The 114,415-nt window shown below is 42.8% G+C and overlaps 1 protein-coding gene across 2 annotated transcripts; it reads right to left on the bottom strand.

Moving 5' to 3' along the window:
- Positions 1–2,534: 2,534 nt before the first annotated feature.
- Positions 2,535–112,295, bottom strand: SPTLC2 (serine palmitoyltransferase long chain base subunit 2). Of its 2 annotated transcripts, XR_014788769.1 has the most exons (13): positions 112,089–112,295; positions 100,454–100,648; positions 88,015–88,169; positions 85,260–85,408; positions 84,927–85,051; positions 78,646–78,739; positions 67,987–68,092; positions 66,912–67,131; positions 63,764–63,890; positions 17,666–17,801; positions 16,899–17,028; positions 7,892–8,901; positions 5,558–7,752 (listed from the first exon to the last, which is right to left on the bottom strand). XR_014788769.1 is itself a non-coding variant. In XM_084841415.1 (12 exons), the coding sequence occupies exons 1-12, from the start codon at positions 112,212–112,214 to the stop codon at positions 8,782–8,784; spliced, it is 1,683 nt and encodes a 560-aa protein (XP_084697541.1). In that variant the 5' UTR covers positions 112,215–112,295; the 3' UTR covers positions 2,535–8,781. The 2 variants fall into 2 exon arrangements, 1 of the variants encoding a protein (XP_084697541.1); XM_084841415.1 differs by having other exon boundaries at positions 2,535–8,901.
- Positions 112,296–114,415: the final 2,120 nt, after the last annotated feature.

The following is a 114,415-nucleotide window of genomic DNA, read 5'->3' as shown; positions in this document are numbered from 1 at the left end:
GCGAAGAGCTGCCGGCCGCCGGTCCTTCGCCCGGCTCGCGTTTGGCGGGGCGCGCTCGCGCCTGTCCTTGTTGGGGTGGCGCAGTGGTTTTCCGCCCCGAGGGCGAAGCGCCCTCTTTGTTCTGCGCAAACTCTCCGCCTCGGCTCTCTCTTTGCGAAGTTTCCCCCCTCGGGATGCAGCTCCACCGCTGTGGCTCCGGCTGCCCGAGGCGCTGTGCAGCCTCCCGGCCCGATTCTGAGCGCGCTCCTCCCAGACAAGCGCCTTTTGCTCACACAGCCCTGCTGCGGGCAGCCTGCGACGGCCCTTCCCAGGCGGCTGTTTCTCGCGCAGACTCGTGCGAACTGCCCCAGTCCCTCGGCTCAACTCGCTTTCATCTTGCCCGCCTCCCTGTCCTTCCCTAGAGGCCGCTCCCCTCCTCCTCTCGGCTGCCTCGATCTGACAACTGAGGAGCACGGATCTGCCCCCTCTGGGATGCGCAGCGCGCTCGCAGCCGCCGCCGCTTCCTGCTCGATCCTGCCGCTCTACCTCTGCGGGTCTTGCCCCCCTCCAGCGGATCTTCTTCGCTCAAGTCGCCGCTTTCTGTGACGTTGCCACGAGAGGATCCCACCCCACAGGCCCCATGAACGAACGCGTGTGCGTGACTGACGACGCGCACGTGAATGGACAAAAATTGGCGACTCGGAAACCACCGGCACCATGTAGGAGGGGTAAATAAGTCAAGTAGCAAAACCCGGCATGATCCACGTTTAAATGCGAGGGGATACGCTGAACGAGAACATGAGCAGCTGCCGGTAAATTGAGTTCGATGGAAAACTATTTAAGTGCACGAAATGAATTTGGAATGGCTGTTTCTCAGCCACAGCCCATCATTCTATCCAGGAAAAGACGGGTGCTTGGGAGGCCGGGAGAACCAGTTTGCTTGGATTCACTCTCAGTATTAAAGAGGGCTCCAGGCACTGACTAGACCAAAACCTACTTAGCATCAACAAAGTTACTATATGAGCCTTTGGACCAGCTGAGAATGTCACAGCGAAATCCAGTCAGGAGCAGGGCTTACATGATAGCCACCAAGAGTTCAAAATGCTAATCTGCAGGGTTCATTTGCAAACTGAATGTATCCAATTTATCACTCTCTCTGGGTTAAACACTACAACATATAACCCTTTAAATTCGTGGAAACCCTAACAAAGTTACTGGAAATTACAGGATTACAAGCACCCTCTCAAAACCTGGATAGGTTTCAATATTGACTATGCACAGTCAACCTTTCTGTGCAAAAGCTCAGTTGATATCCTTGTTCCAGCCATTGTTGGTCTGGGGTCGTAATTTGCTCCTTACATGACAAGAAGTGTATGAATTAGCTTTACTGCGCACTTGCACATGTCTAAATGATTCTATTATTTGGGGAGAGGATTGTAACTGTAACACAGAAAGGATGTAGAAGTCACGAAGATGTCCAATACCACACCACTACACCACTGTGCTTGGCAATCAAACCACACCTCACCACGCCAGATTTAGGCACCATGAAACTGTCATTGTGGCGGGAGAGAATGGCTGCAGTTTGCCCTGAATTCCCATTCCAGGTGTTTGTAAGAAGCATAAATGGGGGGGGGGGATCTTCCTATCCATGACCCCCACTGAAAGATTTCACATTCTTCTCTGCATTAGACACACACCTCACACACTTCCTAACAGTCTTTCAATAGGAAGACAGCATTTGGCTTTAGAGAGCTACCTGGCCTTCCCTCATTAGCTTTGCACAAGTTCAACTTCTCTTATTCCCACCTCAATCAACCTCTTAACATTTGAGCCTGCATTTGTCTTCATTGCCTCATTAAAAGCTGTCCATGACAAGCAGATGATTTCCAATAGTAGTAACTACTGAGACTGTAGCAAGATAGCAGGTTCTTAACACTAGTGAAGCTTCCTAAATGAATAGATATTAGAGATGTGTCATGGGCCAGATAAGGCCTGTGGACCATGAACTGGTCATCTCTGCTACACAGTACAGTTCTACAAGAAATTATTTCAAAATGCAGTAACACTGGCTTCCAGTACACTCAATAGTTCTACCTACTCTCCCGTACATCAACTTGTTAAATGTAAGATCTTGTGTAAATGAGTAAGTGATTATATTACTAAAGGCTCAAGATTGGAAACTTGGCACCGGAAGACAGTCCTACGGCTAAGCCCTGGTTCAAATTCATGCATAGCTTTAATAATCCAACTGATGCTGTGCAGTAGACAAGTCAATCCTCATTAATTCCCTCTACCACTTGAAGGTAACTGTGCATGCTATACTTATACTACAGGATGATATAGGCTATACTTTACTATCCAGAATAGGTGTGTGAACCTATCACAGGATACAATTATAACACAGGAAAGTATGGCTGAGTTTCCATTCCTCAGGTTTCATCTTAGTCCAGGCCAACATCTCACATTCAGTGGTGGCATAGCATGCAAGAATGCTAGTCAATGGTACAGGGCATTTTTTTCAAGCACCAACTTCTAAAAAAAATGCTCACACAGACTTTTTGTGAAGTCTTTATTAAGCAGAACATAACTAGATTATGTCAAGCAGTTTCTCTCAGCTTAACATGCATTGTTACTTTCTTAAAAGCCAATATAGGATGTTTCTCTTCCTCCTCCCTACCCACAAACTTTGGGTACCCACCTTTGTGTTGTTTGCTCAAGGTGTAAAAAAGTTGTATTTCTGGAAGAAAACATTGGGGATAGGTAATCAAAAATTTCTTTTAAAATGTTAGATATTTATAAAAATCTAGGATATATGTACATTATTACCAGAGAGGCATAGGAGCACAGTGCAATTTAAGATTTAGAAGTTGCAACTTGGAGGTCAAGCCTGCCCTAGGGCTATAAAAATATGGGCCAACATTAGCTCTGGGGCAATAAGCCACAAGCCTCAGGCTCCATATGTTGACTTCCCCTGCAGTTTTTCTCCTAAATCTGCCTTCTTCTACAGTTACACATAAATGCAGGAGACAGTTTTAGTGTAGGAGTTGCTGAAATACTGGCCAAAGAAGATGCATTTGGCAAATGGATAATACAGGGAAAGTTTGCATGTTTCAGTGCACTTTGTTTTTGGAAAGTGTTTTGATAAGCACATCACCTTTCCGCATATCCCACCTGCTCTAGAGACACACCTGTCTTGACAGATGAGCAGACAACTTGCAAGCTGCCACAGATAGCTACCTACATCAATAAGTTATTTTCCATCAGATTATTAGTCTTCTAGGAGCCCCTCAACATCAACTAGATCATGTCAAGCACAACATCTAGAGGCAAAAGTAGCTCTTAAGTCTGTCTTGGACAACTTTTAACCTTCTTCACAGGCAAATAAAGCTCAAAGCAACACATCTAAACTCATACCTTCAAATGAGGCTCAGACTTCATGAAATGCTTCATATAATAAACTCTAAAGATAGCTAGCCAGGATGTAGTTAATAAGCAAAGACCAATTTCTCATATTCATTCTGATATGGTGAAGCCAGCCCAAGATAGTTTACCTTGTAAGATTAATTAACATGGTGATGATTACTATTCCACTCTGTGAGATGGCAGCCAGTATTTACCAGATTAGGGGGGAAATCCAAATCTCTTGATGAAATGAACTGCACTGTACCATCAGGGTACAATTTTCTAATATTCTCTATGATAGTGGAGAAAGTAGAGTGCGCATGATAAAACCTTGTGTGTGAGCCTAAAAGTCTGGATAACTTGGCTGAGAATTAACTGTCATCCTTCCGCACTTTAAGCTTGAGAGAATGGCCTACCAAGGATGTGAACAGGCCCAAGTCAGTTTATACTATTGTTATATCTGACAATGAACTGATCCGTTAGGATAGAAATTAAGTAATTTCATTTTAAGGTCTCTTATAAAGTAGTCTCACACTTTAAGGAATCAAATAGCATTAAACCTGGTTAAAGAAACACTACTCTTCCCAATTTCCAGAGGGTAGTTGTTCTCCTCCCAATGTCACTGCACAGACCCTTCAAGCTGATTTTCACTTCACTTTTTGTACTCTGGGATGCATGCCTGAATACAAAATGTCACATCAAATGTGAAGTGTACGTGTGTATCGTTCAGCACTTGTGTATTTAAAATATATGTGAGCAGGAACCTGAGCTTTACCCAGCTGTATGCATTTTGAAGAGACAAGCATTTCTCTCTCTCATTCTCTCTCTCTCTCTCTCTCTCTCTCTACACTTGCTATACTGCATACACTCTGGAGTTCATACCAAAGAATTAGTTTTTTAAAAGCAGCCCTTAGATAGTACATGTTACATTATTTGAATCCCCCTTTTAAGCAAAAACATAAATGGAAAAAAAAAGGTTCTCTGTTTACATGATCGTCTCATATATTTTATACTCTGGTCCTGAGGCAGCCAGCCTATTATCAGATAGAGGCCCACAGCAGCAGGTAGCATCCAAATGCTTAGCACTGTTTAAAGCAGAGGACAATGGTAGATATTCCTTGTGGGTGTAGTTCATGAAAATCATCCACTGCTGAGCTTCCCAAGCTGAGATACAGCACTGCATGCTATAATGTGGTTTTTGCGGCATGAAGGAAGACAGCTGCTACCAGATGTACCGACTTAGACATCTGCAGATCCATTTGATCTAATAAGGCTAGTCCTTTTCCTCCCATTGTGCTTGCCCTGAGGAGAAAAAACTCCTAACATCAAAAGGTTGAGAGACAAAAAACACTCACAGAGCAAATGTTTTTTCCTAGCTCTTCCTGGCTTTTCTGTCTGTGCACAGAATTTAACATACAACAGCATTTCAGTTGATACAACCATTTAGGAGATTTAAACCAGGCAAATTTCAGGGAAGTGGAAGCTAAATGCTTAATTACTCCAACACAAGCCATTTGGCCTCTGGTACAGCAAGGACTGTGATGGTAACAGTAAGTCTACAACCCTCACTGTCCATTTCTACATTGAGTGTCCAAAATGGGTCAAGTTGATAAACTACAGTGCAGTGTTGGCCTTTTGGAATATTCCCCTAGGGAGGAAAGCAGAATATTCTTTCAAAAATATTCTTTCTGGTATCCTACCGCTAAAAAACTATCTCATTTTCCCAGAAATTGATCATAGAGGCAGTGAAGAGCCCTTTCAAAACCTGAGAGAGTAGCCTTTTTTTATTCCCACGAGCCACATTATACCACACTATATATTGATTGTGAGAATCATAGGGTCCCCAAAATGACTCTATAAATTATCCTGGAAAGAGAAGTTAGCATAATAGAGACATGCTGATGTTGTGCAAAACACTTCTATCCTATGGTAAATATGAAAATATAACAAAAAACCTTTCTGGGGAGTATGAAACCATAATTCACATTACCCTCCCCATTTCTGAAGGCAGAACGGAAGAGCTCAACTTGAAGCTGGCCTGAATACCACCTTAAATTATTAATCCAGCAAAACTGTCCTATTTTTTCAGGTATTATTGAAATACTTCTGCAAATGCAATTGTGGAAATTGTAATCAATAAAATCATACTCAAGAACAGCTTTCATTTACTGTTAAACTTTATAAAACTCTTTCCCCTTAAATGGCTTTGTACTATCTTAAGACTGCTTTAGTGTATATGTGTGAGAGCTTCTATTTACAAGGACAGAAATAGAGTAATTTTTTTATGAACACTTTTCAGCCACTAAACTAGCAGTCTTGCCCAAGTGTACGCTACGAGTGGTAGCAGGTTCCTTAGCTGAATTCTTAGGAATGATTTTAAAAATATTTAATTCTTATATTTGGTCCTATTCAAGGTCTAGTCTGTAAGTTAGGGTAGCACTGTATTTATGGTTGTTGTAGGAAACATTTGTATCTGCACATCTTACCTCCATATTTTACATGTTTGCTGCAGAAAACGATGTTTGTAACACCAATGTTTCCAGAAACAGCTATAATATGTAGTGCTGCCCTTAAGAGCTTGATGATACAGAAATGCAGAGTGCCATTCCCAATTCTTCTCAATAATTCAGGGCAGAAGAAACCTAGGAATGGTCGGTATATGTAATATTATGTCATAATCTGACATTAACACAGATTGGGGATGGTGGCAGATCCTCAAAAGAAGCACTCTTAAAAACTAATGGAAGTAAAGACCACAATTTCCAGCAAAGCCAGTTTTTAGTGAACACTCTTCAAGTTATTTCAGGATACCAAGAATTTGGATGAAATGAAAACTTTTAGAAACTATTTTGACTCTTTCCCTCTTCCTGTGTATTTGGCTCTCAACAGTAAGGCCCCATGGCTCAGAAGATATTTTACTGCCAAATTACAAGATTTCTTAACATGTTCAATGTATATGATCAAAAGCTCTGTGCCAGCTTATGCATTGGAAAACAGCCACAAAACGTTTCCTCTGCTTTTGTTTCAAGCCTTGGCAAATTGCGCTGCATGCTAGCAGTTACAATCTGTCCTTTGGTCAAAAATCAATTATTTTTTAATTCCAAATAATACTTTGGAAGTACTAATCCTGACTTAACCTAAGTTCTTGCCACAATGAAGGGGAAAACAGGGGCTAATAATTTTGAGGCAGAGGCTCTTCAGGCAAACTAGCAAACCTTCAGCTGCTCAGAAATTTCCAGTGTTACGCATAATCATTTGTGAGAATGGGGAAAATACAAGTGAAGAGGTCTCCTAGGTGCAACATGTTAAAGACTTCTGTGGTTAAAGAATACAGAGATAATCCATGGGTACTGGGACTTCATGATGAATATATGTGAAAATTTCATACTGTATCACTGGCAATGAACAGATCATATATGATCTCTAGCAAATTAATACACCCACAGAAAACTGAATTCACTGGAAGTCAGCGTGGCCATTTTAAGACACTTCTAATTGCCACATACCCCAATATCAACTAATGTCTCAGTTTAACTTGCTTCTGGGAATCAAATTCTCCAATGTGATTTTTCTAAAAAGTGAACAATGCTTCTTTTTTTGCTTCTAAGGCTTACTTTCAACATTTTAGGGCAAAAATCCATAGGATTAAGATATTTAAATTGGGGGAAGTAGGGAAGGGGGGAGCTTTCATCTCATGTCAAAGAAATGGTTACCTCCACTTGCACAAAGAAATGGTTACCTTCACTTGCACAAAAAATCCCAACTGACTAAGGGATTTTATCCCTTAAAAAATCCCTATTGTATAATTGAGAATCCTGTTAACTGCTCTTCATATAGATTGCTACAAAAGCAACTCCACAAAATACTTTAGGCAAATACCCCCTGTGCATAAGTACAGTTGTGGAATTTGCCTCATGCTGCCTACCATCTGTGGCCACAACAAGCACCTAACTGTTATCAGTATAACAGGAACAGTGAAAATATCACAGAAGGTCCTCTAAGGAAACAGACCTTCAACATTCATGTCTTGTAGACTGCAGCATTTGGGAAATAAAATTCCAGTTTTGCCAAAAAGCAGGAGTGCTGCTACACAAAAGGAGGAAAAGTAAGGTGCCTTAGCATGTGATTCCCTTCTCTCTAATCAATTTGATTATTTCTACCACCATCCACCCCAAGAAAAACTAAACCCACAGTAGATAATACACTGACCTGGTTTGCATGCAATGAGAAGCCACAGTGGGTGAAATCCACCATAGGGTTTCTTGTTGTGTGGCTGATGTTTGAATATCCAGGCTGTGGCGCGGGCACACCTTACCTTCTCATTACATGCAAACCTGGTGAGGGTGGGTTGTTGGGGTGGTTGACAAGCTACACAGAGCCTATGGGCTGTTATAGGGTTGTGGGTGGCTTGTCAACCACCCCAACAACTCACCCTCACCAGGTGTACACATAATGAGAAGCTACAATGCATGCTCGCTGTGCCCCAGATTTTCAAAATGGCAGCCACCAAATATTCAAAATGATAGGACAAGAAGCCGCACAGGCAAATTCACCCACAGTAGCGTCTTATTACGTGTGGATCAGGCCAATCACTCACTGATCCAACAAGCATCACTGGAACTCCTTGTGGGAAATGGAAGCATGGTTACACCTTAGACCTGGAGTAATTCTGTACATGGAAAGGGAAATGCCCACACAAAGATCTATTCTGCTCTAAAATATCCTTTGCTATTTGCCCTAATGAACACTTGTTACCCAGACTGAAAAGCCAATGAGGTCAAGGCCCTGGAAGATTTCCTGTTCTGTGCCTTAGTGAACTGAATGTTTCTTAAGTGGCAAGTCAGCCACCATTTTAACAAAAAAGAAGACCAAAAAGGCACAAAGTAACTGGAAAAAGAAAATACTTTGGTTGATTATTTCTTCTTAAATGTATTTAAGTTAGCTGTCAACCATTTCCTCTGAAGCCTTGCTTGCGTGAACTGCCTGGTTTTACACTCTCAAGATTAGACTTTAGTCATGAAAAAGGAAATGTTGTGACAGAAGCACTGCAGCATCCTAAGACACATTAACAATGCCCACATGGCAGTGTGATGTGCAATACATCCACTGCCAACAATGGCCACTGTGATCTCACTGTGATAAATAAAGAAGCAGCATTTTAAAAATGTCAGCCAAGTTCCTCTCTAGGGCATGACTTTGAAGCAATAGGAATAAAAGCCAAGTTTCGTTTTGCCATTTACAACACGCCATTCAGGGCTGCTATGGCCACTTGTTTTGTGAGTAAAAATCATTCTGTTTATGCTAAGCAGTCATTAAGTGTTTGGTTCAAGAACCTTGGCCACTGGGCCACAGAGTTCTGAGGAGTGTGCCCCGTCTACAAAAAGGTATGGAAAGAACTCAGTCTTCGGTCTCTTCATATGTAGTCTCATCAAAAGGCCGGTCAAGGAGAGGTACCAATCGATGACGGGAATATTTCAAAAGCAACAGGTCTCCAACTTCATCTATTTCCTTTAAAGCCTGGTGAAAGGGGGAAAAAAGAGAAACACCAAGTAAGAGAGAGATTGCTGCACAAAAAGAACAGAAAAAAGCATGGGGGACACACAGGAAGCACAATGGGGACATGCAAGGTGCTTCTACTGGTACAGTATGTATGTATGTATGTATGTATTTAAAAGCAGACTATTTTTGAAACTCCCTTTAGTTTCAGAAACAGTTTTGCAAGTGCCCCAGTGAAGGGGGTCAGAGTGGGTAGCTTTCTGAGAAAAAACAAGACTGAAGCCATCTTGGGCTCCTAGCATGAATTCCACAAGGCTTGGATCTGTAGAACCTAAATAATTTTTATTTGTGTATTCTAGTTATTTCAAATGTTCTTCCTTTCCCTGAGGATGTGAACCTTCTAGGCAGGCTTATTTCAATCTATACAGCATCAAGCAATGGCTGATAGAATAACAGTGAAGTACGTCTTCTACCATAATCCAACAAAACTACAGTTTAATCTCAAGTTGTGCCTCATTTCGTGCAAATTATATTGAAAATGACTTGTGAAGATCTAGCCAACATGCGGAACAAATAGCCTACATTTCAGTGGACAAGCACACTCTGTCAGAAATGTATTCTGCAAAGCCATGCAAGAATGAGATTTGTTACTGGGATATGAAATTTAGCATCCTGAAAACCTCTGCTTTCATTTTAAGAAGGCAAGCTTCTAGCTCTCGAGGATGCAAAGACACAGCTTTGAAATTGTGTGAGCAATGTCCATTGTGATCTCGGAAGCTAGTACCTGGGGAAGCAGTAGGTCATCTAATGGTCTGGTGGTAGTGAAACTTCATTGCCTTACATAGCTCCATGCATTTCTCATGATTACCAGACAACCAGACATGGAATATATAAAATAAGCAAAGGCAGGCAAAAAAATTTATCAGAGAATAAGAGTTACTTGGCAGCAGAATCTGTATTTAAGTACAGAGCATACGCAGCCCCTGCTCACTGTTTATACCTTCCACTGGTTCAGTGAACAGAATTAAAGTTTACTAATTTGTGACAGTCTCCAAATACTTTGCTCTAGCTAGTACTACTATAGACACAAAAGATCCTTCCTAGATGTATATTGAACTATTTCTTTAAACTAGAAGTTCTCACCCCTCCTCATTCTAAGGACTCTTTTATACCTTACATCAGCCTTCCCCATCCTGGTGTCCTCCAGATGTGTTAGGCTACCAGTCCCATTGGCCATGCAATTCAGTAGCTCTTATCCCTTGCAATCTATGTGGCCCCACCAATCAACAATGTAAAGTGTACAAATGAGTGCCACATGCCATGAAACCTCCAGGTAGAGACATCGTTTTGGAAGAGTCCTCCAACCATTAAACAGAGGCCCCATGTACTCTGAATTGGAGCGGGGGATGCAGGGGAAAAGAGGGAACAAGGGTAGACACCACCAAACATATTCGAACAGTGAGTACATTTTAAGCAGAACTTTAGCAAAAAAAACAACATATGGAAATAATTTGAGGTTAAATTTCTGTTGAAAGAGTCCATTAACTGTTATTCTTGAACTCAGATTTAGGATTTTATTAATTTAAAACAAAGAGAAGCATGTGACTTGCAAAGACTACAAAGGAAATGGCATTGTGAACTCTTGACTTCAGGAAAGTGTAATATATTTTTCATCACTGAAAAGAAAGCACCAGCCCACAGGGATGTAGGTTGTGAGGGGCTTTGCTCTGATCCAGGGCCAAAGTATTTTCAAGCAAGGAAGTTTTATTTACATAAAACAGTTATATATAGAACTGCTGCCCATCATATGGGTTGATTTAATAAGGAAGCATTACAAATCTCAGGTGCTGTGTGTGTTTTTAACAGAACCTCACTCACTCAACACATGAGGGGGGGAGGAAGAGGAGGGGAAAGAGAAAGGGAGAGAGATGACCTCTTTCATGAACAAGACCCAGGCATGAGCGGACAACCTCTGCGTGGTCTCCTTTCCCCTTCAGTTTAGGATCTGAAAAGCTGCTCCCATATTCTACTTGTCAATAGTTGAGATATTCTAGTAAGGATCTTCAGATCTGACAACCAATGCTCCAACTATGCCAAATGTATAAAATATGCATTTTCACTCTTTAGTCAATGGGGGAAAAGTCTGCATTTGCTTGTGTACTTTAAAAAATGTGCACCTTTCCCACTTGAAAGAAAAAAGCTCACAACGTGAACCAAGCTTCAAGATGGGTTCCGTCAAGCCATCTTTTCAGGATGTATCTATATAGGGATTGTTTGGGGAGTGGATGCACCTATTTAGTATATCCAATTCCTGCAATCCAAATATTGAGCTGTTTTAGTCCACTGGACATCTGGCAGACATGGACAAAAGCACAGGCTGAGCTTTTCAGTCACCCCAGGTATCATGTTGAAGGATTCCTCTCCAATGTATTATTCTTTGTCACATTGCTATTCCCCATATTTCTGGTTTGGCACTAAATTGGCAAACCGGAAGCAAGACAACATCCTGCACAGTTGTGCTCTACTAATCCTTTCCATGTGCTTTTTTAGGCATCAGAATGACTTGTGACTGAGCTTCGGCTATTGGGTGGTGCGTGCGTGCGTGTGCATGCATGTGTGCGTGTGTGTATATGTCTGTCTGTCTGTCTGTCTGTCTGTCTATCGAAAGAAAGAAAGAAAGAAAGAAAGAAAGAAAGAAAGATGGAAATCCTGTGTCACAGAAATGACAGAGCTGTGGATTTACTTAACTGGGTTTGCTATTTTTCAGGTCACCTTGGTAGCACCCAAGATTTTCAGACACTTGAAAATTTGAATAAATGGAATAATTTGTCCTTCAAAACCTACTCCTTCTATTAAGATTATCTTCAAAAGACATTTCTTACTCCATAATTAAGTATATATTCAGTTGTATTTGGTTGCACTCTCTTCTCCTTGCCGATTCTTCTCTCTCTCTGTCTGTGCGCGCGCGCGCGCGTCACCCCAGAGACACACACACACACACGCACTTCTGTGCATACGCAGCACCATCTCTACCCCTGCACAGTAGTAGCATTGTATGTATAAATATATACAAAGGTTATGTAAGGAGCACTGCATTCGAATCAAGAATTTACAGATAATCTGAATTCAAATTAATAGATGGCAGGATTTTTAAAGAATGGTTTAGGGTTTCTGGAGAAGTCAAAAACCAAAGCTATGGAATTCCCAGCAGTTGCTCAAGACTGTAGCAGGCTTTGACAATATGCTAGAAAAGACAGGTTGCTACTTGTAACTGTAGCTCTTTGAGTGGCTGTACTGTATGAACTGTAGCTCATCTGTGCATTCACAAACATGGGCTCTACACCTGTGTGGAGCCTTGATTCAAGAAATTTCTATAGCTGAGGAATTTTGGCAGGAACCCTTGTCCCACCATCCCAGTGCGCATGTCCCTTGTGGGTTCCTGCTTATTCCCTCACTTCCTTGAGACCAGTATTGTAGCCTTGGAACAGAGAAGAAATACCTTCAGTATCCAATGTCGAATTCGAGTATGACACTGAAGAATGGACAGCAGTTTGGTTGTGTGAATGCACAGATGACCACTTGAAGAACTAGTTACAGGTAAGCCACCTGATTTTCTTCTTTGTGGTCTCTGTGCATTAGAGTGAGCACAGTGACATATGGGTGAGTAGCAAGCTAACGTACAAGGGGGTGGTCAGTGTCCTATTACAATCGAGATGGAGAGAGTTGAAGGAAAGGCATGTCTTCTGATAGGTTGGCCGGCACTGTCCACCACTGTAAGGAGTCCCTGATGTCCTGTGGGAGCTGCAACTTGGTCCAACGGGCATCCAGCTCAGTGCTGAAATTGCATATGAGCCAGTCCTGCAGAGGCCTCATATTCAACTGAGCACAGTGGGCCACAGATGTCGTTGCAGCCATAAGGCCTAACAGACATTAGGTTTTGAATGCTGAAATGGACTTGCGAGAGTTTAGCTCTGCTGCCAGCAACATTAGCACTTCCATTTGGTCCCAAGGGAGGAACGCCCTGCCTGAGCAGGAGTCCAGTACCACCCCAACGAACCGCAGAACTTATGTAGGCTGTAAGTGAGATTTTTCCAGATTGAGGCAAAGTCCCAGTCTCTGAAGGAGACTGCAGGTCACCTCTATCGACCAAAGAAGATGGTTCCATGTCAATGCCACCAATAGCCAATAGTCAATGTATGGGTACACCTTGACACCTTGCATTGAAAGATGGGAACAGGCCACTGCCATGCACTTTGTGAATACTCTTGGTGTGGTGGTGAGCACCCGGAATTGGTAGGCATTGGAACTGATAGCAAATTGAGGTTGGTTTGATTCCTCTATGGTGATGTGAAAATATGCATCCTTGAGGTTGATAGAGGCAAACCAATCTCCTCCAGGAGAAGAGGGAGAAAAGTAGCCAGAGAAGCCACGCAGAACTTCCTGGGTGAAATGTACAGGTTTAGGTCTCAAAGGTCCAGGATTGGCCAGAGCCCTCTGTCTTTCTTCAGTACCATGAAGTACCTGGAGCAGAACCCGTCGCGGAGATGCGAATGCGGAACAGGCACGATGGCTCCCTTCCTGAGAAGTGTATCATCCTCTTCATGGAGGACAGGTGATGGAGCCATGACTTTCACGGTACCAAGCAGAGGGAGGGCATCGAACTCAATCCTGTAGCCTTCTGTACCAAGTCTAATGCATTTAATGCAACAGACCCTGAACATGGAAGGGAAGATCTTTGATGCGGGCTCTAGTTACCTGGGGAAGGCCAGCTGACCTCAACCAGGTGTGATGATGCAGAGCGATGGAACCGATGGGGACTTTTGACTTGCAATCAACTTGATGGCGATGGTGTTTATTTATTGTCTCGATAACTTCATTGCCTTGGATTGAAAGTGGCAGGCCAGCTCCTTCCTGTCATCCAGAAGATGCCCAAAGAATGGGCTAACCTGGTCCCACAGAAGCAGCTGGTACCCTGATAAAGCTGCCTGATAATTCCAAATCTTTAGACCCATCGCTGTGGAGGAATATAATCTCTTCCCAAGTAAATCAAGGCATCTGCCTTTCTTAACAGTTGGAGAGCCCTCTGTGGCTTTCCTTGTGCTGCCTCAACAACCATCAAATTCGGAGCAGGGTGTTTAAAGAGGTATCCAGCATTAGCTTCCTGGGCATGATACATTTCTTCCAAATGCTCAGAAGTTGGTGGCATAGTGGAGACAGCTTTCCAGGATTGTTTAATAGTCTCTTCCAATGTTGGAAGAAGTGGCATGGCCACAGGCCAGGACAGTTCTGCATTAACTGCATCGACAACTAGATCCTGCACCGTGGAGGTCGCTTGCTGGGTTTCCAAGCCCAGGGACTGTGCCATCCTCAAAATCTGATTAGAACATTGTCCCAGGTCCTCTGATGGCAAGATAGCATCATTCGACCCAATAACAGCATCAGGCAAAGAAATGGTCAGGAAGACTAAGACGTAGGCAGGAAGATTAAGACGTGGTGTCAGATTGATAGCCTTCCACACTGGAGAGTGAGGATTCTCCTGGTGGAGCCTGAAGTAGAGCTTGTTTATCACCTTCCTTGTGAGAAAGTAGTAGTGAAACATCACCAGTAATTATTTGTGGCAGTGGCTGTAGCTTGGCTGGCAGTTGTTCAGGAAGCACGACACCCAGTAGTTGAACTGTTTGCCAGTGCTGTGGAGCAGAGGGTGCACTCTGATGGGGTGTGCAAAAAACACCTTCCCAATCTGGTGGTCTTGCTACAGTAGCCAATGGGAGCTGATGGTATCAACTCACTTCCCAGTATAAAGGATCATGATGGCGAGGAGGGTAGTAAGGACCATAAGGGTGATCACGGTCTTCAACCCAATCATGGGGTCTCCTGTATCAGACATTCCAAGCCGAACATCTGTCCCAGTCACAGAATGAGACAGACCTACCTCGATCACAGCTTCACTTGTAAAAACTAGGGGGATGACCTCTGTTAAAGGAACCAATGGAGTAGAGTGTATCCGAGGACGTTGATCTTGGAATGTTTCATACCCTTGAGGGTGAGAACAAGGTGGCAAAATGGATGGGTTCATAGGGGATGGATCCCGAATCTCACCCTCCGATGTCGATGTGATCAAAACTGGATCTGTCGCAGGAGCCGGACTCACCATAGAAATCGGTGAGAACAACACTGGTGGCGCGGGAGGTATGGTCGTTGGTGCGGGAGACCGTGTTCGACCCTGAGGCATTGGAGGAGCAGTGGGGAGACATGGCTGGTACTAGAAGTTGCTGTCGATCCTGAGATGCTAGAGCCAAATTGACGAGAGTGGTAGGAAGCGAAGAATATGCCTGATCCTGAGTTGAAGTGCTGGGAGATGCAGCCACTACAGGAAGTCGCTGTCAATCCCAAGATGCCAGGGCAGGATCAGGAAGAGCAGTAGGAAACAAAGGACGACTCAATCCTGAATAGGGTCATCCAACTTTTTAGAAGTCTTTTTCTTCTTTTTAGGTTCTGAAGACGACAGACTTGCCTGTTTAGGAGCTTTAGCCTTCTTGGTTAGCTTCTTAGCCAGTGAAAATGCCAAAGATCGGCCTGGAGAGGGAGGATCTTGTGTACTCAGAGAAGTATGACGTTGAGGGAAAGACATATCCAACCCCGAATCAGGCTCCTGCACAGCAAGCAAATCTCATGGTGGGGAGGCTGGCTTCTCCACCATCCCCTTTGGTTCCTCCACTGGTTCCAAAGCTCATTTCCACAGAGCGACTTTCACAGCAATTTTGTCTCACCTGCTTTAAAAAAGCTTGGCGATGAGGACAAGCCTCAAAAACATGGCCTCCTCCAAGGCAAAAAAGGCAAAGAAAATGTCCGTCAGTTGGCAGTAACTTGCCTCCACAGTGGACACACTTCCTAAACGGTGCCGTAAGGGCCATATGCCCATGAAAGCAATTGCAAGATCGCAAAAAACATGTATAAATAAAAACAACGCAGAAGAGTAAAGATAGAAAACAGAGAGAGAGAGAGAGAGAGAAAGAAAACCTCAGCTTCTGAAATGCTTTCAGAATGAACTGAACACAGAAGTTCCCTCATGAGGCTACCACAATGGTGGTCGAAAGAGAACTGAGGGAATAAGCAGGAACCCATTAGAGACATGTGCACTGGGATGGTGGGGGAAGGGTTCCCGCCCAAATTTCTTGGCTACAGAAGTTTCCCAAATCAAGGCTTTGCACAGGTGCAGAGCCCATTTGTGTGATGCACAGAGACCATGAATAAGGACTTAGATATTTTCAAGTAATAGTTTGGTGTGTAAAAACGAAGCGCTCTCACCCACAATCTGAAACATGCCATTAATTGTAATCTTTCAGCTGGTTTTAAGCTTTGGTATTTTATCTTGTTTTATGCTGCACCTTGTGGTTTTAATTTTTAAAACACCCAGAGAGCTTCGATTATTGGGGAGTATAGGAGTGAAATAAATAAATAATAATCAACCTGACACATTTATGAGTGAGGGGTCATGAAGAGTCGGACATGACTGAACAACTGAACAACAACACCTCAACTCTTTCCAAATGCAGCTATTCAACCACTGTTTATCTACATCAGGACAAAGTCACAAATACTGTCTAGAATGTCTTCAAATAGCTTCCCTCCTCTTAGCCAGCACTTCGAAGATGCTAACAACCAATTTGAAAAATACTAGTGACATAATACCATGACTGAGTCAGTAAAGAATCCTTATCTCAGCGACTTAACTGAGAACAGTCCCTTTTCAGAACTGAGAACTATCTGCTCAGGCTCACAAAGCAACCTGCCCCAGATGCAGGGCTCTCTTGCAAATGCAGGACAATGCAAAAAGGTTGAGGACAGGAGAATTAGGAGAGCGCTGATGTCACCTAAACACAAAACCCATGCAGTGCTACCCCTGCCCAGAAGATCATCTCTCATGTCCAGTTGCTAAGACTAGTTATCATTAAACCAAAAATTGACTTTCTTTTGTTTTTAGAGTAGACAAAGCAGAGACAAACTTAGATACTTACGGTATCAAGTATATCTTTGGTATGAGATGCAGACAGACAAAATCTGGCTCTGGATTCAATGATTGGAGTGGCAGGAAAACCCACAACCACAACACCTATGTGTCGTTTCAACATCTCTTGTTCAAATGCGCTACAAAGGAAGCAAGACAAGATTAAGGAAGCAGCAGCAGCCACATAAGGCCTATGCTGCTCAGTGCAAGGGAGCCTTTGGTGAACAACGCCTGGGAGGCCACTGTTCTGCCTGCCTTGCCTTAGAAGGAGAATGCCTGCACACAAAGGCCTCTTTTGTTCAGTCCTGAGGTGGTCTTCCTAGAAAGGTTTCACTGTATTAAGTTCTCACAAAGTTGAGGGATTATATTTGGCAGGGGCTGGTCTTTTAGCAGGCTACTTCTAAACGGATTTGTAACTTAAACTTGAAAGTCTCTTCGACAGAACACAGCAACTTCAGCTTGGGAGCTGACTTTCCAAAAATTCCACCACCACTCCTCCCGTGCTGACTGCTATCTGAGTGGAAGGCCTATGCTGTTCACAAGTATTCAGGGGTGTGTGTCCTGCAATTCCATGTAGTTGCAAAAACAAAACAAAATGCATAATACCTTCATGTCCCTCTCCCCTACTCCACATGCATTGCCTGCCAGTTTCCAAAAGGCTCCTTCTCTCTCCCCTGTAACTTACAATTTGTAAGGTCTAAACTAGCAAGGAAACAGTTTCCAATTGTTACTACTTTTGCTAGTGCCAAATGCTTGCTGTCTTCCCATACAACATACCCAATTTTTGCTGGCATATATAGCATCAAAGGAACAACAGGGGAATCTTCATTTCCATAGATGATAAAGCCCATTTCCTTAAGCCGCCTTCGGAAATACCTGGTGTTCTCAGCCAACTGTTGTATACGCAGCTTGCCTGAAAGGGAAAATTGAACAAGTGCAGTTTTTATCACATTCTTTCAAAATGCTTTTTGGTACCAACGTAGGTGTGAACAGCCTGAGAAAAGTGGAAGATCATGGTGAAAAATTGAATTACAAGAGGTTAGCATCTCCCTCAATGTGACCAAGATTACACTGAATTGAGAATCTAATTATGCACACTCAAATTATTTCCTTCTTTCTTCCACAATAGCTAGGCTTGCATTACAATTTGCCTGCAAACCTTAGACAAATAGTAAAGATATTCTACATTAGCTAATAGTCAATCCTCCTAGGAATATACATGAAAGGAGAGAACTTAGTCAAGATGGAAAAGAAGATTCCTGTTGGGAGGTATCAACTTTTCCTTAGATATAAACACACTGGCAGAATAAGGTTAAAATGGTAGACAAGGGGGGGGGGGAAGGCTTCAGGTGAGATTGAATGCTTAGGTTCCACAAAGCAGGACGGAGGTTTTATTTCTAGGTTGAGATGGGCCACGAGTTTTGAGAAGTGATTTAAGATACTACCACTAAACCAGGAGCACAGAATAATGTATTCAAGATGGTGATAAATGCACCTGCCATGTTCACAAGTAGTTTCAGATCATCATAACAGGCAGACACAAAACTCCAGTGCTTAGAAAACTTCAGCCTCAAAGAACGTTTGCCATTTTCTTCATTCTACTATCTAAATTCACTCAATCAGAAAAAAAAGCTATGGTCACTTGTTGATAGGATCCAAAATCAATAACCCCCTAATGTGCTTCAACTTGGGTGGGTGGGATTTAAATACCAGTGCAAAATCCAAAGCATCAGCCTCAGCTTCCCATTTGCAAAGTAGAGAACTGATAACACAAGAAACCTCAACTTCAGGGATATGGAGAACTACAAATCAACCTCCATTTTGTTTACATAAATGAGGAAATAAAATTGGAGACTGAAGACAGGAGAGAATATTTTGATCATTAGGAATTCCTAACCACGAGACACCAAGCAGGGATATATGGTTAACATACCATGGATTTCTCCGCCTATGTAAAAAAAGAAAAGTTGCAAATTCAGCATAATTTGACATCTTTGGAGGACAAAGGTGAACGCTCCTATTTTACATGACTTGGTTCACAGAATCATATAATAGTAGGGTTGGAATGGGCCTATAAAACCATCGAGTCCAACCCCCTGCTCAGTGCAGGAATCTAAGTCAAAGCAGGTTATCCCTGGACTTTCTGTCTTTCCAGGAGGGGTACAATTAGCCCCCACTGTTAATAAATATTTTTAAATGCAAGTTAAAGATCTTCTTGTTAACATGTGCATTTGGCTCCTGACTTGTTTCTGTGCCTCTCTGATAGATTATCGTCATAGGATTTTATTGTTTTATTGTTATCAATATTTGTAAGTCATTTAGTGCTCCTGTTTTGGAAGAAGGGTAGAGTATAAGAACTGTGAATAAATAAAATAAATAACTTTGGGTGCCTGACACAGACAGATATCTGGACAACCCTACAGCATTTTGACCACTCATCTATTAGACTAATTTTGCAGCTATTTATGTTCTGTTTCTAGGCAAATTTATTGTGATGTGAAATCATTAGTATGCACCATTCTTCAGGGTGCATTTGCCCACAGAGAATTTCACTCATGCTTGTTGGATAAGCTAACAAATAATTGATGCATGCTTCTGGGATAGGCTCATCTTTAAAATCATTTTGGTTTTAAATAGTGCCTCACCACATGAAGAAGCTAATTCTAAGAACAGAGGAGGATTTTCCTAAGGAAAACTAATAAACCAAAATTACATAAATAATAAAATGTCCATTGAATAAATATTTAATTGGCAAAGACGGTATATGGAATGGTACTGGTCATCCATAACATTACAGAGAAGCTGGTCTGCCAGCCATTGTTTTCATCCTTTATTTACAAAGTGTATATACTACTCTACATCCAATAAAATATCAGAGCGGTGAACAATAGAAGTTAATAATAATAGGAATACAGAATTACAACCTTTAAGCACCATTCTGCTTGAATGGCTATGAAGATGATCCATAGGAGCACCAAGAAAAACAAATACATTTGTTCTGGATCACAGGGTTGCGAGATGTGGTGTACTGCATACATCAAAACAAAACATATGTCAGTACTATCCCACAAACAAGCAAGGGAGAAAACCTGCAATAACAGTGTTTGCTTTACATCTCAGCTAGTCCTTTCATGAGAAACCAGTTTCACTGGAGGCCATTAGAGTTTGAAACCAATGTAACCACCTGCAGAGGACAATAATAGTAAAAGGAAGAAAAATCTCTTAGAACCGGGCTTCTCAACCAAACATCTGTTTTGTAACTACGGGGCACTTTGGCTTTCTATTTCTAAGGTTTGTGATTATACTCTTTGTGTTGCATTATTTTCTGTGTTGATTTCTACCATCATCTGTGTCTGGGAATTGATATTAAAGGTTAGTGCATCTGCTTCTGTTTGCACTGCATAACAATTCAACAGGTCTTTTCAAGATGACCAGGCTAGTTTCTCTGAAGTTACAAGTATCTGTTCCTTTATGAAGCACACTGTATTCGTGAATGAAAACTTTCTTGCTAGTAAAACTGATCTTGAATCACACAGCATGAAGTTCACAGTATTTCAGAACCACCTGTTTTGAGTGCACAGAACTGATTCCAAGGATTCAGCAGAAATGTAAAGATGGCACTTGAAAATAAATGCATGCTAACTGGACATGATGAGTGTGTAGAGATGGCAAAAAGGAAGATACGGGTGTACTTGCAACAAGATTTATAAGCCCTGGATGAGGCACTTAAAGTACTCTTCATGCCTTTTCACGATGACACCATTAAGTAGAAGTGGTACTTAACTCTGAAGTCGCAGCTTTCCTATCTAAGTCATCCAAAGCCAAACATTATTCTGTGATAAGAACATCAAGCACCTAACAAGACTGTTTCTGACCAGTGCACACATGTACATTTCCACCATGGTGAACAGCAGTGTCACATCAGGGACACAGCTATTCACCTCAGTTCCTCAGACTCCCTTCCTGAAAATATCAGTTTAGGCACAGGTATCTTCCCTTCCTCTTATGCTGTGAAAACAGACACAAATAAATCATTCAGGTTCTCCAAAATGTATTTATCCTCCTTTAACTCCTTTATTATCCAATGGTCCAACCAGCTGCTTAGCCGGTTTCCTACTTAAGACAAATTTAAAGGTTTTTTTTTTTTTTGTCAGTCTTAATGGGCAGTATCAAATAAGACATGGGTGCTAACGTATGGCACTCCTCTCCTGAAACAAACCTACCCGTACACTATACTCAACATCTAAGGCCCTCCTCTGGCTGCCTACACCGAAGAAAGCTCGGAAGAAGGCAACAAGGGAGAGGGCCTTTTTGATGGTGGCCCCCAAATTATGGAATGATCTCCCCGATGAGGCCCACCTGGCGCCAACATTGTAATATTTTCGGTGCCAGGTTAAGACCTTTCTCTTCTCCCAGGCATTCAGCAGTATATGATAAGTGTTTAATTGATCCTGGAATGTCTTATGGTTATGGTTGTTTGTTTTGAGATGGTTGTTTGAAGTTGTTTTAGATATATTTTTCTTTTGTGTATATTGTCTGTTAAGGTTTTTGTTTAACGTAAATGGTTTTTAATCTCTGTATATTGTATTTTTAATGTTTTTAATCTTTGTAAACCACCCAGAGAGCTCTGGCTATTGGGCGGTATAGAAATGTAATAAATAACAAGAACAATAATGTAAATTATGCTGCGCTAGCGTAAGGGATCTCTAGTGCAATGCTAATAGCATTAGCTAGTGTGGCAGGTTTTCTAGGAAATCCCAAGGCACCAACTAATGCAACTGGTGTCTTATTGGATACTGCCCCATGTTATTAGCAATATGTTCCACAAACCCCCTTTTTGAATCCCTTATTGTTTTCTTGAATTTCTTTTGTGCATGTGTGTGTTCTTTTTTGTTCTCCTTGTTTGAGAAACACTTCCATTTTCTGAAGGAAGTCTTCTTTTCTCTAATAGGTTCCTTGACACTGTTCATTAACAATGCTGGTGATTTCTTGGACTTCATGGTACCTTTCCTGATCTGCAGTAAACATTCTTTTTAGCTTCTGTTATTATAGTTTAGAGTAATCCCCAAACATTCTGAAGAGAATTGATCCTCTCAACCTTCCTTTTCAACTTCCTTTTTACCAGTCCCTTCATTTTAGAGAAATGTCTTCTTTTGAAATCAAATGCAACTGTTGAACTATCACAGCAATTTTTCACTTACAGTCCACCTCAAGCTCATGTACTTTCTCCCAAGCATGTAGTACCTTTAATGTGAACTGGACTTTGCATGCATAAAACACCTACACAAGTGAGTCTTGCTAATACGATGCACTATGAAAACCAAGTGGTGAAGTATTCAAGTGGGGCCTACTCACATAGTTCCAGTTCATATTAAAGGTTCTATGTGCAGTGGGGAAGGTATACACTGGTGTACTTGCAGTGCCAAATGATAATGAAGATCAGAACCTGGAAATGTTTGGCAGTATCTCCAGTTTTGCTATGTGCTGCAACATCATTCCTGGAAGCAAGATGAAACATAGTACTTAAGTCCAGCAAATTAGAGTGTGCTAAGGTTCACTGGTAGTGGAGTGATTGTAACAGTGATAAACAAGTTTTTAACATATGCTATTGTTGATTATGATGCTCAGTCCTAAAAGCGCATAGGACACCAACTGATCAAAGAAACCAGATCTGAGGAGACAACACCAAAAAGTTGATGCCTACAGGAAATAAGTCTGACTACTAAAGATAAACTAGCAAAATGCCTTTTAATCCAAAGCCCTTGTTTTACCATTATCCTTTTTCAGACTAATTTGGATATGCCACATCACATACCATTTTATTGTGTGTGTGTTTTTCAGAATAGCTATGATAGATGGAAATACCATATTGGGTCAGTAAGCTTGCAAGAAATTTTCAACTCATTAGTTTAAGCCTTCTGTTCAATTTTGCAACATAATGAAGCAAGAATTCACATGCTTCCACAATAAAAGTACATTGTTATTATTTAATAATTTACTTTGGTGGAAAGCGGTGTGCTAACGGCAAAGAAGTATAGTATCTTCTCCACTATCACCACCACTACAGTGTAGACTTTCAAATGCACTCTAAGCTACATTTGGTTGGATCTGGCTCTAGTCTTCTGGCACTTGCACTCAAGCCACCTCTTACGGAGTGTCAGCTCCAGCAATTCCCCAGAAACAAAGGGGAAGGAGCAATTTTGCAAATCTTCTACATCAGATATAATTCTAGAGTCAACATTTGGGTGCATTTTATACAACACTTTCTTCCTCATACAAGCATCCCTCACTATGAGCTCACATAGACAAAATATAGTCTAAACAAAGCATACAGATGGCAGCAATTCTTATGGTCATAGTAGCTGGAGAAAATGCCAGTGTTTAAAAGTCAAAGGTCTATTTCGGAACTACATATAATGTTAAACTCAGAATAGTTTAACAGCATAATATAAATTATTCACTGCTAGAGTCAAAGAAACTTCTGCTAATTATGGGACCAATGAAAGGAAGGGATCTTGAAAAGTTTACTTTCAGATCTTCAATATCCTTCTATCATGCAATAGTATCATTACATAAAACATAGAAATAAAAACATTGTAAAACATCTGGTTGTAAATAATCACTAGGGTCACAAAAAGGGCTGTGAAAAACAAAGATGAGGCTTCCATTTATAGGGCAGCTTCAAATAAAAACATATTGAGACTAAACCTAACAGAGGCACTTTTGAATTTGCCATTAAATCCAGAAGATTTTTATTTACAAATAACTATATTAATGCAAAGCTAAATCTGTTAAACCAGTGAAAATCTAAGCAGTGAACAGCAACATTACACCCAAGAGATTTTGCTGCAAGTATTCCAAGTATTATACCATAGGTATTAAACAGTACTTGCACCATTTCCTTTTCAAGGACCAGAGTAGGCAAGGAAGTATTTCATTCAGTTTATAGGAATGCAACTACGTTAGCATTAAATGGAATACAAATCAATTCAACAACTTGGATTCAGCAGAAGGGCTGGCGATTCAGCTCACTGACAGGGAAGGGAGACCATTTTCAACAATTCCCTCTCCCTGCAGCCTTATGTACCTCTTTCTGCACTGTTCTGGAAGGCCCTCCAACCCTCTGGAACAGATTTTCAGGGTCTGCAGAAGGTGCCATGAATCCTCCCCCCAGCACATTTCCCCATCCTTCTGTGAGTGGGAGGTTCCACTTACTGAATTGTACTCACAGGATCCAATCCAGTAGTTTTAATTTGTTTGTACAGTGGTAATTTCAAGAGAATTATTACTTTACTGTATTTAAGTCCCAGAGACAGCAAGGACCATCAGTGTTAACACAGAATATACACTGGTGCAGAAAGGAAATATAACAAAGCAAAACAAGATTGTACTTTGAATCAACAAGGCAGATTACAACAACATTTATTTATTTATTAAATTTATTAATCGCCCATCTGGCTGGTCACCCAGCCACTCTGGACGATGTACAACACACCATACAACAATTTAAAACAATAAAATTCTACCATAAAATTTTTTTAAAAATACCCTAACCCACCCCAAATGCCTGCCTGAACAACCACGTTTTTAATGCATGACGGAAGCTCATTAAAGAGGGGGCATGACGGAGTTCCCTAGGGAGGGAGTTCCACAGAGTGGGGGCCACCACAGAAAAGGCCCTCTCCCTCGTCCCCACCAGTCTAGCTGTCCTGGCTGATGGGACAGAGAGAAGGCCATCCGAGGCTGATCTTGTTAAGCGGCCTGTCTGGTGTTGCTGGAGGCGCTCCTTAAGATAGGCTGGGCCGGAACCATATAGGGTTTTAAAGGTCAAAACCAACACCTTGAATTTGGCCCGGAAAACAACTGGTAACCAGTGCAACTCCTTCAGCACTGGAGTGATGTGATCTCGCCGGCGGCTGCCTTTAATCAGGCGAGCCGCCGCGTTCTGTACCAGTTGCAGCTTCCGAACCGTCTTCAAGGGTAACCCCACGTAGAGCGCATTACAGTAGTCTAAACAAGAGGAGACCAGGGCATGTACTACCGATGGGAGCAGATGGTCAGGAAGGAAGGGGCGCAGCCGCCGTATCAGATGGAGTTGATACAGCGCTGTCCGGCTCACAGCTGACACCTGAGCCTCCATGGACAGCTGGGAGTCCAAAATGACCCCCAGGCTGCGGACCTGGTCTTTCAAGGGTAGCCGTACCCCATTCAACACCAGGTCAACATCCCCCAGCCTCCTCTTGTCTCCCACCAAAAGTACCTCGGTCTTGTCAGGGTTCAGCTTCAGCTTATTCCTCCCCATCCAGCCACTCACCGTTTCCAGACATTTGGACAGGGATTCTACGGCCAACCTTGGTGAAGATTTGAATGAGAGGTAGAGCCGCGTGTCATCCGCATATTGATGACACTGCACCCCAAACCTCCTGATGATAGCCCCCAGCGGCTTCACATAGATGTTAAATAGCATCGGGGAGAGGATGGAACCCTGTGGCACCCCACAAGTAAGTGGCCACGGGTCCGATTTGTGTTCTCACTAGAGATAATACCTATAATGACAATTATACAACTTTATTAAATCCAGTTAAGTTTCACTGCCAGAACCACTATCTAGGATGAACAAAAATTTTTAGTTTTGTCTGTTTTCCATACCATTTCAGTTTTGGAAAGTTTTTCTCCTTTCTTTTTAAAATTATGCAATCCATTGGAGCTCACCCAAAATATCAGTTGTTAACAAAGACAATTAAGATGTAGTAGAAAGAAGGTTGTTTAATGGCACAGACTTTCCAACAGTGTGAGCCTGAAATCCAGCATTTAGTTTTTACTATGTGTGGTGCCTGTCAAGTGCAGAGAGGCTCATAAAACACTAATTTCCTGCAAATTCACCTTCAGACTACTTCTAAATTTACCATTTTTAAAGCAAGAGTGTGCAGTCTTCAGTTTTACAAGCTGCCTGCATTTTTCCCAGAACGGATCTGGACTACAATTTAATTGGAAATTCACAATGAAATCTGGGATGCAGAAGTAATGTGTACTTCTGTAAAGATGGATTATACAACAGAAAACACGTTTTTCTCTTGTAATATCAAGGAGACTTTACTGTATTTAAGGCCCAGAAATAGTAAGGATGATCAGTGTTAACACAGAAGGAGAACCAAAAAATGTTGTAGTTACTCTTCACTTTCCAGAAGAAAGCAGGCAAGTTCAGATATGTGGGCCCAGAACTCTACTTGGCACCGTTGTTGCCAGGCCACCCCCACAGTCCCTGCTGGCTATCCAGTGGTGGCAGTGACCCTAAGTGGAGCCCTGGGCTCATGTGCCTGTATTCACTGGCACTATCTTCATTATACCACTCCTGTCCCTGATGGACACATGTTGGGAGCACTCCTCACCCTGCTGTACACATGTCAATCCCTGCCAGGCCTGACTAGAGGTCTAAAGCTAGGAGGTCTGCGTTCTTCAGAGCCAATACTGCCCTCCACCATTTCACAGATGAAAATGGGAACATGCCATCCCCACTGGCTAGCTCACTCATTCGGCAGAGTGTGGTGCCAATGTGGAGCCCTACATTGGCCATCCTGAGCCAAGAGAAGGCCTTGAGCTTCCTTCTTTTGGGAAGGGATCATAAATCAGTGGTACAGCATGCAGGCAGTCCCAGGTTCAATCCTTGGCATCCACAGTTAAAAGGACCAGTAGCAAGATGTGAAAGACTTCTGTCTGAAAACCCAATGAGTGGCTGTTAGTGGACAATACTGGGCTCAATGGACAGTAGTACAGCTGAACTGATATAAGGCATATTCCCAGGTTAGCTGGCAGTTCTCCATGCGTCTATGGCCCAATACATTGAAACAGCCTGTATATTTCAATTTTATCAAGCATCTAACTTTTGCATGTCTTATTTCCATGTATACAATAATTATATTTATTTATTTAAAATATTTCTAGGCCACCTTTCAGGGCAGAAGCCCTCCCAAGGTAGCTACAACATTAAAATTCATATAACAATAATAAAAACAACAACGACAATACAATAAGGCAGCAAACATTTATTAAACAGACACCAGCAATAAAACATTACTGAAAACCTACAGCACAGCTACTGAGCAAAACAGTCCAGTAAAATATATTTAGGGGAAAGCCAGAGTAAACAAGTAGGTCTTCAGGGACTTCCTAAAAGCCTGCAATGACGGGACCTGATGGACCCCCAATGGCAAAAATAATAAAGTCCTAAGGAACATAACAAGCACAGAAAGGCACAACAGCCATACTCGGGAAACTAGAGATGTATCCAGGACTGCTGCTGCTCTGCCTGGAGATTCCAAACCACAAGTAGATCAGAGAACATGTTGATCCAGCAGGCCAGCAACAAAGCATGAATGTCAAAATCACTTCCACCCCCAAAGTTTGGTTTTCTTTTAACTTCAGCATGACAGAGCAGCAAGCTTCTCTACAATCTCACATCTCTTTTCATTTGGTTCAGAAATGCAAAACTGTAGGATGCACGGAGCATCATCCCCACTTATGTTCAGCCAGAGATTGCAGTTAGGAGGTCCAGTCTCACCACAGCAACTGGGTCTTCCTCACCAGTTGGATGGCAACTCTGGTGACAAAATTTGTGAAAAATGCTTACTCATTGCACATGAGGGCTGGCCGCTCCTGGTAAATATGCAAAGGAGAAACCCTGAATTATTTTAAATTCTGTACTGGTTCAAGTGAGGTGGATCTTATGAGGCAGCAAAAATATCTAGAGATTCAAAGCTTGCTAGCATTTCGGGAATTGCAGATGTGTGATGCTACCACTTTATCAAGAACTGTAAGTAAAGTACGTACAGAAATATTCCCAGGCTACATTTTCAAGCCCCATGATACTGACAAAGTTCTTGCCAAGATATTAAATATACACATCGTCATACACGAGTATGAACCTGTGTATACAAAAAATTAACACGGAAGCCAGCTAATGGGTATACTTTACTATTTATTTACAACATTTATATACAGTTCCACATCGAAACAGATTCTAGAGCACTGAGCAATAAAAGATAACATAGTAAAAGGATTAAAAGAATAAAACACCTTATTAAAATTACTCTTTTTAAAAACAAAATGCCAATAAAAACCGTGGTTACTCAGTTAAAGAAGGCTTCCTGGAATAGAACTTTTTTTCCCAGGAGGCACCAGAAGCAGCACAGGTTTGGCACCTGCTTGACCTCCAGAGGTAGGGCATTCCAAAGAAAGGGGGCCACCACACTGAAGGCTCTTCTCTGTGTGGACTCCAATCAGGCCATAGATCTATGTGGAGCCACCAGGAACATGCCTTCTGATGACCCCAGTGACAGGGCAGGTTGGTAAGGGAGAAGGCGCTCCCTGATCCCAAGTTGTTTAGGGCTTTGTACACTAGTACCAAAACCTTAAACCTTGCCCAGTGGCAAATATGGAGCCAGTGCAGTTGCATTGCAAGGAGTTGCAAGGAGTTTGCAAGGAGTTGCATGCTGAAAAGGGTCAGCTCCCGACATCGGGCTCACACTGCCTCAGAGAATGGTCCATGAAGCATGTGATAAGTTTCAACTGCTAAAGCTAAGGAGGTCTGGCCCCAAGAGGTGGCTGAATTTGGAGAGGGGCACTGGGAACCACTTATAAGTAGCTTTGAAAGACTTGGAGGAAGAGAAGTAGGCAAATAAGAAATATACACTCCAAGAATCAGGTATTGCTGCTTGTATGACTAATATATTTAATGGATTCCTAAGGTTAGTTACAACATAGCTGATGAAGTGTACTTTGTATGAGCTTTGCATTTACAATCACTTGGATAAGTAATGCTTTAGGCCTGTTCTGAAAGCAGGAGGGAATATTTACGCTTGTGCTGTGTTGTGACCAAGCAAGCTGCAGCGCAGAACCCCATTCAATTTAGTTTCAATATCTTGATATTAGAATCAGAGAATCATAGAATAGTCAAGAGATGAAACGCTCCTTGGATGCTTCTGTAATTGTGCATGTGGCTTTTCTTTTTTTGTTAAAAAACAGATCACACACTACCCTGACCCCTGACAACAGATACCAAATACTAATCCAAATATTAATCTAGGAACTTCTGGAAAACAGCTTAAATCATTTCTTGGCTTCGGAATAAGTAAAGCAGTCACCGAGAACACCTTACTACATGGAGGCAACCCAAAGCTTTGGAACTTGGAATACTAGAAGCCTGGCACCATAACATGATGGAGGCTTCTCCAAATCTCTGGAGAATCTCATCTAGCAGTTTCACATACTTGTTGAACAGGAAAAGATGAAAGCTCTAAATAATGAGCAATTGCCCATCGTTACTCTCAGGGATAACCAGAAGAATGCATAAACAGTGGGCAAAATATTTGGGGACCATAGATAATATTAATGATCTAACAATAAACCAAATTATACAGTGGTCCAGCCAATGGACTGGAAGTGGGTCAATGCCCGTTCCACTGTCCGTATTCTTCGTCTGACATTATTTGGAGGTAGGAGTAGAATAGAGCTGCACATGCATTCATCATAGTGCTGTGTTTAAGCGGGCAAACATGCATTTGGAACTTTCTGGGAGTAGGGAATCTAATTGGGAAAGGGAGGTTTAGCAACTCACATCACTCCCCACAACTAACTTTTTCTGTTAAAAAGGGATGTGTAATGTTCCACACAGAGGCATGTAACATTTAGTTTGGCCATCACAGAGCTAGCACCATGCTGCACAAAAGGACAATTACAGCAGCAATAGGATCAATGATGTGGAGCAGAAAATTTTGCATGGAAAACTTTGGAAAATTTTCCAGCACTTTATTTTTCCATGGAATATTTTCCATTTCCTAAGTTCATTAGTAACAATGAATGGATGCCAATTACAAATACTATATTAGGCAAGCTTGGCAGCTTCAAAGTTTTAATTAATATGTTACAATAATATATTATAAAATATTATATATAAATATATTATAAATAATTGTATAATTAAATATATATTACAATATATTAATATTAATTAATATATTGTAATATATATTAATTATATTCTAATACTTAATATGATTATCCCTGGTAGCAAGTATGTGAGAGAATTATATGTCTCAGTGTGAAATAGAACTACTAGGTAGTGACAATGAAAATGAAGGTGCTCCAACAACCTCAGTGGAAGGCAGTTGGACTCTGCTGAAATAAGTAATTGTCAGCATATCATGCACAATTCTTTGGGTTGCTAAAATTCATTAGTGTAACAGTTTTCAGTACTTCCATTTTTTCTTAAATGTAAACAATGTAAGAGAAGTAGATGCTATTATCCTTAGATTTTTTATATGAATTGCAATAAAAAAATCTACAGAATGTAGTATTAAAATCATACTATGATGCTTTTATGTTTTTCCTCAATTTTTCTGGTCAAATACTTGTGGTGGATTGGGACAAAAAAAATAACATGTGGTGCTTTTAGTTTTGCTTACTAAATACAAGTAAAATGAATGTGCTAAAATGGATCACTCTAGGGCACTGGAAAATGTTCCAATGCAAACAAAAACATTTCCATTACAAACTACCCTAATTTGAATAGGATTTTTTCCTGGAAAAATTTCCAGTTCAAAATTTTCTGGAGCACCCACATCACTAAATAGGATACACTACCAGTTGAGGGTACAATGTGGGTAGGGCTGCATCTTACATGTAAGCTCATGCCTGATTGTGTCCGAATGGAAAATGGCTATTTGTCACAGGTGAGTACTGAGTTACAACAGTAGTCACCAGCATGTCTCAATATAAAAATAAATGAATCGTGTTTATTTGCCCCAAAGAAGAGGCTACTTAGGTAGATTTAGATGGATTTAGACATTTTTAAAATTTAGGCAGAAACTAACATCTTGCAACAGGACACAATTTTGTCAAGAGTACACAGAAAACAAACAGTTGCACGTAGGGTAATATCCAATGTTAATCCTATGCAGAGAGTAGACCCATGGAAATGAAGGAGACTGAAGTTGGTTGTGACTGAGGTCCTATTCATTTCAATGAGTCTACCCTACACAGGACTAGCTTTGGATACTACCTGTAGTAGTTCTACAGGCACATAAAAATACACGCTTGTAAACTTCAATTATTTTATGACTGTATACTCTAATGAAGAAACTGAACATAGATGCAGTTCAATGGAAGCTTAGTTTATTAAGAAACCAGACATGAAAAACTAAATTCAAGGTTCATAATCTTAAATCTCAAACAATATACCCTCAGATGTGGTGCAACAAACCACTCCACTAATGTTTAACGTCCTCATGATTCATCTGCTATTAGGGAAGTTCCATATACATTCTCTTCTCCTCAGCACAGGGCTCCCTGTGATGAGTCACTTAACTATGGTGCTCAAAGGAATCCTGCAGAAGCATGACCACTCAAGGTCCCCACAAACCTGACTACAAGCATGAGTGTAGGACAGGCAAGATCAATGTAGTAATAGATGCTAAAGGGGCAAAAAGAAGATTTTGGCTAGATATAAAAAAAGAGAAGATTTTGGCTAGATATAAAAAAACAAATTTAAGGTATATAGAACATAGGCCTCTATTTTTATGGAAACAAGGTGGCTGAGTGAGGCCTGAACCTCTAGCATGAAATTTGAAAAAAAATCTTTGGAACCCATGGTCTAGCCTGAAGGAATATATCTTGGCAATTTCAATAGCATTTCCTTTTCAACCAGCAGCTTTGTTTCCCCTCAGGCACAATCCAAGAAACTGCAAAGTTAGCTGAAAATAGAAGCAGTTCCATACCAAAGTGTTATAGTTCTTGTGGTACACTAATGCTTTATGCTGGTTACAATGTACATGCTTTCCATATAACTGGGTCTTAAATCAGCAGGCACAATGCATAGTATCAATAACACTGCATTTCACTGTTAAGATTATGGTATTAAGTCTTGGTTACCAATGCTGTTCTCCAGATGTTGAAAGCAAGCATTAGATTTTCTAAGTCAGATCTCAGAATTAGCCTCCATTTGCTGTACGACTAACTGTGCAAAGTCTCTGCATCCATTTATCAGATGTCATATTGCATAATCAATAAGTTCGACTTTTCACAACTGGTGCTGCGCTGCTCCAGAAAGAGCTAAACTCCAGAAAGTCATACTCCAGAAAGAGTTCAGTTCAGAGGTTTGAGACAGAAAACACGCTTCCCAATGGAGTCTGATGAAAGTAGCTGCAGGCTTGAAGCAAGTGCAATTTCTCTTTAATCCTAGAAGGTAGCATATATTTAAAGGCCATTACCTCTGAAGTACTAAATGGCTCAGGACGAGGTTATTTGAAGGAGACCTGTATGAACCTGCCTGGGTCCTAAAGACCAGCCATGGAGGCCCTGCTGACATGCCCGCTGCTAAGTTCTAACAGACTGGCATGCAGAAGAGACAAAGCCTTTTCTGTTGGGACTCCATCCTTATGGCATGCCCTTGCAGAGGAGATACGCCTGACTCTCTACCTGACTATTTTTAAACAGGCTGTAAAGCTTTGGATGTTTCAAATCTATTTTTATTGGATGCTGGCCCATATTTCTTATTTTATATTTTATGGTTTTAACCTGTTGCTGTCTGAATAAAAAGTACATTAGTAGTTTTCACCAAAATGTGACATACATGTATGATTATGTCTGTTTAAAAACTGGGGGAAAAAAGGGTAAATGTGTCAATTTGCAGCACTATTAAACTTGATTTACCTTTAGACACCACCAAAACCATCCCAATGAGGACTGAGCATGTTAAACTGGCATAAAATGTTGACTGTTCAGTGTGGAATAGAAAAACAGGGGGAATATAATAGGATAACCTGGAAGAGGGCGTGGCTGGAACTCTGAACAGGACTACTCCTCCACACTGCAACATTTTGTTGCAGGTCCCGCTGGTTTAATCTGATATTCTTCTAAGTGAATGTCACAGATGTTTGATGTTTAATGTTTACCTTTCACATTAAAAACATTCTGAGAGATTATAAAGCTTCTTGAACTCTCTGACTGGGATCGCACAACAAGATAAGCCACGATGGTTTGTGAGCCTTGTTTAAGCGTAGTGTCCAAACCTGGCACGGAGGCTTCAGTGTGGTTTAGCCATGCACAAGCCACCCTGAGAACCCATGGCTTGTTACTGGGTTGTTCAGGGTGGCCTGTTGTGATGTCCGAACCCAGCACAGCAGCTTCAGTGTGGTTTGTTCAAAAGGGCTACAGAGCTGCCTGGCAAAAGTGGCGAAAAAACCCTGCTGCTCCACACGATCTCACTTTCCCCACTCTGCTCGACAACAGCATGTGAAAGTCCTGGCTCTGTCCAACCTCATCCAGTTCACTGCTTCCTAAAAGAAACCCTTTCCACTTGCGGCGAATTCTTATCTTGAGTGAGCGACCTTGAAGGAGGCTGCTATCGTGCTGTGTTTAGTTGTGTCTCCCTTGCACCCTGTCTCAAAACAAGCTGGAATCTTTGCCTTGTGAAATGGTTGTACTTGCTCCCCCTCCCCATCCTCCCATGTCTTACCTCCATACCATGACTTTCCACCATAGTAAACAGTCTGGAAATCTACCATCCTTTCCATCCCATCTCCCTTTTCTGTGCATGGAAACCTTTAGGCTAACAGCTGCCCCATGGCAGGCAAAGTTAGCCAATACACCAGGCAAATTCACCGAAAGGCTAGGAAAAATCCCCGGAATGGAGGAGGATTACTCTGCTCCACCATTCTCTCCAGCTCCTGATCCTCTCACACAAACATCACAGGAGACTGATTTACCGCCTCCGGTGGCACCCTATGAGGTACAGGCTGCCCAAGAATGGCAAAGCCAGAGCCAGACTAAGCTCTGGTCTGACAAGTAAGTAGGAATGTCTATCGACCTGTGGCCAGTTCATAGGCACATGATCATTCTGAAACCTGCAGACACAAGATCCTGTTACTCTGGTTTTCTGAGGGGCTGACATAGGGATGTACGAAAGTTCCGCCACGGATCTCGGGGAGGCCGAATGCCAGCACATTTGGCCCCCCGAAATCGGTGGCGGAACAGCCTGCCACACCCCCCCCCCCGGGACAGGACTTACCTTGGGCGGATCTTCCTGGCAGCAGCGGCTGGTCTTCTGACCGGCCGCCGCCGCCTCCATTTCCAGTTAAAAAAAACAAAAAAAACGTGATAGGCTGCGTAAATCTTTACGTAGCCTATCACGGCTGACTGCAGGGATGCAAACGGCGGCGGCTATGGCTGCTGCCATTTGTGTCCCTGCTAGCCAGCGGCTGGATGTCTGGCTGCTGGCGGAGCCGGCTGGCGGCTCCACAGAATCACTGCAGAGCATAGCTGGCAGGCCAGGATTCCAGGGGGGAGGAACGGAGCGCCTCCCTCCCCAGCCAGGATTCAGGGGGGAGGGACGGTACACCTCCCCGTCCCTCCCCCACCATCAACACCATCAACATAATCCGCGGAAAGGTAAGTCACTTTCGTACATCCCTAGGCTGACATACAGCCGGTTCTCATGCACCCACACGCAGTGCAAGGAAAAGCTAGTGTTGAGCCTTGTGCCATACCATTTTATGACAACCTGGTGTCTATGCTGCTTGATGAGGGATATTACTACCAGTTACACCTCTGGCAGTGAGATTCCTTCACAACACCTGCAGAGAGTCAGGCATCATACCATGAAGTCCCAGGAAAGCACCACCCCGATTCCAGACACATCAAAACAAGTGTCTGCTCAGTGATAGGGTGCCGCATGGATTGAACCCTACCCGGTGCACCCACCAGTTTCAGGTACTCCAAAGCAGCGCACGGTCTCATCTGCTACTGTCTCCCAACCCTCTGAAGCTGCACTACCCAAAAGGTGCTCTGTATTGAGCTGCTCTGCCCCACAGTATGCCCAAAGAGTCCTTCTCTGTTGCCGCTGCAAGCTGCACATTCTATGTCTGGGACAAGCAGACCACAACCTACTCCTCAAGTACAAGATCCTCATACAACTAAAGATAGTCACAGGGCTTTCTTTTGACAATCAACTGATGAGTTACGGCAGCGGTGGGCAACTTGTGACCCTCTGGTTGTTTTGGCTTACAGCTCCCGCTGTCAGGATTCCTTTTGCCCCCACTGAACTTCAAACGCTGAATCAAACACAGACAAGAGGCTTCAATCCACGGCTTTTAATCCATTACTTCAAAGGGTCATACAGATACAAATTTTCAGTGACTCTCAGTCTACAAGGAAATGCCTTCAGGGGGTTCAAAAGATGGCTACAAACGTTGGCCACCCTTTGAAAGAAAAGCGGTCTCACTAGCCTAACTTAAGAGGTGGGGGGAGGTCTCTCTCTCATGAGGCTTCTAAACGCAGCTTTTCATGCAGGGCCAATCGGGTAGATCATCTAAGTTCCACTCCGGCCTTCTCTCTCTCTTGGTTCTGAGTGGTATCTATTAATTCAGACTCCCCAAACCCCGCCTCTCCCTGTTTGCTATCTCTCACGGGTGTGTGTGTGTGTGTGTGCGCGTGTGTGAGAGAAGAGGGACCCTCCTCCTCCAGCTGGACCTTTGAAACCTGAGGAACATGCCTAGCCATGTCTGGACTAGCCTGGGAAAATACTTCCCCCCATGTCTGGCAGTTCTTCTTCAGCATCTGAACTACTATCCCACTCCCTGTGCTCAGAAACACTCCTGACACCCATCATCTCTCACCATTGGCTATGCTGGCTAGGGCTGATGGGAGCTGTAGGTCAAACATCTAGAGCTACAAGTAGTCCCCCCCTTGGTTAGGTGAAGCTAGTTCTTCAGATATGGTGCTAGGCCTTTCAATGAGTGAATGTGCTAAGCTGTTGAGGTGCTACACCACCCATATGAAGCTGACCAAAAGCCTTTTAAAACCCAGAATAATACCTGCCAACATGTGCTTTCGCAGACAGAGCTTGCCTCTTTTCATTGTAACTAAAAGTGATCTCCAGAATTGCACAATAGAGTTTAGAGTTTATTTTAACCTGTGGCCAATCCACATATGTATGCCAAAAATCCATAACCACAAAAACAAGCAAAGCACAAGTCAAAATAGTTTCTCTACGCTACATTTTTGAAACCTATAATGAAATATACTATTTGTATCACAAACGTTCAAATGCATGGGACACCTAAGGCTGCAACCAAAAGAAAATGAAATTTATATTCAGTCACTGAATGGGGAACAGTTTCTTCTTCCTTTGATGAGAAGCTGTTGTGCTATGAAAATGTTCTCTTTGAAGTCAAGAACGGTTGGCAATGTATGACAATGTATCATAGGAGAGAAAACTGGGTTCCCTCTATAGGAGAAAGCAGGTCATCTTCCAAGCAGTAATGGGGGCTTTCCAGAAAATTTTGAATTGAAATGTTCCCACTGCAAATTAGGTTGATTTGAAGAGAGTCATTTGCATAAGAAAAATTACAGAACCTCCCACCCCCCAAGCCACTGAAAACTATTGATACACTAATTTTAACAACCCAAAGAAATGTGTATGATATGCTGACAACCACTCAGCTATTTCAATAGAGTTCAACCCTCTTCCACTGAAGTTGTTGAGTACCTTCAGTTTCGCTGTCACTATTTATTAGTTCCATTTTACTTGGAGACGTATACGTATTTCAGTGACATATATGTATTCTCTCACATATTTGCCAAGGATAATCACCTAAAAAACATTAACGACAGCTTTGAAACTGCCAAGCTTGCCTATTATTGTATTTGCAATTGACATACATTCATTTTTATTAATGAAGTAATGAACTGGAATTTTTTTCACCCCACATGACTGATTCCAATGTCTGCTAGAGGGGCCTGGGGAGGCAATGCTGTCTGAAGAGGTAGAATTGGAAAACTTCATCTCCTGCTTTTCCCCCATGCCTGTTTGAACCCTGGCAAAAGCAGTAGTGGTATTTCTTCTGGTGCCTTTGGGAGGAGGAGGATGAAAGAAGCTTTCTGAAGACTCCAAACATTCTTCTGCAACTTCTGAGATAGTCATACTTTCCCATTTTTAAGTGGGCTTTGCCTCCTCTGCCACCAGGCTCTCAACCCAAACAGGAGCCTTTGGATGGACCCACACCTGACCTTGGTCTGTTGGCTGGGGCTGAGGGAGCTGAAGTCCAAAACACCTGGAGGGCACAGGTTGGGAGAACGCTGGGCTAAGGGAGCCTGGGCCCTGAAATATCACTCAACAGCTTGCACTGTTTCGTCATGATGTTGCCTGCCAAATCCAAGAAGTTCCTCTTTGTACACTCCTCCATCAAGCCTGTCTCCAGGACAAAGGACACTAGGTAGATACCCTAGGCTCTGTACCTGCTATGCAGAGACCTTCTGGAGAGGATTTAGGGCTATGCAGCGTACTTCAACATTTCTGTACCCTGGGTAAAGAATCAGAACACTCCTTGCTACTTTTTTCCTTGTGAATGAGCAGGAGAGATTTCCCAGTCCTAGAATGTCCACTTACTGCTAGACATTTTTTCTTAATCAGATTTAATTTAATGCTGCAGAGTTCTATTGCTCTAAGTCTGCCTCCCCCAACCTGGTGTCCTCCAGATGTGCTGGACCACAACTCCCATAATCACCAGCCAGTGGGAGTTGCAGCCCAATGTATGTGGAGAAGGCTACTCAGTTGTCTTTTTAACTCTATAGCTATTTAACTGTGACTATTTTAACATATTTTTATATTGTAATTGAAAATGCCTGTTATAGGGCAGCCAATAAATAGTATGTTATTGTTGTTTATTCATTCAGTCGCTTCCAACTCTTCGTGACTTCATGGACCAGCCCACGCCAGAGCTTCCTGTTGGCCGTCGCCACCCCCAGCTCCCCCAAGGTCGAGTCCGTCACCTCCAGAATATCATACATCCATCTTTCCCTTGGTCGGCCCCTCTTCCTTTGGCCTTCCACCTTCCCTAGCATCAGCATCTTCTCCAGGGTATCCTGTCTTCTCATGATGTGGCCAAAGTACTTCAGTTTTGCCTTTAATATCATTCCCTCAAGTAAGCGGTCTGGCTTGATTTCCTGGAGTTTGGACTGGTTTGATCTTCTTGTAGTCCAAGGCACTCTCAGAATTTTCCTCCAGCACCACAGTTCAAAAGCATCTATCTTCCTTCGCTCAGCCTTCCTTATGGTCCAGCTCTCGCAGCCATAGGTTACTACGGGGAAGACCATTGCTTTAACTATGCGGACCTTTGTTGTCAGTGTGATGTCTCTGCTCTTCACTATTTTATCAAGATTTGTCATTGCTCTCCTCCCGAGAAGTAAACGTCTTCTGATTTCCTAGCTGCAGTCAGCGTCTGCAGTAATCTTTGCGCCTAGAAATACAAAGTCTGTCACTGCCTCCACGTTTTCTCCCTCTATGTGCCAGTTGTCAATCAAGCTGGTTGCCACAATCTTGGTTTGTTTTTTTTAGGTTTAACTGCAACCCAGCTTTTGCATTTTCTTCTTTCACCTTCGTCATAAGGTTCCTCAGCTCCTCCTCGCTTTCAGCCATCAAAGTGGTATCATCTGCATATCTGAGATTGCTAATGTTTCTTCCAGCAATTTTAACTCCAGCCTTGGATTCATCAAGCCCAGCACGTCGAATGATGTGTTCTGCGTACAGGTTGAATAGGTAGGGTGAGAGTATACAACCCTGCCGTACTCCTTTCCCGATCTTAAACCAGTCCGTTGTTCCGTGGTCTGTTCTTACCATTACTACTTGGTCGTTATACAGATTCCCCAGGAGGCAGACAAGATGACTTGGTATCCCCATACCACCAAGAACTTGCCACAATTTGTTATGATCCACACAGTCAAAGGCTTTAGAATAGTCAATAAAACAGAAATAGATGTTTTTCTGAAACTCCCTGGCTTTCTCCATTATCCAGCAGATATTGGCAATTTGGTCTCTAGTTCCTCTGCCTTTTCTAAACCCAGCTTGTACATCTCGCAAATCTCATTCCATGAATTGATCAAGTCTACCTTGCAAGATCCCCTTCATGGATCACTGCCTTGTTGTGGCGAAGGGGCTTGCGTAACTCAGTGAAGCCATAAGCTATGCCGTGCAGGGCCACCCAAGACGGACAGGTCATGGCGGAGAGTTCTGACAAAATGTGGCCCACTGGAGAAGGAAATGGCAACCCACTCCAGTATTCTTGCCAAGAAAACCCCATGGAACGTATCACAAGGCTAAAAGAGATGACGCCAGAAGATGAGCCCCTCAGGTCAGAAGATGTCCAATATACTACTGGGGAAGAGCAGAGGGAATTTCCAAGTAGCGCCAGAAAGAGTGAAGCAGCTGGGCCAAAGCCGAAAGGACACTCAACTGTGGATGTGTCTGGTGGCGAAAAGAAAGCCCGATGCTGTAAAGAACAATATTGTTTAGGAACCTGGAATGTAAGGTCAATGAATCAAGGTAAGCTGTAGGTGGTCAAACATGAGATGGCAAGATTGAACATCGACATCCTGGGAATCAGCGAACTCAAATGGACAGGCATGGGCAAATTTAATTCAGGTGACCATTATATCTAGTACTGTAGGCAAGAATCCCTTAGAAGAAATGGAGTAGCACTCAGTCAACAAAAGGGTGGGAAAAGCAGTACTGGGGTACAATCTCAAAAATGACAGAATGATCTCAGTACGAATCCAAGGCAAACCATTCAACATCACAGTAATTCAAGTCTATGCTCCAACCACTGAGGCCAGAGAAGCTGAGGTTGATCGGTTCTATGAAGACCTACAACACCTTCTAGAACTAACACCAAAAAAAGACGTCCTTTTCATCCTAGGGGATTGGAATGCTAAAGTAGGAAATCAAGAAATCACCAGGATAACAGGCAAGCATGGCCTTGGTGTACAAAATGAAGCTGGACAAAGGCTAATAGAGCTTTGCCAAGAGTACACGCTGATCATAGCAAGCACTGTTTTCCAACAGCACAAGAGGTGACTCTACACATGGACATCACCAGATGGTCAATATCGAAATCAGATTGATTAAGTTCAATCTGATTGCAGCCAAAGATGGAGAAGCTCTATACAGTCAGTCAAAACAAGACCCGGAGCTGACTGTGGCTCAGATCATGAGCTTCGTATTGCAAAATTTTGGCTTAAATTGAAGAACGTAGGGAAAACCACTAAACCATTTAGGTATGACCTAAATCATATCCCTTATGAATATACAGTGGAGGTGACAAATAGATTTAAGGGATTAGACCTGATAGACAGAGTGCCTGAGGAACTATGGACGGAGGTCCGTAACATTGTTCAGGAGGCAGCAACTCAATCCATTCCAAAGAAAAAGAAATGCAAGAAAGTAAAGTGGCTGTCTGATGAGGCTTTACAAGTAGCTGAGGAAAAGGGACGCGAAAAGCAAGGGAGAAAGGGGGAAGATATATCCAACTGAATACAGAGTTCCAGAGAATAGCAAGTAGAGACAAGAAGGCCTTCTTAAATGAACAATGCAAAGAAACCAAGGAAAACAATAGAATGGGAAAGACTAGAGATCTCTTCAAGAAAATCGGAGATCTCAAGGGAACGTTTTGTGCAAAGATGGGCATGATAAAGGGCAAAGAAGGCAGGGACCTCACAGAAGCAGATGAGATTAAGAAGAGGTGGAAAGAATACACAGAAGAACTATACAGGAAAGATCTTATTGTCCCTGATAGCCATGATAGCGCGGTCACTGAACTTGAGCCGGACATCCTCGAGAGTGAAGTCAAGTGGGCCTTAGGAAGCATTAGTAACAACAAAGCTAGCGGAGATGGCAGTATTCCAGCTGAGCTATTTAAAATCCTAAAAGATGATGCTGTTAAAGTGCTGCACTCAATATGCCAACAAATTTGGAACACTCAACAGTGGCCACAAGACTGGAAAAGGTCAGTTTACATTCCAATTCCAAAGAAGGGCAATGCCAAAGAGTGTTCAAACTACCGCACAATTGCGCTCATTTCACATGCCAGCAAGGTGATGCTCAAAATCCTACAAGCTAGGCTTCAGCAGTATGCGAACCGAGAACTACCGGAAGTACAAGCTGGGTTTAGAAGAGGCAGAGGAACTAGAGATCAAATCGCCAACATTCGCTGCATCATGGAGAAAGCAAGAGAATTCCAGAAAAACGTCTATTTCTGCTTCATTGACTACGCTAAAGCCTTTGATTGTGTGGATCACAACAAACTGTGGCAAATTCTTAAAGTGATGGGAGTACCAGACCACCTTACCTGTCTCCTGAGAAACCTGTACGAGGGTCAAGAAGCAACAGTAAGAACCAGACATGGAACAACCGAGTGGTTCAAAATTGGGAAAGGAGTACGACAAGGCTGCATATTGTCACCCTGCTTATTTAACTTATATGCAGAGTACATCATGAGAAATGCCGGGTTGGATGAATCAGAGGTCGGAATTAAGATTGCTGGGAGAATTATCAACAACCTCAGATACGCAGACGATACCACCCTAATGGCAGAAAGCGAAGAGGATCTCAAGAGCCTCTTGTTGAGGGTGAAAGAGGAGAGTGCAAAATCTGGTTTGAAACTCAACATTAAAAAAATGAAGATCATGGCATCTGGCCCCATCACTTCCTGGCATATAGAAGGGGAAGAAATGGAAGCAGTGACAGATTTTACTTTCTTGGGCTCCAAGATCACCGCAGACGGTGACTGTAGCCATGAAATTAAAAGACGCTTGCTCCTTGGGAGGAAAGCTATGGCAAACCTAGACAGCATAGTAAGAAGCAGAGACATCACCTTGCCGACCAAGGTCCGTCTAATCAAAGCTATGGTTTTCCCAGTAGTAATGTATGGCTGTGAGAGCTGGACTATAAGGAAGGCTGAGCGCCGAAGAATTGATGCTTTCGAACTGTGGTGCTGGAGAAGACTCTTACGAGTCCCCTGGACTGCAAGGAGGTCAAATCAGTCCATCCTAAAGGAAATCAACCCTGAGTGCTCATTGGAAGGACAGATACTGAAGCTGAAGCTGAAATATTTTGGCCACCTAATGTGAAGAGAAAACTCTCTGGAAAAGACCCTGATGCTGGGAAAGACTGAAGGCAAAAGGAGAAGGGGACGGCAGAGGATGAGATGGCTAGATAGCATCACGGATGCAATGAATATGAACTTGAGCACGCTCCGGGAGAGAGCGCAGGACAGGAAGGCCTGGCGTGCTATGGTCCATGGGGTCACGAAGAGTCGGACACGACTGAACGACTGAACAACAACAAGTTTAATAAGCCAGGACACACATGAGCTCCACACACAGCTCCTTTGCACCTCTTCACTCCCCGCACCCCTTTGCATGAGCAGCAAAACAAACCAGGAAGCCACAGTTCATCAGTTTCTCATTACATGCAAATCAGGAACTATGGTTAATGGTTTCCGAATCCAGCTTGTTTGAAAACCAACTTTAAACCATGATTTAACACTGACCTGGTTCACATGATCGCCAGCACCTACCATGTCTTGTTTAAGCCATCCACTGGGTTGTGCCCGTCACCACTGTCAATATTCAAGCTGATGTGGGCAGTTGCCGTGGTTTACTGTGTCATGTGAAGGTGGCCAGGGTGGTCTGTTGCCATGGGTAACAGGCCACCTAGAACCCATGGGCTGCAGTAGGGGTCTGGTGTGGCTTGTTAATCACAGCAATGAGCCTCTGCCCAGGTTTGCACATAATAAGCCACAGTGGGGGCTAGCAATCTTGCAAACCAGCCCACTGGCTTCCTAATCCTAGCTTGTTTGGAAGCCATTAATCATAGTTCTGTGTTCACATGTAGCAAGAAGTTATGGTCAACAAACCAGGGAGCTGCAGTTTTGCTGCTCACACAGAGGGAGGAGGGAAACAGCAACAAAGGGACTGTGTGTGGGTGTATGGAACTCTTGCATACCCTTGCTTGTTAAGCCATGCTTTGAATATCTGAACCAGGCCTATAGCTTGTTCATTCCAGACTAAACACTGAGTCTGAAACTACTGAAGGAACGAACAGGATAAAGCAGCACACTTTATTTTAGGGTGAATAGGGTGTTAAGCTGTCGGACTATTAATAACTAACCAGTACAGCAACAAACCAGTACAGAGATCAAGTGCTTCTTTAAGAGCATTACGATCGACAGTGTGGATATAATCTAAGCCAGGTCACTGGTTTTACTCCCAAATATGTCAGTAACATAATCCATGCATATCAAAAGAGATGACAAACAATATAAGGTGGTCTGTACCTGATATGTACAAGAATCTGCAGTGCTTCCATTAATTCAATTAGATTTTGATAATGCAGTAAGATTTTGATGATATTTAATCTTCTGCAATAGTCCACCTGGGGGAATGCTTCATTTGGAGCTGCCCACTGTGTTTGCAAGAGACTAATATCATTCTGTGCATGCAGCCATACAGATGTCCTTAAAAAAAATAGGCTATTCAGTCAAGAAACTAGATCACCTATCCATCATCTGTATTTGGACAATGCCAACTAGCCAAATCTAAAAATGATTTATCACAACCAGATGGTATGCTATCTATGGATGAGGTGCTGTTGTTGTTTCACACAGAACAGTATAACCTCAACCCCACCCCAAATCAGGAATGTTTTCAATAAAAATCTGGAGTTGAGAAATCTGCTTCCTGTATATCAAGCTCCAGCTGCGTAGTTACAAGCCCCTGAAACTCAAAAGGCATTTAACACAGGAATAGAGTAACTCATCTGCTATGGGCAAGCATTTTAGAAATCATACTGCAAGAAACAGTGGTGCCAACCCTTTCTATTAAACATTTCCTACTGGTTTAGAAACACAATAGGCATTTTTTAATGTGGTAAAACACTAGACAATCTGAAGTGGCTTTAGCTTAAAAAAATCCGTTAAATAAGGTCCTTTGCCAGCACGCTAAAAGAGGAAATCCCATGCACACGTGTGAGTAAGTCCATTGAATTCAGTGGCATATACTGTTTATGTACCTGTACTTATAAGTATACCTATAAATATCTGTACTTATAACTACAGATGCATTAGATCAGTCCATAAATCTTCCCTGTGTTAGGCTTTCAAGAGGTTGGCAAGTGTTCAGTTATTAGGCTTATTTCTAGGCAACTGAATGCAGTAAGCTATCCAACACAGTAGGACTATCATACAAGAACAGGAGGTAGCATCTGATGCACAATTAGGCATCCAACAGATTTCATGTGTTCATGGTAGAGAAAATGGAAAATGCCTTTAGCCCTTCCCACCTTTTTCCAATGATAAAAGATTCTACACTACTTGAAAGCCTGGTGGCTGAAGCAGAATTAAAGAAAGCCAAGTCAGAGTATCCCTTTGACTTCCTGGGTACACTAGTGGGAGAACAGCTGAATTAGAGCATTCTGCACACAATCACTCAACAGCACAAAACTGTCACAATTAAGTATACACATATGTATACACAATTAAGCTTTTTTAAAATAACAGAACTATCGTAGAATACGATCATATTTACTAGCTAGAGTACAACTTTCCACACACAGCAAATGAATCAGTAGTTTTGACATTTTACCATTACCATTTCTAGTAAATGGAGGTTTGGATGGCATTCAACAAAAAACCTGAGGGCATTAAATGCATCTGACTTATATATATTTGTACACTGAAGCATCTATAAAGCTTAATCAATAGTGATGGAAAAATTCAATAGCATGAGAAGTCCAAACTAAAAAGCAACATGGTTAAAATTGTGTACCACAGTTTTAAGCACAACTTCCAATATAATCTCAAATCTTTCATTAGTTAATTAAAAACTATCCAATCTCCTTCCTTTATTACAATTGCAGACTCAGAGTAGTGTATGACTCCTCATGTGCAATAGACAGGCTATTTGTAATTTAATATGGGGACATCTCAGCTGTCATAACACCATGATGATTGCTAAGCAAAACTGACATTTGAGACATGCCAAGCATTTATTCCTAGAGACTGTGAACGGGTTTTTCCCCCTTTTATGCTGGGAGTACCATAGTTGATGCTCTGCTTATAACATCATCCCCAACCCCACCCCCACACTTGCTTTAAAGTTGCGTGACAGATTCTTGGCACCTGAATTACAACAGCATTTTAATATTTTTCAGCTCATCTCCTTACTCCACTCTAAGCAGCCACTTTCCATCACGTTTACATTGAAAGGGACATAGGGAACTTAGTAACCACGTACAATTTAGTGGTAAATACCCATCGTAATATCAACTCATAGAAAAAATATATTTTTAAACATTGTGTGATATGAACTCAAAAGGAACCAACATTTGCTGCTTCAGTTACTGTACAGATTTTTAAAGGTGTCCTACAGCACATAGCTGGTCTATATTTACGTATTACATTTCTTAACCAGCCAATAGCTGAAGTAGTTCACAACAATTAAAGCCATAAAATACAAGATGATAAAATACAATATAAAAATTTAAAAGTTTAAAACTAAAGTATAAAAATAACAAAATAGAACCTAACCACAGTGCAAAAATTTAAAATACAATTTGTTCAGTCGTTAAGTTGCGCCCGACTCTTCGTGACCCCATGGACCATAGCACGCCAGGCCTTCCTGTCCTCCGCTCTCTCCCGGAGTGTGCTCAAGTTCATATTCATTGCATCAGTGATGCTATCTAGCCATCGCATCCTCTGCCGTCCCCTTCTCCTTTTGCCTTCAGTCTTTCCCAGCATCAGGGCCTTTTCCAGGGAGTTTTCTCTTCGCATTAGGTGGCCAAAATATTTGAGCTTCAGCTTCAGGATCTGTCCTTCCAATGAGCAGTCAGGGTTGACTGACAGTTCGAAACCATCAATTCTCCTGCGCTCAGCCTTCCTTATAGTCCAGCTCTCACAGCCATATGTTACTACTGGGAAAACCACAGCTTTGATTATATGGACCTTTGTCGGCAAGGTGATGTCTCTGCTTCTTACTATGCTGTCTAGGTTTGCCATAGCTTTCCTCCCAAGGTGCAAGCGTCTTTTAATTTCATGGCTACAGTCACCGTCTGCAGTGATCTTGCAGCCCAAGAAAATAACAATGACACTGCTTCCATTTCTTCCCCTTCAATATGCCAGGAAGTGATGGGGCCACATGCCATGATCTTAGTTTTTTTAATGTTGAGTTTCAAACCAGCTTTTGCACTCTCCACTTTACCCTCAACAAGAGGCTCTTTAGATCCTCTTCGCTTTCTGCCATTAGGGTGGTATCATCTGCGTATCTGAGGTTGTTGATCATTCTCCCAGCAATCTTAATTCCGACCTGTGATACATTCAGCCCAGAGTTTCTCATGATGTACTCTGCATATAAGTTAAATAAGCAGAGCGACAATATGCAGCCTTGTCGTACTCCTTTCCCAATTTTGAACCACTCGGTTGTTCCATGTCTGGTTCTTACTGTTGCTTCTTGACTCTCGTACAGCTTTCTCAGGAGACAGGTAAGGTGGTCTGGTACTCCCATCTCTTTAGGAATTTGCCAGTTTGTCATGATCCACACAATCAAAGGCTTTAGTGTAGTCAATGAAGCAGAAATAGACGTTTTTCTGGAATTCTCTTGCTTTCTCCATGAACCAGCGAAAGTTGGCAATTTGATCTCTAGTTCCTCTGCCTCTTCGAAACCCAGCTTGTACTTCCAGTAGTTCTCGGTTCACATACTGCTGAAGCCTATAGCTTGTAGGATTTTGAGCATAACCTTGCTGGCATGTGAAATGAGCACAATTGTACGGTAGTTTGAACACTCTTTGGCATTGCCCTTCTTTGGAACTGGAATGTAAACTGACCTTTTCCAGTCTTGTGGCCACTGTTGAGTGTTCCAAATGTGTTGGCATATTGAGTGCAGCACTCAATATGCCAACAGCATCATCTTTTAGGATCTTAAATAGCTCAGCTGGAATACTGTCATCTCCACTAGCTTTGTGGTTAGTAACGCTTCCTAAGGCCCACTTGACTTCGCTCTCTAGGATGTCCAGCTCAAGTTCAGTGACTGCACTATCATGGCTATCAGGGACATTCAGATCTTTCCTGTATAGTTCTTCTGTGTATTCTTTCCACCTCTTCTTAATCTCATCTGCTTCTGTTAGGTCCCTGCCTTCTTTGTCCTTTATCATGCCCATCTTTGCAAAAAATGTTCCCTTGATATCTCCGATTTTCTTGAAAAGATCCCTAGTCTTTCCCATTCTGCTGTTTTCTTCAATTTCTTTGCATTGTTCATTTAAGAAGGCCTTCTTGTCTCTACTTGCTATTCTCTGGAAATCTGCATTCAGTTGGATATATGAATATATATATATTCTCCCTTTCTTCCTTGCTTTTCGCTTCCCTTCTTTCCTCAGCTACTTGTAAAGCCTCATCAGACAGCCACTTTACTTTCTTGCATTTCTTTTTCTTTGGGATGGATTGAGTTGCTGCCTCCTGAACAATGTTACGGACTTCGGTCCATAGTTCCTCAGGCACTCTGTCTATCAGGTCTAATCCCTTAAATCTATTTGTCACCTCCACTGTATATTCATAAGGGATATGATTTAGGTCATACCTGAATGGTTTAGTGGTTTTCCCTACGTTCTTCAATTTAAGCCAAAATTTTGCAATACGAAGCTCATGATCTGAGCCACAGTCAGCTCCGGGTCTTGTTTTGACTGACTGTATAGAGCTTCTCCATCTTTGGCTGCAAAGGACATAATCAATCTGATCTCGATATTGACCATCTGGTGATGTCCATGTGTAGAGTCTCCTCTTGTGCTGTTGGAAAAGAGTGTTTGTTATGATCAGTGTGTTCTCTTGGCAAAACTCTATTAGCCTTTGTCCAGCTTCATTTTGTACACCAAGGCCATGCTTGCTTGTTATTCCGGTCATTTCTTGATTTCCTACTTTAGCATTCCAATCCCCTAGGATGAAAAGGACGTCTTTTTTTGGTGTTAGTTCTAGAAGGTGTTGTAGGTCTTCATAGAACCGATCAACCTCAGCTTCTTCAGCCTCAGTGGTTGGAGCATAGACTTGAATTACTGTGATGTTGAATGGTTTGCCTTGGATTTGTACTGAGATCATTCTATCGTTTTTGAGATTGTACCCCAGTACTGCTTTTCCCACCCTTTTGTTGACTATGAGTGCTACTCCGTTTCTTCTAAGGGATTCTTGCCTACAGTACTAGATATAATGGTCACCTGAATTAAATTTGCCCATGCCTGTCCATTTGAGTTCACTGATTCTCAAGATGTCAATGTTCAATCTTGCCATCTCATGTTTGACCACCTACAGCTTACCTTGATTCACTGACCTTACATTCCAGGTTCCTAAACAATATTGTTCTTTACAGCATCGGACTTTCTTTTCACCACCAGACACATCCACAGCTGAGTGTCCTTTCGGCTTTGGCCCAGCTGCTTCACTCTTTCTGGCGCTACTTGGAAATTCCCTCTGCTCTTCCCCAGTAGTATATTGGACACCTTCCGACCTGAGGGGCTCATCTTCCAGCATCGTATCTTTTAGCCTTGTGATACACTCCATGGGGTTTTCTTGGCAAGAATACTGGAGTGGGTTGCCATTTCCTTCTCCAGTGGGCCACATTTTGTCAGAACTCTCCGCCATGACCTGTCCGTCTTGGGTGGCCCTGCATGGCATAGCTTATGGCTTCACTGAGTTACGCAAGCCTCTTCGCCACAACAAGGCAGTGATCCATGAAGGCATTAAAATACAATACCAGACTTGAAACAGAAACTGAAAAACTAAAATGCCTGGAAAAATAACAAGTCACCTGGCAGTGAAAAGTGCACAGTGTAGGTGCCAGGTGAGCCTCTCTGCAGAAGTTCATCCATGTGCCTCTTTGGATTTGGAAATGCTGAAGGGCCAACTTAAGTTAAATTCTTGGGATGTGAATATTGACAGTGATCCTGAAGAACGACAATGAATCTTATTTACTTAGTTCTTTACATGTCAGGAGTCTCAGATTACACTACACTGTTATTTGCTTTTGCAAGATTCACACTTTTAAAACATAATGTACACACGAAGCATTAAAGCAACTGAGGGCCAAACTGGACGATGTGATAAGATGCACGAGTGCCCTTAGAATATCTGATTGAGAGCATGCAACATGTGAAGGGCCAGTTAACCCTTCTTCCCCATGCTGCAGTCCTAACAAAAATCACCCATCCCAGGGCTGCTATTCCCCCTCAGAAGCGAATCTGCCATTCAATGGTAGAGAGAAGGTAAGCAAATCTCAGACAAAGTCCAGGCCCAGACAAACTTATGGACAACTAATACAGCATCTGTGTATAAAGGAGAATGTTTGGCTGTACCAAAAGGCCAGCAAGTTTTGGACACCACTGATCAACATAACTTTAAATAAAATCCTTTTCAGTAACTAGCATAAAGCTAGAAACTAGCAATTTGCATCGGCGTATAATGGTTTTGCTTAAACAGTGATCAATGGACTACCAATAGCGAGTGGTGTAACTTTCAGAAATCATGACAAAAACAGATGTGAAAGATGTTTTGGTTTCCACAATATGTTGGAGAAAGTCTATTCAGTGCGGATTTAGTAGTATTTAAATGAAAAACGTTAGACTTCTTAAGAAGTTTAAGTGACTGCAGTGGAAATAGTTTTTTTTTTGTTTTTGTTTAAATGCACTGATGCTTCATGCAACCAAGGACAGAATCAAGTTCCAGTGAGAAACAACTGTGCCAGGGACTTTTGAGTCTCTTCATATAAGGTGTCCTTTAGGTAACAAAATGTGTGGGTTGACAAATATATTTAAAATATTTCTAGGCTTAGAACGTAAGAACAAGAGCCCTTCAAAAGAAGCTTACACAATAAAAATACCATACAATAAAACCCTTTAACAATGAAAAAAACAGTCAAAATTAATAAAATCAACGAACACCAGCAGTAAAACATCTAGCCCAGATGGTAATAGAATGTAAAACACAACTGCAGTTAAAAACCCAGAATAGTCCACTGAAACATAGTCAGAAGGCCAGGGAAAAACAATCTTCAGGGCATTCCTAATGGAGCTTGACAAATCCCTGATGGCAACCCATCCACAGGGGTGGGGCCACTTCGAAAAAGCCCTCTCTCATGTACTTGTCCACTTAACTGCCCTCAAAGGTTGCTGACATTCAAGTGCAGGCAGGCTGATACAGGCGTTTAGGCTTTAAAGGTCAAAAACAACACTTTAAATTGGGCTTGGAAATGTACTGGTAACCAGTGCAGCCGGTGCAGTATAGGTGTCTGTGAAGGTTTGAGGCCTACAGAGGCAAAGGGAAAAGGGGTCAGGCTTGTAGGCCTGGGGTTTTTTTTGGGGGGAAGGGATATCCTTAAGAAGTGTACTTTCATTTCCCTGGTTAAATTTCAGTTTCATTTCCCCAGTTAAATTTCATTTCTTCAAGTTTGAAACAGTACTTTCAGTTTTGAGGGAGGAAGGTATAAAAAGAGAGAGTCAGAAAGACCAGAACAGTAACAGCAGAGTCAGGGAGATTAGAGCCTGAAGGGACAGCAGGAAAAAGCAGCCTGGAAAAGTCTAAGTACAGCTAGGGTAAAGGAACTTGCATTTTGCAACTTTTATTTTCTCTTAATGCCTTTTGTATCACTCAGCTCTATTGTGTAAATGCCTTCGTTGTGATTCACTTGCTTTAATTTACCAGTACACTGTTGTGGTTAAACCCTGTGTACAGAGTGTCAATCACCCCACATCTACAGCCTAAAATCCACATTATTAGGAAGGGAAAGGAAGTGCAACTTAAGGAGGCAAGTGTTCCTTAAGGAGTTGTTCAGGGGGTCCAGGTCATAAGGGAAACCCTGAAAGTGTCATACCATCTGATTGCCTCACCCCACCAACACTTGGGTGTCTGTATTCTGCACCAGCTGAAGTTTCCAAACCATCTTCAAACACAGCCCACGCATAGTGCATTACAGTAGTCCAGACTGGGTGTCACCAGTGCATGGATAAGCAAGGCAAAGTCTGTCCTCTCCAGATTGCACCAAGCTGGTGTACTAGCCTAAGCTGGTTAAATGCACTGCTGGACACTGCAGCCACTTGAGCTTCACCAGTTAGAGCAAAATACAGGAGGACTCCAAAGCTAAGAACTTGGGCTTTCAAGGGGAGCGCAAACCCATCTAAGACCAGCTGTAAACCTCCATCCAGAGTAGTCAGTTTCCCAACCCATAGGACCTCAATCTTGCCTGGGTTAAGTCTCAGCTTGTCCACTCTCAACTATCCCAAAACTGCCTCCAGATACTGGTTCAAGGATACTGGTTCAAGAATACCACAGCCTCCCTGAGGTGCATAGATGGAAACAAGAGGTAGAGCTGAGTGTCATCCACATATTGAGGACAGTTGAGCCCAAACCTCCTGATGACTTCCCCCAGTGGTTCCATGTAGATGTTAAAAAGCATAGGTGTCAGGATGGAACCTTGCAACACTCCACAGACCCAATGGTCACGGGGTAGAATCATAGAATAGTAGGAAGGGGCCTATAAGACCACCAAGTCCAACCCCCTGCTCAATGCAGGAATCCAAGTCAAAGCAACCCTGACAGATGGCTGTCCAGCTTCATCTTGAATGCCTCCAGTGTGGGAGAGCCTACCACCTCCCTAGGCCATTAGTTCCATTGTCCTATTGCTCTCACAGTCAGGAAGTTTTTCCTGCTGTTCACCTGGAATCTGGCTTCCTGTAACTTGAGCCCATTATTCCGTGTCCTGCACTCTGCGATGATCAAGAAGAGATCCTGGCCTTCCTCTCTGTGACAACCTTTCAAGTACTTGAAGAGCGCTATCATATCTTCCCTCAGTCTTCTCTTCTCAAGGCTAAACATGCCCAGTTCTTTCAGTCTCCCCCCTTAGGGCTTTGTTTCCAGTCCCCTGATCATCTTCACTGCCCTCCTCTGAACCCTCTCCAGCTTGTCTGCATCCTTCTTAAAGTGTGGTGCTCAGAACTGGACACAGTACTCCAGATGAGGCCTAACCAGTGTTGAGTAGAGGGGAACTAGTACTTCATGTGATTTGGAAGCTATACTTCTGTTAATGCAGCCCAAAATAGCATTTGCCTTTTTTGCAGCCACATCAGAACAGAGGTAGAACAGAAGTTCACCAGCACCACCTTCTGAGACTGCTCCTCCAGAAAGAAGGAACCAGCTTAACACCATGCCTCCTAGATAAGAGATCCAGAAGATACCATGATCAATGGTATTAAAAGCCACTGAGAGGTTCAGGGCTGCACTTCTCCTGTCCACTCCCCAGCATAAGTAATCAGGCAGGACAGCCAAGGCTGTTTCTGTCCCATAACCAGGTCTGAAACTAGATTGGAATGGATCTAAATAGTCATTATCATCCAACACTGCCTGGAGTTGAAAGGTCAAGCACCCTGCCCAAGAATTGCAAATGTGATACTGGGTGATAATTATCTGAAACCATAGGACCTAATTTTTTTTCTTCAATAGGGGCTTCACCACTGCTTCCTTCAAAGCTAAAGGGGCGTTGCCATCCCTCAAAGGGGCATTAACCACCTCTGAAATCCAAATACACAATGCAGCTCTGGTGGATTTCACAGGAGAGCTTCAGCTATTGAGCGGTATTAGAATAATAAATAAATAAGTCAGAATAGGCAAGGACCTAAAGAGCACATAGTATGCCTCATCCCAGTAGTCCTTAGAACAACAAATTGTAGTAACTGTTGTTCTATCATACAGGATCATTAATATAAAGGAGTTGAAGAACCTGGGAACCTTTCATTTAGCTTTCGTTCTCAGATAATTTACAACTCCACAGAGAGTTGTTTTTGTTCAGTATCCTAAACAATGGAGAATATATCTGTTTAGATGGTGCTTAAAATAGATAAATAGAAAGTCTGCAGCATGCAATATAAGGCAAAGCATGGCCAACCAGAGGTGTGGCATTTTAATCCCTACACTAACCATTTTAGTTTTCTGAATTCCTGCTTATACTAGGAAAGTAAAATGTCAGCTCCTACTCTCCAAGGCTATTTCATGCACAGATACTGCCTAATCCAGACCATGTAGGACTGTTATTATTGTAGAGAAAATGGTTTGCTCTCCCCTATAAATGAATGTACAACCAGGTCTCTATTAGCAGTTAAGTCTATTCACCACTGACGATGAGAGTCAGCAATATCTTGCTGCTTTTTGTAGATAAGCCTATAGGTTTTACAGCTTGATGTACAATTCGCATGAACAGCACAGCACACTTTCTTTTCAAAAGGGCAGAAAGGTGGTTAGTCACTTCCTGTTTGATAATGCTGCAATATTCATACGTTATTGCAACAGTATAAAAGCCTCTTGCTTAGAGGTAATTAGATCTAAAACTTTAAATTTTGAAGTTAGGCTCTTTCCATACCCTGCCTTTTTATCAGTGTGTTTCTAGCTACTGAATGACATGCCCCAGAACTCAAATCAGAATCTGTAAATATCCATACTACTATATTAGCAGCTTATGTGGTAAAAACTGACATTAGCTAGATTGGTCTTTTCAAATAATCGTGGACACCAGCACTTGAACCCATGCCAGTGACAGATGAAATACATTAAACCCCAGTTTCAAATGGCATTTGAAGAATATAGATCAGTCTGTTGAACTGACATGAATGCTTTGATCTGCTTTATCTTTAATATACTTATTTCTTCATAGCACAAAACGCAAAGTGTGTAATGCATTCAAAGCAAGAGCAAACACAACAAAAAAGTGGGAGGAGGTAAAAAGCAAGGGTAGTGAACATGCTCATTCCATAATCTTTTGTCCAAGTATACTTTCTGGGTTTGTGAGCAATTCTGACCAAGAAGCCACAAAGGGTGGGAACATGAGGAACATATACAAACACCATTTTCTTTACAAGCCATGGAATTTGTGGACTTCAGAGGAATGTGTTCTATGAGGGATGTTTACAAGGCATTTCATGAAAACAATTTAGTTGCTTTATATAACAGTGAGTGCAGACTACATTTACCATCTGCTAGTTTTTCTTAGACAGGCCAATAGCAAAGCTAACTATACATTTGAATTCAAACCTGCAATACATTAAAAGAGAAAGTTCCGATACTTGTTTCTATGACTACTGTAGAAGGTTGGAGGGATCCTCTTCCCTTTTAATTTAGAGTTTAAAAGTAACTTACTCATTTCCCATTTTTTTCTCCAGAATCCACTACTAATACAGCACAAATCCTTCGTTTTGCCATACAGTACAGCCTCATTAAACCAGATAGCATGGGGAAAATCTAAGTAGCCCAATAAAGAATGTTTTTCACATTGGGGTTCACTGTCATGGAATACAAGAAATTCAGAAAAGTGGTTCAAGATAACTGAAGATCCATTAAAATTTTATTATAGATATGAAATGGACTGATATAATTTAATATGAGACACTACTCACACACACTGGGTAAGGTTATCAAGGAAAGCCTTACCCAGGATAAAAGGATAAACAGGAGGCCACATCACTGGTAAGGGAGAAATGCTGTTTAGTAGTATAATGCCCAGTTCACTTCACACACTTGTTCGTGCTGTCAAGTTTCCTTGTCTGTAGGGGTTGTGAGCCTATGGGTTCATATGTTAACTGGAGTTATGTGTGTTTCAAGGAACTGAGGTGAATATAATCTTCGTGGACTAAATTAAGATTGCTAACAGCACTGCAGGGTCAATGGCCAGAGGTGGATAAAGCTGGGGGGTTTCACTAGATTTATACTTCAGGCATGTGAAGATCCTGACATTGCAGCATAATTCTGAGTCTGCAGAATGGAAGTCACTGTGGCAATATGTTACATCAGCAGAAAAAAGAATTCCCAAAAAAGCATAATCTGATAGCTCAGGCCTCAGGAAACTCAAGAAAAATAAGTCTACTACATAGGAATGAATAAACTTTCCCACATTGGCGCCATCCAAATTTGCTGGACTGTATACAGCTTCTATTATTCCCAGCCAGCATGGCCACCAGTTGGGGAAGGCTGCTGTTCTGTTCTATTGTTTCATAAAGGTATTTCTAACACGTAATTTGTTTGAAAAAGATAAATGCTTTTAGTAGATACACATTGTTACTGTTATTCTTATTGTTCATCATCATCTTTACTTGATTTATATGGCCACCCAGCAACACATGTTCCCTAGAGGCTTGAGAAAACAAAAATATAATGAAAATATAAAATATTAAGGTTATTAAAAAATATATCTTTAGATATGTGAAAGAAGAGCAAACAAATATCCTAATTCCTTCCTTGCCATTAAGTAGAGATCCTAGAGCATATGAATGGAACATTGGGTAACTGAACTGCAGTGTCAGTTTGGCAGTATACATGCATTCAAACACTGTTTCTCCTGCCTATGACAGCATAGGAAAACTTATCCCAACCACTTACTTCACCCAGCAGCAAGGGGGAACAATTTACATAGTTTTTTCGGCACTTGGACAGAGTTTAAAAGAAAAAGAGAGGCAATTTATTAAAGACTACAAATACATTTAATATATTGGTCTAGTAAGTATCACAGTGAAGAATACGCTCAACGTTCCAAATGAGCTAAAGGAGTCTACCCAGATGAGATTAAAAGCGCTTTTCTGGAGGCTACTCTTATGCCTGCAGGGCTGCAAGGTGAGGAGCAGTTTGTTAGATTTAAAAGACCCCCTGCCTGAAGAACAACCCCAGTAAGTGATGTTTAAAGCTGTCAGTCCCCTGAGGAGAAGCAGGAAACTCTTTATGACCCCCAAAGTATTTGTTTTCCCAACAGCTCCTTGGCACAGCTTGGGATTCTTGAGGTCAGCCACTGACAACAACAAAAAGTTTTGCTCTGCCCAAATTAGTTTTGACTGGTCCCTGGGTTCCCAAGGTGATAATTTAACACCTCATTAACAAGTCACTCATTGAAGGAAATCCAAATGAGAGATGCTTATGCTACAACTGAACATTTGCAGCCTCAATTTAAAGAAAGGGTTTTTTAATCCTATATAAATCAACAGAGGACACCTCCACCCTCATCCCATGAATGGTCTAATCTCCAAGTGGAGGAAGTACAAACTTCAGTTTACAAGGGACATCAAGTTCACTGCCAAATTATGGAATACTCAGTACATTTTACTTGGATCTCTTCTACCAAAACCAGTAGAAGTATTTTATTAATCTTAACAAGTTTCTAGATTGTCAATTGAAATTAGACATTTACAACTTCTTGTATGCATTTTAAAAACTTTCACTCAATTCCTTAATTTCAACAATTACACTGAAAAATCTGTATCAGCCATAAAATACCCAATCAGATCCAAACCAAGCTTCCTAGGATCAATCCTTGCCCACTAAACAAAGTATATCATCCAGCATGCTTAATATTCATTGTAACTTGGCTGTAATCATGTGTTATTGAACTTAAGAACTCAAGTTTCCCATTTTATACCTTAACATAGAAAACGCTGGGCAATTAAAATCCTAGGAAAATAGATTTGGACTTCTTGCTAAGGTTTGCATCATTTGCTTCAAAATAAAGGCTAATTTGATACAAGTTCAGCCTGCTGCAAGTGATTGCAACGTTATATGGAAAATATTGTTTAAAGAGGAAAAGAATTTGCAAACATAATTCCTCAACAATTATGGGTGGCTCTCAAAAACATGCCTGTTTGTTAACACAATTACAGGCTGCTTGTTGAAATCCATATTGGAGAAAGTGGTGCACTATTACAGCAGATTTAATGTAGTGTAAGAAGCAAGTGTTACATGGGACAATTGAATTATTGGTCAGAATGCAATCCTATGTGCACTTACTTGAAAGTCCCGCTGAAATCAGTGGAATTTATTTTATGCATAGGATCAGACTGGTCAATCACACTGCACCATGAATTACTGCATTTATACACTAACTGCATATATCTCAAGATTACAAAATCCACGAAGCAGTGAGAATATAACTGGAATATACATAAAACAGAAAATGCCAGTGTCTGCAACTAAGGCAAGCAATTGTAGATAAAAGAGTTGGATCCTGAATCCCCCAATGGAGGAAGGGAGAGACAGTTTCCACTGATCCATCCTTCTGCCTGTGCCCCTCCCCTTTGCGTCAGAAAACTGGGGGCTTGTAGGATGGCTCACCTGGATCTAACCCAAAGGAAATGTGGCATAGGAATCACATCTGACAGGGCAGATAGATTTTCTTAAGATAAACTTTGGCTCTGGCCTGGGAAAACAAACTTACGGGCTTAAAAGTAGACAGCATGCTTTGCATAGAGAAAGCCCAAGGCTCAGTCCCTGGCATCTCCATTTAAAAGGGATACTGGGTAGTGTAGTGGGAAAGACCTTTGCCTGGGAGCTTGGAGAGCCACTACCAGTCAATAGACAGTTCTGGTCTAGATGGACCAAAAGCTCAACTCCGAACAAGGCAGCATCATATACTCACATTTGTTCGAATAATATTTAAGACAGAACTCCTCCTGAAGTTTTTTGCAAATTCCTAGTGCATATTTGAGAGCTCACAGTATGAATTATTAATGTTCAAACACCATCTTTACTAATCTGTTGCATTCTTAGTGAGAGATAAAGAGATGGAATCTTTTCCCGCTCCTCCACTTTTTCAATGCATCTTTGAGTGATATGAGGATTCTAATCTACTTTGGTAGCTGTGGGTTTAGATCCAGTGGGTGACAGCTCCTCCCAGTAAGTTTCTGTGCAGCACCATGGTTGTAAATCATGCGGCTACAGTTAAAGTAAGGAGCATTTAGTGCTTTGATATGGGCTTCATGTTACTAATTGTTTATTTCTTTTATTAAAAATAAAAACCATTTGCATTCAGCTAGTAATTAACCACCTCTAACACCTTTTAATTCCAATGTAACCTTTGGACCAAAATTTTTGTCTCCCCTACCCCACCCCAGTGTGAAGTCACACATATACAATTTGTCCCAAATCTCTCTCTCTTTTGAAGAGCAACAAATTCTCATGCATTTGTACTATCACACAAACAGAAAAGATGGCTCCCCTTCACCGTTCAATATTGTGGTAAGAATTTTTTATCCAAAGAAACCGAATTTCCCACATACTTTAGCTGCTCTCTGTTCTTTGTTAAACATTCACATAAATTACTCAAGCTCTGACTAGGAGACTTACTATGATTACAAAATCTCAACAGCCTACTCACTTGAAGTAATATGCAAAACAATGCAAGCTATCCACATGGTAATGAAATGTCTATAAACTTTGAAGGTAAGAACTTACGATTACTAGGTATGGACAGCAATAGCTAATAGACACCCTATCAAGAAGACAATAGGAAGACGCTTAAGAACACTCTTTGCACCTATATCTAGAGCTGAACTAGGCTAGCTTTTTTGATCCAAGTCGTATTCAACTGCAAAACACAGATACAAATACTGCACAAGTTGTATTTTTAAATTAACATGGACTATTTCAGACAGCACCCTGTGGATGACCATTATGATTCCCAGACAGGAACAATACCAGACACTGAAAGATTTGTTTGAACAGACAATAGGACAAAAAAGAAGGAAAGCTGCTGTCCCCTTCCAAATTGCATGTTCACGTGCTGTCACCTAAATAAGTCAATTCATTCTTCATTAGCCCTCTTATCCTGTTTCGGAAATACCCATGCTGTTTTCTGTCGCATGTGTATTCTACCCAAGGTGCTTGCTGTTAACATCCTGTTTGGCCAAGGGAGACTCTCTGGAATGATTGCAAATATTTAACAATAGCCAATGTATTACAGAAGCTGAAATAAATGTTGTTCCTCAAGTTAGAGAGCTATTGAGTGCTTATACAACTTATAAAGACAATGCTAAAGTTGTTTACCATCCACCTCTTCTCATTAAGAACGTAAGAGCAACTCTGTTGGATCAGACCAAAAGCCAATTTAGTCTAGCATTCTGTTCCCACAGTGGCCAACTAGATGCCTATGGGAAGACTACAGGCAGGACAAGAATGCAATAGTACTCTCCTTTTTGTATTCCCCAGCATCGAGTACTGAGAGGCATACTACCTCTGAAACTGGAGGTAATGTAAAAACGTACCATCATGATGTACCATCATGACCAGTAGTCATTGATAGCTTTATCCTCCATAAATATGTCTAATCCCCTTTTAAAGCCATCCAAGTTGAGAGCCATCACTGTATCTTCCATAGTTTAGTTACATGCTATGTGAAGAAGTACTTCCTTTTGTCTGTCCTGAATCTCTCACTATTCATCTATGTTGGCTGAATCCTGGATTGTAGTGTTATTTTTTGTGAGCTGCTCAGAGAGCTTCGGCTGTTGGGTGGTACAGAAATAAAATGAAATAAATAGAAGCATGGGGGGGGGGTTCCTCTCCACTTTTCTTCACACCATGCATAATTGTATACACCTCTATCATGTCCTCCCTTACTCACTTTTTTTCCTAAGGTAAAGCATTCCAAATGTTCTCACAGAAGGGAACAGTAAGTGAATACAAGATCTGTTGGACACATGAAAAAGCTTCTCTGTTCTGGCTGCTGATCCCCATTTTTATAGGCCGGAATGTTGTATGCATCATTATTTCCACCATTTAAACCTCCACGCATCTTATGTGATTAATCTGGAGGAAGTGGAATTTAAGTAATTTCAACAGCTTAATTAACTAACCATACACTTAACAATTTTGCTCAGAAACAGTATATTACTATTTTTCAAGCAGGACCCACTTGGTTCTCCAGAGGCCACTTGGGAGCCTTTGCAGTGCACCACTGCAGCTAGCCAGCCACTTTGGTCTGCTTCTTGGGTTCCTCTTCCACCACAGCTAATTGGTGGATTGCTCCTGCGTTCTCCTCTCCCCACCCCCCAGCCACCTTACTGCTGATGAACAGTCAGTCTCCCAACTCCCCACACCCAAAGCCTCCTCTGGTAGCCAAGATCTGGCAGCCTGCCCACCCCTAAAGCAAACAAGGCAAGAGAAATCCTATAACTACCTGCCATGGAGTAAGACCCATTGAACTCAATGGGATTTATTTCTGAATAGACATGCATAGGATTTTGTTGCTAACCTCAAACTTACTTAGCAGTGTCCAGATGGCTCCGTGGTATATTCTCTTGGCCCAGCCTTGCCCTCACAAAAACAAAGTAGCAAAATAAAAATAAAATGCCCATGATAGCTACTGGACAGACTACAATAGTTTATTTTTATCAGGTGAAAATGAAATGGCTGCATTTGATAGGCGGAATGTAAATATTCATATCTGAGAAATGATCAGATTGATTCTTCACTTCCATACAAAAACCTCCTTTAATGTAATGTACTTTGTAGAGGATTCATTTAGAGCAAGGGTCTCCAATGTTTCTGGGCCTGTGGGCCCATTTGGGATTTTGAAAAAGTGTCCCGGGCACCACCACAAATGGACTGCTGTAGGGGGGTGAGGGGGCCAATCACAAAAATGTTAGGAGTGTCCCCTTATCTGTGTTAGTGTGTGTGCTACCAACTCTGCTCTCTCTCTCTCTCTCTCTCTCTGGCTCTCTCACTCTGGCTATTTTTGCTCTCTCTCTCTCTCTCTGGCTATTTTACTCCCCCTCCCGCTCTCTGGTTCCTATTTCTCTCTCTGGTCTTTCTTTCCTTCTCTCTCTCGGGCTCCTCTTTCTTTCTTTCCTTCCTCCCATCTCTCTGCCATCTCTTCCTTCCTATCTCTGGCTCCTCCCCTCCTTTTGGCTCCTTTTTCTCTCCCCACCCGCTCTGGGTCCTGTTTCTTTCTCCCTCTCCCTGGTCTTTCTCTCCCTCTGGTCCCACTATCTCCCCCCTCCTTTATCTGGCTTGCCCCCTGCCTCGGGTCCCCTTTCTCTCTCTAGTTTGGCAGGTACCTGAGCCTTGCCTTGTGGACGCAGTGGCACCCACTGCATCGGGGACTCCTGGTTTAGAGATTAACTGTATTATTTAAGATAAACTTAACATTTACATTTTAAAAATTTAAATTCAATTATTTTTGTTTGTTTTTAAATAATTTTTATCCACCCTGTGATATTGTCCTTCTGTCTTTACTAATTCCTCTGCCATGTGTGGCCCACCTTCACCACCACGTAAACACAAAACAATCCTATCCAGCCTGCGTCTTTGTACATGTGACTTTAGTCAGAGAAACAAACCGAAAGCCCAGAACTTTCAAGCAAGAGCTGGTGGTTATGAAAATGGCCCTGCCCAACCTGAGATGAAAAATTGAAGTAAATGCCCATGTTTGATTGATAGGTAATTGAATGTGTGTGAGACAGAACAATTAATTCATTTTTATAAGACTAAGGGTGCAATCCAATTTACATTGAAAAAAAGTCCTATAACTCCCAGAATTCTCCAGCCAGCCATACTGGGAGTTGTAGACATTTTTCTGTCTAAATATGCTTTAGATTGCACCCTAAAAGTGTGACCATAGCTTGCTGCCTGCTAGACTGAAGCCTCCGATCTCAGAGGCTTCTGTGAGTCCTATGTCCTGCCCCGCTATTGCCAACAGGGTGGGAGGAGTGACAGAGGCAATTTTTGCCTCTGTTCTTTTTTTCCTTTTTTGTCTAGAGGCAAAGTGCTGGCAGGGGCAGGGCCAGAAAGGCTACAAGACTTTGCAGATACTGGTCTCTTCTCTACTGGTCCAATGGAACACTCCCCTTTTGATCTCTATGAGGTAATCTGAAGTCACTTTTGCAACTTTGGAAAGCTGGCTCTGCAGTTGTTTCTACAGGGGAGGGGATCAGATCTTGAAGTACCCCTCCCAAAGTCCTAGCAGCATCTACAGCTTTGGGAGGGGAAATTTGAAAAATCTTATGTCCCTGGGACGGTCTCCCAGGGTCTGTAGGACTGCACCCTAAATGTAGGTTCAGCATGTTTATAATGAGACAACTGTAACTATGTTGAGTGAGAGAGAAGATTAGTATTTTATTTATGACTTTTTGATATATATCCTAATCAGATGTAAATTTTTAAAATCCAATTGTTTTAAAGAAAAATAATTGATTATAGATACATACTGCCACCTTGTGGGCAAGAGCAACACCTGCAAGGAATCCAAATCCGTATATTTTGGACATCAAGATGTTTAATTCTAGGAGAATTCCAACAGCTCTTAAGAATTTTGTTATCTTTTATAAGACTCTATACAAAATTAGATGGTTATACCACGTGAAGCAACACATTATAGTACTGAGCCCAGAACTACTTTAAAATGACACATCTACTTTGAAGTGAATCATTCTAACATAGATGGGTCCAGATCCACTGGGGGGCTGCACCTCCTGCATCCCAGGATGAACATCATCGCAGGGGGGAGACCAACCTGGTCCTATACATCAGTCATTGGTGTATTTGCTTTCCTTCCCCTCCTTCCTCCTAAACCCTTTTCCTTTTGTGTCATGTGTTTTAGATTGTAAGCTCGAGGGCAGGGACTGTCTTAATATTAATTTTTGTAAGCCACTCTGAGGGCCTTTTTCGGCTGAAGAGTGGGGTAAAGACATCCCTAAATAAGATCCAAGAAAACTAAGAAAATGCTGCATCCAGGTTTATATTATGTGGCTTGCAGAAGTAACAGGCAGATTGTGTGTGCATATCCCATGGACATAACAAGCATTGGTGCAGAGATTTCTCTCACAGTTGGGAGAGAGAATGGCAAAGTTCCAGGAGGTCCTGATGGTTACAACAGTTTTGACAAGAAAAATGCATTTCCAAACACAAGTTCTGACAGATGTGATGCAGCCCCAGACTCCACAAGCCAGGCTCTTTCTCAGGCTCATGGCTCCTGAGTCCAACAACATTCAAGAATTGCAGGGAACTCCCTGAAAATCTCTGAGGAGGATGAGTTGCTAGACTCTAAACCACAAACAAGTAACTCAAATTTTGGTAGGGTAGAGGGTTTTTTTTACTCTATTCTTTCACAGTTCTAGCAGGAGAAACTGGCATGCCCCCTGCTGTCAAAGTAGCTTGGTTTGTAATTGAGGAAGCAAAAGCCTGCCCAAAATGAATTAAATGTCTGGTGATTAAAAACACACTGTTCTTCAACCTTAACATCTAACCTAGGATGTTGTATGCAACTTGTATTTGTTACCTCTGACACCTGAATTTGTCTTTTCCATTTTCCTTGAAAAGATTTTTCCTTGTTTAAGAGTATTCTTTAGTATTGGATTAGGAATTCAGAACCTATGTATAAAATCCAATGTAAGTCCTACTTAGAGTAGACCCATTGAAATGAATGGGCCTTCAGTTAGTCATGACTCTAAGTAGGGTATGTTGGATTTTACCCATTGATTCCTACAGTACCAGGGTAGCATTCATCAGGAAAGTAAAACACTGTGTTCTGAATCCATTCCCCCACCCCGCATGTTAAGAAATGCTTTACATACAATTCCAAACAACCCTATTTGTGTTACCCCAGTACGTTTACCAATCTGGATACAAATATGTTGTAGAGTGGCAACAACTACTTAAGTTTTATGGCTACTTCTGTTTGTGTGAATAAATGTTACTGGGTAAAAAGTGCACTGGCTTATTTATTTACTGTATTTATACCCCACCTTTTTTCCTCTTGCAATGAACCCAAGGCGGCTTACACTATCCTCCTCCTCTCCATTTTTTATCCTCACAACAACCCTGTGAGGTGGGTTGGGCTGAGAGTTTGTGACTGGCCCAAAGTCACCCAGTGAGCTTCCATGGCCAAGTGGGGAATAGAACCCGGATCTCCCAGCTCCTAGTCCAACACTCTTGCCACTACACCACACTGGCTTAACTAGATCCACCCCTGATTCCAGGACAGAAGCAATTTAGAAAGGACTCAGGTAGTACAGGTGAACATTCAATGCCTTGTTGTTCCACTAACAAGTTACATGATCAGTCTAATTACTACACAGCGTCGGAAGAAAGAGATACCATCAATGCATAATGAATTACCTTCAGAATGCTCCTGGAGGAAGGCATTAAATATTTATGCCAAGTTTGTCCCCTTAAGTGCAGACTTCTTCCACAGAAAAGTCTTATTATAATGCCCAAGACTCACCAACTGTTGTGCCATCTTCACCCATAATGCACTTCAGTGATGTGAGGACTTGCTCAAGAATGGGAGGGGTCAATGACGTAGCATATACTGCACTGTGTGAGTGGACACGAAGGTAATCAATCAGCTCCTGGCAAAGTGAATACAGCAAGTTATCAGATATTATTGTGACCCTTGGGAAAACAAACAGGCAGTAGAAGCTGGTTAAGAAAAATAACTTTCTTCAACTCTCAAGAGGTGGGATATGGAGAGAGAACCCACTAATCACTTCAATCATTCAAGGAGGTCAGCAGATAGTTTCAACAACAACCCATGTGTGAGAACTGGGTAAGAAGTTTGAAAAGTTGCGAGACGTTCACTGTTAGCACTAATAAAATGGATATTATTAATCTGATCTTCTGTGTAAGTAGCACTCTTACATTTTATCTCATGCTAATGTTAAACGAACTAGGAATGATTCATAATTAGATGCCCCCTGATCACTGTTCTAGCACTAGGTTGCAGAAGCAACTTTTTGGAATTATTCAAATCTTGAAAAAGTATGTGCTATGCTTCAAGAATGATTATTCTGGTTTCACAAAGTTCAGATCAAACTGTACTCTTTCATGATGAGGCAGTGACACAGACAAGTCTCCAACTGCAAAGTTCTATTGCTAAATGAGACAACAGGCAATCGTGCACCTTAACTTTAAGGTGGAAATTTAAGATTGTGCAAACGATCACAGATTTTCATTCTACTACCCAGCATCTTCTATTAATAGCTTCTGCTAGGACAATAAAAAGCAATTAATAACTTTATTACCATTAAATTATTATCGATTATAATTTGTTATCTACAACTGATAACTATAGTTATAGATGCATATAGTTACATATAGCATCTATAGTATAGTTATATATTATAGCAAGAGTGTATGAGACACTCTTAAAAACACACAATTTCTATTCCAGCAGGGTGGGCGGGTGGTTGAGGGTCTGCCTGACACACAATTCAAAATTATTCAGGTTTGAATAGGTGTCTCCTTTTGGTGGATGTGTTCACCATGGAGCTGATGCCTAGAAAGTGGCCTACAGGACTGTCTAATCCAGTATACAGGATTGCTCCACTAATCTGGCTTGCATTTGAATTGCCACACAGAAGATGGGGAGAATTACTATCCCTGCTATCATCTTCAAGAATTGGTAGCAGAAAGCAGCCAAACAAAACAGCCAGTTTTCAAAAGTCATTTGTTTGGGTAGGCACAACAGAAACATGAAATAGCCAGTTGTCTGGCAGAAGATAAGCTAATAAAGACCTGAAAATGTGGCGATTGGAGTTCCAAAGCCCAAACATGGAAGGGAAAGGAGGCCAAGTATTGGAGAAGTACACAGATAATTCCATCTTTGAGCTCTCATATATAGTTAACTAAGGCCTAGTTCTCAGTGAAGTGGGAAAGCTGTATCAGGGCTACACTATTTCAGGTTGCAAGTTGCTAACATGACTGAATGCTCTTCCATACAAAAGATTCCCCTCACACAAAAAACTAGATGCTGCAGGGAAGGGTTCTATCCTGGCTTCCTTCCTGACATGCTATTTCTCTGTGTAAGGGTTTTTGGATGAGGGGATATTCAATCATGTGAGCCCCCCACCTGTAATCTGGAGTCAAGGCACAGGTTCACCACCTCAGTAGAAGTAGGCCTAAGAGTTATATGGAGGGTACATTAGTGTGGTAAGGTAGAGAACGTTAGATTTTGGAATGGCAGGAACGTTCTGCCTAGATGATTTTGTGCCTCTTATCCATTATTTTTAGTGAAAGTTAATATAGGCAAACAGAAAAATATCAATATATAGAATTAGAAATTCACAGAAAACATGAAATAGATCCACATATTTTAAAGGGCTTTAACACACAAGATTGCAAAATGGAACTGCAACTGGGAGAGGGATGGAAGTCTGACACTTACCCATGTCACAGGCATTAGCCAACAGATTCTCATGACAATCCTTCACCTTTAGTTCATACAGCAATTGCAAGAGCAACTGACAGGGTAGGTATGATATAATCACTACACTTTCCAGCAATTACTACTTGCTATTTGATGGTTGGAGAAATCCCAACAATGAATGCACTAGTTGTGAGAAAACAGTTTGTTCCAACCATGACATGTGTTAATTGTAGAGATTATGTACATCATACACATCTGTGTAAGCACACAGTATTCCTAGTGTAAGGGGTTCTGACAGCAATGGGGAATGAAATGGAAGTACAGCACCAGCATAAAATAAGGGAGTTATATGCAATGTTGCAAAGATTGCCACACTGTTTTGCTGAGGCTTTCAAGAAAGGCAGGGGGACATGCAGTGAAAGCAGACATAATTAAGCCTGTCCTCCTTCCCAGGTTGAGTGTTGCATATACATCTCAGTATATTTGCACAACTCTAATTAGAGAAGCAATACCAGCCAATTTTGTTTGGAGATAAATGCAGCCATTAAAAAGAGGGAACATTGCTATACCCTGGCTCTGAAATGAGTGCCTTGACATAATGGTAATAGCAGACAGGAAAAATCCTAGTAGGGTAGCCCTTTTGATGCAGTAGCACATGAATGGATTCTTCCTTGGCAAATGGCATGGTACAGCATTTGATTCTGAACAAAATATATATGGAGAGCTAGATGAAGGAAAGAGAGCACAGCAAGAGAATATAGGAGAATGAGGAGTTCAAGAAGCTGAAGTTTGCAGGGTGCGTGGGTGAGCAATAGCTGCATTATGATACTGATCGAACACAAGTGAATAGGCAATAGACACATCAGTGTCAGAGAAGAGTACTAATGGTATTTTAGTTTGTATCTTATCACAGTCCTTGAGCAAGATGCTTATCATAGGCTGCTGTTACTCTCTTAATGGCCTTGGACAGTTGACAACTTTAGTAATAAATGAAGATTTGTTTCAACTGTGTATTTTTTAAAAGGGCCACCATGCAAAAAAGATAGCACAACTATGTGAGCTTTCCAACAGGTTTTATATATTTTGTGCCTGACATCTCAGAATGAGAAGTGTTTACGTGTAATGGCCATGATCTCTAAGTTCTAAGAACATAATTTGCTATTATCACAGTGACATGCTTCCTTTTCTTCAAAACTACAAAATGTCTCACAGCACTTATTTTTACCTTCTTGCCTCCAATGTATCCTCCAGCAGCTCCAAAGCTCTTGGTGAATGTCCCCATCATAACATCCACATCCTCAGGGTTAAGTCCAAAATACTCCACTACACCCCGACCATTGGGACCCAGTGCTCCTATACTATGAGCTTCATCTATATACAGGTAAGATTTGTACTTCTTCTTAAGGGCAATTACTTCAGGTAGTCGGACTATCGATCCCTCCATGCTGTTGTAGAAAAGCAGAGATCAAGTTGTAAACTTGGGAATCTCTCAACAGTGCCCAAAATCCCCTTAAAAAGGGCCACCAACTATTTTCCAAACAATTGCACAATCACGGCTGTAGCCACACTCATACTGGGCATGTCTTTACACCCCTGCACAATAACTGGCAGAAAGTCTTATAAATACACACATAGTAATAAGGCACAGAGTTGCTGCAGCCCGATAGGGCTCAACTGGAGAAGGGAAAATAAAGGACGTGGCCAAACTTCGGTGAATAGGAGTAGAGCAGTGGCTTTCTGCCCCCAAATGTAGGGAAGAGGCTTTGTGACTCTGTGAATTGTGCCCATCTTGTACACTATGTAAACAAGGAAGAGAGGCAAGCTTGGTACAAGCCTGCATTTAAGAATGGGTGTTGCTGTGCATAGATATATATCAATTCCTCCACAAATCATGGCAAGGACCATTCAACACCACTGTTTAAAGCCTACAACTTAAAATTTAAAATCCAACCAGAGCAAAATCTTTCTTGGGTTGAGAAAACATTTGTCAAGGTTTGAGGGACTTTGGAGGCAGCTTTTCTGGGCCTAGCTCTACCAAACTATTCCTTCATTGCACCCAGGCTGCCCGAAATGTCCACCTCTGTCCCCACAATGACAAGGACTTTACTTTAAAAGCATTTATTATGTTGCAGAGCTTAAAATAGTAAATAGCATCAAGTTTGGCTAACAGAACTGCCATATTGGTATTCCACATTACTCCTTCAAAGAGATGAGATTTTGATTACACTTTGCTTCAAAATGGATGCTAACAACAGTTGAATATGCTAACAACACTGGTAATGTGGGGACTAGACATGTACCTGTATATGCCTTCAACAAGGATGAGAATTTTTTTCCAGGGTCTGCGTGTGCGGGGTTGCCCATACACAATGGCATCTTTGAGCAGCTTCTCCAAGCTCTGCATATCTATAAACAAAAAGCATGATTCTGAATTGCTTTGTTATTTTAGAAAGGGTCTAAAAGCAGAAGCAGCAAAAAAAAAAAAAAAAATTACTACAGCCTATATTTAAATTGAGCAGTAAGCCAGAAGGCCATATTTTCTTATGTGGATACTACAACACTGAATATAAAGAACTGTGACCTCCAAAAGCAAAACCTTATCTTGACATTTGTAATTTATACATCTTCAGATATGGCCAGACATTTAACCATTCCAAATCAGCTGTAGAAGAAATTTAGGCGAACACAGTAAGGAGCAGAGAGGAGATATAATGAAGAGCTGCAGGGCAGCTTTTAATTTGACCACTGGGGAAAAGCTGACAGGAACAGGGCAGCATCCTGTTTGGGGTGAACCACGACTAGCAGAGAAGGGCAAAAATGTTTCAGTTATCCAAATAGGGACTGGGCACAACTAGACAAAGATCTGTATTCGGTCTGGTGCATTTTAACTTGTTCTCACATGACCTAGAGTTAAGGGTGAGGAGTCAGGTGGCCGTGTTTGCTCATTACACCAAATCATTTAGGTGGTTAAAAAAAACTGACAGCAAACAGCTCCAAAAGGATCTCTCCAAAATGGGTGAATGGGCATTAAAATGGCAAATGTGGTTCAGTGTAAATAAATGCAAAGTGATGCATATTGGGGGGGGGGGGGATCCTAACTTCGCATATATGTGGATGGAGTATGAGCTGGCAGTGACGGATCAGGAAAGAGATCTTGTTGTCATGGTGAATAGCTAAATGGAAACACTGACCCAGTGTGCAGCAGCTGTGAAAAGGTGAATTCTGTATTAGGAATCATTAAGGGTTGCATCCAGTAGTGTTGTTCTAGCAGCAGGAGGCAACCACTGGTGGAACAGTTTTCCCCCTCCCCACTACAGCCCCTAGAAACCCCCCCGCCCCCGGCAATATCTGCTCCAGAGGGTTGGGAACAGTCTGCAGCAGATTCGGAGCATGCAGGAGGCGGTGCTGCAGGGGACAAATGGAGAAGACCCGTCGTGTGAATGGACCTCTGCTCGCACAAGGGTTGCATCCAACTTTATTGTCAATATTATAATGGTGCAACCACATGAGAATATTGTGTACAGTTCTGACTGCTGCGTGAAAAATTGCTATTGTAGAGCTGTAAAGGTGCAGAAAAGGGCAACCAAAGTGATCAGGGGGCTAGAGCAACTGCCGTATGAGAAAAGGCTACAACCACTGGGGCTTTTTTGCTTAGAAAAAAGGGCAAACAAATGGCGGCGGGGGGGAGAGATTTATGGAATTATGGATGCTTTGGAGAAAGTGGATAGAGATATTCTTCTTCCTCTCATATAATACTATATCTGAGGTCATCCAATGAAGTTGAATGATGGGGAGATTCACAAAAATACTTCACAAAGCGCATAGTTAAAACTATGGAAATAACTACCACAAGGTGAAGTGATTGTTGCCAACTTAGGTGAATTTAAAGGAGATCACACAAATCTATGGAGGACAAGGCTTCTAGTCATGATAGCTATATACTACCTTCAGGATCAGAGGAAGCATTTCTCTGAACATCAGTTGCTGGGGAACCACAGCAAGAGAGGGCTATGGTCCGCATGCCCTTCTTATGGGTTTCCCATTGGTCCCTGTGTGAAACAGGATACTGGACTATCTAGGCCTTTGATCTGTCCAGCAGGACTCCTCTTATGTTTCTTATGCTATGTTCTTAAGATGAATTGTGTACTTAGACAGGTAAAGAAGATATGGAGAAACTTTGACACTCCATTACCCAGCCAGCATTGCCAATAGTTGGCCTCCAAAACATCAGAATTGAGAATTTTGATAGACATTCAATAATAAAAGAGAGACAGTGAGTGTTGGATAGTTTGCTAAAGTGAGCAGAACTGTAACAAGCAGTTTTTAAGTAGTTATCAGGGAAGCAGAAACAAGACATCAGGAGAAAGCTGAGCATACAGAGAAGAAACAGACCAAGCTAAGCTATAAGACTACAGAGGGAGTAGCAACTACTACTAGTAATGCTAAGATTAGGCAGTAGTGACAGGATATTAAGAGAAAAGATTCCCGAAGTTTTAGAGGCAAAAAAGCCCCAGTATACCAGGAAGTACTCAAAGACTGTTCTGAATTAATGGTCAGGTAATGCTAGTGTGAGTCCAGAAGACCTGCAGTGTCAAAAATGGACAGCGATATGAAGAGAGAAGTAAATATTTCTAGACACTGGTTTTTCAGGGGGGGGGGTTCAGGAAAAAAATGGAAATGGGGGGGATTGAAAAATGGTTTTTTTTTAGTGCCGCGGTGGCTTAGTGGTTAAGACGCTGAACTGCAGACTGGAAGGTCGGCAGGACAGCAGTTCGAGACCCGAGTGCTGCGTGACGGAGTGAGCTCCCGTCTTCAGTCCCAGCTTCTGCCAACCTAGCAGTTCGAAAGCAAGAAATTGCAAGTAGATAAATAGGTACCGCCTCGGCGGGAAAGGTAACAGCATTCTGTGCACCTCGGTGTTCCGTCATGCTGGCCACACGACCACGGAAGCGTTTTTGGACAGCGCTGGCTCTTCGGCTTAGAAACGGGGATGAGCACCGCACCCTAGAGTCGGACACGACTGGTTGGGGACACCTTTACCTTTTTACAGATCTAAAGTGACTTTGTAGCTTTAGGACAGCTTTCTCCAACCTGGTGCCCTCCATATATTTTGGACTTCAGCATCCATCAGCCTCAGGTAGCATGGCCAATCATCAGGAATGCTGGACACTGTAGTCCAAAACATATGAACAGCATCAGGTTGGGGAAGGCTGCTTTAAGAATGTAAAGCAGCCTTTATGCTCCTAAAGTTATATTATGCATAACTTGGTTTGCTCATAAAATTATAATTATATTTAAAAACATTTAAAAGTAAACTCAGTAAATGTGTAATTATTAAACTATACTTTAAGCAGGAACCGAAAATATATTATGTACATATTTTACATCTCTATTCCTATTTAATGTCTGACCGGAGGGAACATCAGCAAGTAGTCCCTGAAACATCTGAAGCATCCTAGAGGCCAGAAGAAGCAGGAAGAACTGGAGGCAGAGGAAGACTAGTGTACACCATCTGCTCCTATTTTAAGGAAGTTCAGGGAAATTCCTAACCCTGTTCCCTAAGGGGTGGAGCTTAGGGAAATCTAATCTGAAGGAAAAGCTATCGAGATTTTATTTAGCAGGGAAAGACTCAGCTTAGGAATGATAAACAACCCTATTTAATTCAAGAACCTTTAAGCAATTTCAACCTATTATTTGAAGAGTGACATTTGATTCACTTTTGTAAGTAATTTCCGTTAACCAACATTTTAGTTTTTGTTCATTTTGAAAGGTGGTCTTTAGTAGCAGCGTCAATCCCATACCTATACCATAGGAACTAGGCTACTGAGTTTCTTTTATGTAGAAAGGGTTTATTCTAGTGGCATCAGTTTAAAGGTTTTATAGCTGAGGCAGTATTCCCTAGAGGTGAGGTCTAACTGAGAACTTTATTAAAAACTGTGGCCATGAGTTCTATAGACCCAGGCCTCAAAGTTAATTTAGGGAAAAAAAGAACCATAGGTGGGATAACCCACATGCTGATCTTTTGTATCTGGTGATGGTGGCACAATAACCTAGGTTTCCCCGCCCCCCACATGTGGGTTTTAGAGTAGAACTACACTGACTACTACAGCATCTAACCAGAACAAGCCCAGAAACACAGGACTCTATAGAACAAAACCCAAACTCTCAAAAAGACACATTTTCTTCCTTATTATGATATAATGACTCTACTCATATGCTGGGAAATTGAGCATGATTTGTAGCACCCCTAAATGTCTATCAGTAAAAGATACATTAGATCAATAATTTTAAGAAGGAATGGAAGAACTAACTATGCTGGGAATCTTACAGAGAGGATTAAAAACATTTTACCCATGGCTTCAATATTTCCAGGCATTATACATCTCTATTTATAGAAGTGTTCTTATTACATATTAGAAATCATTTTGTGGGGAGTAAAGGTTGGGTAAGAATATAGAAATAAAAAGGTAAAGGTGTCCCCAGCCAGTCGTGTCCGACTCTAGGGTGCGGTGCTCATCCCCGTTTCTAAGCCGAAGAGCCAGCGCTGTCCAAAAACGCTTCCGTGGTCATGTGGCCGGCGTGATGGAACACAGAGGTGCACGGAACGCTGTTACCTTTCCCGCCGAGGCGGTACCTATTTATCTACTTGCAATTTCTTGCTTTCGAACTGCTAGGTTAGCAGAAGCTGGGACTGAAGACGGGAGCTCACTCCGTCACGCAGCACTCGGGTCTCGAACTGCTGACCTGCCGACCTTCCGGTCTGCAGTTCAGCGTCTCAACCACTAAGCCACCGCGGCCCCATAACAATATAGAAATACCTCATCTTAAATTCTGAAAGAAAATATTTCATAATCAAAGCTGTTCAATTTTCCCAATTTTTCAGAAACAACGAAAATGGCCCTTGGGGAAAAGAGGGGGAATTTTTTTTTCCTGAATTGTTCTGGGATTTTTCCCTCAGGCCTTCACATCTCTAGATATGGGAAAGGACAGCATAGAAGATAGCAGCGTGCATGTTCAAATGATAATGTGAACGGAAAAGCAAGAGAGTTTATGATATTTGAGAGGAGCAAGACTCCGGACGATCTACTGAGTAACAGCCTGATATGACTGTGGTGTTCCTGAGTACAGGGACAGGGGGAAAGAACAGAGTGTATATCAGATCCAAGAGCAATTGAGACAGGTTGTGTAAGTTTTGAATAGTGAACAAACCAAGCTAAAGACAGACATGGATGATACTAGCCAAAGGGCAGATGAAAGGGGGAGGATAAGTGTGTGTGTGCTGGAGGTGTGCAACTTCAAGACCAAAAGGGGGCTGGGGGGGGGAATTGCCATGGTTCATAGAATTTCCATCTCTATCACCAGGAGACCACTCCACCTTGGAGCGGGCCTTGAGGGGTTGCACCTGGTGTTGGGCCATAGAGACAGATTGGGGATGCTGCTGGTGTACCACCCACCATCCTCCTGCCCAGCATCCTCCCTGACTGAGCTGGCAGAGGCAGTCACAGGTGTGGTGTTGGAGGAACCCAGGACAGTGGTTCTGGGTGATTTCAACTTCCACACTGAGGCTGTCTCCAGAGTTCCAGCTCAGGACTTCATGGCCTCCATGACAACCATGGGGCTGTCTCAGTATGTCATCGGCCCAACACATGAAGCAGGGCACACCCTTGATTTGGTTTTTGGTCCAACTTGTGAGATGGGTAGTCTGAAGATTGGGGGGCTCCAAGTAACCCCATTGTCATGGTCAAACCATTTCCTGGTGACATTTGAACTTACAGCGTTACTCTCCTCCCACGGGGGTGGGGGACCTATTTGGATGGTCCACCTCAGAAGACTGATGGAATTCAATGGATTTCTGAATGCTCTTGGGGATTTCCCAGTGGAGAGAGCTGGTGATCCAACCGAGGCCCTAGCCTCACTGTGGAACAGTGAGATGAGGAGGGCCATCGACTTGATTGCACCTGAGTGCCCTCTCCAGCACTGTGGAGACCGTTCTGCACCCTGGTATACTGTGGAGCTGCGGTCAATGAAACAGGCTGGACGTTGGCTAGAGTGCAAATGGCGCAAGACTTGAAGAGAAGACTACCGAGCATGCTCTAGAGTGCATAATTGTGCCTACTGCATGGCAGTGTGGGCAGCAAAGAAGGTTTATTTTGCTGCCTCCATTGCGTCCTCAAGTAGCCGTCCAGTGGAGCTCTTCCAGGTGGTCCGGCAGTTGTTAACATCTTCCCCAGTAAATGGGGCCCCATCGAAGACCTGCTGTGACCTTTTTGCATCACACTTTGAGGACAAAATTGCTTGTCTCCGTAGCGACGTTGATGCTGTTGTTAGTGCAGTACCAGTCGAGGTATCTGATGCCACTATCTGCCCGATTTTGTGGGACCAGTTCTAGTTGTTACGGCCTGATGATGTAGACAAGATGCTTGCAATAATGCGACCAACCACGTGCCCTCTTGATCCCTGTCCTTCCTGACTAATAAAAGCTAGCCGAGGGGGTATGACTGGGTGGGTCCAGGGAGTGATAAATGCTTCCAGACGGGAAGGGGTGGTCCCTGCTGTCCTTAAGGAGGCCGTAGCGCAGCCACTCCTGAAGAAGCCCTCTCTGGACCCAATGGTATTAGACAACTACCGCCCAGTCGCAAATACCCCTTTTCTAGGGAAGGTACTTGAGAGGGTCATGGCGGACCAACTGCAGGCACTCTTGGAGGATACTGATTATCTAGACCCATTTCAATCTGGGCTTCATCCTGGTTACAGGACTGAATCAGCCTTGGTTGCCCTGATGGATGACCTTTATCGAGAGGGACAGGGGGTGTGCAACCCTGTTAATTCTGCTCGATCTCTCATCGGCTTTTGATACCATTGACCATGGTATCCTCCTGGATCAACTCCATGGGATGGGTGTTGGAGGCACTGTGCTACAGTGGTTCCGGTCCTACCTACGAGGCCGATTTCAGAGAGTGACATTGCATGACTATTCCTCAGCCCCTTGGCAATTGAGCTATGGGGTGCTGCAGGGTACCATCTTGTCCCCAAAGTTGTTTAACATCTATATGAAGCCAGTGGGAGTAGTCATTAGGGGATTTGGAGCTAAATGCCATCAGTATGCTGATGACATGCAGCTCTATCTCCCTGTGACATCTGAACCAGGAGAGGCTGTGCAAGTCCTGAATCAGTGCCTAGACACAGTAATGGGCTGGATGATGGCCAATAAACTGAAACTGCATCCTGGCAAGACGGAAGCCCTGTGGGTGAGTGGTTCCCGGGTCTGGGAGATAGGCTCATTGCCTGTTCTGGATGGGGCTGCACTCCCTCTGAAAGATCAAGTCCGTAGTCTGGGAGTACTCCTAGATCCATCATTGTCGCTGGTGGCTCAAGTGGTTGTGGTGGCTCAGAGTGCCTTTTACCAGCTTTGGCTGGTTCGCCAGCTACGGCCTCTCCTGGACAGGGTTATCTTGACCACGGTTGTACAGGCATTAGTAACTTCAAGACTGGATTACTGCAATGCACTCTATGTGGGGCTGCCCTTAAGGCTGGTCTGGAAGCTGGAGCTAGTGCAGAATGCAGCAGCTCGGCTGTTGTTGGGAGCTGCCCCCTTTCATCATGTAACTCCTTTGCTGAGGGAACTGCACTGGCTGCCTATTCACTACCGGGCCAGGTTTAAGACATTAGTACTAGTGTACAAAGCCCTAAACAACTTGGGACCAGGATACCTGAGAGAGCGCCTCCTTTACCAACCTGCCCAGTCACTGAGGTCATCAGTGGACATGTTCCTGGTGGTTCCAGGAGTCCACCAGGAAAAGAGCCTTCAGTGTGGTGGTCCCCTTTCTGTGGAATTCCCTGCCTTTAGAGGTCAGGCAGGCGCCAACATTGTGTTCCTTCCAGCGTCACCTGAAGACGTTATTTCAAGAGGCCTTCCTTGCATGACCAGCCATGGTTTGTTAAATTCCACCTTGTTGGGGTTTGTCTTTTTGTCTTTTCTTTTTTTAAGTTTTAACTCTTTTAACCTGTTGTTTTATTCTTTTATCATGTTGTTCACTACTCCGAAATCTTTTGATGTGGAGTGGTATATAAATATAATAAATAAATAAATGGCTTTTGACAAAGTCCCTCACCAAGGACTCTTGAGAAAACTTAGCGGTCATGGAATAAAAAGACAGGTCCTCTTATGGATCAGTAACTGGTTAAAGAACAGAAAGCAGAGAGTAGGAATAAATGGTAAGTTCTCCCAATGGAGGGAAGTAAATAGTGGGGTCCCACAGGGATCTGTATTAGGACAATGCTTTTCAATCTGTTCATAAATGATCTGGAATTAGGAGTGAGCAGTGAAGTGGCCAAGTTTGCCGATGACACCAAATAATTTAGGGTGGTTAAAACAAAAAGAAGAGCTGTAAAAGGATCTCTCCAAACTGGGAGAATGGGCATCTAAATGGCAAACGCAGTTCAATGTAAGCAAGCGTAAAGTATGCATGTTAGGGCAAGTATAACCTGATGGGATCTGAGCTAGCAGTGACCGACCAGGAAAGAGATCTTGGGGTTGTGGTGGACAGCTCAATGAAGATATCAACCCAATGTGCAGCCACTGTAAAAAAGGCAAACTCCATGGTAGGCATAATCTAAAAAGGAATTGAGAATAAAACTGCCAATATCATACTGCCCTTATACAAATCTATGGTGCAACCACACTTGGAAAACTGTGTACAGTTCTGGTCAGCACACCTAAAAAAAGATATTGTAGCACTGGAAAAAGTACAGAGAAGGGCAATTAAAATGATCGATGGGCTGGAGCATCTCCCCTATAAGGGAAGGTTACAACAGCTGGGATTGTTTAGCTTGGGAAAAAGGAGGGTAAGGGGAGACATGATAGAGGTCTACAAAATGATGCATGGTGTGAAGAATGTGGATAGGAAGACATTTTTCTTCCTCTCTCAAAATATTAGAACCTGGGGTCATCCTATGAAGCTGATGGGTGGGAGATTCAGGACAGATAAAAGGAAATACTTCACACGCATAGTTAAATTATGGAATTCGCTACCACGGGATGTAGTGATGTCCACCAACTTAGATGGCTTTAAAAGGGGGTTAGACAAATTCCTGGAGAAAAGGCTATCAATGGCTACTAGTCTTGATGGTTATGTGCTACCTCCAGTTTCAGAGGCAGTGAGCCTATTTACATCAGTTGCTTGGAACATTGGTGGGAGGGTGCTGTTACACTCATGTCCTCCTTGTGGGTTCCTGGTTGACAGCTGGTTGATCACTGTGTGAACCGAATGCTGGACCAGATGGGGCCTTGGTCTGATCCAGCATGGCTCTTATGTTCTTACAACAGCATATTCAGCATAGCCTAAGAAACTAACCATTTACACAACAGTGAATTGTACATGATTGATGATAAAAATTGGTGAGACATAAAACCCTTTACAGTCTAATTAGAAAACTACCACAGAAGCACATTTTGGGCCACTTTCTTATTTAAGTTCCTGTTCATAGTACTTTATTTTGGTGCATGAAGATTAGCACAAAGTGGGTCAGCAAATACACTTTATTACAAGCCCAGCTCCTGATCTAGCACACCAGTACAAAATTCAGTGATATGATAACCTGATATCTAGGCACATGATACAGCATCCTGACAATTATACTGCCACATCTGCATTTAATCTGCATGGACCAACAGAAGTAACCAGGGATGGAAGACAAAGCCTGATAGTGGCTATGTCAATTAAATTTAAGTCAGAATCCCTAACAGGGACAGTTCAGAACAGCAGGATTCAGGAGAAGTTGTCAGTCACTACATGCTCCCTTTATCCAAGTTATTCCACTTTTCTTTCACAGGGAAAGAGGACAACCTGTCTGTGGAGAAACGCAGCTCACACCGTATGACTGAACTGGGAGAAAGGGGCAATGGAAGAGGCTGGGAGTGTGTGCACATTCAGACCCGGACCCTTGATTTTAGGCAGACCATTCTGACCAATTTCTTTGGGATAAGCTGTTTTCACAATCTAGCAGTGGTTTAAAAGGAGGTGATTTCACGCTTCAGGAATCAGGCTTGGATTACCCACAAAGCGTTCTGCTGAAGAACTTTTAGCATTTCCTTACTATTTTGGGTGCCCCACCTAGTGCTATGTATACATCTGTCCACAGCTTCACTCAGATATCTGGCACAACCTGAAATACTAAGAAAAGCTTTTATTTATAGATAAAAGTGTTTCTAACCCTCCTGGTTATAGGGGGGAAATCTGAAAGCGTATGGGTGGCTCTCAATGTTTCTTAAAGGGAATATCTGGCAAAAGTTGAAGCTTTAATGTCTTGGACTGCTTCATATCCAACTCCCATTGTCCCCCAATATATTTGCCCTTTCCCCCTCCCATCACCAGCAGCACCATTTTTGTATTTTTCTTCCATTTTAAACTGTTTCCTAGAATGCCACTAGGGACAAGAACTGAGGGCGAAGGTTTTGAAGATATTCCAATGTGCAGCAGCCTTAAATGCAAGAATACAAAACATTTTTTGTTTGATCCTTCTGTCTAGGGCTGCCATAGAGTTCAAATTAAAGCCTGCATTTGGCCAGTGTGATGGGAATTCCTCCCCATATTACCACCATTTATTACTCTTCACTATTCAGTTTGCAGGCTCCTCAGACTAACTATGCAAAGTAGGTCACCATTATTTCCATTCTAAATTAGAGAGTGTAGACCTAGATAGAGCCTTGCCCAAATTTACTGAAAGTGTTTCAAGGGGAACGTTATCATTACAATAGCTACACACACTTCTGATGGAAAGTAAATATTTGGAAGCAAATGTTCTGAACTTTGGGTTTAACTTCTGGGTTCAATGAAATTACTGTGTCATGCTCCCAACACCCACCTCTTAATACAGCACTGTCTGAAATTGACCATCTAAGTTCACAGAACATGCACCTGAATAATTATCTACAAATCAACCTGCTGGGAAATACTCACTGTTATGTTTGAAGATTCGAATTGTTGCTCCTGAAAGTCTTGCTCCTAGTACTAGAGATGCATGATTCAGCTCATCACTCAGTATTAGACAGCCCTGAACAAGAAGAAAACAGGAAAAGAAATGCTCTAGAGAGAAAGTTGGAGATGACCACTGACCTATATCAGGCACATTGCTTGTTGGGTGAAAAAATGATAAGTGTGTTGGCCTTCCCAGAGTTTTTTGCCCCAGTCTCCAATCAGTTTTCCTTGGCCGGCCACAATACATAAAAGCAATAGTTGCTGTTACAAATCCACAAATGATAGTACCTATGGCCATTTTGATGCACTGGACCACAGGAATGTGTCTCTGCTTGCTTTACTATGCTGCCCAGCCTCCCTATTGCTCCAGCTTGCATGGGAAGATGGGTAGGGAGGAGTACATTTTTAAATTACGAACAAGAAACTAGCTTAAAGCAGCAGCCTTCAACAAAAGTCTACGATTAATTTAGCAGAATACGTTCTACAATGAGACAGTGTTCAAATATTCAATTAAATCAGTTGGAGGATAGAACATCAACACGCACATTGCATTTTATGCTGGTTTCTAAGTAAGGGATATATCACATTTCATATGATTAAGGGATTCTTTGCAATGATGCATCATTACAAAAAGGAACAAAAATGGCTCATCTTGTATTGTACTCTATGATAGCAAAAAGACAATAAACAAGGTATCAACAGAGGCAAATTGGCTGATGCACATTTCTTATGAACATGAGAAGAGCCATGCTGGATCAGACTAAGGTCGTTCTAGTCCAGCATTCTGTTCACACAGTGGCCAACCAGCTGCCAAACAGGAACCCACAATCAGGCCATGAGTGCAACAGGATTCTCCCACCCATGCTCTCCAGCCACTGATGTACATAGGCATACTGCCTCTGATACTGGAGCTAGCATATAGCCATCAGGACTAGTAGCCATTGGTAGCCTTCTCCTCCAAGAATTCATCCAAGTGCCTTTTAAACCTTTCCAAATTGGTGGCCGTCACTATGTCTTGCAGCAGCCAATTCCATAGTTGAACTATGCACTGTGTGAAGTACTTCCTTTTATCTATCCTGAATTTCCCACCAACCAGCTTCATGGGATGACCCCAGGTTCTATTATGAAAGGGAGAAAAATGTCTTCCTATCCACATTCTCTACACCATGCATAACCTCTATCCTCTATACACCTCTATCATGTTTCCCCTTACTCGCCTTTTTTCCAAGCTCAACAATCCCAGCTGTGGTAACCTTCCCTCAAAGGGGGGTTGCTCCAGCCCCTTGATCATTTTAGTCGCCATTTTCTGCACTTTTTACAATGAACAATTGTTTTGCTGATGCACATTTCTTATGAATTGTACAGACAAGGAAACATTTTGAAGTCACTGAATGAAATGGGCTTTTAAGAGATTTCCCCTTTATTTATGCAAGTACCAAAAAAGACACAAAAAAATATAATGAAGTCAACATTCATGTGTGAGTTCACAATGAAGCGGTGGTTATATTCGCTCTGGAATGTACATACTTGTATACAGCCTCTGTCTACTCACCCCTCTGTGGCCTAGCCATCTGTATGTTTTGCAGCCTTTTCTGAAACCATGCATTGCTCACCCACTTAAAGCACTATAGTAAACTTATTTTTGATAGATATAATGGAAGAGGAACAAATCATGTGATGAAGCTAAAAACTATAAAACTGAAATACAGCTGTGTACTGGATTACACCTTGTTGAAGGGAAACTTCCCACTGGTGTAGAAATCATATATCGAAACGATGGAAAACTTTTTAATCTCAGTAGGCTGAAAGCAAAAAGTAAGGTAATTACAACCTTTGTCATAGAACTTCAATATGCTGATGATAACATAATCTGCGCACAATCAGAGGAAGATCTCCAAACTATCCTAAACATCTTCGCAGAAGCATATGAAAAAGCTCGGCCTCTCGCTTGACATCAAAACAAAACAAAGTTCTTTACCAGCAAGCACAAACCAATCCCTCTGTAGTGCCATCAATCCAGCTTAATGGTGTGATGCTGGAAAATGTTGATCACTTTTCCTATCTTGGCAGCCATCTCTCCACAAAAGCCGACACTGACGCTGAAATTCAGCACTGCCTGAGCTCGGCGGATGTAGCATTCTCTCGAATGAAGCACAGAGTGTTTGAGGATCGGGACATTCGCAGGGAGACCAAAATGCTTGTTTACAAAGCCATTGCACTACCGACCTTACTGTATGCCTGTGAAACATGGACCATCTATAAGAGAGCTTCGGCTATTGGGCGGAATAGAAATAAATAAATAAATAAATAAATAAATAAATGCCACTCCCAACTTTACGTGACTGAAAGGTTGCCTGCACTCATAAAGCCCACTGACAGGTATCCCTTTCTTCTCATCCATGTGGGAACAAATGATACCGCCAAGCGGAGCTACGAAGAGATCACGTCAGACTTTGAAGCTTTGGGAAGGAAACTCAAGAACTTTGGGGCCCAGATAGTTTTCTCATCCATCCTTCCAGTAGTTAGAAGAGGGATAGAAAGGGAACGAAAAATACTCCAGGTGAATGACTGGCTACGAAGGTGGTGCCGACGAGAGAGATTTGGATTCTGGGACCACGGGCTATACTTCCTGGAAGATGGGCTGTTGGCAAGGGACAGGTTGCACCTCACAAAGGATGGGAAGAATGTGTTTGGCCACAGCATGAAGAACTTCATCAGGAGGGCTTTAAACTGAATCCTACTGGGAAGGGAGATGTAATGTTGGGGGTAACAATGGACGTAGGTGCATGCACTGCAATGGAGAGAACAGCTCTGATAGCACCCAATAATAGTCTTCAGACACAGGTAGGAAGAAAGCCAGACTATGAAGCACATGGTCTTCGATGTCTATATACTAATGCCCAGAGTATGGGAAACAAACAGAACGAACTTGAACTCTTAATACATGAGGGAAATTATGACTTGATAGGTATAACTGAGACTTGGTGGGATGACTCTCATGACTGGAATACAGTAATTGAAGGATATAACTTGTTCAAAAAGAACAGGAGGAACAGAAAGGGAGGTGGGGTTGCACTGTATGTGAAAAACACATAACTCTGCACAGAAATACAGGAGGATGAGCTTGGTAGCCCCATTGAGAGCATCTGGATCAAAATAAATGGAGCAAAGAATAAAAGGAACCTGGTGGTCGGAGTCTATTACTGGCCACCCAATCAAGGAGAAGACGAGGATGAAACTTTTGAAAAGCAAACAGCCAATGTTTAAGGAAGCATGATGTGGTAGTAATGGGGGACTTCAATTTCCCCGATATTTGTTGGGAGACAAATTCTGCAAAACATGGCCCCTCCAGGAAATTCCTGACATGTGTGGTGGATAACTTCCTCCTACAGAAAGTAGAGGAAGGAACCAGAGGATCGGCTATCCTTGACTTGATCCTAACCAACAGAGATGACTTAGTGGATCAAGTAGCAGTTACAGGAACTCTGGGGGAAAGCGACCATGTTGTACTTGAGTTCTTGGTTCTAAGGGAAGCAAAAGCCAAGTGTAGTCAAACGCATACCCTGGATTTTAGGAAAGCTGATTTTAATAAACTCAGAACAATGATCAGGAAGGTCCCATGGCAAGCGACGCTAACGAGAAAAGGAGTCCAAGATGGGTAGGAGCTTTTAAAAAAGGAAATTCTCAAGGCACAATTACAAACAATTCCAACAAGAAGAAAAGGTGGAAGACAACAGAAGAAGCCAATGTGGCTTCACAAAAAGCTTAGGGATGACCTGAAAACAAAAAAGGACACATATGGGAAGTGGAAAGAAGGCCAAGTAACAAAGGAAGAGTACAGGCAGGTAGCACAGAATTGCAGGGATGGTGTCAGGAAGGCTAAAGCTGAGAACGAGCTGAGGTTAGGAAGGGATGCTAAAAACAACAAAAAGGCTTTCTTCAGCTACGTGCATAGTAAAAGGCAGAGGAAAGAAATGGTGGTTCAGCTATTAAATAAGGATGGCAAAACGGTAACAGATGACAAAGGCAGAGGTGCTCAATTCCTACTTTGGCTCAGTCTTCTCCCAAAAGAGGATCTATGACCCCCCTGGTAAAGGTGAAGTATAGGCTGAAGGGACAGGATTGCAGCTTGAGATTGATAGACATGTGGTCAAGGAACACCGAATTACTTTGAATGAGTTCAAATCTCCAGGGCCAGATGAACTGCATCCTAGAGTAATAAAGGAACTGGCAGAAGAACTCTCAGAACCGCTGTCTATTCTCTTTGAGAAATCATGGAGGACGGGGGAAGTGCCAGATGACTGGAGGAGGGCTAACGTTGTCCCTATCTTCAAAAAGGGTAAAAAGGAGGAACCTGGGAACTACAGACCAGTCAGTCTGACATCAATCCCAGGGAAAACTCTGGAGCAGATGATAAAGCAATCCATCTGGAAGCACCTTGAAAACAATGCCGTGATTACTCGAAGCCAACATGGATTTGTCAAAAACAAGTCCTGCCAGACGAATCTGATCTCATTTTTTGATCGAGTAACCTCCCTTGTGGGCCGTGGGAATGCTGTAGACATCATATACCTCGACTTCAGCAGAGCTTTCGACAAAGTGCCCCATGATATCCTGATGAGCAAACTAGCTCAAGGTGGGCTAGATTAAACAACGATCCAGTGGCTCCACAGTTGGCTACAGAATCGGACTCAAAGAGTGCTTATCAATGGGATCTTCTCAAACTAGGGAGAGGTAACAAGTGGGGTACTGCAGGGCTCCATCCTGGGCCCAGTGCTCTTCAACATTTTTATTCATGACTTGGAGGAGGAGGTGCAGGGAATGCTGATCAAATCTGCAAATGACACAAAATTGGGCAGGATAGCTAATACCCTGGAAGACAGAAACAAAATTCAAAGTGATCTGGATAGACTGGAGCGCTGGGCAGAAAACAACAGAATGACACTGAATAGGGATAAATGCCAAGTTCTGCACCTAGGAAAAAGAAGCCAAATGCACAGTTACAAGATGGGGAATACGTGGCTCAACAACACTACAAGCGAGAAGGATCTTGGAATTGTTGTCGATCACTACCTGAATATGAGCCAACAATGTGATGTGGCTGCAAAAAAGGCTAATGCTCTTTTGGGCTGCATTCATAGAAACATAGCTTCCAAATCCTGGGAAGTACTAGTTCCCCTCTACTCAGCACTGGTTAGGCCTCATCTGGAGTACTGTGTCCAGTTCTGGGCACCACACTTTAAGAAGGATGCAGACAAACTGGGAGGGTTCAGAGGAGGGCAACAAAGATGATCAGGGGACTGGAAACAAAGCCCTATGAAGAGAGACTGAAAGAACTGGGTATGTTTAGCCTTGAGAAGAGAAGATTAAGGGGAGATATGATAGCGTTCTTCAAGTACTTGAAAGCTTGTCACAGAGAGGAAGGCCAGGATCTCTTCTTGATCATCCCAGAGTGCAGGACACGGAATAATGGGCTCAAGTTACAGGAAGCCAGATTCCAGGTGAACATCAGGAAAAAATTCCTGACTGTTAGAGCAATATGACAATGGAACCAATTACCTAGGGAGGTGGGAACACTGGAGGCGTTCAAGACGAGGCTGGACAGCCATCTGTCAGGGATGCTCTGACTTGGATTCCTGCATTGAGCCGGGGGTTGGACTCGATAGCCTTGTAGGCCCCTTCCAACCCTACTATTCTATGATTCTATGATGATCAAATCCTCTCCAAACAGGGATTTTTAATGCCAGAATTTTTTTACTTGACTAAGGCAACAACACAATTTGGGTAACAATTTTGTACTGGAGTGAAATCAAGGTGACTAATATGTTCTGCCCCTTTAACTGAGATGTATTTGTACCAGGCAGCTTGAAAGGCTAAGAAAGCAGCCTCTGGGTACTCATTCAACTTGTTTTCATGTTTTATTCATTAACATCTTCCCCGCAAGGGACACTATTTTCTAAATAGAGGTGCCATAGGTCAGTGGTGGAGCACATGCTTTGCATGAAGAAGGTCCAACATTCAATTCCTAGTATCTTCAGGTAGGGCTAGGAAAGAATCCTGCCTGAAACTCTGAAGAGCCACCGCCAGTCAATGTAGAGACAATACTGAGCTAGATGAACCAATGGCCTGATTCAGTATAAAGCAACTTCCTATGTTTCTATGTGCATGGTACATTGGAATGATATACTGAATAGATGAGAGGCTACCATCAGAAGCTTGTAGAGAGAAGACCACATCAACCCACTCTCTAAAGCCATTAATACCTTGCCAACCAATGCAGGAATGTTCATTGAGTTAGTTGCAAATCCCATTCCATATGCCAAAGCAGACTCCACACCAAGGTATTTGGCCAGTAATGTTTCCAACTCCTCATGTTTTTCCAAGTTCCCTGTAAGTAAGATAAAAAATGGGTGAAAAACCACTGCATTTGTATAAGAGATTCTTTTAATGATAAGTAGCGCAAGTGCTGCGGTTAATGAAAGTTGAGAAGGGAATGTGCACACACACTTAGAATAAAGCTATAAAGCCTGCCATATAATGTTTTGTGAATCCTGGGTGATTAAATATATTCAGAGCCATCCCGTGCCTTAACTTACCCATCTCTTGCCTGGTGCTGCACACCCCACTTCCATAATGTAAGGTAACTGTAGCTACTGCATCCTTGCAAACTCCAGTATTCTCTGCAAATCCAAGGTAGTTGTAGGACCCCATGTTAATTACGTCTTTTATCACTTTTCCTGTGTACCTATATGTATATATTTTAGAAAAACACAGTATGTTAAGATATGGATAATTTCAATAATATCAAGTATGTTAGCTACAGTCAAAGGTTACAATCTTAGGAATGAAGGGCGTGTGAGCACCAAGCAGAGCTTTCAGCTCCATGCTACACTGCAAAGTGCTTTTAAAGTTCCCAAGAACTTCAAAGGCATCTTACGATATGGTGCAGGGAAGAAGCCATCGGGAACAATATCAAAGCCCCATTGGTTAGCTGGATTGTGTCCAAAGCTTGTTAAAGATTTCAGATGCTAAGGAGCCAAGACCAATATGTTTGTACAAATGCTGCTTTCTATTTCAGTTTTGTTTACTCAGAAAGCCTTCTTTCATTATAGCAGATCATAAACTAAAGCTCTTCTGCATCTTCCAACGTAATTGGCTTTATTCAGACAAAATATGTAAAATATGTTAGATCGTGGGTTAGCAGATGTTCTTTGAAAGCTCTCTTAAGAATTAAAACAGTGTTGAAAGCCTTTGAAAAGCTTGCTGTTTCTCTTTGGTAATTTCAAGTCTTTTCCCACCCCGCAAACAATGTTATATATCAAATATTTGTCACTTCCTCAAGTAGGATATCTTCCAAGCACACAACGAACGTGCATCAGGAAGCCAGTAACTGCTGCAATAAGCAGAAGGACAAACACTATCGTGTACCAGAACATCTTAACCATACCCTTGAAGGATGACATTGCCCCAGTTCACATGTCACAGCAGCAATTTGTCATTTCTGCTTCTAATTAACAACCCAGGAACACCCTGTATTGCCCCGGTCATGGGCTGCTAACGTTTGTACGTGCTGAGATAGTGATAAGCCAGATCCAGGTTTGCTTACAAGGAGAATTTACTGAGTACTTACAGCACACAGGTGTACCCAATGGTTGGATCAGACAGCTTCTCTGAACCCAGAGCCATGGGGTAAAATGGGTTTTATACCATACATGTCAACAGTGAGGCAGCATGACACCAGCAAGCGTTAATTAGCGTTCATTCCCAGCATAGGCTAAACAGTTGCTTGGTCAGAAAGAAAACAATCAGAACTTTCCCAGCACAGACACCTGTAGCTTAGCATAAACATAGCCTCATTTCTCAAGCGCATCCTAGGCCTTGGTAAGACCAGCGCTTGTTAGCATGGAATGTGCTGAGGCGGCGACATTGACCTTTGACTCATCTTACCAATCAAGAGGCCTACTAGCAGGAAAACTGCAGCTGATGGATTAAAGTTGGAGAGCATTATGGATCTCTAAGCACCTCTAAAACTACAAGCCTGGCCCCAATACACACCCCATTCCAAGGGTTGTTTCGTGACGTGCAGACTTGGAAACTCTGAGGTGCTTATGGATTAAACAACCCAGAGTTAACCCAGTACAAATCATGATCAATTGTTGGTTTGACTCTGCATTGTTTAACCCATAAACAACCCAGAGTTTTCAGGTTCGCACATCACAAAACAATCAGGAACTGGGCATTCCTGATTTGTGAATTAAAATGGAGATGACGAGCACAGCTCATGCATTCCGCTCATCTCTGCAATTCCCTGCCGCCATGATGTGCAAACCAGCCCACTTCCAGAGCTTGTTTTTAAAATGTCCTGCAAATTAATTTCATTTTTATTTCCTGTAACTCCTGTTTAAAACTTACAGACCGATTAAAGATAACAGATATACCACAGCACCTATAAATCATTTTCAAGTCCAAATAAGTAGACACAGACCTAGGCATATTAAACTTTTATTATTATTATTAATTATTTACAGCATTTTTGCCCCATTCTTCAGTCAAAAACAGCTCCCAGAGCAGCTTTATCTCAACAAGAAAGCATGGCAAACTTTACTTCTAACTGCTACTGTATTAGCTCTACCCAAGGCAGATATTTCAGAACACCCTGTAAAAAGATCCAGCACACAGAACTCCAGGCTTGAAGACACATTGTTCCTGTTTTCCAAAGTAAAAGGGTTTCTGGCATAAACTTTCAAAAACCTATATAAGACTGGAGTAGCTACAGACCACAAAGCTCCATGGCATGCAAGGCAGAAATGAGTTTGGGGCATGCCTAGACAAGAACTCGATAATTAGTGGACCCACCTATGGCAGACCTGAATTCCTGCCCATCTCTCCAGCACTACAATGTTGCCTGCTCCCTGACTTTGAGGCCTAGAAGCAAACCTATTGAAGCAAAGTGGGCTGCACAAGTAATGCAACATGCACAAGACTTGATTTCTGGCACACTTCACAAAATGTTGGCTATTACTAACCTAGATGATTGTTCTATTCAAAAGCCATTCCATTCAATAGCCAGCCTTTATCAGGTGTTCTGTAGGATCAAAGTACAGGTGAACTGATATCTGTGGCATGGCAACCTAGAAAGGGTAGTGAAGGGCATGATTTACCAATGCGTTGGAATCCTATGCAGAAACAAGAGTTTTTAATTTCTTAAGTCTGCCCTGGGGCAATTACAGAGTTGTATATTCTTGTTACAGAGGATGTGGGTCACCTTCTAAAACCAACTTCCCAATCCTCAGACATGTCCTCTGAAGGTTAGCTGCCTAGGAGCTTTTATTTTAAAGACTTTTTACTCACTTGAATGTCCAATTGTAATCATGGCTAACTCGCTCCAGTATGTCTACTTTGGCTCCTGGTACACTGCAGAGTGGTCTGTTCCAGCTATCCCTAATGCGCATGTAGAGGTTCCTTGTATAGAAGTTCTCAAAATCTTGGTACAGAGGGACAAAGTCCTGAAAACGTAAAAAGGGCATTAAAACAAAGGGAAAAATCAATAAAATAATTGCTGAAAGTATATTTAACACCACTTTTCTACTCAGTGCTGCTGCATGTTTCCCTTTCTATAAAATTTCCGAAATGTTCAAAACAGTGGACATTTCCTATGCCCACAGCCTAGGAGCCTTATTGGGGAAGCTATACAGATATACCCACTCACCAGACACCCAAGTACCCCTCTGTCCCCAATAACACCAACTAGAAATATCTGCACTTGTAACATTCAAGAGGCTGCAATTCCACTCCTTTTTTCAGTAATCCAAGGAGGTGTGTGGCTCTCAATATGAGAAACCCCAAGTCTTAATTGTTTATAAGCCTATCACAGGAACTAATTACATGACTGAGGGGTCAGAGAAGAGTGCTAGTCCTCACTGCTCTGGTTACCTTCATTCCCTCCCAGAGAAGATAGTTGCTGAAGGTTGTTTTTTTTTTTTAAGCCAAGCTTTAACATCTTTAATCAGATTCTTCTGACTTTTAAGAAAGCTTTCTTTATATATTTCACTTCTAAAAATGACATGGTTTTAAAGGAATTCTGATTTTCAGTGAAACCCTACACTTTATCTCCTGAAATTGATTCATGACCACATATGAAACACTGAAGGGATGCTTTTCTATATGAAAGAAAGAACCACAGGGGAAAAGCCAACTTCTGAAGTTAGGCATTATAAATGACTCAATAAATAATGTATTTCATATTACTAAGCGCGTTCCACTGGACCCAGGGACTAGCAAGTCATTGCAAGTGCATTCCTGCTTCTGCAAGGCCATCCTGTCAAAATCATGTTTTTTGCATGCTGCTGCAGCCAACCCCCCCTTGCTGACCCATCTCAGAGCTAGGAGTGGCTTTTGGGGTGGTCTGTAGTGGGGGGAGGAGAAAGGAAAGCTCCACTGCACAAGCAGAAATCTGCTTGAACTTCTCTGTATCCAACCCAGTATATTTTAATTCTTTGAACCATCAGGTAGGATGCATGCTCTCTCAACAAATAAAAATTTCAACACAGGAAACTTGATTTAAGACAATCAACCCTGCTTCTCCTTTGTCTCTCCATCACCACCCCCCACTCCACTTTCCTGGTGTTAATATGGCTGTTTATGGGTAGATGGCAGGAAGCTAGAAGGGCAGGCAGCCATTTCTATTCTCTGCCCATGCCATTTCCCCTGGAATTAAAGGAAACTCTTGCCCCCAAGGAAAAATTATAGTAAAGAATCTATGCTCTTTGCTTCTGAGTACAACATGAAATTCCAAATTGCCACTTCTATTGAAACCTGGAACCCATGGGAACCAGCAGCAGAGATACAATGGCAAGAGGAGGTTTGTGAACGCTAATGCTAATTACGGAAATTCCATAGTTTTACCACGATAGCCTTCGTTAATCAAAACCTGTCCTTTTCTAAATATCCAATAGGGTTTATATTAACCAATTCCTGTCTTGTGAAATAAAATGATGTATCAATTAGGCAAACAATGAGTACTTAAGAGTCAGGGTATGTGCAAAAGTGAAACCCTGGTTGCATCAGCTCAATTAAAGGAAATTATTAGAATTGGGTGTTTAATTAGGTAGATCTTCAGGGGTGAGTTTGGGAGGCCCCACCCTATAAAAGGATCAGAAACTTTGTGAGTTAGGTCTTCACCATACAGTTGTGTGGAAACATGTCATGCCACTATCAAAATACATTTCTTAGTACCTCAGAAAAGCAGTTATCACTGCTCAGCAGTCTAGAAAGGGTTACAAAACCATTTCTAAAGTTCTGGGGTTCTACCAATCCACTGTCAGACAAATGGAGAAGACCACAGTCACTCTACCCAGGAATGGGCATTCTACCAAGAATCTCTCTAAGAACAAACTGGAGCATCATCCAGGGAGAACCTCAGAATAACATCCAAGGATCTGCAGGCCACTCTCACCTTGGCTTGAGTTCATGACTCAACGATAAGAAAAAGAATGAACAAGAATGGTGTTCATGGGAGGATAGCCAGGAGGAAACTACAGCTTTCTAAAAAGGACATTGCTGCCCATTTGAAGTTTGTTGAAGAACACACAGATGATCCCCAAGACTTCTGGAACAATGTTCTCTGGACAGACAAGTCAGAGATAGAACTTTTTGGCCTCGATGAGAAACATTATGTTTGGTGAAAAACAAACACTGAGTTCAAACAGAAGAATCTCATCCCAACTGTCAAGCATGGTGGTGGAAATGTTATGGATTTGGGCCTGCTTTGCTGCCTCAAGATCTGGACAGCTTGCCATCATTGACACAACCATTAATTCTGTATGTATCAGAAGATTCTAGAGGAGCATGTCAGGTCATCCATCTGTGACTTGAACTGAAAATGGGTCATGCAACAAGACAATGATCCTAAACATACAAGCAGATCTACAAAAGAATGGCTGCGGCAAAAGAAATTCTGTGTCTTAGAATGGCCTAGTCAAAGTCCGGACATAAATCCCATTGAAATGTTGTGGCAGGACCTGAAGTGAGCTGTTCATGCAAGGAATCCCTCAAATGTCACTGAGTCAAAGCAGCTCTGTAGGGAGGAATAGGCCAAAATTCCTCAAAACCGATGTGAGAGACTGACCAACAGTTACAGGAAATGCTTACTTGAAATCATTGCTGCTGAAGGGGGTGCCACCAGGTACTGAATCAAAAGGTTCACATACTTTTTCGTGTCATTGTTTAATCAGGTTATCTATTGTTCTTTATCTAGGATTATGGGGTTAGATTAAGATCTAAAAACATTTTTCAATGGAAATATGTGACAATCTTAAGGGGTTCACAAACTTTCGTGAAGGAAAGTCACAAAGGAGTAAAGGCATGCTGTTTATGGAGCAGTTCTAACATTGTACCATTTGCCACTTAGATCCTCCAAAAGAGCAAACGCTTGACAAGTTTCACGGCTGGATGAGTTGGCCCTGCAGGTAACTGAGTATTCTCTTCCCTTCACTTCCCTATCCTATGTACTGAAAAGACCAACACACCACAGTAATTATAATCTATTTAACACAACTTATATCAACTTTCCAATCAGCTTGCAATGGTTTTCTATACAAGTCTTAAATACATTCCAGATATGCACTGGCCTCTTTCAAGGGGGTCACAAAAGAATTAATACTTTAAGTGTTCTAAAAGAAACTTCCTTGATGTTTCTCATAGTGTCAACATTTACTGAAGCGTCAGTTAACAATTTTTTTGAGGCAGTCAGCCAATACTTCAAAGCAAGTTTCCAGTAAAATCAGTACTAGCCAATGTGTCTCATTTCCTTCTTTTGGAAGTTGCACGTAAACACTGTTGTTCTGACTTACAACTCAGAATAACAGGATCTTTTCTAAGCCAAACCTCTTGCAATAAAGTATGTTAAAACAGTAGTCCCCAACCTTTTTGGCACCAGGGACCGGTCTCGTGGAAGACAATTTTTCCACAGACCGGGGAGGGGGGGGGGGTGATTTTGTTGGCAGACTTCCGGCCACTGGGACATGGATGCCATTTGCGTCCCTATTCTTTGTAGTAATTGGCTACATAAAGATTTACATAGCCTATTACTTGAAGAACAGGGACGCAAATGGTGTCCGCTATGTGGATGCCATTTGCATCCCAGCGGCCAGAGCCAGCCGGCAGCTCTGCGGGGTGGAGCCGGTCGGCGAGGATTCCGGGGTGGGGTAGGGACGGATCGCCTCCCCCCCACAGACCCCCGCAGACCCAAGATAAGGTGGTTTCGCACACCCCTACTGCGGCCCGGTTGCTAACAGGCCACAGACCGGTACTGGTCTGAGGCCTGGGGATTGGGGACCCCTATGTTAAAACATGAAGGCTGCAAACCTGTACACACTTATGTGGGAATAAGTTCTACTGAACTCAATGGGGCTTACTTCTGAGTAGATATCTATGGGATTGCACTGTAAGAGTCAAGCAAACAATACTTTTGAAATTGAAAGTGAAATCCGCAACGTTTATGGTTTTGGCTACAACCCAAAGAGGTGTAAGAGCGACTGAAAACAAGTTGCTTTAACTGTCACTACTGATAAGTAAGAGTTGATTCTGCCAATATGCCAGGGCAGACATACGCTAAAAATTGCTTTCCTCGGTGTAACACAGGAGCTATGAACTCATGTGTGTTACAACTTTTTATTCGTAAATAAATCACCCTCCAAGTTTTGGTTTTCATCTCACAGAAGGAATGTATCTCAGACTCTTACAACCAAGTTATATATAATGTATTTTACATTAGGAACTAAAAAATATTATATATAACTTGGTTTGTATATAAAATTATCATTACAATTATCAACATTTAAAAGTAAACTCAGGAAATGTGTAATTATTGTCCAAATAAACTATACTTTTTAGTTTAATATTGTTGTTGTTTATTCGGTCAGTCACTTCCAACTCTTCGTGACTTCATGGACCAGCCCACGCCAGAGCTTCCTGTCCGCCGTCGCCACCCCCATCTCCCCCAAGGCCAATTCCGTCACCTTTATTTTTAATATACCAAACATAATTCTATAAGCAAACCAGATTATACATAATACATTTTAGGAACTTCAGCAAGTAGTCCATGAAATATCTGGATCATCCCAGAACCCAGAAGAAACAGGTAGAGCCAGAGGCAGGTGAAGACTGGTGTACAGCATTTGTTCCTGTTTGTGAGGAACTGCTTGTCATGGAGAATAGGAAACTGTGGTCTGAAGGAAGAGTGATTGAGAGCATATTTAGCTAGGGAAGACTCACTTACCTATTAGAAATGGGAACTAAGCATATCTAAGAACCTTTAAGCAATATCAATCTATTATTTGAAGACTGACATTTTATTCCCTTTTGTAAATAATTCCCCTTAATAAACATCTTAACTTTTTTTCTTCATTTTGAAAGGTGGTCTCTAGTGGTGGTGTCAAACCTATGCCGTAGCAACTAGGCTACTGAGGGTCCTTTTTTTTTTTTTTAGGTAGAGAGTTTATTTTGGTTGTAAAGATGAGGTGGCATTTCCTGGCAGTGAGGTCTAATGGGGAACTTCAAAAAAAAACAAAAACAAAACAACTGTGGCAGTGAGCTCCATAGGCCTAAGCCTCAATGGCAGGATTTTTTTGTTTAAAGTAACATAGGTGGGATAACAAACAAGTTGTTCTGTTGCATCCGGGGGCAATGGCATGATAATGTACAGTGTTTCTCTCACTTGTGGGTTTAAGAACAACGTGCATTGACTGCTACAGAATTTACACAGAACAAGCTGAGAAACACTGGACTCCACAAAACAAAACCCGAACTGTCAGGAATGCACATTTTCTTCACATATTATGATACAGATGATTCTAGTCACATGCTGGCAAACTGAGCATGACTTGGCATACCCCTAAATATCAACCAGCAAAAAATACATTAGACAATAAGCTTAATAAGGAATTGAAAAAATAACTATGCTGGAAATCATTAGGGGAGTACAGGCCAGATAGCAATGTATGAACACCTTGTTTTAAACAGCTGATCTATCATTCTAAAAGAAAACTGTTTCCCCCTCCCCCAGATCTTCCCAGGGGTTGTTAGTTTGTTTTTTTACCAGGCCTTCACATCTCTAGTTTTAAGTCAATACTTTCCATTATCAAGATATCACTACATTCAAATGGAAACCCAAACCATGATTTGTAGCGGATGTCCTAACACAAGAGTGGGTAACTGGTGGCTCTCCAGATGTTTACACCTACAACTCCCATCACCCCTCAACATTGGCTAAGCTGGCTAGGTTTTATGGAAGTTATAAGCCAAAACATCTAGACGGCCACAAGTTGTCCACCCCTGCCTAACATTTGTCAGCTTAAACCTTGTTTGCAGAAGACCAAACCAACCAGGATCTGAAATCAAAGTTGGAAACTGTCTTGTAAGCCATGGTTGTGCTCTTGTTTGGCATTACTGTGGTTTAGGACAACAGTCTGCCCAAGGAGACTGTCTGACTACAGGGACTTGAGGATAATGAAACATCTCTAGCAATTAAGCACCTCTCACTGGTGGTTTCAGAACACATTCCCTCCTTCTTTAGTCTGTCTAGCAACAATTTAGTTTCCACAGCCACCTCCTCACAATGAGACACCAAGCCAGGCATCCTCACTATTAACCCAGGTCCCAAAAGAAAGAAAGAAATTTTATTTATTAGTTATTACATTTCTATACCACCCAACCGCTGAAGGTCTCTGAGCAGTTCATCTCAAGGAATACGTTGTCACAGCAGGGATCTTTACTTCTGGAACAGAGTTTACAATAAAGCATTGCTCAAAGCATCTTTCATTTTTACATTTAATGCAGAACCTTTACAATCTCCCACTATGTATTGTATGCCCAGAAAAACCAGCAACAACTGCTACACAAGCGCACATACACACACCTCAGTCCCCTCAATGTACTCTCTACGATGGGAAGATGCACATAACTTCCCCGCATCCCAGTAATTGCTCACACTCCATGTAAAGCATGGAGCATTCAGACAGGAGGCATGCTCCTCCTAGATGCTACATGCATCTGACTGGTCAAGCTCTACCCCAACAGTTAGGTTGTAATCATGCAAACATGTGCCTGTAGCATAAGCACCTGGTGGTCTGGTGGATTTCTGTCAACACCTCACCCCACAACTAGCCTTTTATCTTCTTCCATGACAACAAATACTTCTACTTAGTAGAAGGTGCAACTCTGTTTCAGAGAAACTCTCTGGGGATGCATTCCCTGGGGAGTGGGGGGCAAAATTCCAAAAATACCAGCATATTTTAGCTTCAGCTCTTACTGCCTGTAGCTATGCCTTAGGAGAGGCATTTCAACCTTTTAGAATGGGGACAGGGGGACTGCTGGGAAATCACCAAACAATAGGTGGTTGTGGAAGAGGAGGTGGGCCAGGGGAAGGAGGCATTGCCTTCTGTGGACACCAGAGGACCAGACTGGGACTCCTGTGAGGCAAAATTTGACTTCCATGCCTAAGGTTCTGCACCCGTGCCTTAGACATTTGGCTATACAACCCCTGCCAGGACATCTCAAACAACTTGTTCTTGGATGCTAAAATACAGAACTCTCAAGGACAGACCAGGATGGAGTCAGGGGCTTTCATAGACTTCTGGGTCAGCAAATATATCCAAGACAGCCTTCAAAACCAATATTACAATGAAATGGTGTACAACTGGATCTCTAAGGAGATGACAGAGAAGAATACAATAGAATCTCAGCTCAGTGCAGGGAGAACGTGAATCTTCTTTAGCAAAAGTTTAAGGAGGTCACTCCTCAAAACAAGCCCTCTGGGCAGAAAGGAAAACATGTAATTCCATGACAAGCTGTCAACTGTGCCCCTGGACAGGAGCTGGCACGCCCAGCTATACTGCAAAACACTGAAACAGGATGTCTCTTCATCTCACTGTGCCTTCTACATCATCATCTGCTCTTCTTACTATGCCAGGACTCTCCAGGCACACCAACATGACACTAAGAGCACTGGTACCAACCACAGGAGTCCCCATCTCTCCTGCAGAGACCTTCACCGGCACCAATAAAGCTCTCCACTCCCTGCCCCCTTCAAAGAATTATGTTAAATAACAACCTTGAAAATATTAGGGCTACAGGTTCTCCTTCCTGTTCCTGCACCTGCTGAAGATCAGCGGTTGGTGGGCAAGCAGAAAAGGACAGTTACTTTCTGGCCCTGCCTCACCACTCTCCCTCTCCCCAGACCCCTATCATTGCTATTTCTCTCCCTTCCCCATCCCTAGCCTTCTTCTTTCTCTCTTTAGAGCCTCTAGCCTTGCTCTTTCTCTCCCCTCCACTCCTTTGCCTTGCTGTTTCCACTCCTTCCCAGCCTCTAGCTTCACTATTTCTCTCTACACCACCTCTTTAGCTCACTTTTGACTAGCCAGGCCCCCACAGCAGCCATTATGTAACCAGCCACATCCTCAATTTTGTGGTGGTGCCCACAGCAGTTTCTCAAATTCCCAAATATGCTCATGGGTCCAAAAATGTTGGGGACCCCTGAACTACAATACCATGGACCCAACCCACTATCTTGCAAGACTAATGATCTGCACCTCTGTCTCAGAGGCCGTCTTCCATTATGCAGAGGTCTGTCATGTGCCTTTGACCACCCCAGGAATAATGGCACAGTCACAGAAGCATATGAACATCAGATTTTGGAGGCAGGCACAGCAGGCTACGCCACCTCCTTACAATCCCTTTGCCAGCAGCTACCCTTAAACAAACTCCATACGTATACCCCAACAGATGACTGAGCGCCTACAGAAATACTCCTGGCTGATGACTTTTGTGCTACCAGTGGAGCTGGCCTTTACAGATAGGTCCAAAAGGAAGAGGAGGAGAGTAAACTGGAGGAGGGGCTGGACAGCTGCTGTTAGAACTGGAAGAACAGGGTGAAGGAGACATGGTGGAGACATGCTATGGGAACTACATTAATAGACCCAGCATATTTGGCCTGCACACTACTGATGTGATGAACTCCCTCACTAATAGCATGCTCCACTGAGAATGAATGTGCCACCTTTGAGAGTGGAAGTGTGTGCGCGCGCGTGTGTGTATAATGACACATGCCAGCAGCAGCTCTACCTACTTTGGGGGGGTGGTCCCACCCACTGTTGTCACGCAGCCCCTGACATCCCAGGTTGGGGCAATTTGGCCCTTGGGCCGAGAATATTTTCCAACCCATTTTAAGGTAATCCCCAGAGACTTGACTCAATACTGCTGTTGCTCCTCAGTGCTAGTTTTTTGTAGTTCATTTCACGCTAAGAAAGCTTGCAGGTCCTACTAATAATGCAATGACTAGCTTATTAATAAATGCCAAAGTCTAGACAGTCATGGCTATTCCTTTTAGGGCAAGCTCAAAGATCATATTGTTTTCCAAAATCTTTAATTAAGATTCTGCTACAACAGCACAAGCATTGGTTGGTAATACATTTCTAAGAAGCTTATAATACTTGACCTTCCCATTCCTGTACAGGTTGGAGTCCTAAGGAACACTTCAACATTTGGGAAGGGCAAGGGTTAAGCACAGACCTGTCCACTGACTCTCAAACTAACCAAGGATGTTTGGATCCAACAGACCAACCCATGGGTGTCAGTGATAAAAATGTGTGCAGTTCAAGGGAGAGCTCCACTAGCCTGGGAGGAGCCTGTCAACAAGTGCCAACTGTGCGGTACAATTTAAATTGAAGGTGGATCACCTGCAGTGTGCAAAGGGGTTGGTGACTTGGGCAAGCAAAACAGGCCTGCTAATAAAGATTGATTCTAATGGAAAACTTAAGACATAATGATGATCATAGGGTCAATGTTTGAACACCAAAGGCATGAAACCATCCCTTAGATGCCTACTCCACCATTCCTACGCAGATCCAAATGGAAGGGAATGCTGTGGATGATGCACCTAAAAGGGACCATTCACGGGCTGTATAACCGACCAATCTAGGACTGTCCTGTGTATGATCAAGTCTCACTATCTGGGCCTAAATCAATCCTCCACTGGTACCAGCATACCACAGCACTCCAGTTTAAGTTCAGCATGTCGAAATCAGACCAGAGACAGAAATTAAGGAGCGGTTAAAGTAAAAGTATTAGGTTAAAAACAATTTTTGGTTAGAATATACAGTGGGTACAGGATTTTTTAATGGAGTAAACTAAAGAGAAATCAATGCCTGTGGTTTGAATAGTTTTAACTATGCTCTCTCTAGAACTAATGTTTTTTTTTTTTTCAAATTATCACTGAAAACAGGAAGAGCAATACTATGGGGGAGTAAGAGAGAATCTATGGCAAAGGAACCACCATGTGCTAAGCCCTGCTGGCTTGTACTAGCCAGGTGGTAGTGGAGGGGATTAATTCTTTCTCACCTACCCTGTTCCACTTTTAAAGAGTTTTCCCTCCCACTGAAACCAATAGGAGGGAAAATCACTATGCCAGCTTCAATGCTAGCACAATTTTTCTCCTGTGTCAAGGCATGACATGGGAATGAAGGGACCTTGGATCCTGCAGATCAAGGGCTTCCCCTGATTTACCTCCAGAATGCCCATTTTCTTCCCCTACTGCTGGTTCCTGGAGCACCACCAGGGGCATAAGTGCCTTCCCACTTGTGGAGCAGCACTTTCACAACATCCTACAGCCTGCTGAGGGAGAGTTATCAGGCTAAGTCCTTTTTGTTGAAAGCATCTGCTTGATGTTGGAAGAAAACATTTAAGTTCATGTTCATGCAAGTTTCACCTGCGTGGCAAGGTAGATGAAAGCGTATTAGAGGCCAAAATTTCACTTCATTACTAACTTACTTTTCCCCACAGTTGCAGGGAACAGCATATATAGCTATATTGCGTAAAATAATCACATACATTTATTACAATCAAAAATCAGCACACAGTTTGGATTAGAGATGATGAGAACTTCATTCCTGTTCACAAATCATGTATGCCCCGTTTGCAACCCTGAACGTGAACAGGAGCGCAGTTCTTGGAAAATGTCCCCAATTTCCTGAACTTGCATTCATGGTAGCAACTGCACACTTGCATAATTGTGCAAGTGCACACTCCCCCCCTCCCCAATCCACATTTTCATGCTTTAGCCTATGCATGGCTAAAGGGAAGTGCATATTTTGGATGTGCACGTTTAAAAATGCACATTTCTCTGGGGTGGAGAACATTTTGGGCTTGGACGGGAGATCTGCTTGAACCTGCTTCAGGAATTATGCAGAGACCTACCAATGGAAACAATAGTGCGTGCATGCATGTGCGCGTATGGTGGGAGGAACCCCAGAAATAAAAACCTCACAAAGGTCTGAATGCTGTTGGGGTCTACAAGACGCTGGACTGAAAATCTTCACCTAAGAGGTAATGTTTAAGCTATAATTAGATAGGTGATTTGAGAAGGATGAATTATTGCACTTTCAAAAAAAAACAATAGCTTTTAAATAAGAGGGCTTGGGTAGGAAGTTGGCTTGCTTGTTAATCTTAACTGTTTATTTGCAGTGAATGTATAAGATTTAAATCCTTGCTCCAACCTATTTATTCTGCAGCTACTTGCCAAATATATTAAAACAGCTTATGGAATTGGTGTTAGTGGATCACCAGCGATACAGTTAATTAATTCTGGCAACTGGGGAGGGGGGAAGAGAGAGAGAGAAAGAAGAAGCACAAGAGATTTCTTAGGCAACGGCAAAAGGGGAGGGGAACTCTGCACTGGAATGCTCTTTGTTTTCAGCTGTGCTGAGAGCGGCCTGAAGAGGCCAGTGTTCAGCATCCCCACCCCACTTCAGCTGCTGGCCAGTGCTTAGCTTGTAGCTCATGTGGCAATGCTTTGGTTTAGAATAGTACCAGATGATATCAGGGAAGGAAGAGGGAAGTCTCACAAGCCATGGTTTAACTGGTGAACTGGAACACAAGCCATGTTTTGTCATTATGTCTGAATGCAGACTAAGAACTGGTTTGCATGTAATGGCTGCAAATGGTAAATTAACAAATCTTGGGTTAACTGCTAGGTTGCTTAGCCCCTAAACAACCCAGCAGTCTGGGTTCATACGTCATGCTCACAACCTCTGATCAGGCCCACTGGAGGTTGTTTATGCAAAGTGGAAGCGGCTCACACTACATGTGAGCTGGGTCAATGTCAAATCAAAAATATGCTCAGAAAAAAAAGCTATTAGCCATTTAAGGACGCAATCCTATCAAGATAGGCAGCTGCCTCCAAACGCAGAGGCAGCCACCTATCCAAAGCAAGGCAGGAGAGGCACGGGGGGATACAGGCTGTCTAGTGGCAGGGGGGCCGACCGGGAGAGGAAGATCCCGTATGAAACACTGAATGTGTCATACACGCAGCTCCACTCTCCCCACCCCAGAATGCCCCCTTTCAGTCGCTCCACGCTTCTCTTCCAAGTGCAGAGGATGGGGCTTCTCTGCGCTGCCTCCGAGGCAGCGCGGATGAGGGGGGAAGTCAATTTTCCAGGAACTGACCTCAGAGCGTGGGCTTCAAGTTCGGTTCCTGGAAATGAGCATACCCTATGGCCCTCTAGACAGTGTCTAGTGGCCATTGGATTGCTCCCTTAATAGATTTGCATCCCTATTACTGCAAATATAATAGCACTCAAGCCATCCTGAGTGCCATTTTTAGTAGAAAGGCAGGGTATAAATCAAATAATAAATAAGTTCAACTTTTTGCTGAAGAGAGCTTTGGCTATTAGGTGGTACAGAAATGTAACAAATAAATAAACTTGTCTCTGAAGCAAAGCTAACTACAAGAAAGTACCTTTTGTTTTTCTGTGTCTGTTGCATTATGACATTTCTCAATTTTCCAGTGCCGCAGAAAGTCTCGAAGATATCCAAAAAGAGTGAGGACACCATAGCCTACGTACGTCAATACAGCAACCAGCATTGGTGTTTCCTCAAAAGCTTCATTGAATGGTCTTGTATATAAACTTCCATTGTGGGCAATATGATGAATCTAGGGGAAAAGAAAAATATTAGAAAGAAAAGCAATGTGGGGGTAGTCAATTTCCCACAAGCTTCATATCAAGTTCTTCCTATAGCCGCAAGGCACACAACTGGTAGCATGTCTTGATTTCTGCAGCCTTCCCAAAGCCACCTGGCAACCCTGCCACTTCACTACCTACCACAGTCATTCTCCGTTCTCTACAACAGCTGCAACCCCCAACTGGGATTCTCTCAAAGGAAATACTAAGAAGGTTGTGTCAAATTAAGCAAATACAGAATCACAGATATTTTTCTAAAACTGGAAACGGATAAGCAAGTTGTAGCCCTCCAAAGACTTTGCACTGGGTTCCCAGATCCTTGAAACAGATGGATGTACAGCACCTGAATGGTTTTGTTGGCGTCCTTCCCCCTGCAATATATTCTTGCTTATGTCAGTAGTTCATGTCAAGTTGCCTGTTAAAAGCTGCAGCAGATCATGGGCGTGGCCACTGACCTGGTATGCAATACTCAGACATGACTGGACAACACTGGTGGACCACCACTAGCCCAGATGGTGCTAACAAGATTCTCAATAAAGCATTAGCCTGGTTGGGGGGGGGGTGCACCTTGGAGTGATGGCAACACAACTGTGATTATCTGAATAAAATCATTACACTTTGGCAGCAGGCTACTCTACCTACAAGTTACAAATGGATTTTGTGTGGGAACCAGAAAGAGTGGTTTCAGAGCACAGTTTCCGAGAGCAAAGTGCTCATCTTGACCTCTGAAGCCCTAAACAGCATGGGACCATAAGGACTACTTTCTCCTATATGAATTCGCCTTGATGTCAAGTCCATCTTCAGGTCCTCCTGCCTTTAAAGGTGAGGCAGGTGGTGACTCAAGATGGAGTGCCCCAATGGAGAAGAATGTGTTTCTAGAATGTTCTTCCCCAGAGTGAAGCCCATTTTATTTGTCATGGGGTTTAGATGAGTAATTTTACCTGGTGTGTGACACCAACTATTTCTATTACTACTGTATCTTGCTGCTCTATTGTCTTACTGTGAAATTTTAATGTTTTAACTGGCTTGCTTTTGTTAGCCATACCAAGAGTCTCCAAACTGAAGAGCGGAGTATGGTGTTGCTGCTGCTGCAGCATACCCACTAGACTCCCTGGCAGGCTCTGGTGGTGTTGACAGAAGCGCTTTCAATCTCTGGAACAGGAGATCTGAAGATTAAGCACTATGGTGTTGTTACTACATGGTCAGAACATTAAATAATAATGGTGTGCTAATGTAGCTCAGGGCCCTGAAAGGATGGCAGGTGTTCTGGCTGCACTGGGACCTAGGGGAAGTGGCTGGTCACTTGGGAGCTCACAGAAATGCCACATTGCGTGAGACAAGAATAATGTCCAGTAGGCCAAGTCATATTTGATAGAACAAGGTCATGGCAAAGCAGAACACTAACATAACATCAAACAGTGCTCTGCAAGAGCTGCTTTGTTGGAGTAGTTGTCCCAGCAAGGGACTGTCAGCAACTGAGGGCCTAATTAGGCTGGTCAGCTGAGGTCCTTCAGAATCTCCATCCCTGCTTCATACTGACTGCAAATCTTAAAGGGGCTATGCTCATTTTTATAGTTGCAAGCTCCTATGTGGCTGCAGTACATGAGAAACTTTGGGAGACTCATCCTTGGAGGTCGAGGGGACAAATGAATCCTTGGACCCAGAGAACACATGAGGGGTGCCAAGCGTTCTCTCTAGAGCGACTGCTGCCTCATCAAGCCGAGAATCCTCTTCGGGGCGATGTAGAACCTCTGACCACAGAGCCATAACAGGTGAACAAACGAAGATGATCTATATTTAGAGTCTTACATTTATTTTTATTTAAAGTATTTCTAGGCCACCTTTCAGGGCAGGAGCCCTCTGAAGGCAGCTTACAACAATAAAATAGACTTGTACAATTTCGTAAAAACAACCAGCTAAAATACAACAATAAACACCACAATCAGCAGAAGGCCAGAGTAAACAAGTAGGTTTTCAGAGCCTTCCTAAAAGCCTGCAATGCTGGGGCTTAACAGACCCTCAACGGCAACCCATTTCAGAGGCGTTCAGAGGTAAATTAGTTTTGGAGCTCGGTATTGTCACTCATAGCGCTTCTGTGGAAGAGTCTACACATTTTAGGTGTTCTAGTCTGCTCAACACTATGCCTTCTTTGACATACAGAGCAACACCTTCCCCAATATGCCCATCCCTGTCCTTCCTGTAAAGTTTATATCCAGAGATGACCATCAGATGCCTCTGGCATGTGCATCTTTTGCCATGGCACTTAGGCCTCTTGGATTGGATATCATGTTCTACTATATACTCATGGACTATTTCCTCCCCTTCTACACTTGGGCAATCAAAAACATTTTCATCTTCATCCCTTTGGGACAATTTAACTTGACCCAGATGCTTTGCAGCTCTTGTAGGCTTTCCGCCAGGATTTAGTTTAAAAGCTGCTCTGCCACCTTTTTTGTTTAGCGCCAGCAGTCTGGTTCCATTTTGGTTCAAGTAGAGTCCATCCCTCTTGTACAGGCCTAGCTTGTCCCAAAATGTTCCCCAGTGCCTAACAAATCTGAACCCATCCTCCCTGCCCCACCATCTCATCCACACATTGAGACTCCTCAGCTTTGCCTGTCTAACCGGCCCTGTGCATTGAACAGGTAGCATTTCCAAGAAAGCCACCTTGTTGGTCCTGGATTTCAACCTCCTACCTAGCAACCTAAATTTGGCTTCCAGGACCTCACGACTTCATTTCCTCACATCACTGGTACCAACATGGACCATGATCTCTGACTCCACCCAGGCACTATCTACTAGGCTATTTAGATGGTGCGTGATATCTGCAACCTTCGCACCAGGCAGGCAATTTACCATGCGGTCTACATGCTCATCACAAACCCAGCTGTCTATGTGTCTAATGATTAAATCTCTCACTACCACAAGCCCTCCTCCCCGCAGAGGCACATCCCCAGCGAGAGAGAATATTTGTTTGTCTTTTGACGAATGGGTCCCTTCTAAAGGATCATTTCCTTCTTCCTCAGAATGATGCCCACATTCTCCATGACAGCAGAGGAGCTGTCACCCTGGGAGTGGGACACTGCTAATAGGTTCCTGAAGGTCTCATCCACCAAATCAACATATAACTAAATTAATGCTAAATGGCAGTACTGATAGTTTCCTCAGATTTGTCTGCACAACTCATTGCCTCTCAATGTTTTGTTTCCCCTTTTGTAGTCTACAATAGCATCTCTGAGGAACGTTTAGCCATGAGCTCAGAAATTCTTGAAAAAAATGCAATACCCAAATTTTTTCACAAGTCACTGCTTCCTGAATCCACCTTGAAATAATGCAAACCAGCTTATTTTGCAATCAACTTGATAAGTTTCAATGAAGAATCAAAGCTATAGGCAGTCCTTCAAGTAATTTGATCCCAAACCATTTAAGGCTTTAATGTCAAAACCAGCACCAGGTCAAAACAAGTATTCCATAACATGAGCACAAACTCGCGCTTATATCCCACCACTCCATTTAAAAGAAAATGATGACACTGGCTAACAATGCAGTATTCACACATCAAAACAAATCAAATATATACTTCACATTGCCAAGATACTTGCTTTGTAGCCCTGTTCAGTGCTATAGATCACAGATGTGCATTCTTGGGCTTGCTACCCATGGATCTGATCTGGTTTGGGTTAGTCAAACAGTCATGTCAGTCCACTCTGTAACAGCTTGTCTTTTATGGGAAGGGTTGGACTAAAAGGACATGGGGGGCTGTATCTACATTACAACCCTTCAAATCTCTTACCAAACGTCATAGTTAAGGCCTTGTCTCTCAAATAAAACAAGATATTTTCTTCGCAAAAATCCAGCTCAGTGGTTAAAATTTAATGCAAGCTCTGCTTAGAGTAGACCCACTAAATTGAATGGGACTGAAGTCACATTCATTTCAATGGGTCTACTCTAAGTAGCAGGGTATACTCTAGACTTGGTTTTCTCAAGTAGACATGGAGATGGTGGTCTGAAGGTAGGGGACTTTGCATCAGTTCCTATTAAGATGGTCCACCCCTAGAGGCTAATGGATTTGGATGGTTTCCAGAGGGCTCTGGGAAGGTTTCTGGCTGATATGGCTGGCTCTCCTGTCAAAACCCTGGTTGATCTGTGGGATGCAGAAATGGTCCAGGTAAGGTGACACAATTGCTCCTGAGCACCCTCTCTGATGTAGAGCTCATACTGCTCTATGGTATACCCCAATGATGAAACAAAATAGGACATAGCTTGAATGCAGATGGAGAAGAACTCCTAGTGGATGCAACTGAACACTAGTGTGGGCCTATGGTAAGGTATATTCAGGGGCAGTGAGGGTGGCAAAGAAACGACATTTGCTGCCTCTATTGAATCCTCTATCTGCCACCCAGCAGAGCTTTTCAGAGTCATCCGGGGCCTATTACGTGCCAGTCCTAAGGGCACTGTAGCCCCCATCTGAGACCCGCTGTAATACATTTGCTAGGCACTTCCAGGATAGGATCTCTTGCATCCACCAGGATGTAAACTCCAGTGTTACAGCAGGTGAATCAGGTGAGGTATTCAAAGCACAGCCTGGTCCAGTTTTCTAGGATGAGTTTCAGTTGGTACAGCTCAAGGACATCGACAAGGTCTGTGGACAGGTTCATGTAACCACTTCTGTATTAGATCCTTACCCCTCTTGGCTTACCAGCAGGGAAGGAACAGCTAGCTGGGCCAGGGAGGTGATTAATGCCTCTTGGCGAGAAGGAGTGGTCCTGGACCACCTGAAAGAGGTGGTGGTGAGACCACTCCTGAAGAAAACCTCCCTGGACCCAGAAATCTTAATAATTTTAGGCCAGTAGCAAATGTTCCATTCATGGGCAAGGTCCTTGAGCAGGTGGTTGCAAGCCAGCTCCAGACGCTCTTGAATGAGACCGATTACCTGGATCCACTTCAGTCAGGGTTCAGGCCAGCTTTTGGCATGGAAACAGCCTTTGTCGCCCTGTATGATCACCTACATTTGGAGAAAAGCAGGAGGAGTGTGACCCTGTAGATTCTCCTTGATCCCTTGGTGACTTTCGATACCATTCGAGCATAGTATCCTTCTGGGACGACTGAGTTGGAAATGGGAAGTACTGCTTTGTAGTGGTTTCGCTCGTACTTGGAGGGATGGCTCCAGAAGGTGGTGCTTGGAAAACATTGCTCGGCCCCATGGATTCTTCAGTATGGGCTTCCACATGCTATTTACCACCTACACAAAACCATTGAGCGTGGTCATCTGGAGTGCGTTGTCATCAGTATGCTGATGAGAAGCAGCTCCGCTTCTCCTTTTCATCTTCATCAGGTGAGGCTGTGGATGTGCTAGACTGGTGCCTGGCTGCAACAATGGACTGGATAATGGCTAATAAACTGAAACTCAATCCAGACAAGACTGAGATGTTGTTAGTGGGTAGTTCTTCTGACCAGATGGAGGGTGCTCAACCTGTTCTGGATGGGGTTCAGAAGCTGCAGCTCGTGCAAAATGTGGCGGCCAGATTGATAACAGGGAGCAGAAGATCTGAACATATAAGACCAACTCTGGCCCACTTGCACTGGCTGCCTATACATTTCCGAGGCTGATTCAAGGCGCTGGTTTTAATCTATAAAACTTTATATGGCTTGGGACCGCAATATCTGACAGAGTGCCTCTCCCAAAACAAACCTACCCATACACTCCACTCAGCATCTATGGTTCTCCTCCAGGTGCCTCCTCCGAGGGAAGTTTAGAAGGAGGCAGAGAGAGAGAGAGAGAGAGAGAGAGAGAACGAGAACCTTCTTGGTGGTGGCTCCCCAATTATGGAATGATCTCCCAACGAGACCCACCAGGCACCAACATTATCTTTTCGGTGCCAGGTTAAGACCTTCCTCTTTTCTCAGGCATTTGGCAGCATATGATGAGTTTTAATCAGATCCTGGATTTGTCTTATGGTTATGGTTGATCGCTTAAAGTTGTTTTTTAGATATATGTTGTCTCTGTATGTACTGTCTTGCATGTTTTTATGTAAATGGTTTTTTAAACTTTAAAAACCATTAAAAATATGGTATGCAATCTTTGTAAGCAACTAAGAGAGCATCAGCTATGGGGCAGTTTAGAAATGTAATAAATAAATGTTGGATTTTACCCAGTAGGTTTTGAGTCTCTGAGCAGCGAGCCTAGTAAAGTTAATATTTGACTGACTCATGTTTGAGGAATTTTATGTTGCCACTTTGAATACTACAGTCTTTAGTTCTAAATGTGAGATGTCTTGTGTTGATGATAAACTTGCAGACATGGGGGGGGGGATACATGATTATTCTGAGGCCCTGGGAAAATTAGAAACCTTCCTCCAAAAGAAGTCTCCTGCAAAAGAAAGCTGGAGGTAGCTAGGCATTTGTTGTTCATCTTAAATCAGTGGTGGGCAACTTGTCGCCCTCCAGATGTTTTAGCCTACAACTCCCATCAGACCTAGCCAGCACATTCAATGGTAAGGCATGATGGGAGTTTTAGGTCAAACTACCTGGAGGGCCACAAGTTGCCCACCCCTGTCTTAGAGGTTCTTTCCCTCTTGCTTCACTTGACAACCTGAATGCAAATTCTCAACACTCAAACATGAACACAGTCACTATAAATGGGGTTGCCGTATACATTGAAAGGGTAAACTCACTATGGAAGCAAAGTTCCACAGAGTATCTTAGATACTAGCTTTTATGGCTTCTCAGAGCTATGCTGCTTCCAAGTTCACATCAATATTTGAGAAGTATTTGCTATCCAACCACTACACATCCTACAAGAATTACTAATGCCATGATCCACAGCACACTCATCTCTTAAGTAAGTCTAACTGAAACCGATGTGACTAACACCCAAAACAAACACGTTTAGGACAGAGAATTTGAAGAAAAAGTAACTGATCAAAGAGGGGAAGTTGAGGGAGCTAGCTGGGATAACATTTCACTATGTTGCTACACCTCAAACAAGGAGTAGGATAAATTAAGTACAGTCCCATATGATAATGTATGTAGTACAACATAACCTGCAAAGGTACACAAAGCTCAGAGACATGAATCATATCTAGGAATCCACAAATGCAATTCTAAGATTCACACTTATGAACACCACCCTGGAATCAACTGGATGAAGGCAGTTAAGAAACACTTCAATACAATAAATTGCCAATAATGACATGGTGTCTTCCTCTCCTGGAACAGAGCAAGCATTTTGAAACAGTAGCAGTTCTTTGTAAGATCATGTAGCTTGTTATTAGAAATTCAAAAGTTGTATTACAGCTGTCAGAAAAACTTTTGTTACTATGTTTTACAGCCTGGTCCCATGTATACTTTCTCAGAAGTAAGTCCCACCAAGTTCATTTAAGTGTGCACAGAATTCCAGAAGAAAGTGGTGAGGAGCAATTTGTAGGAACTAGGAAATATTGCAATTTGAACACAGATTTCCCCTTTTCCTTTTTAAGAGAAACCTTATCCAGTTGTTGTCTTTTGTACCATTCCGGGAGCCGTAAACAAAGGATTTTACATGCCAAAACCTGGCTTCATCATGAATCCTAATTAAAAAAAAATAAGCCCAGAGTATAGCTTTCCCAGAACCCAGGGCAGATTGTGGCTACACAGACCAACTCTGTAGCCAATAAAAATACAAGCCACAAAAGTTGTTGGTCTTCACAGTGCACACAATTCCTGCTTACTGAAAAACTTGTAATTCCTTCATTTTTTTTAAATTAAAATGTTCTGACAGGGAATGAGGCTGGGCCCTTCCTTTCCAAACTCCATACTTTCCCGACATATTGTATGAGAAAGTGTAAATATTTTATATGTGAATTTTTTTAACAAAAATTATATATTTGCAGATTAGATTTAAATTAAAAGGAGGAATAGGTCAAAAGTTAAAGATTAAATGTTTAAAAAAGGATTTAATGTATTCATTAAACATAGATAAATCCCAGGTTATGAATTCAGTCTATTGGAACTTGCTTGTATCAGTTTTGAAAATCTATATAGCATTGTTACAATATCATAGTGGGATTGCACTGCACAGGTGGCTAGTGAAAATAATGATTGACTATCAAAGCCAGACAAAACCTGCGAACCCCTGGTCCTGCCTCTGAACTGTAGCAACGTTTTCATATTCTGTTACAACATGGATCTTCTTTTCACCATTCAGCTATCTTCATTTGGGGCTTTTTTAGTACATCTTGGATTCTTCGGTGCAGTTAACACCACGAATACTTAAGTTTTCTTTTAACTTAAGAAACTTGACACTTCTTGTAAAACAACCTGCAAGTATTTACATACATCAGCTGAAACCACAATGCAATAAAAGAACTATGGTACTACTTACACAAGGTCATTCTTCACTTTATTTCATTTCTATACCACCCAATAGCCGAAGCTCTCTGGGTGGTTCACAAAAATTAAAACCAAAGAGCACACAATAAAACAATATAAAATATGTAAAACATTAAAACCACAGTAAAGCAATACAACCAGAATAAAACGAGAATAAAACCTAGCAGCAATACAGGGATTTAGAATAGCAAAGCTAACAGTCTAGAAAGCTAAAAAAAAGTCAGATAAGCCCCATGTCCCAACCCTACAGCATCTACAAAATCTGATATTTCGTTTGAGAAATCATGGTCCAGTCACAAGAACCACTATCTCTATAAAAACAGTTGCTTTGCTTTCATTACTCGACAGATGTTTTTGTGTGTGAAATCTCTGTACTAGTAACCCAAAAGGGATCCCTGAAGCTGCATGCACAGTGAATGTCATAAGCTCCTTTATCATACTAACAAAGCAATCTTATGCATATTTACTCAGAAGCAAATCCCAATTTGTTCAAAGAAGCTTACTCCCAGGAAATGCACATAAGACTCGAGCCTGAATTACCTCTGAACAAGTCTTTATTCAAAGCACTATGTTAGAGGATCCACAATCAATAGACCCTGTCCTTCAATTGAAGCTAGAACTGTGAGGTTATGACTGAATAATCAGGTAGCTCTGAGTACCTGCATCCTTCACATGCAGCCTACTAGAAGAGAAGGCCTCAGATGAAGCCTCCGAGCTGGTACCGCTCCCTCCACTATCTGTGCATTTAAACACACGGGTGGAGATTGAAAGCATCTTCCGACTGCAACTTGCTAAAAGGGACAGCTACTCAGAGCTCCACTTTCTAGTGAATAAGAGCCTTCAGGAAAGCCAACCACACATGTATTTGAAAATTCCTGGAATGACTCCACACCTACCCAATAAACACTGCCAAGAACCACCATGGTAGACACAAGGCTATTTAAAATATATCCTGTTAAGTATGGATTTGACTTAAACAGAGCACATCACAACACAATAAACTAATAGAGCATCACAAGTAACCATAGAACTGCAGACCATTAGAATAAGACTTATTTCTAACTACACATGAATAGGTTCAGGCTATTGGGGGGGGGGGAGGGACAGCTTATAAGCAACAAGATACACTAAATCTCAATCTACATAGTTGTCATTAACAGCCAGAAAATCTTAAGATAGTGTAAGCAATACAATTATTGAAAACTGCTTAAAGTTAAGCAGCATTTCCAGAAATATGTTATGCACCCAGTTAAACTATAATTGGTTTCACATCTGTTGTAAATGGTTAAAATTGTAGTCTTCTCTAGAAATGTAAGATTTTGCTGTTTCAGCGTGCGCGCGCACACGCACGCTGAGGGTTGCAACCTCTGACACATATCACCCCGACTAAATTATGGAAAGAATCAAAGTTTTAGGATTAAGATAATGCAAAGAATATAGGATATATCAAATAATAATATCTAGGCATAGTGGTAGATTACCATCTGACCTTAACTCTGTGACTTCTCAAGTCTAGTGTATCTCATCACTACCCCACACCTGAGGACAACAGCAACCCCTCCATCTTCCTCCAGATTATCCTTGTTCTGAATATGTGGCTTAGATAACAAAACATATTGATGTAGGGGAAGGTGGACCTGCGCCTTAGGCCCCTTTTAGTTTAACCACATATAGAAATGAGTTATAATGTACAGATTGTCATCTGGCAGCAACTCAGAAACAGACCTTCTCTGTGGTGGCACCCACTTTGTGGAATGCCCTCCCGCTTGGTATGGGGGAGGCACCAATTGTGGCATGTTTTAGATACTAAAGACCTGTCTCTTCATCCAGGCCTTTCCTGACTGATCGTGCTGCCCAGTGCATTGCGTCTTAGTTCTCCAATGTTGAATGTTTTCAATGGTGGAGAACTGTTTAAAAGCCTTGAGAACCTTGGGAACTGTTTAAAAACCCAAACTAATCGGGGGTTTTAGCTGACAGCTTTTGTATTCCGGTTTGAAATATTTTAACTGTGGACATTCTGTACTTTAACCCGTTACATCGTAAACCGGTTTCGAGGTCTCTTTTCAGATATAAGTCATGATGTCTATAAAATGACTGAATAAATAGCGTGGTGAAAGAGAGTGGGAGGAATTAAGGTTAAATTAAGAGAGGCAGTGTGGTGTAGTGGCAAGAGTGTTGGACTGGGAGCTGGGAGATCCGGGTTCTAGTTGGGTTCTAGTTGGACTGGGAGCTGGGAGATCCGGGTTCACTTTGGGCCAGTCACACACTCTCAGCCCAACCCACCTCACGGGGTTGTTGTTGTGAGGATAAAATGGAGAGGAGGAGGATACTGTAAGCCGCCTTGGGTGCCTTGCAAGAGGAAAAAAGGCGGGATATAAATGCAATAATAAATAAATAAATTAAGGTTCCTTTTCGAGCCTGCAGCCCCAGGGATAACTAGTGGCCCGGGAAAACCGCAAGGAAGGCGGCCCAACGGGGCCGGGACTGAAACTCTCCTTTCCCCCTACCACTTCCTTGCTGAATGGTGAAGAACAGGGAGGCTTGCAAAAGGGCAGGGCTGAACCCGGAGAGTTCTTCAGGGCGTGCGCGCGTTCCTAGCGATATCTGGAGACGTCCCTGGATACCCCACCTTGGGCTCCTCAGCCGCAGAAACAGAGGCGGGAAGGCCGCCCGCCAGCCCCTACTTTTGAGGAAACGAGGGAAGGAAGAGGAAGCGAAGGGCTTTTCTATTCCCCTTCCCTCCCGGCGCCGGAGAGAGGAGGCGCGGAGCCGAGCGCCGGCGCCGAAGCCAAGTAGCTACACCGGGAAAGGAAGGCACGCGGGCAGAAAGGCGCCTCCGAGGAAGCCTCGCCGCTCCAGGCCACCCTCCTGCCTTCGCCGCGGCCGCATGGATGCCGGAGACCCGACCCAGGCGCCACGCCCTGGGGCTGGGCACCGGCAGCAGGGGCCAACCAGGCCGCTCCGAGAGGGAAAAGCTCCGGGGCGCGGCGGGGCGCGGCGGCGGCGGGGCGCGCCCCGACCCAGGCGCTCCGACGACCGCCTCACCTGGCTGCGGGGCTCGGCGCCGGAGGAGCCTCGTACGTAGCCGTTCTTCAGGCCGCAGCCGGGCTCTGCGAGGCCGCAGCCGCTGGCGCGGGGCTGCCCGCCCGGCTTCGCGGGGCCGCGCTTCATCTTGCCGGCTCAGACAGCGGCAGCCTGGAAGCCCAGCGCCGGCCGTCCCTGCTATACGGTGCCGGAAACCCTGCCGGAAGCGCTCGCCAATCACAGGCGGCGACGTCACCGCGAGGCGGAGACGGCGCAAAGCACGCTTGGCCTGCAGCGCGCGATGGAAGAAGCGCGCCCCGGGCGAAGCCGGATCCGGAGGGACGGGCGGCGGCCCCGGGCTCCGGAGGCGGAGACGGAGGCGGGGGGCGGCGCTCCCGCGATTCGAGCGGGCCAATCGCAAGTGGGGTGAAGTTCCGTTTCGGGGCGGAGACAGAGAAATGACCCAATCGTCGGGCGAGGCACCCAAGACTCGGGACATATTAAAGGGAAGTACTCCTTCGCGCGGCGCCTAAGGGATCTATGAGTTCAGTTCCGCAAGATGGAGCGATGGCCACCTTTGGATGCTGTTAGAAGGGGACCGGACAAATTTATGGGGGAGAAGGCTGTCAGCGGCAGCTAGTCCTGATGGCTATATGCTACCTTCAGTACCAGGGCAGTATGCCTATCTGCACCAGTGGCTGGGGAACATGGGCCGGAGGGTGCCGTTGCACTCATGTCCTGCTTGTGTGTTTTCTGTGAGCAGCTGGTTGAACAGAATGCTGGACTAGATGGATCTTGGTTTGAACCAGCGTGGTTCTTATGTTTTAAGACAGGATGGCTGAAGAGCTGAATTTGGAATAAGACTCCATGAAGAATTTTTGTCACTGGATACTTTATTACTGGATACAATCACGTTATTTGCATACCGCCAGGTTTCTGTATACATTATCATAGAATCATAGAATAGTAGGGTTGGAAGGGACCTATAAGACCATCGAGCCCAACCCCCTTTATGCACAAAGCAATTCACAACAAAACATAACACACACAATAATCTCTTATATCCATATAAAAGACAATTTAAAACACTAGCATAATAACAAAAATACACAAACTTTCCAAGCCACTCCTGTGCTGCACCAAGTGATGGTGGCTGTTGCAGCCACATTATCACCAATCCACTACACAGCACTAGCACAGCATACCTGGTCAGCTTGCAGTGCCAGAAGCTGTTCAGTCCCACCTCCTCAGTATACGTTATTTAGGGCGCAATCCTATGCAGATAGGCGGCCACTGCCTCTGGATTCAGAGGCAACTGCCTATCTGATGCAGGGCAGGAGAACCATGGAGAGAATTATTCCCTCCGCCCTTCCCTTCCCCTGCCCTGCATTTGTGGTTAGACAGCCGATTTCGCCTGTCTAACCGGTGGAGGGTGGAATGGGGGAGGAGGCTGCCGGATGACACATAGGATGTGTCGTATCAGCATTTCTGCCCTTCCCGCCCTGGAACAGCCCCTGGAACACCCCATTTTGGCCGCTCTGCACTCCACTTACAAGCATGGAGCACGGGGCTGTTCTGTGCTGCCTGAAAGGCAGTGCAGAAGGGGGGGAAGGTCGGTTCTCCAGGAGCCGATGGTTCCTGGAAAACCAGATATCCTATGGCCGTCTAGCCACTGACTAGCGGCTATAAGATTGCTCCCTTATTTATATATAACATTTTTACCCCACTCTTCAGCCAAAAAAGGCTCCCAGAAAGGCTTACAAAGATTAATAATAAGACAGTCCCTTCCCTCAGGCTTAGAATCTAAAAGACCGGCACTAAAGAGAAAGGGATTGGGAGGAAGGAGCCAGCCCAGTTGGTAGGACTGGACTGACAGACCAAAAATTGGAGCTGTGTATCTTAATCACCACTATATTTTAATGGCAAGTTAAATATAAAGACATTACATATTGTGAAAATAGCTCCTCCACCTCCATCGAGCCAAAATTAGAGCTATACGAATCACAATTGTTAGAAAGTGACATAAAACAATTTTCGGATGTTCCAGAAGGGGACAGCATTATCTGTAAACAGGTTGCTATACTTTAATATCACAGACTGATGTAGGTGCCCAGATTGGGAGAGAACAGCTTTGCTATTTCAAGAATCTTACAGTCTGATTTAGAACATGTTGTTCTGGATGTATGCAAGTCTCAAAGAGTTCATTGCAATGGGAGTTCCTAATAAATCTGGTGAGTGTGGCAGCTTCCATTGCAGCATTCTGTGTTGCACCATTCTCGACAAAAAAAAAAGATACTCTTGTCTTTACACAGAAGAGTTGCAGCAGCTACATTCTAATGCCAAACAAT

This window comes from Heloderma suspectum, chromosome 1, assembly GCF_057233095.1.
Source record: "Heloderma suspectum isolate Gila_16-S chromosome 1, 16-S_ref, whole genome shotgun sequence".
Classification (NCBI taxonomy): Eukaryota; Metazoa; Chordata; class Lepidosauria; order Squamata; family Helodermatidae; genus Heloderma; species Heloderma suspectum.
Note: the sequence above shows the minus strand (reverse complement) of the source record. Positions and strands in the feature narration are given on the sequence as shown.

Bases quoted from the DNA above. Each gene is read 5' to 3' on its own strand.
- SPTLC2 (XM_084841415.1), bottom strand. From the start codon at position 112,214: ATGAAGCGCGGCCCCGCGAAGCCGGGCGGGCAGCCCCGCGCCAGCGGC. The intron at 100,649-112,088 runs GTGAGGCGGTCG...CTTTTCCCCTAG, and splicing joins GCGCCGAGCCCCGCAGCCAG to ATTCATCATATTGCCCACAA. The intron at 17,802-63,763 runs GTGAGTCTTGGG...TTTCCCTTTCAG, and splicing joins TGAAGATGGCACAACAGTTG to GCAAGCTGCGTATACAACAG.